General features: G+C 48.6%; 1 protein-coding gene across 2 annotated transcripts; it reads right to left on the minus strand.

Annotated features, from left to right (window-relative positions):
• Positions 1-21113: 21113 nt before the first annotated feature.
• MTMR4 (myotubularin related protein 4) lies at positions 21114-102282 on the minus strand. 2 transcript variants are annotated; one of them, XM_024217159.3, is made up of 19 exons: positions 102251-102282; positions 89181-89262; positions 69747-69836; positions 63257-63373; positions 62355-62437; positions 61854-62020; positions 56751-56847; positions 41095-41208; positions 35721-35917; positions 35268-35396; positions 34771-34882; positions 34134-34329; positions 32495-32680; positions 27671-27841; positions 27360-27514; positions 25049-26315; positions 24419-24529; positions 23911-23999; positions 21114-23473 (listed from the first exon to the last, which is right to left on the minus strand). In XM_024217159.3, the coding sequence occupies exons 2-19, from the start codon at positions 89184-89186 to the stop codon at positions 23296-23298; spliced, it is 3465 nt and encodes a 1154-aa protein (XP_024072927.2). In that variant the 5' UTR covers positions 89187-89262; positions 102251-102282; the 3' UTR covers positions 21114-23295. The 2 variants fall into 2 exon arrangements, with proteins under 2 accessions (XP_024072927.2, XP_024072926.2); XM_024217158.3 differs by lacking the exons at positions 89181-89262; positions 102251-102282 and adding an exon at positions 74090-74203.
• Positions 102283-124290: the final 22008 nt, after the last annotated feature.

A 124290-nucleotide genomic window follows, 5' to 3' on the forward strand; every position in this document is an offset into this window, starting at 1 on the left:
CTGGTGGGGCATGTGTGTACTTGGAGAGGGTATTTGGGGGGTACTGGAGGGGGCTGTTTGGAGCCGCCCAGCCCAGACACCCCCACCCCCTTGCCTGCAGACCCCAGCCGTGAGGCATCCCCTGGCCCAGACACCCGCCACCCCTGCTCTCCCAGAGCCCAGCCACGGTGCCAGACACCCCCACCCCTCAGAGCCCAGCCACGGTGCCAGACACCCCCATCCACCCCCGCCTGCCCTCCCTGCCAGGAATCCAGAGGGAGAAACAGCCTGATGCCGGTCAGACTGGGCTTGTATGGAGTTTCCTGCATGCCACCTCCTTACTTCAGGATGTGCTGAGAACTGCAGCTGCCGGGAACCCTGCAGCTCTCCCTTCCCTTCCCCCTGGCAGTGTCCTCTATTTGTGAGCTGGGGAGGCAGGCACTGCTGGGTCCAGCGGCCCCTACTGGCAGCCAGCAGCTCTATAGCACCAATTTTCCAGGGGAAAATGTTCTGCAATGGAATTCACGTCTGCACAAATTCTGCATTGCGTACTGTCACAGAATTCCCCCTGGAGTAAGAGGACAGAAAAAATGGGGGAGTCGTAAATAATGAAGAGGACAAGACAGGTCTGGATCACTTGGTAAATGATGCACAAGCTGCTAAACAATATGCATTTTAATATGGCTAAATGTAAATGTATACTATGACAGTGCACCCCATATTTTTCATAGTTGTATGATTATGATATTATGACATAATTATACATTTTATACAAGATGGGTCATGTAAGGTGTCATTGGAAAAGCTATGATTTGCTGAATATGCTCATTTGTATGCATGTATCATTTTTGTATCTGAAGTTATGAATATTGACTATGTATCTGTATTTCACGTGTATGTCAAGTATCAGAGAGGTAGCCGTGTTAGTCTGAATTCACAAAAACAACGAGGAGTCCGATGGCATCTTGAAGACTAACAGATTTATTTGGGCATAAGCTTTTGTGGGTAAAAAACCCACTTCTTCAAATCACAGAATCATAGAATATCAGGGTTGGAAGGGACCTCAGGAGGTCATCTAGTCCAACCCCCTGCTCAAAGCAGGACCAATCCTCAACTAAATCATCCCAGCCAGGGCCTTGTCAAGCTTGACCTTAAAAACCTCTAAGGAAGGAGATTCCACCACCTCCCTACGTAACCCATTCCAGTGCTTCACCACCCTCCTAATGAAAAAGTTTTTCCTAATATCCAACCTAAACCTCCCCTGTTCCCAGTTCCCTCAGCCTCTCCTCATAAGTCATGTGCTCCAGCCCCCTAATCATTTTTGTTGCCCTCCGCTGGACTCTTTTCAATTTTCCCACATCCTTCTCGTAGTGTGGGGCCCAAAACTGGACATAGTACTCCAAATGAGGCCTCACCAATGCCGAATAGAGGGGAATGATCACATCCCTTGATCTTCTGGCAATGCTCCTACTTATATAGCCCAAAAAAGACGGTTACTTTTTCCGTAACTGGTGTTCTTCGAGATGCGTTGCTCATGTCTATTCCACAGTAGGTGTGCGTGCTCGCCACATGCATTGGTGCCGGAAGTTTTTCCCCTAGCAGTACCTGTAGGGGAGTGCCCCAGCGACCCCTGGAGTGGTACTTCCATGGTGTGGTATAAGGGGTGCTGCACACTCCCCCCACCCTCAGTTTCTTCTTGCCAGACAACTCTGACAGAGGGGAAGGAGAGCAGGATTCATAGATTCTAGGACTGGAAGAGACCTCGAGAGGTCATCGAGTCCAGTCCCCTGCCCTCATGGCAGGACCAAATACTGTCTAGACCATCCCTGATAGACATTTATCTAACCTACTCTTCAATATCTCCAGAGATGGAGATTCCACAACCTCCTTAGGCAATTTGTTCCAGTGTTTAACCACCCTGACAGTTAGGAACTTTTTCCTAATGTCCAAGCTAAACCTCCCTTGCTGCAGTTTAAGCCCATTGCTTCTTGTTCTATCCTTAGAGACTAAGGTGAACAAGTTTTCTCCCTCCTCCTTATGACACCCTTTTAGATACCTGAAAACTGCTATCATGTCCCCTCTCAGTCTTCTCTTTTCAAAACTAAACAAACCCAATTCTTTCAGCCTTCTTTCATAGGTCATGTTCTCAAGACCTTTAATCATTTTTGTTGCTCTTCTCTGGACCCTCTCCAATTTCTCCACATCTTTCTTGAAATGTGGTGCCCAGAACTGGACACAATACTCCAGTTGAGGCCTAGCCAGAGCAGAGTAGAGCGGAAGAATGACTTCTCGTGTCTTGCTCACAACACACCTGTTAATACATCCCAGAATCACATTTGCTTTTTTTTACAACAGCATCACATTGTTGACTCATTAGAATAGACATGAGCAACACATCTCGAAGAACACCAGTTATGGAAAAGGTAACTGTCTTTTCTTCTTTGAGTGATTGCTCATGTGTATTCCACAGTAGGTGATTCCAAGCTATAGCTGTTGGAGGTGGGTAGGAGTTCACAAATTCTCAGGACGGAGCACAGCCCTGCCGAACCTGGCATCCTCCCTGGTTTGGGAGACGATCGCATAATGCGAGGTGAAAGTGTGTACTGAAGACAACATAGCAGCCCTACAAATGTCGTGGATGGGGACATGGGTCAAAAAGAGGGCCGACAAGGCCTGCGCTCGAGTCGAGTGCGCCTTCACAATTGGTGGCGGAGGAATTCCCACCAGGCCATAACAGGTACGGACGCTCGAGGTGATCCAGTTGGATAGCCACTGAGTGAAGATCGGCCGACCTTTCAGGTGCTCGGCCGAGGCAATGAACAGTTGCGAGGACTTTCTGAATGGCTTAGTCCGCTCCAGGTAGAAAACCAGAGCCCCTCTCAAATCCAGCATGTGGAGGCGGCACTCCTCACTGGACGCATGGGGCTTGGGGCAGAGGAGCGGCAGAAAAATGTCCTGACTCATGTGATAGGTGGAGACTACCTTCGGGAGGAACAAAGGGTGTGGGCGGAGCTGGACCTTATCTTTTGAAACACCAAGTACGGGGGCTCGGAGGTCAGAGCCCTGAGTTCCAAGACCCGCCTAGCCGACATGATCGCAACCAGGAAGGCCACCTTCCATGAGAGGTGTGACCAGGAGCACTTGACTAGTGGCTCAAACGGGGGCCCTGTGAGACGGGCCAACACCAGGTTTAGGTCCCACTGTGGGACAAGGGGCCTAACATACGGGAAGAGACGATCAAAGCCCTTAAGGAGTCAGACAGTCATAGCATGGGAGAATACCGTGTGGCCCTGCACCAGCGGATGGAAGGCCGATATGACCGCCAAGTGCACCTTGACTGACGAGGGCGCCAGGCCCTGGCCTCTAAGGTGAAGGAGGTAGTCCAGAATAAGCTGGATCATGGCGACCACTGGGGAAACACCCCGCTCATCCACCCATCTGGAAAACCAAGACCACTTTGCCAAGTAGGCTTGGCACGTGGAGGGGTGCCTGCTTTCTAGGATGTGCTGAACGCCTTACAAGCACATCCTTTCCTCCCTACCTAACCATTGAGCAGCCACGCTGTGAGGTGGAGTGCCACTAGGTTGGAGTGGAGGAGGCGGCCCTGGTCCTGGGAGAGCAGGTCTGGGCGGGACGGCAACAGCCATGGCGGGGCGACCGCCAGGCCCGTGAGGGTCCCGTACCAATGCTGCCTGGGCTATGCCAGGGCTATCAGAAGGACCTGGGCCTTGTCCGACTTTATTTTTTCCAGGACCTTGCTGATCGGCGGGAATGGGGGAAAGACATAATAAAACTGTCTTGACCAGGACAGGAGGAAGGCATCGGAGATAGCGCCCTGTCTCAGCCGCCGGCCCCCCCCCCCCGGAGCAGAACCGGGGACAGCGACGGTTCTGCCGAGTCGCGAACAGGTCCACCTGGGGAGTTCCCCACACTTGGTAAAGTCTGAGCACCACCTCTGGGTAGAGAGACCACTCGTGCTGAGAGAAGTCCCCGTTCCGGGGGCCTGGCAGATGGAAGGCCTGTAGGCAGATGTTGTGGGCTATGTAAAAGTCCCACTGCCTGAGGGCTTCGTGGCAGAGGATCGGGCCCTCCCTTGCCTGTTGATATAGAACATCGAGGCTGTATTGTCCGTGAGGACCCTGACCACCTGGCCCTCCAGGTGCGAGCAGAAGGCCATGCACGCCAGCCATACCACCCTGAGCTCCTTAACCTTTATGTGGAGGGTCAGATCCTGAGCCTACCACAGACCTTGGGTCTGAACATTCCACACATGGGCCCCCCATCCCAGGTCCGACGCGTCGGCCACTAGTTCCAGCGACGGGGCCCTGCCCCTGAATGGGACCCCTTGGAGCATGTTTCTTGGGGAGGACCACCACCGTAGGGAGGTGACCACTGGCTGGGGCACTGTGAGGATTTTGTCCATCCTGTCCCTGGCCTGGGAGAACTCCGAGGCCAGCCAGAGCTGGAGAGGCCTCATCCTGAGTCTGGCGTGACGGACCACATGCATGCACGCCGACATGTGACCCAAGAGCTGGAGGAACGCTCTGGCCGTTGTCACCGGAAACCTTTTGACCGTGTCGATGAGCCCCTTCAGGATCTCAAACCTGTCCAGTGGAAGGGAGGCTTTGGCCGACGAGGCGTCCAGGACCGCCCCGATAAACTGTATGCGTTGTACCGGGACTAACATGGACTTGGTGTTGTTTACCAACAGGCCCAAAGTGGTGCACGTGGACAGAAGGAGCGCCATGTGATCCTGCACCTGCGACCGGGAGCTGCCCTTGACCAACCAGTCATCCAGATAGGGGAAGCTCTGGACCCCCCGGCGCCTGAGCTAGGCCGCCACCACTGACATACATTTCGTGAATACCCTGGGGGCAGTGGACAGGCCAAACAGGAGGACCGTAAATTGGTAGTGTTCCTGACCCACCATGAAATGGAGGAAACGTCTGTGCCCCTCGAATATATGAATGTGGAAGTACGTGTCCTGCAGATCGAGGGTGGTGTATCAGTCCCCAGGATCCAGGGAGGGGATGATGGAGGCTACGGAGACCATGTGGAACTTGAGCTTCACCATGTACTGGTTCAGGCCTCGCAGGTCCAAGATGGGCCTGAGTCCCCCTTTGGCCTTCAGGCCAAGGAAATAGCGGAATTAGTACCCCTTGCCTTTGAACTCCCCCGGTACCGCTTCCCACCACTCCTAGGCCCAGGAGCCGCCCCACCTCCTGCTCGAGCAGGACCTTTTCTGCAGAACTGTTGCTTAGCCACTCGGTCCCTAGTCTGTAACAGTGAATGGAATTCTTCCGTCCTAAGTGCAGGACTCTGCACTTGTCCTTGTTGAACCTCATCAGGTTTTTTTTGGCCCAATCCTCTAATTTGTCTAGGTCCATCTGTATCTTATCCCTACCCTCCAGCACAGAGGTTGGCAAACTACGGCTCGCGGGCCACATCCGGCCCACAGGAACCTCCTGCCCGGCCCCTCCCCTGCTGTTCACCCTCCCCCGCAGCCTCAGCTCACTGCACCACTGGCGCAATACTCTGGGCGGCAGGGCTGCGAGCTCTTGCGAGACAGTGCAGCTGCACAGCCGCAGCCTGACCCGGTGCTCTGTGCTGCGCAGGGGCATGGCTGGCTCCAACCGGGCGGCACGGCTGCCTGTCCTGGTGCTCTGGGCGGCGCAGCTGTAGCACCGCCAGCCACCAGTGCTCCAGGCAGCGCGGTAAGGGGGCAGGGAGCGGGGGGGTGGAATAGAGGGCAGGGGAGTTTGGTGTGGTGGTCAGGGGGCAGGGGTGTGGATAGGGGTCAGGGTGGTCAGAGGGCAGGGAACAGGGGGGTTGAATGGGGGCAGGGGTCCTGGCGGGGGTAGACAGGAATGAGAGGAGGGGTTCGATGAGATGGTGGGGGGCATCAGGGGTGGGGAGTCTGGGAGCAATCGGGGGACAGGGAGGGATAGATGGGGCAGGGGTCCCGGGGGGCCATCAGGGGGCAAGAAGCAGGGGGAGTCAGATATGGGGCAGGGGGTGCCTGGCTGTTTGGGGAGACACAGCCTCCCCTAACTGGCCCTCCATACAATTTTGGAAACCCAATGTGGCCCTCAGGCCAAAAAGTTTGCCCACCCCTGCTCCAGCGTATCTACCACTCCTCCCAGTTTAGTGTCATCTGCAAACTTGCTGAGGGTGCAGTCCACGCCATCCTCCAGATCATTAATTAAGATATTGAACAAAACCAGCCCCAGGACGGACCCTTGGGGCACTCCGCTTGATACCGGCTGCCAACTAGACATGGAGCCATTGATCACTACCCGTTGAGCCTGACGATCTAGCCAGCTTTCTATCCACCTTATAGTACGTTCATCCAGCCCATACTTCTTTAACTTGCTGGGAAGAATACTGTGGGAGACCGAATCAAAAGCTTTGGTAAAGTCAAGGAATAACACGTCCACTGCTTTCCCCTCATCCACAGAGCCAGTTATCTCGTCATAGAAGGAAATGAGGTTAGTCAGGCATGACTTGTCCTTGGTGAATCCATGCTGACTGTTCCCGATCACTTTCCTCTCTTCTGGGTATGTCTACACCCAGCCGCTAGTTCGGCGGCTGGCAATCGAAGTTCTGGGTTCGACTTATCGCGTCTTGTCTGGACGCGATAAGTCGAACCAGTAAGTGCTCGCCGTCGACTGCAGTACTCCAGCTAGACGAGAGGAGTACCGCGGAGTCGACGGGGGAGCCTGCCTGCCGCGTGTGGACCGAGGTAAGTTCAAACTAAGGTACTTCGAACTTCAGCTACGTTATTCACGTAGCTGAAGTTGTGTACCTTAGTTCGATTTGGGGGTTTAGTGTAGACCAAGCCTTCTAAGTACTTCAAAATTGATTCCGGAAGAAAGCCTCGTCAACCTCATCCCCCTGGTCTGGTGGTCTATAGCAGACTCCCACCAAGACATCACCCTTGTTGCTCACACTTCTAAAAATCCAGAGACTCTCAGGTTTTTCTGCAGTTTCATACCAGAGCTCTGAGCAGTCATACTGCTCTTACATACAATGCAACTCCTCCACCTTTTCTGCCCTGTCTGTCCTTCCTGAACAGTTTATATCCATCCATGACAGTACTCCAGTCATGTGAGTTATCCCACCAAGTCTCTGTTATTCCAATCACATCATAATTCCTTGACTGTGCCAGGACTTCCAGTTCTCCCTGCTTGTTTCCCAGGCTTCTTGCATTTGTGTATAGGCACTTAAGATAACTCGCTGATCGTCCCACTTTCTCAGTTTGAGGCAGGAGTCCTCCCCTCTTGCGCTGTCCTGTTCGTGCTTCCTCCCGGTATCCCACTTCCCCAGTTACCTCAGGGCTTTGGTCTCCTTTCCCCGGTGAACCTAGTTTAAAGCCCTCCTCACTAGGTTAGCCAGTCTGCTTGTGAAGATGCTCTTCCCTCTCTTCGTTAGGTGGAGCCCGTCTCTGCCTAGCACTCCTTCTTGGAACACCATTCCATGGTCAAAGAATCCAAAGCCTTCTCTCTGACACCACCTGCGTAGCCATTCATTAACTTCCACAATTCGACAGTCTCTACCCAGGCCTTTTCCTTCCACGGGGAGGATGGACGAGAACACCACTTGTGCCTCAAACTTGTTTCAAGGCTGTGTCAAAGGTTGATTTATTTACAGACCTTGGGAGGCAGGCCAGTCCTCACCCACAGACAACCCACCAACCTTAAGCATATTCTCACCAGCAATCACACACAGCACCGTAGTAACTCCAACTCAGGAACCAATCCATGCAACAAACCTCGATGCCAACTCTGCCCACATATTTACACCAGCGACACCATCACAGGACCCAACCAGATCAGCCACAACATCACCAGTTCATTCACCTGCACGTCCACCAATGTAACATACGCCATCATGTGCCAGCAATGCCCCTCTCCTATGTACATCGGCCAAACTGGACAATCCCTCCGTAAAAGGATAAATGGACACAAGTCAGATATTAGGAATGGCAATATACAAAAACCTGTAGGAGAACACTTCAACCTCCCTGGACACACAATAGCAGATTTAAAGGTAGCCATCCTGCAGCAAAAAAACTTCAGGACCAGACTCCAAAGAGAAACTGCTGAACTTCACCAAGTCATAACAAGTGTGGATACACACTGTAATCCAGGAGGAGATCTGCAGGGAAGAGACTGGCAACCCTTTCATCCGCTCTGACAAGGCAACGAACAACTGGGTTGTCTTGCAGAATGGCTTTGTGTGGTCAATATAGAAAGCGAGCGCCCTCCTGACGTCCAGCGAATGCAGCTGCTGTTCACGAGGGCTGGCATGCGGTTTTGGATAGAAAACTGGCAGAAAGATGTCCTGGTTAACATGGAAGCGGGACACCACTGTAGGAAGGAAGGCCGGGTGAGGCCTAAGTTGCACCTTGTCCTTATGAAAGATAGTGTACGGAGGTTCAGATGTGAGGGCCCGCAGTTCAGACACGTGTCGTGCCGAGGTGATAGCCACCAGAAAAGGAGGTCCCATGAGGTGGGAGAGGACTAGGTTTAGGTCCCAGGCCAGAATAGGGGGCTTCATCAGGGGATGTATCTTTTCCAAACCGTTTAGGAAACGTTCCACGATAGGGCGCGCAAACACCGAGCGCCTGCAAACACTTGGGTGAAACTCCGAGATGGCCACAAGGTGAACCTTGAGATAACCGAATGCCAGATGCTGGTCCTTCGGGTACAGAAGATAATCCAGGATACAAGGAATGGAAGCCTGGAGTGGGAGCACCTGCCTTTGGGCACACCAGATAGAGAACCTTTTCCATTTCGCTCTGTATGTGGCCCTAGTGTACGGCTTGCGGCTCTCCAGAAGCACCCGCCTCACCGGGTCTGAACAGGCGAACTGTGCCTGGTTCAGCCACGGATCCTCAAGGCCACGAGGTGGAGCGATGGAAGGTCTGGGTGAAGGAGACAACCATAATTCTGCGAGATGAGGTCGGGAGTGAGAGGTAGACGTACCGGTGACTGAACCGATAGGTCCATGAGGGTGGGGTACTAGCACGGCGAGGCCAAGCTGGGGCCACCAGTATGACGTCCACTTTGTCCCTGCGGATCTTGAGAAGCACCTTGTGGATGAGTGGAAATGGCGGGAAGGCGTATAGCAGTTGACTGGACCATGGAATCATGAATGCATCTGCGATCGAGCCTGGACTGTGGCCCCCGAAAGAACAGAAGGTTGGCCACTTCCTGTTGGCCCGCGTGGTGAACAGATCAATTTGGGGAAACCCCCAGCTGCAGAAGATGGAGTGGATGATGTCTGGACGAATTGACCACTCGTGCGTGAGGAACCGTCTGCTCAAGCTGTCCGCCAGCATGTTCTGAACACCCAGCAGGTATGAAGCCTGGAGAAGGATGAAGTGGGCTAGACAAAATTCCCACAGTAGGAGGGCTTCCTGACAGAGAGGAGACGATCGGGCTCTGCCTTGCCTGTATATATAAAACATGGCCATGGTATTGTCCATCAGTACAGCTACGCAGTGGCCCTGCAAGCGGGACAGAAACACTTGGCTGGCGAGGCAGAGCGCCCTGAGTTCTTTGATTTTGATATGCAAAGCCAGTTTCTCTACCTGCCACCAGCCCTATGTCGTCAGGCTCCCGAGATGTGCTCCCCAACCCAGCGCAGATGCATCCGTTACCAGAGTCAAAGTGGGCTGGAGAGGGTGGAAAGGAATCCCGGCGCCTACCATGTGGGGATCCAGCCTCCACCGTAGGGAATCAAGGATGTGCCTCGAAACGGTCAGCACCATGTCCAGACTGTCGCGGCTCGGGCGGTACACAGACGCAAGCCACGCTTGCAGAGGCCTGAGTTGTAGCCTGGCATGCTGAACCGTAAGTGCAGGGCGCCATATGGCCCAGCAGCCTGAGACACTGCCTCGCTGTGGTGGTGGGAAAGCTGTAAAGGCCGCTGATTATCTGCAAGAGGGCCAGGTGCCGCGTCTCTGGGAGGAACGCTCTCACTTGATTCGCATCCAGGACTGCCCTGATGAACTCTATTCTTTGAGTCGGGATGAGGACAGATTTGCTGACGTTAAGAATGATACCTAAGTGTTCGAACATGTCTCTGACCATTTGCACCTGCTACTCCACCTGCTGGCGAGAGCGGCCTCAAAGGAGGATAAAGGGTAGACATGCACTTGGTGGTGGTGAAGAAAGGCTGCCATGACCGCCATGCATTTGGTGAAGACGCGAGGAGCTGTGCATAGCCAGAATGGGAGGGCCGTGAACTGATAATGCACCTTGTTCACCATGAAGCGGAGGAACCATCTGTGAGACGGGGTGATAGATATGTGGAAATAGGTGTCCTTCATATCGAGGGCAGCATACCAGTCTCCCGGATCCAGGGAAGGGATGATTGTGCTCAGGGAGACCATGTGGAACTTCAAGCTGACTATTAACTTGTTGAGTTCTCTCAGTTCAAGAATGGGCCTAAGGCCCCCCTTTGCTTTGGGGACGAGGAAGTAACGGGAGTAGAAACCCTTGCCTTTGAGCTCCTGGGGAACCTCCTCCACCTCTCCTAGAATGAGGAGGGTCTGAACCTCCTGGATGAGAAGTTGCTCATGAGAGGGGTCCCTGAAGAGGGACAGGCAAGGGGGGTGGGAGGTGGGAAGGAGCAGAAGTGGATAGAATATCCACTGACATAATAAGGGACCATGCACGGTAGAAGCGGAATAGATGGTTCAGGAAGGGAGAATAATTGGCCAGGTTGTGGACTGGTAATCCGTCCTCATGTGCACCTTCAAAAGGGGTGCTTAGAGCCCGGAGGGGGCTTGGACTGTCCCTGGCCCTGCCCAGGAGGAGGGTGCGATGGCCTATGCCAACTATATCTGTTTCTCCTATGGGAGAAGTCCTGTCTGGGTTTAGAGGGGAAAGACTGCTGCTGGCTGGTCTGCGGTTTGAAGAGCTTCCTTTGGGTCTCCGGAGTATGCATGCTGAGGGACTTAATCGTGTTCCAGGAGTCCTTCGGGCTATGCCGTCTGGAGTTCGTATGCTCAGCAAAACATCGAACGGAAGGTCCTGAATTGTTTGCTGAACCTCCGGAGGGAGACCCAAGGATTGGAGCCAGGCGTTGCACCTCATCGTGATACCAGATGCTAGAGTACGCGCTGCCGAGTCCAGGGTATCTAAAGAGCCCTGGAGGGAAGTACGGGTTACGACTCTGCCCTCTTCGGCAATGGCCCCCAATTCTGCTCGTGACTCCGATGGAAGCAGCTCTTTGAATTTCTGAATACAGACCAGGAGTTGTAACTACACCTGTTCATGATCGCGAGTTGATTAGCGATCCTGAGAGAGAGGCCCCCCCATAGAATAAACTTTTCTTCCAAACAAATCAAGGCATTTAGCGTCTCTTGATTTGGATGCAGGGCCCTGCTGACCCTGCATCTCTTTCTCATTCACCGCCTCCACCACAAGGGATAACGGGGGAGGGTGGGTGAAGAGATACTCTTCCCTTTAGTGGGGACAAAGTATTTTCGTTCAAACCCTTTGGCCGTAGGGGGAATGGAGGCAGGTGTTTGCCAAATAGTCTTAGCATTAGACCGGATGGTTTTTAGCATGGGTAAGGCCACCTGAGAGGGCCCCTCTGGTGCCAGGATGTCCACCACGGGGTCCTCCTCCTCGACCACCTCCTCCACCTGGAGGTTCATATTCAGGGCTACCCGTCGGAGGAGTTCCTGCAGGGCCCTGTAGTCCATGGGTTTTAGTCCGGATGTGGAGGTACCTGCCACCAACGAGGAAGAAGCCATCAGCAGGACCGGTTCCGTGACGGCCTCTTGATCCTCCGGGACCGGTTCCTCCCGAACACCGGGTGTAGCCTCCACCGGGGGTGGGGTTGGATCCAGGTTTTGTGATGGGTCCTGAGATGGGCGGCTGAGGGTTGCCTCAAGGAGGCAAGACCCTGAATGGGATGGTGGCGATACGCCGGGGGGGGGGGCACCTTGGGCTTGATGGTATGCCCAAGGGGTCCAAAATTGCCACTGGGGCTGCCAATGGGGTGCTGAAGCGTCCTTCCTAAGATTCCCCGGCCCTGATCTGGGCGCTCCTGATGCCCTGCCTGATCTGAAGGAGGGTGATCTTGAGTGTGATGGCCAAGGGGGAGCGGTGCGAGACTGCACCAGGGAGGCCGCCTCCTCCTCCTACGGATGGGATGGGTGCCAAGAAGGGTAGTGAGGTTCGGACAGTGACCAGTGGCGCGATGCAGGGCGGTGCTGCTGCGAGGAGCAACGGCAAGACGTGGAGCGGTGCCGGGAGGTCGAGCAGTGCTGCGACGTGGAGCTTCGCCTTGGTGGGGAGCAATGCCGTGATCGAGGCCGGTGCCAAAGTGGGGACCGGTACCTGGAGTGGGATCGGGAGCGGTGCCGCAAGTGGGATCGGGAGCGGTGCCGCAAGCGGGACCAGTGCCACGCCGGGGAGCGGTGCCGAGATGGGGTCTGGTGCCGCAATGTAGAGCGATACCATTGCATAGAGCGGTGCAGGTCCGTCGAACGATGACGGGAAAGTGCAGGCCGAGGTCAATGCTGTGAGCGGTGCCGTGAGGTCACAGAGTGGGACCTGGACCACGACCTATCCACCGACGACGACCTTGAGCGGGAACGGCTCCGAGGGTCAGGGCTGTGAGGCCAGTGCCGCAAGTCTGACTGGTGCCGCGAGTCAGACCAGCAATGCAGGGACTCAGAGCAGCGCAGAGATACTGGGTGGGGGGCAGACGGTCCGAACATGGCTGGCTTGCCTTGGACGGTGCCAGACCTCGAAGTTGTGGCGGTCTCGAGATTGGAGACTTGGGCACCATCATCTCAATGAGCCCCCTAGCGGTCTCGAAAGTGTCTGGCATGGAAGGCAACGTGACCTCCCCCACCTGCAACCGCGGTGAGTCCAGGACCGTGGGCTTTCCTGGGGAGACGGGGGCCCGCGAGGGTTGAGTTCGTCCCGAGGGTCTGTCGGCCATAGGCCCTTGTTCCGCACCGTCCCCTGCCGGGGGTGCAGTGTCCGTGACAGGCCGTAGGGGAGACTTGCCCTTAGCCTGCTTCTTGTGGGTAGCTGGTGAGTGCGAGTGGTGCTGAGGGGAACGCTTCTGGGGCCCGGGAGACTGCCAGCCCCTGGGTAGGTGGGCCGAGTCCTTTTTCGGTACCGCGGACAGCACCGCTGGAGGAGCGCTCTGCAATGAGGCACTCGGGACCGGATCCTGCTGCGGACGGAGGGCAGACTCCATGAGTTGTTTTAATCGAATGTCCCTCTCTTTTCTGGTGCGAAGCTTGAAAACCTTGCAGATCATGCACTTGTCTGACTGATGGGCTTCTCCCAGACACCGGAGGCAGGAGTTATGGGGGTCGCCCGTGGGCATAGGTTTGGCACAGGAGCTACAGGGTTTGAAGCCCTGGGATGCCATGCTCCATAGCTCCGTGGGGCACTCGGAGGGGAAATCTCCCCAACCGCTAAAGACTACAATTAACACTGAGAGAACTATTAACTAACAATGGGTAACTATAAACAAAGATCAGCAGAAGAGCTAGGGATTAGTGGGACACCTGTGAGCAAGAGACCACTGTTCCAACAACCGTCACAGGCGGTAAGAAGGAACTGAATGGGGGTCGGGCTGGCAGGGTCGTATATAGAGTGCCATACTGGCACCACTCCAGGGGGCTTTATAGCCGGCCCGACAGGTAGCTGCTAGGGAAAAGTTTCCAACGCCGCATGCACACTCCTAACTGGAATTGATATGAGCAAGCACTTGAAGAACTCACCATAATCACCTCAAGCTAGAGCCAGAAAGCCACATAAGTGCACAATTGACACTTTGGGTGCTGACATTTAGGTACTACTGAGAGCCTCAAAACCCCTGCACCGCTGTTGCCTAACTCTGTAGCCACCTAAGTCCTATCACCCCTGAACTGCTCAGTACCCTCACTCACATCTAAGCCCCGGTGGAATTGTCCAACTAAGCATTCCCCCACTGATCTTGCCTGATCTGATAGACATGCTCTGATCATGCCTCTCAGATTGGGTGTCACACACGAGATTGGGAGAGTGTGCGTCCTAGAATAGCCTATAACCCAGTGATTTGAGGCACTCAGCTAGGATGTGAGTGACCCTTTTTCAAATCCTCACTGACTGATATGGAGCAGGAACTTGAAACCCAGATTTCCCACATCCCAGTTGAGCCCTAACCCCTGGGACGTATGGAGGTGGGTATATCTCTTTGTCACCTGTGAAAGCTGTTCCACTTTGTCTAAATAACTAAATATTCAGAGGGCTAGTGAGGCATGGACTCTGTAGCCCCAGGGCTAGGGCATACACCTGGCAAGTAGTAGACCCAAGTTCAAGTCCCTGCTCCAGAGTAGGGATTTAAAATCAGTTCTCCCAAATGAATGCTCTAACCCAGGGGTGGGCAATAATTTTCACAGGGGGGCTACTCCATGAATTTTGGTAAGTCGTCATGGGCCACACATTTCTACTATATTAATGGAGGGGGTGTGGGCTCTGGGAGGGAGTTTGGTGCAGGAGGGGGCTCCGGGCTGATGCAGAGTGTTGGGGTGCAGGAGAGGGTGAGGGGTCTGGGAAGACATTTGGTGCAGGAGGGGGCTCTGGGCTGGGGCAGGAGGGGGTGCAGGGTCTGGGAGGGAGTTTGCGTGCAGGGGGGGTTCTGGTGCAGGAAGAGGTGCAAAGTGCAGGCTCTGGCTGGGAGGTGCTTGTCACAGGTGGCTGCTGGCCGGCAGTGCAGCAGGGCTCAGGCAGGCTGCCTGCATGCTGTGGCCCCACGCTGCTCCCGGAAGTGGCTGGCACGTTTCTGCACGCCCCTTGGGGGAAGGGGGACAGCAGGACAGGGGATCCTGGATGCGGGGCAGAGGAGACTGGCCAGAAATGTTCGATGGGCCGGATGTGGGTGTGTCTGCCCCTGTGAGAAAGGGCTGACCTGACTTAGGCACCTAAACCCAGGAGAGGGTGGATCCTGACTGGAGAGAGGGGCTCCTCTCATCAGCATTTCCTACTAGCTACCTTAGGCTGCTTTCTGCTCATCTTATTGGCCTGTGATAATCCAGTTCTTAGGTACCTAACTCTCCACTGCACTGTATAGGGAGCCTGGGCTGTGAATACAATTGGGCAGCAGGCCCCTAAGTCACATTTTGCAAAGCCTAAGGCTCAGATCCACCAATGGACTTAGGCATTGTGATGCTCAGTGTCAACACCTAACCCCTGGAATCCACAAAGCCGAAATTAGGTACCTAGGCTCCCTAGACAGTGCATGGGGGGGGAGAGGCAGCTGAGGAAGGGATCCACAAAAGCCAGCCTTTCACCCATGGGAGATGCTGCCAAGAGGGCTGTGTCCTAAGCCCCACTCCTCTCACAGTTCAGTTCAGGCTGCCAAGAAGCACCAATCTCTGAGCCCCGCATCCAGGATCCCCTCTCCTGGAGTCAGGCAGATGAGGTGTCTCTTCTTGAGAGAATAGCTTAGGCATTTGCTTAACTGCACCCAATGGCTGAGGAAGGGGAGGATGAGCCCTTGAGCCAGTGGTTAGGTACCCCACTTCCAGAGGAGGGATTTCCCTACCTCTCAGATGAGTGCCCTAACCCCTGGACTGTAGAGTCAGTCTCATTCTCTCTCCAGCCCAATTATTATTTAATACCAAGTAGAACAGCTTCAACAAAAACAGTGGAGACACCTCCACATCAGACTGTCCCATAGTCCAGTGGCTCGGAGTCCCCAACTCAGAGTGATGTCTAATGCTGTTTGCAATGTCATGAGAGGCTAGCCTGGAGAGCGTGAAACCACTCGTTTGTTACAGAGATGCCAGAAGCTCCTGCCGGCCAGGCTCTTTTGTGTGTTAAAAAGAAAGGAAATTGACACTGAAAATTTTGTTATAATAGTGCTAAATTGCTGCTACCCTACAGGGCCTCTGCTCCCTGTACCCTCCAGGAATATGATATATGAAGAGGTCTTGTTAGAAAGCATGATAAACGTTTAATATTGTGCTAGTTAAAACACAAGTTTTCCCTCATTACAGAGGTCTATCATATTTGAAAACGTTACAGTTAATCATGTCATGCTAACATGTTTCAAACATGAGTGTCCTTGTCAGCATTAAGGGCACAATCCTCTTTAACATAGTGCTACTTTATAGATTGTAAGGCCACGAGTGACCATTCTGATCCTCGGAGTCTAGTCTCACCTCCTGCATAACAAAGGCCATAGTTTTTCTTTCAGTGAGTCCTGTATCCATCCCATAACACCAGCTTAACCAGAAGTTATCTGTAAGAGAGCCATCCAGTCAAAATTTAAAGACTCCAAGTGATCGAGAATCCACCACATCTCTAGCTCAGTTGTTCCAATGATTCATTTACAAATTGTACCTTATTTTTAGATTGAATTTGTCTAACTTCAGCTTCTAGCCCTTGGACCTTGTTCTGCCTTTGTCTGCTAGATTAAAGAGCTCTCCCCACTATCCACATCTTCTTGTGTAGTTACTTACCAGCCATGATCAAGTCACTTAACCATCTCTTTCATAATCTAAATAGATTGTGCTTCTTTAGTCTCTCACATAACACAGATTTTTCCAGACTTCAAATCCTTGTAGCTCAGTTCTTGCCACAGTATCCATAGATTGGGAGAATTTGATTTTTTTTGTTGAAATTTCAATATAGATTTTATTTTTTTAATTTTGACAGTTGTGGGAAATTAAGAGTGGGTAAGGTTGGGCTTAGGACAGCACTGACAGCAGGGCTCCCTGCGTGGCCATGGGGTCCAAGACACCTGGACACAAGGTGCAGCGGAGGCTGTGGTCCTGGCCCAGCAGAGCAGACACCCCCGGTCAATGCTGCAAGGATGAGCCTCTGGCCGTGGGGAAAGCCACCCCACAGCCAAGCAGTTTCTGCTCAGGGATACCCCCTGCACTCTGGCTGCTGAGTGAGTGAGCTAGGCCTTGACAGCAGGGCTGCAGAGGACTCTCCGTGTGGACACAGGGCCAGTGCCATCACATTCTGACAGACACAAGGTGCAGGCAAGGCTGCAGTCCTAGGAAGGCACAGCAGAGACCCCTGGCCAGAATGAAGATGAGCCCCTGGCTGTGGAGGCCACCCGGCTATTAAATGGCTCCAGCCCTGCGCAGCCAGGGGCTCATCATTGCAGTCCTGGTCTGTGTGTGTGCACATGTGTCTCTGCTCTGTCCCACCAGGACCACACCCTTCCGTGCACCTTCCACCTGCAGGCATGCAGTGTCACTGGCCTTGGGGCCATGCCAGGGAGCCCTCTACAGCTCCACTGTCTCAGCCAGCTCATTCACTCCCATGACAGCCAGCTCTCTGCACTGCTGCAGGGCCGGTGATACCCAAGCCCCGCACATGCAAGGTGTGAGGGGAGGCTGCACTCCTGCTGTTACCGCTGGATTTTTGTGTGTGTGGGGATTGCAGTGTGTCAGCTGAAATTGACATTTATGACACCTGCAATTTAAATCAAATCCTGTCAAGCCTAAGGTCCAGTAATGCTGTAGAAAGAGGTAATACCACCGCCCGGCTTCCATTTACACATTCAAGGATCGGATTTTCTCTGTCAGCCATATCACACTGAAAGCTGATGGTCAATTGGTTTCCACCATCACCCTTAAGTTCCTTTCACAGTCTCTGCTTTCCAAAATGCAGTCCTTGCATGTGATTCCATTCTTGATTCCTAGATGAACGACACTCTATTTAGCTGCATTAAAATGTTTGTTCTTCAAGGGAGCCCAGCATACCAAACAATCCGGACTGTGCTTTGTAACAGCCCTATCCTTAAAGTTGTTTACCACTCCACCAATGTTTGTGTCTGCTGCAAACTTTACCAATAATGTTTTTTTCCTTCCATATAATTGATAAGATATTGCATAGCATTTGGCCAAGAACAGATCCCTACATGACCCCACTAGAAAGACCCCAACTGAGTAATGATTCCCCATGTACAATTAGTTATGCTGCCATCCTTTAATTCTTTACTGATTGTATCCCATTTCAGCCTTTCCATGATTCTGCCTGGTATCAGTGTCTGGCTTTCTGTCCTATAGTTACCCAGGTCATCCTATCAGTACCACCTGAGCTTTTTTCCAGATCTCTGGAGATTCCCCAGTTTCCAAGATTGGTGAAATATCAACATCATTGGTACAGAGAGCTCCTCAGCCAATTTTCTTAAAACTCTTGGGAGCGAGCTATCTAGCCCTACACTTATAAAATGCTTAATAGCCTCCCTAATTATTATTGGAATAGAAAGTATTATCACTGTACACTATGAATATGTCAACCAGTCTCTTTCCAAATATGTTAGTTAATAGGTTTTCTAACACAATGCATTTTCTATTGTAGATAAAGCCAGACATGAGCAAAAACAAAAGAACTGCTCAGTTAAGATCTTTCTCCATGATGCCAAAAAGAATATTAGTGTGATAAGAAAAAACAAATCACAAGCTTCTGAAAACCAGGAAATGCACAGGCAAGGTGCTGTTTCACAGACCTTAACTCTGCCCTTTTAGGGATGGCAAGAAGAACTGGAAACATCACAGTATCTTACGCCCCTAACATTTCTCTGGCCCTCTCTCTAGTCGGACGCCTATTCATGAAGTCCAACAGCCTTTGGATCTCAATGTGACCTGTGTAGCGGCACTGACAGAGATTACACTGGGCAATCATGCTGCCTCTCCTTATTTCCAACCTCACTATCACAACAGTGCATGAGGGGATTTCCTGCAATTTAGGTAAATATTCCCCACTCTCAAAAGAACGATAAGGGGTACTGCCATCGCTGTGGGGGCTGGGTTAAGGATGGGTTGTTATAGTGTGTGAGAAGTAGAACTCTAACTGCACTTCTTAGTTTTCAAAAGTTTGTGGCATATTTTTTTTCTTGTAACTAATAATTTTTTGGGGATATGTAAAGAGACCTTAACTGAGTATTTCCTGTTTTTTTTTAATGCTGGGGGTTTGAAGTCTCACATTCAGGAAAGATAGGGGTAGCAAAGAGCTCTATTTTATGGCTGCAACTTTAACTCCCTTTTAAAGTTTTCTGCATCATATTAGCTGGACACGTCACTCTGGCTGAAGAGGTTAAAGTACGACTAATAATGACTGAGATTGGCATTGTCCCCAGTACAGACTGCAAATATACTTTTCATTCAAGCCAGCATGTTAATTTTAATGGGAATAGGGCCAAAATGTGCTAGAGCATTACTGGCTTAAAACAGACCCCACTATTGGACCTGATCCTGCTGAGAGGTGCTTCAAGTCCCCCCTGCTGCACTTTGCAGGATTAGACCCCACTGTCTGGCTTCAGAAACATTTGATCTCTAAGAAACTTTACCCATGTAAATGGAACTGTAACTGCTCAATGACTGCTACTGTAGAGCAAGCATCTGCATGATGCTGAACTAGACCATGGTAACACTACATTAGTGTTGACCTCCTGGGACCTTTCTAAGGAGGAATTGTGTCTTGAGGCTATCCCAGAGTATGTCTACACTGCAGTTAAAAAATCTAGGGGTGGCCTGTGCCAGCTGACTCAGGCTCACGCTAAGGGGCTCTTTAATTACATTTGAGCTCAGGCTACAGCCTGGGCTCTAGGATCTGTGGTGGGAAGGTCCTGGACCTGAAGGTCTACACCGCAATTAAAACAGCACCTTGGCCCAAGCCCGAGTCAGCTGCGGGTATCTAATCGCAGTGTAGACGTACTCTCCCTGAGTACAACAATGGTTAAAATAAAACCGTCCGTAGGTGGGTTTCTTCAGCATAGAGACATTGCAGTTCTTGCATGAAGGTGGCTCTCCTGCTAGTGCTCTCCTCATTCAGAGGGGACAAAATTAAGATACCAACTAGTTAGTAAAATTCCCTGTTCATGAGAGGAAGGGACTCCTGTGTCCTGGCTAAATTCCAGCTCCCTAGTTACATTCTGTATCCCTCAATTCCTCCTGCATTTTCAATAGGATATGGACATTTTCACTTCCAGTCTAAACTGTTGTATAACACTGCAGTGCGCGTTTAAACATATTCTGTGGGAACTGCAGGAAGAACTAAGGGAGGCACAATGCGATTTGTGAGTTGGAGTTTAGCTGTGTTTTGCTCAGAAGGGGCCACAGCAATTCTAGTGTGTTATCTTTGTGTGCAGGGGGTCAGACGACGATCAGTGATCCCTGACTTTATAATCTGTTACATGTATATGAAGTGCTCTGAGATATTGTGGACGCTGTGGGAATACAAAGAGCTCACTCCTAGCACTCCTGAGAAGATTTCTGATACTAGAGGGCTCTCTCATCTAGCAAAGTCATAACAAAATCCAATGGCTGGAATTTGAAGTTAAGACAAATTCAAACTGGCAATCAGGTGCAAATTTGTAATAAGAAGGATAACTGACAATTGGAACAGTTTACCCTGGGATATGGTGGATCCTCGAAGACTCCATGAATCTTGAAATTGAGGCTAGCCCAACCAGAAGTAAAAGGGCTTGATGCAGGAATTGCTGGGTGACATTCTCTCACTTGTGTTATACAGGAGGTCAGACTAGATTATCAAAACAGTCCCTTCTGGCCTTAACAACCGTGACTCTACCCTAGAGGAGCGCTGCTGACTCCCAGGTGTTTGACGGAAGTGCACTGGATTGCCACCTTGCTCACTCAGTGACTCACTAGTGACAGGCACAGCAAGTGGAGCCCTGAATGTAGTTCTTTCTGTTCCGCCCAACACACTGGGTATCAGGCTAAGGGAGGATCCAGGCACTGATCTGGTTATGTGGGAGCCAGTGGAACCAGCCCTGCCTGGGGGAGGTGGGGAGAGATGAAGCTAATGGGACTTGCTTCCAGGCAGAAGTGTCGCAAGCATGCTGGTCAGGAGCAGGTGAACTCTCCATACTATAACTGGGGCGGAAGGGAATCTCCTCACCCGGCCATTAAGGGGATATACAGGACAGAGCTCCTATGCACTCCGGGGGCAGAACGACAGGGGCTTAATGGGTTTGACAGGAGAGAGGCAGTGTGGCGTGTGCGAGTGCAAGAGCATGGCTTTACTTTGACTTTTTGCCCTACCACAGCTGGCTGGGGAGATTTTTATCTAAAATGAAAAAAACAACAGAATCCAGACTAAAGAACGGGCCAAACACAGCGGCACTAATATAGAGATTTTATTTCAAATGTATTGAGTCTTACAGCACATTGTTTGTCACAACGCTACTGAACTGATTTGGAGGTTTTGGCCAGCACATTGTGACACTGACACCCACAAGAGCTGAAAGCAGTTTAGATTAACCATGTCTGAATCCAAATGTCCAGGAATACGGACCTGACTCTCTGCTGCCTTATTGCTTGCAGTCACTTCCACCCGCAGAAAGTGAGGCCACATGGGAATTGTGCTCTCACCAGGGGATCAGTGTCTTACCCCACTCTCCTCCACAGGTGGAAATAATGCAAGGTACAAGGCGGGGAGAATCAGAAGTATGACATCTCTCTCTCTCTCTCCCCCTTGTTTGCACCCAGTATGGAACAGCAAAACAGTCTGAGCAGATACAGTCTCTTCAGATGATGCTAGCTTTGCTTTCGTTATTGGAAACCAGGGAGGCGGAAATGTAAAAGTGCGAGAAATTAATTTGTTTTTTACTCCTTCAACTGAAATTTGAAAACCACTGGGTTTTGTAAATAGAACTGGGAGGTCAGAACATGGTTTGAATAGCCTAGTGTTTGTCTGGTTATTTACTAGACAGGGAGGACTCATATCCCCCCACCCTCTCAATGTGGAGTCTTAAGTAGGGTATCTGTGGTCTCTTTATTTATTTGGAGAAAAACAATTTACCCAGCTATAAAAAATGCCCATGGTTCCACGCTCTTTCCATTGCACCGACCAGCATCTCTCCAGATTTCTCAGGAACCAAGTATCAAACATGGCTCACAAGGATCCAAGAAAAGAGCAGAAGCTTAATCTTGTAACTCACGTCTTCCTAAGCTTGTACCCTAGTGAGCTTTCCTTAAAATGAGCTGGGATGCTTGGTGTGTAGCATATGGAAGTAACAGAGAGGCAATAACTACAGATTTCAAAAAGGGCGACTCTAAAAGTTATGGCTTCTGTACAGCAGACAGGAAAGGAAGTCAAGTCCAAGAGGAACTTTTAAGTGGTGTTGGAATGAACTAGAGACTGTTTCTGTCGCATAGGGGCATATGCTGCATGTCATGCCCATCACTGTATCTTTTGGTTAAGTGCCACATTAGAGGGAAAAAAACAGACTGTAGAGGCTCTGTTGGCCGGCTTTCTCCCTACCCCCAATTTGGTATCTCTGCTTCATTCTCCCTTCTTCGGGTTACATTAAGTGCACAGAAATATATAGCAGCATTTGGACTGAAACCCTCACGCACACCAAACAGCACGTTCCAGGAGGTAAAACAACACACTACGGCCTACCCTCAAGATGTCAAGTTTTCAGGATAGAGCAACAGGAAAAGGAGGAGATGGAGGCAGCAAAGGGGAGAAGGAGCAACATAGGAACACAAGTTATGTTTCCATCCCAGGACAGAATCACGGTCATTCCTGTGTTAGCACCAGGCTGTGACACTGCGAGAGACTAGAAGTAGACAGGCAGAGCAAGAAGAGAACAAACCATTCTCCCCTCTCCCCACACAGTACTGCAGGGGGATAGTCTAGTCTAGTGCATTCACCACTCTCTGCAGGACCCGGACATTGGCAGAGATCTGCTTGGCCTTGCAGAGAAGCCCCATCTTGTCTTCAGAGAGAAGGAATTCCTTTTCCGCATCCAAGAGAAGGTTAACCCAGGGATTGCTAATGAGTTCAGACCCCTCATCCACAAAGCCAGCCTGCAAATCAAACTCCATGGAAAGAGAAGCAGTGGAACCTCTAGGCTGAGCCTTTCTGAAGGGACACAGAGGACAGAGAGGTACCATTCAGAATCCACCCTCTTCATTCTTGTACAATGCAAACTGCCTTTTGTAGGGTGGAAAGAAGAGTTTGATTCTAAACATACCTTTCTATTGCTTTGGGGTACTTGTACAGGCAGTATCTGTGAAAGCATCACTTTCCAATCAATAGGAGAAAGAGGTTGTGGTCTCCTATTTAGCCCTAGGTCTTCAGCTATAAGTACACTGGTACCAAGATGGGCCCACTGTATTGTCTCATCTCAATTCCTCTGCTTCAGACGGATATGGGATCAAGGAGGATTACTGAAGACAGTGCATTTGAGTTTGGTGTTCAAATGCTGCACCAAAGACCTTCACAATTCCAGTGGAGGCAGAGCCGTCCCTCAAATCTGTGAGCAAAAAGGCTTGGCATGGACAGCGTCCTTGTCTGGCATTCAACTGGAAGCTGTGGCGATGGGTTTCTTCAGGTGTTGGCTCATGAGCTCCCTAGCACGAGACACCTGGATGTGATCGTAACATGAGTTGCAGACAAGGACTGGGTCGTAGAGCTGCTGATCAGGAATGGGCAGCTTCAGATGGCAGCAGCCAGCACAGAACACGTTCCCACAATTCCTGTTAAGGGGTAATAAAAGCAGAGAGCAGTGAGACAGTGACAACTCCATAAAGAAGAAGGCCATGTCTAGACTGGGGGAGTCTAGGGCCAAACACAACCAGCATGTTCTTGAAGGCGTTCAGTCCTGTCTGCACTAATGTTCAACTATGTGGGAGTTGAGATGTTAGCGGACATGTTTTTAAACACCATCTGCATTTCTAGTGTAGACACGGCCAGAGGGAGGGTCAGGAACCCCAGGACTGCGATAAGAAAGACAGAGGGTCAGGGACTCCAGGGGGAGTGTGTGCAAGGGTGAGTGGATAGAGAAAGGGAGGGTCAGTGACCCTGTGCTGGGGGGCCTGAGACAGAAAAGGAAGAACAGAAACTTGGTCATTTGGGGGTTGGGGAGGAGATGGAAAAGAACAATGGAGATATGCAAGAGGTGGCTGAGTTTTACCTGCAGTGGTGCCTTCGCTTGGCTATCCAAAATTCACAATCACAGTTAAAGCAGTGTGAGGCCATATGGTCTGGAACCCAGCGTGTGACCTGGGGAAAATAACAGCCTTCATTAGCACTTCACCCCAGGAGCCTGTAATAGGCTTGCAAAACAATATCATTGAGGAGGACATCTTGAGACTGGAGTGTGGGTTACAGTGTGACACTGGGCCATAAAACACACTGAACCATGTGGGTTGGTCTGCAAAGCAAGGCATGGAGGCACAGCCTGGTGAGCCCGCACCTCGCCTAGCACCAAAGGACATGGAACTGCTCCCAGGAAAGCCTGCACCCCATCCTGCTACAGCCTACCTCGCAAGGAAAGCAGAGAGCCAATCCTACCATACGTCACCACCTTGCACAACAGGAACGGCTGCTCTGAGCCTAGATCCCATCCTGCCTTGTAGCATCTATCACCTTCAAACAGACAAAGCTGACCCTGCTACATATGTAGCTGTATACGGATGTACCTCAGTCTCCTTCTTATCGACAGGCTCCCAGCTTGCTTCAGACAGGCAGTCCTCACTGTGATCAGAGTAGAAGTCCTCAGTGTCACTGCTGTCCGATTCCTTTAGACAGGTCTGCAGAGAGAAAACCAAAGTCACAAAAGCCATCAGCCCCTTCCAGCACAGACCCAAAGAGTAGTATCCCTTCCACCCCACTCAGAATGGCTCCTGAAGGAGCAAGTGGCACTGTCACTCCCCAGCTCAGGAAGCAAAGGGCAGGAGAATCCGGACTGGCGTCATCCCCCATGTCTTGGGAAATAAAGGAAGATTGGATGAAGGAATCTTTGGGTACTAGGAGAGTGAAGGCCCGGAGGAGATGGTGTCCAGATGAGAGAAGGAACTCTATTCCCTCCTGGGAAGCACAGGCTAGGAGAACGTAGAACCCCTGGACGGGGAGGAGGGGCAGGGGAGGGGAGGAGTGAATCATTATCCTAATGAGCATCAAACTTGCACACCAACAGGAAGTGAGGGGTAAGAGAACATGTGAGCCTGGCAGCACATGCTCCCCCTGGAGTCAGGGGAGAGCAGGGACATGAAGGGTTCATGGCTGGGTCAGACACGGTGGGAGATGGCACTTTATAGGCCATTACTTACAAAGTCATCTTCATAGTCCATCTGTGGCTCAGCCGGGGGGGCGCAGCAGTGACGTATATCCAGCCTTAGCTGGAGCTCTCGCACCTGCCTGCGCAGCTGCTCCACTTCCTGCTTGTAGCTGGCTTCGATCTGGCGCAGCCTGTGTTGAATCACATCTGTGGGGAAGGGGAGCCCGTCATCATCCAGGTAGAGAGGAGGCACAGGGGAAGGGCAGCTTGGTGGCACATGCTTGGAGTCAGACACCTGCTTCACGTGGCAGGGTAGCCATGGCCGGCTGGGCTTCCCTTCAGGGCCTGCACAATGTGCATTGGGATAGCCAGAGCAGACTGGTGGTTTCACACCTTCTCTTGTTGGCCACTGGCTACTGAGGTAGAGCCCTGGTGCCCGCAACTGTTTGCTGCTCAACCTCTTGTTACAGCACCCATAGGAAAGTATCCGCCTGGTTACTGTCTCCCCACCGGGGAGCGACGTCACCATCCCCTGGAAACTGTCCCAGTTGGAACCCAGGAGGGAGAACTCGCTGGTCTGGCTCTGGGAAATGGGCCTTTGCCACAGCTCCAGCGGCACCATCCCCACCCGGCTCATTTCCTCCCAGTGCCCTCTCCTGCTGCTCCCACTTTTGCCAGTGTCTTTATGTTGCTGGGGGATGCCTGGCATGGGGCGTGGGTTGTTCTGAGGAGAGATACTTGGTGCAGGGGTGTCCTGGCTGGGAATGCCCACTGCAGGATTTAGGGTGTCTTGATGGGGGGGTTTCACAAGATTCCAGCTTCCATCAGATTCCAGGCCAGTTGCTTTTGAAGGATTATAGGGACATGTTTCAAGCTGCTCCACAGCTCTGACACAAGTCCTGCAGACATTCTCCTGTCCAGGATGGTTTGGAGCTGGGCTGATGCCATCTACATCCTCCACATTCACCCTCCATCCCATTTCTGTCTCTGGAAAGATGTTGCTTGCTGGTGGAGGCACCCAGCCACTAAGCAGCTTGCAATGCGCTTGATGATCAGTGTGGCTGTTGAAGTTGTTGCTCGTTTGCAGGGGGTGAGTTTTCCCCTGCTCCACTGGCACCTGCTGCGTTTCTCCCACAGCCACCATGCTGCCTTCCTCGGGGTGCAGCTCAGGGCCCTCTGTGCTGGCATGTCGGGGCTCGAGGCCCATCCTGACCTCCTGACAGTGGTTGTTCAAGTTGGGATCACTAGAAGTACGGGTCAGCGGGCTGCTGGAGTCACCAGCTGAAAGCAGGTCATCCATAGATCTTGTCTTTGGTAACCTGGAACCCAGAAACAAAGCATGAATCTCCAGAGAAGGAACTTTTATTACAAAAATCCCAGTACCTGCTGCTCTGTGCCACAGGAGCCCTTGCAGAGGGGGAAGGGAACTGCCCAGCACACAGGGCTAGGTCTCTGAATAGTGGTAGGATGCGCCGAGGTGTGACAAGAGAGCATAGTTAATAGGGTTGCATCATTGCATCACCTTGGAATTTAGACTTACAGTCAACATGTTAAAAGTGGGCACTGATTCTGAGTTCCTCGCCAGCCATTTCTTGGTTTAATCACTTCACAGCTGGGACATCACCTCAGAGGCCTAACCAGCCAACAAGAACCTCCGCTAATCTCTAGTTTCCTCATCAGGCTGGGGTAGGGGTAGGGGTAGGGTCTATGTAGCACCAGGCAGCCCCTGGAGCACAGGGACACAGCTGGAGGAGCTTCCCTTTGGATCCCCAAAGCCAGCCCCCCAGGTGTTGCTCTCCATTGATCAGGAGGAGAAGGAAGTGCCCAGGGCACTGTGGTGAACTGCCTGTGTGTGAAGGTGAAGGCAGCATCAGCATTAGGCTGAGAATGCACAAGCCAGCTAGTTGGGAGAGGCATGGACAAGTGTCACACAAACTTCCTCTTTCACACACTGCTTCCTAGGGCGAGAAATAGACACTCCTAGTGCAGCCAGCACCACATCTGGGCACTAGTCTCCCTTCCCCCTAGGCCTCTCTTCTATTGCTCCCTAGGACATGTTGGTGTTCGCACCACCACAAGGTGCCCTCAGAGCAGCTACATGAAATCTCCCCGTATGGTGCTCCTAGTATGGCAGGGAGCTGTGTACTCTCTCTTCCAGGTGTTCACTGAGGCTACCCTGGAGAGAGGGGTGACAGGCATGTTCAGGACACTCCAGGCCCTGTCTTTTCAGGACAATGGTGCTGGGTGCTTCACCTGGCAAATGTGTGTGTGTAATGTCAGCCAGAGGAGAGAGCAAGTGAGCAGGAAAGAAACCCAGGACCATGGTGGAAAGGGAACCCAAATTGGTACTCCTTTCTCCCTACCTGTCCAGAGATCTGCCGCTGAACTCCTGGCTTTGGGATCCTAGGGGCAGGTAGCGATCCATACCCTCCTCCCCTAGAGGACAGGGGGATGATGCTGGAAGGTACACTGCTGTCCAAAGATGTAGTGCTCGCACATGGCACACTGGGTGCAGCACCTGCAGGAGAAATTACACTGAAGGACAGGACAAAAGGGAAACCCCTCCCCATCCAAGGCAAGCCAGCCTCCCTTCCCTCCAACCCAATTACTCTTCCCAAACGATTCTGGCTGCTAGTCACAAGCCCATACAGCTGGGTTGTGGGCTGCCACTCACCTGCTCGGTGCCAGGCATGTAGAGGAGATTGTGGAAGTTCTTGTTGCCAGCTCTCAGGAGGGACCACACTGAGCAGGTGCGTTTGTAAATGTTGTGCATCTCTCGCTCACATGGGTTGTTGCCCAGGAAGGTCCCATACATGCAGGAGTATGTGTGCTGCACCAGCTTCACCTGCACCGCCAACAGAAAAGCGCAATTGCCAGGGCCCTTGGAAAGCAACTCTCCCTCACACCCACGTAACACAACTCCCACCCCACCCCCAAAGCACACATTCCAGCCCCCTGCCACAGCTCTCCTTCCATCCTGTGGGAGAATGTTACCCAAGGATCCCTCCATGTCAACTGGCAGAGGCTACAGGAGATGCATAGGGTTTTACAGGAATCCCCTGGGTTGGATATTTGCATAATAATTCACAGAAGAGTAGTATATGAGATCTCTACTGAGACCCAGCAACCTACTGGCTGTCATAACCATTGCAAAATCTATGTGTGGATAATATTTAAAGGAGTTATGTACGATATTAAAAATTGTGTTTTTAAGGTCTTGGAGTTAAGGCAGGTCATCAGGAGGCTCCATACCTCGGAAATATTCATTTCAGGCAGGAGATAACTGACACTTATCTCACTGTCTGGCCATTTGTGCATTGCATGCCTATTTGCATACTGAGCCAGGAGCAGCCTGAGAGATTGCAAAATCTACAAGCGAGGAAATCTTCAGGAATAAACAAACAGCCGGGGGTGTCCTGTTTATTAATAAAAACAAAGAATTGGTGTGGGGTATCTTGGAGAGCTAAGAAACACACTGAAGTCTTCACCAAAGAGGCAAACTGACAGCGTGCATGGCTCATGAAAGGAGGGTCACAGCCAGCCTGGCTGTAAAGCTGCAAAGATTTTGGTTGAGCAACATTCTGCAAGACATGACAGTATCTTCTTAATTAAGTCTAGGTTCTAGAATGTATATTATGATTTTATTTTCTATGAAACCATTTGTTTCCAATACTTCTACTGCTACTACTTGAATCTCTGGGCTTCACCACCCTCCTAGTGAAAAAGTTTTTCCTAATATCCAACCTAAACCTCCTCCACTGCAACTTGAGACCATTACTCCTAGTTCTGTCATCTGCTACCACTGAGAACAATCAAGATCCATCCTCTTTGGAACCCCCCCCTCAGGTAGTTGAAGGCTGCTATCAAATCCCCCCTCATTCTTCTCTTCTGCAGACTAAACAATCCCAGTTCCCTCAGCCTCTCCTCATAAGTCATGTGCTCCTGCCCCCTAATCATTTTTGTTGCCCTTCGCTGGACTCTTTCCAATTTTTCCACATCCTCCTTGTAGTGTGGGGCCCAAAACTGGACATAGTACTCCAGATGAGGCCTCACCAATGCCGAATAGAGGGGAATGATCATGTCCCTCGATCTGCTGGCAATGCCCCTACTTATACAGCCCAAAATGTCATTAGCCTTCTTGGCAACAAGGGCACACTGTTGACTCATATCCAGCTTCTCATCCACTGTAACCCCTAGGTCCTTTTCTGCAGAACTGCTGCCTAGCCATTCGGTCCCTAGTCTGTAGCAGTGCATGGGATTCTTCTGTCCTAAATGCAGGACTTTGCACTTGTCCTTGTTGAACCTCATCAGATTTCTTTTGGCCCAATCCTCTAATTGGTCTAGGTCCCTCTGTATCCTATCCCTACCCTCCAGCGTATGTACCACTCCTCCCAGTTTAGTGTCATCTGCAAACTTGCTGACAGTGGAATCCACACCATCCTCCAGATCATTAATGAAGATATTGAACAAAACTAGACCCAGGACCGACCCTTTGGGCACTCCGCTACACATGCCAACTACACATGGAGCATTAATCACTACCCGTTGAGCCCAACAATCTAGCCAGCTTTCTATCCATCTTCTAATCCATTCATCCAGCCCATACTTCTTTAACTTGCCGGCAAGAATATTGTGGGAGACCGTATCAAAAGCTTTGCTAAAGTCAAGAAATAACACGTCCACTGCTTTCCCCTCATCCACAGAGCCAGTTATCTCGTCATAGAAGGCAATTAAGTTAGTCAGGCATGACTTGCCCTTGGTGAATCTATGCTAACTATTCCTGATCACTTTCCTCTCCTCTAAGTGCTTCAGAACTCATTCCTTGAGGACCTGCTCCATGATTTTTCCAGGGACTGAGGTGAGGCTGACTGGCCTGTAATTCCCTGGATCCTTCTTCTTCTTTTTTAAAGATGGGAACTACCATTAGCCTTTTTCCAGTTATCCTCCCCCCCCATGCTGTGCTGCCCAGTGCAGCAGTCTGGGAGCTGACCTTGTTTGTGAAGACAGAGGCAAAAGAAGCACTGAGTACATTACCTTTTCCACATCCTCTGTCACTAGGTTGCCTCCCTCATTCAGTAAGGGGCCCACACTTTCCTTGATTTTCTTCTTGTTGCTAACGTACCTGAAGAAACCGTTCTTGTTACTCTTAACATCTCTTGCTAGCTGCAACTCTAAGTGTGATTTGGCCTTCCTGATTTCCCTCCTGCATGCCTGAGCAATATTTTTATACTCCCTGGTCATTTGTCCAATCTTCCACTTCTTGTAGGCTTCTTTTTTGTGTTTAAGATCAGCAAGGGTTTCAATGTTAAGCCAAGCTGGTTGCCTGCCATATTTACTATTCTTTCTACACATCAGGATGTTTTGTTCCTGCAACCTCAATAAGGTTGAGGTCACTTTCAGCACAAAATACAAACAAATAAAAAAGCAAACTACATTCATTAATTCATAGCTAGAGGACAACATTTCAAGAGAGCGCTTTGTTATACCTAGACTTTAGTAAGGCATTTGATACGGTCTCGCATGATATTCTTATCGACAAACTAGGCAAATACAATTTAGATGGGGCTACTATTAGGTGGGTGCATAACTGGCTGGATAACCGTACTCAGAGAGTTGTTATTAATGGTTCCCAATCCTGCTGGAAAGGCATAACGAGTGGGGTTCCGCAGGGGTCTGTTTTGGGACCGGCTCTGTTCAATATCTTCATTAACGACTTAGATATTGGTATAGAAAGTACGATTATTAAGTTTGCGGATGATACCAAACTGGGAGGGATTGCAACTGCTTTGGAGGACAGGGTCATAATTCAAAATGATCTGGACAAATTGGAGAAATGGTCTGAGTTAAACAGGATGAAGTTTAACAAAGACAAATGCAAAGTGCTCCACTTAGGAAGAAAAAATCAGTTTCACACATACAGAATGGGAAGAGACTGTCTAGGAAGGAGTACGGCAGAAAGGGATCTAGGGGTTATAGTGGACCACAAGCTAAATATGAGTCAACAGTGTGATGCTGTTGCAAAAAAAGCAAACGTGATTCTGGGATGTATTAACAGGTGTGTTGTGAGCAAGACATGAGAAGTCATTCTTCCGCTCTACTCTGCGCTGGTTAGGCCTCAGCTGGAGTATTGTGTCCAGTTCTGGGCACCGCATTTCAAGAAAGATGTGGATAAATTGGAAAGGGTCCAGAGAAGAGCAACAAGAATGATTAAAGGTCTTGAGAACATGACCTATGAAGGAAGGCTGAAAGAATTGGGTTTGTTTAGTTTTGAAAAGAGAAGACTGAGAGGGGACATGATAGCAGTTTTCAGGTATCTAAAAGGGTGTCATAAGGAGGAGGGAGAAAACTTGTTCACCTTAGCCTCTGAGGATAGAACAAGAAGCAATGGGCTTAAACTGCAGCAAGGGAGGTCTAGGTTGGACATTAGGAAAAAGTTCCTAACTGTCAGGGTGGTTAAACACTGGAATAAATTGCCTAGGGAGGTTGTGGAATCTCCATCTCTGGAGATATTTAAGAGTAGGTTAGATAAATGTCTATCAGGGATGGTCTAGACAGTATTTGGTCCTGCCGTGCGGGCAGGGGACTGGACTCGATGACCTCTCGAGGTCCCTTCCAGTCCTAGAATCTATGAATCTATGAATAAACATTTCAAGAGAGCGCTTTGTTGGGTCTTTTATTAAATTTGCAGTTATTCTTCAACACGATGTGGGACATTGGAAATCAATGAACAAAACATTAATTTTAAAACTGACGTTGGGAATTGAGTGCAACTTATTCACAGAAAATATATACAGAGTGACCATCCATTAAAATAAAAAAATGAAGCTCTTTTTATATAGCAGGCAGAAAACGAGCCCACACAAAACTGAATTATTCTTTTCTATTATGTCTATAACACAGATACACCACCCAAAGTTTGAAATAGGAAGGAGTGTGTGTGTTTGGGTTGAAGAGCAGTCTGCAAATACAGATGATCAAACGTGTAACAGGATGGAAAAGATTATTTAAAAATATGATGAGGTGTTTAATAGTCTGGAATGCATTATAGGTTTAAAATTCCCAGTGACAGAGATGTAAGTGTGTGAGCAGGAACACAGGCACCATGTAAAGTTCCTTTAGCACTGGGAAATAAGTAAAAACGGAACTAGATTGGACAGTGCAAGTAAGCAAATAGGGACATCAACTGACAGCATTAACAGTGCAGTCACCATCATCAAACTAAATAGGGAAGGATTTGTACTGATACAAAAGCTTTGAATGAAGCCAAATATGAGTGCTCCCCACTCCAGCCTCACTGGCTGAATCATATGCATTTTCACTCCCCTTCTCCCTCAGCCACATCATTAGAAAACCCAATCCATAATAAAACATCTTTCACTTTTACCTAAGTCCACTTTGCTTTTCCTCAAACACAACAGCTCTGAAAGGCTCAGCTGGCCTTCTGCCCTAGCTCATAATTAGCAAGAAATAAAGAGGCATTTGCTTGCACAGCTCTTACCAGGAAAGCTTCGTTAAATTCAAACAGGCAGGGGAACTGCTTGAGCAGCTGATGAACAGAATCTAGCCACTGAAGAAACACCGGACACTGCTCATTCTGATCTTCCACATTCTCGTGATGCCCACAGCGATCACCAAATTTGTGACCAAAATCCAGCCAGTCTGATTCAATTAGCACCTGAAAACCCTGTTAACCAAGAAGAAAGTTAACTGCAGCGCCAGGTACCCAGCAGAGCAAGGCAGCTCCAGTGAGTTTCTTGGAGGGCTAGAGAGAAGCTTGCACTTGTGCTAGGGTTAGAAGCAAAGCATAATGAAAGCTGGTGGTTACTCTGGCTTTATGTAAGGACAAAGCCTTTTCCATAGCACTGAACTGAGACTTTCAGAACCTATAATCCAAATATGAAGGAGTGGCTACTAAATCCACATAACAAATCCCTTTGGGTGCCATGCAGACAATATAGTGGGGAAGCTGCTAAGCCCTGAACACAAGTGGTCACTTCCCGAGGCAGAGGCTCTTGAGAGCCTGATATATCACAATTCAGTGGCTACAGATTACTGAAGAATAGGTGGGAAAACCCCTCACCAGCACAGCAGCTCTTGGAAATGTTGTGAGACAGATATGGCAATTTCCTACAATATAACTGGGAGGCCTTCCGGAATTAAGTTAAAATATCTTCGGGATCCATTGCCTTAAATGAATGGTCTATGTATTATTATGGACCAGGATTGTATGCAACTTCTCAGGAGGAGGAGGAAGGTGGGGAGATGTGACAGATGTGAGACCTGGGGGTTCAAAGGGCTTTATTAAACAATGTGTCAGACAAGAATGGACTTTTGGAACAAAAAGTAGTGAGTGGTTTTCTTGGGAAATATTTAGGGGGAAGTGAATGCAAATTCCCCACTTCTGATTATGCAAAAACCCAGCCTTTTGAAGCTATGCCCTGAGAAGTGAGCCATTGTCTGCTGATCAATTGTGATAAGAGGCCAAGATCAAAGGCCCAAGCTGTATAAAGGAAAGACTGAACTATTCATGGTGGGTCTGAATCTGAGACAGATACGAACTGGTCACCACAATGAAAATCCAGTTGTGGGTTTTGAAGGACTGACACCTATCAGAGCCCAGGTTGGAGTTGGGGTGACGTCTGGTAAGTTTTTTGGCATGCATGTAGTTTTTCTTACTGTTTTTAATATATTTTCTCTGTAATGCTTTCACTTTAAGAATAAATATGCTTATAAAGAGCTGCACAGTAACTTATAACCGCAGCCCATTACATTGGGCATAGACTCTAGAAAAAAAGCAAAGTGCAGATGCTGTTCTTGTGGCTTTCTAGAGAGATCACAGTGTCTGCAGGGAACTGAGCAGCCTGGACAACCCCAGTCAGGAGGGAGACAGATGCGAGTCTCTGCCCAAGAGAGGGAACTGCTGAGGAGCCGGGTCCCTAGCACAGGTCTCCTTGAAGGATCACAGAGGGGGAATATAGGTGCAGTTACCCTGCAGTGTGACATTCTGCAAAGCAGCTTTACTGTGAAATGCAATTCCACTCCATAGCCTTTTTTCTGCTTCTGTCTGAGGCTCATCGCAGGCACAAGCAACTTCTTAACAGAAGCTGAACTAACAGAACGGCACTACTGTATGGTACCTCCATGGTCCTATAATAGGGGTCCAGAAGAATCTTTGCCAGTGCTACAATCTGCGGGGTTCTGTCCCAGCCATCCGAGCAGTGAACCAACACTGGACGCCCCTCTCGGTCAACTGCATTTGAGACCAGAACTGCTGTCTTCAACATGACGGAGAGGTGCTGCAGCCACTTGGTGCTCTCCAGGGCTGAAAGCCAGCTAGAGTGCACATAAAAGGAAAGAAAATGACTTGTTAGCTCTCTACTAGAGGACACGTCTATCCCAAGACTCTTTGGAGCCCTCAGTAAATACTGTACTGCTGCCTTTCCACACCAGCTCCCACAGAGGGGAACCAGCCAACTCAGGAAGAACAGCACAGAATCCAGCCCCCAAATCCTACTTTTTCTGGACACAAAAGCCGTGAGGTCTCTAGTGAAGCCCACAGAAGAGTGGTGTGTTTACGGTATCCCCAATAGTAAATATCGATCACAGGAAACACAATGCTCAAGCTCTGTACACACGCCCAAGAGAAAACCTCTCTGATTCCTGAGCCGGCAACCTGGCTCAGGTGATTGGATGGGAATGAGGAGATGAGAATTTCCAGATGGCGAGGAAGACAAAAAGGCAGGGAGAGTGGTAGTAGAGCACGCTGGCACTTACTTGCTCGGATCTGGCATCTGGCTGCAGACAGCGCGCAGGTACTGGAAGCTGTTCCTGATGGAGTGGATATTGGCCATGCCCATGAACACTACCTCGCAGTTTGGATAATACTCTAAACACAACAGACAGAAAAAGTCGGACGGGATCTGCTGCAATCAAAACGTCTCACTGCAGGTGCTCTGATCACAGCCCACAGAACAGGAGCTGCTGCCCCTCACTGCGTTCCTGATCCCGGGGAGCTATATGTGCAGCAGGTGGGCAGCCTGTCCTAGCAGAGTGAAGGGTAGGCAGGCAGGCAGCCTCGCAGTAATCTAGCAAGAAGAGGAAGGGGCAGCATGAATCTTGCCACTCCTCCCCAGGGAGATCTGTGTATTGGAAACACTACACCAAAGACAGCCCCCGTCCAAACTGTGTGTCCAAGGGGTCCAACAAGAAAGAGTCCAAGCACGGAGATGCCATGAGACCAGCTATTAAGCAGCCTGAGTGCAGTTTTATACCTTCACATTCACAGCCCCCACCCTTTGCCCTGTTGGCAACAGCCGCGGTGTAGGATCTGGCATCCAGGATCAGCAGCTTCTGAGGAGCTCCTGCATTCTCCACGCCCGAACATGCCGTCAGCGAGGAATCTGCAGACACAGGACAGGCTGAACTTCCCCACATCCAGACAACTCCTCCCATCTGGGCCTTGGCCTTTCACAGGTGGTGCTAGGCCAGTGCAGCCAGACATTGACACGTTTAAAGCCCTGCCCAGCATAGTGCAGTCAAGGCCTGAAAGGGCCTAAATAGTTAATCTGGGTGTCCTTTTTAAATCCCACCCCACAACACCAACTCCCCCAGCCACCAGGAAACAGCTGCCCATCATTTGCATGCATCCCTGGGGTGGGACCCCGCTCTGGAGAGCCTTACTCAGCCCAGTTTGGGAAGCCAGCAGAAGGGAGTGACCGTCTTACCAAAGTCTGTGTCACTGGCCTCAGTGCCTTCGCTGGTGCCGTTGTTGGGAGTTCCACTGGCTGTCTTTGCTCCAGGGTTCAAGGCACAGGCCTTGGCGATGGAGGTCACAAGATACTCGTCATCAGCATTGCGCCAGCCCCACCAGCTGATTTCCGGCTGGCTGCAGCGTGCGATTGCAGCTCCGTTGGGCTGGTGTCTGAGGGAGAGGAGAGTTTCACTTGCCATCCCACTGCAGACACAGCAGGCAACGTGCCAGCAAAAGCAGCGGTTCCCCTCCTCAGAGGCCCCAGCGTTGTTCAAAGCAGATTCATTGTGCGGGGCCAATGTCTCAACTCACGCGTTATGTGCACCGAGATCATGCCTACGAAAGGAAGCATGATGGCCCTGACTTCTTCAACTCCGGGCTCTGACGGCAAAGAGAACCCAGTCCCCGAGAAGCACACAGCAGGTGAAACACAGGAAATAGCTCCTAGGTATAATGGGTGAGAACTTGGCAGCCAGATGGCCTAAGGCCCTGTAGGCCTTGTCTACATTACCAAGTTTTGTCACCAAAACTGCCGTTTGTCGACCCAAACAGTGAGTGCGTACACACTGCGAGGCCACTTCTGTTGGGGAGACTGCCCGGTTTGGGCGACAAAATACATCCGCCTTCATGAGAGATTTACATCTTTTCTCCCCACTACATTTTTGTTGACAAAGTGCAAGTGTAGACACCACGCTTAAATTCATCGCTTTAATTGGCCTCCAGGAGGTGTCCCACAATGCCCATCCTGACCGCTCTGGTCAGCAGTTTGAACTCCACTGCCCTGCAGTCAGGTGAACAACCATCTGCCCTTCCCCCTTAGAAGCCCCTGGAAATTTTGAAATTCCATTTCCTGTTTGCTCGGTGTGGAGAGGTCTCATCGCATCTTCCCAGGTGACTATGGCGGGTTATCGCAGCAAACACTCTCCCGCTTGGACCACTGCAGAGCTGTTGGATCTGCTCAGTATAAGAGGAGAGGAGGCTGTGCAGACCCAGCTGTGCTTGAGCCGTAGGAATTGGGATACCTATGGACACATTTCTTGAGGCTTGTGTGAAAAGGGCTACGATTGGGACATGCTGCAGTGCAGAGCAAAGATAAAGGAGCTGAAACAGGCGTACCATAAGGTGAGGGAGGCAAACGGTCGCTCCAGTGCTGCACCTAAGACCTGCTGGTTCTGTAAGGAGCTAGACGCTATCCTCAGTGGTGACCCAGCGGCAAGAGCCCTATGGATACTTCGGAGGGAACGGAGGCGGTGGAAAGAGGACCTAACTCAGAGGTGGAGTTAGATGAGGATGTGCAGCTCCCAGCGAGGTTGCCCGGTAGGGCAGGCAGCCAGGAACTGTTCTCCACTCCAGAGGTGTCTAGCCAGTCTCAGCAGTTGCTTTCCAGGAGCAAGAAGCAGATGAGACTCCTGGTAAGTGGCTGTGGCTTGTGTAGTGCGGAGGTGGGTTCAGGGCATAGAAACGTGGGAGGCTTGCTGTGTTTCTGTGAGCTGGACATTTCCCCGTGTAGCTAAGCAGTATGGTGGAATAGGGTGTTGATGCACGCTGAGATCTCATGGGAATCCTCCAGAGAGATCTCCAGGAAAGTTTCTGCTGAAGATTCCGTGGCAGAGCAGCTTTGTTCCTTCCCCCATTGTAGGAAACTTTCCCGCGCCATTCGGCAATCACTTGTGCAGGGACCAAAGTGGCACACAGGCAAGCAGCATAGGGAGCAGGGTGGAAGCCACAAGCATGGAGTAGATGTACCCTCGTTTCCCTGCTTACCCTCAGCAGTGAGATGTCTGCTAGAATTACCCCCACCTGTGGAAAAGTGTGGGAGAATTTTAGAATTTGTTCCCTAGAATGCTGCACCACGACCCTTGCAAACAGCGTGTGCTCTTTTCCCCATGTGGAGCACCCCCCATCCCCCTGCCAACACTAACCATGCTTTGGCTGTTTGCGGAGATTAGTGCCTGGCTAGGGTCAGTAAGAAAGTGATGGCAATGTTGCAAAAGGTGTGTTTAACAGAAATGTTTCAATGCCGTGCGTGAATTTAACAATCCCGCTTCTGTGCATTGTCCCCTGTGCTTCACCAGATATGGCCTTCAGGAACACCCCACGCACCCCGGCCGAGTGTCTACACCAGATAAGAAAGCGTCCAAGACGCAGCAAAGACGACATGTTCCGGGAGGTCCTGCAGTGCTCCAAAGCAGAAAAAAGGGAATGAAAGGAGTGCCCGAACGGCAGGACAGAAAAGAGAATCAGGAGTTTGTTAAGGATGCTACTGAACAGATGCTTAAAGTAACGGAGGAGCAAACGCAGATGCTGAAGTCCTTAATAATGCTGCAGACTGAACAGATCAGTGCTCGACCTCCTCTGCAGCACATTCAGAACTCTTTTCCATGCCCCTCCAAACTCCGCCCATACATTCCTTTCCACCTTCCAGGACTTCTCAGTTTCCTCTTCACTCCACCCCCTCAGACAACTTTCACAATGATAGCTGGACCTACAAACAGCTGTGAGAGTCTGCCCTTCCCTGCCAAGCATCTGTGTGTTTGTGTGTGCTGTTTCTTGTGCAATAAAAGCAAACTTTTATACTGGTAAATCATCTTTTTTTTCTACACGGTGAGATTGCGGGCACTCCCAATACATGCACAGGCATTTTAATCACTTTATTACAGGGATTTAAGGCCCCAAATGTCACCATTGGCCATAGGAAAACTACATGTAATGCAACATTGAAGCAACTCGGACAGAGATATATGTTACTGGTGGTCATGGTCAAAGTGCTGCCTCAAAGCCTCCCTGATTTGAATAGCCCCCCTGTGGGCTCCTCTGACAGCCCTGGTATCTGGCTGCTCAAAATCAGCAGCCAAGCTGTCTGCCTCAGCACTCCGCCCCTGAGCAAACCTTTCACCCTTAGCTTCAGAGATTATGCAACATATAGCACGCGGCTATGACCATAGGAATATTATCCTCAGTGAGGTCCAACCTGCCATAAAGGCATCACCAGTGCGCCTTTACTCTGCCAAAGGCACATTCAAATGTCATCCGGTACCTACTGAGCCTGTTGTTGAATTGCTTCTTACTGCTGTCCAGGTGTCCCATGTAGGGTTTCATGAGCCACGGCTATAAAGGAGTACGCAGGGTCCCCCAGGATCACTATGGGCATTTCAACAACCCCCAGTGTAACCTTCTGGTTAGGAAAGAAAGTCCCCGCTTGCAGCTTTCTGTACAGGCCGGTGTTCCTGAAGATGCGTGCATCATGCACCTTCCCAGACCACCCCGCGATGTCAGTGAAACGCCCACGATGATCCACAAGCACCTGCAACACCATGGAGAAGTACCCCTTCCTACTGATGTACTCCGTCACTAGGTGGTCTGGTGCCAAAATTGGAATGTGTGTGCCATCTATCGCCCCTCCACAGTTAAGGTAACCCATTTCTGCAAAGCCGTCCACTATTTCACGCACATTTCCCAGAGTCACGGTCCTTAGTAGCAGGGTGCGATTTATTGCCCTGCACACTTGCATTAACGCAGTCGACTTCCCCACTCCAAATTGATTCGCGACCGACCGGTAGCAGTCTGGAGTTGGCAGCTTCCACACAGCGATCGCCACACGCTTCTCTACCAAGAGGGCAGCTTTCATTCTGCTGTCCTTGTGCTGCTGGTCTGGGGCGAGCTCCGCGCACAGTTCCAGGAAGGTGGCTTTCTGCATCCGAAAGTTCTGTAGCCGCTGCTCATCATCCCACACCTGCATGACGATACAATCCCACCATTCAGTGCTTGTTTCCTGATCCCAAAAGCAACGGTCTACCCTATGCACCTGCTCTGTGAATGCCAAAAGCAATCTTATGTTGCTCCTATCCATATCACGCAGAGTGTCGGGCGCCTGTGAGTCTTCTTCAGTTAGGAACTTCATGATTAACTGCACTGCCAGCCACGATGTCCTCATGACAGTTAACAGAGCATAGGAGAGCAGTGCGATATCCATCCTCTCTCACAAAGATGCCGGTGTGCACAGCAAACAATGGCCATTGAAAAAATGCCATGAAAGAAAGCCGGAAGCCCATGGAGTGCTGGGACAGAAAGCAATGCATCCTGGGACATTTAGCACTGTCCCAAGATGCGCCGCGATCCGCTCCGTCGTCCCACAACACCTAGCGACAGAAGGACTGTGGGATAGGTACCCACAATGCATTGCTCACACGGTCGATGATGATGCCCCCACTGTGGACGCAATCTGCCGACAGAGGGAACAACTGTGAACACGAAATTGCGATTTTTATTATGTCGAGTTTTGGGTGTCAACATCACTTTTGTCGACACAAATTGGTAGTGTAGACATGGCCACATGTTTGGTCAGTAAGATCACCACAGGGAATGCCACTTTCGTGACCAGGCCTCTGTGCAGGAAGCTGCAGGAAAAAGGCATACGGCTCAACATTTATACAATGTAAACCCTGGTCAGGAGATCCTCAGCTAGACCCAATAAGGAAACGTTAAGGGCTGGGAAAATACATAACAAACATCTCATTTTCAAACCTTGACACAAGCCCGCCAAGAGTCACAACTATGGGCAGTAAATTACCAAGTACTAAGGGGGGGCACAGAACTCTACACAAAAACTGTTAGAACAACGGCAAGGTTGCACAGCTGAACACTCAGTCAAAAAAGGCAAAAGGTCAGGTCATATCCCCGCCTTAACTCTGTCCTCTGGTGCGGGTGTCTGGTTAGAACAGTCTCCGGGTCACATACCATTTTTCAAACAACACATGCACCAAGGTAGCATAGCTGTGCTCAGCCTTTCTTCAATGCAGGAAGCTCTGCGGGGTGCCGGGGCTCCGGGCTTTGGCTGCTGGGCAAGAGGACCCTTGGGCATAGGCGTAGTTTGACTTCTATTTGGGGGGGGGGGCAAGGCCCAGGCCAGCTCCACACTTCCAAGGAGGGAGCATCACATTGACCCTCTGTATAGTATCCGTAAGCATAGAGTGTAGCTGCACCCCCCGGAACGGCAGTATTTCTGCGTAACAGACTTATAACAGCTAGACGAGCCAGTAGCATTGGTGCTTCACCCATGTAGGCTTCCATGGGGATCCCAAATTGCCTTCAAGCTCTAACAGCACCAATGAGGAGCAAGGTGGCAGACACAATCTGATCGATAAGTGCTTCGGTAATACCGAGTTAAACCAGGCACGGGCAGAGTTCAGCTTGCTGTCCTCCCCAGGGAGTTGCCATGATTGCTCACTGGAACATGGACATCACACCCATCCTCTCTAATTCCTCAGCCAGCACCATGGGTTGGGGGTCATGATATTGTGTACAATGGACTATGAGCAACAGGGCAGCTATTGTAGATTCTTTTTTACCTGTACACAACTACAGGAATCCTCTTCCAAGACCTGAAGGAAGCCACATTCTCCAGCTCCTTGTCAGTGATCCAGACAGGAACTAGCAGCTTCTGAGGATAACTGGTACAGAGTCTAGAAATAAAGTGACACGGTGTCAATCAGAGCCAAGCAATGAGAATATTTATGCAGAGAGAACAGGGGAGACCTTCAGGTTTGTCTGAACTCGACTAATGAGAACACAGGTTCTTCCCATCCAGAATTAGGGGTGCCTGGGAGAAAGAGCCAAAGGTGGCCCTGAAAACTGGGCTGTGTACAGGATCTAAACCATGGAATATGGGACCCCCATACAAGAGACTGTAATCTAATTTACTATCCAAAAGAGGTAGGCAAAAGCATATTTTACTCTACATAACATTATAATATCTGAATGTTGCAAATTCAGAGAGAATACAGATGGCTAATCAATCCAATGACTCATGTAAACATGCGAAGGGAATTAACTAAACCTTGCGATTTTGGTACATCTGAATCAGACATGACTAGAAATCAACTCACGCAGAAGGGGGGGCGTGATGGCACAGACCTCCAGAGCTAAACGCATGAGCTGCTACAGCTTGAGCTAGAGCTCCCTCACTGGGGCTGTTCCAGACTCTCGGCCTCTATAGCCCAGACACACAGCGGGACCTGTAACTAACTAGTGGATTCCGTCTGCACAAAACATTGCATGAAAGATTCTTTCAACAGGAGGGTTTAATCCTAAAAAAAGCATTTCCAACAGCACAACTATCAGTACAGGCAGAACTTAGGCCTGCAGCTGTGGCATTTACAGAGCGCTCTCTCGCCTTACAGCTCACAGACGTTTCAGTCAGAAAGATGATGCTTCAGCAGAGGTACACAATATGGATTTTGCCACTGTACGTGGTAAGTGTCTGTCGGGGACTGTCCGCACACACGCAAGGCAAATGCTGAAGTCAGGGATGTGGGGGATGTAAACGTAAGGGAGTGGGGCCCTGGGCTAGAGTTTGCTGAAAGCCACGAATGCAAAATCCGGACACAGAAATTCTGAACTAAAGCAGCCTCAGAGGGGAGCAGGAGAGTGCAAGCTGTCTGCGATTGTGCGCCTGACTCCGAGGCAGAAGAGATGATTTGATGAACTCAGAAGCAAGGAAAGGGGAGGCTGTAAATAGACCCAAGCTGGTAATGGGAATTGACACTGAGTGAAAGAAAACAATTACTGTGACTGGTTCTTTGAGATGCAATGCAGGCGTGTATTCCACTTTGGTGTGTGCGTGCCCAGCGCATCGGAGTTGGAGAATTTTGCCTAGCAGTACCCACAGAGGGGCAGCGCTCACGCCTTGTAGCCATAGCCCCTCCCCTGGCTACATGAGGTGGCGGCGCCCTGACCCCCCTCAGTTCCTTTGCACCAACCCCCCCAGACTATTCTCTGATGCAGAGGGGATGCAGGGTGGGTCATGGAATACAGATTTGCATCACGTCTCAGAACCACAGTTACAGTAAGTAACTGTTTCTTCTTCAAGCAGATGCAGTCATGTATTCCACTTAAGTGATTGACAAGTACTACCCCCATCAGGAGGCGGGGTTCGGAGTCCACCTAACCAAGGACTGCAGAACCACCCTACTGACACATGCATCTGCCCTGGAAGAGGCAGTTATGACGTAATGGTTCGTAAATTGACGGACGGATGACCACGTACCAGCCTTGCAAATGCCCACTATTGAGATGTCACTGAGGAATGCTATTGATACTGCTTGCGCTCTTGTAGGATGACCTTGCAACCGCGGATGGGGTGTAGCCGAAGCTATTTCATATATGGCCTTGATACAGGATGTTATCCATTTAGAGAGAGTCTGTGAAGAGACAACTTGCCCTTCATATGATACAAACAGGCAAGGTGAAGCAGAGAACTGTTTGGTCCTGCCCAGATAGAAGACTAGACATCATCTGACATAGACTTATAGAAGATTAGGGTTGGAAGAGACCTCAGAAGGTCATCTAGTCCAACCCACTGCTCAAAGCAGGACCAACCCCAACTAAATCATCCCAGCCAGGGCTTTGGCAAGCCGGGCCTTAAAAACCTCTAAGGAAGGAGATTCCACCACCTCCTTAGGGAACCCATTCCAGTGCTTCACCATCCTCCTAGTGAAATAGTTTTTCCTAATATCCAAACTAGACCTCCCCCACTGCAACTTGAGACCATTGCTCCTTGTTCTGTCATCTGACACCACTGAGAACAGCCTAGCTCCATCCTCTCTGGAACCCCCCTTCAGGTAGTTGAAGGTTGCTATCAAATCCCCCCTCTATTCTTCTACAGACTAAACAAGCCCAGTTCCCTCAGCCTCTCCTCGTAAGACATGTGGCCCAGCCACCTGATCATTTTCGTTGCCCTCTGCTGGACTCTCCTTTCTGTAGTGGGGGGCCCAAAACTGGATGCAGTACTCCAGGTCTGGCCTCACTAGAGCCGAATAGAGGGGAATAATCACTTCCCGCGATCTGCTGGCAATGTTCCTACAAATGCAGCACAATATGCTGTTAGCCTTCTTGGCAACAAGGGCACACTGCTGACTCATATCCAGCTTCTCGTCCACTGTAATCCCCAGGTCCTTTTCTGCAGAACTGTCGCTTAGCCAGACGGTCCCTAGCCTGTAGCACTACATGGGATTCTTCCGTCCTAAGTCCAGGACTCTGTAATTGTCCTTGTTGAACCTCATCAAATTTCTTTTGGCCCAATCCTCTAATTTGTCTAGGTCACTCTGGACCCTATCCCTACCCTCCAGCGTATCTACCTCTCCTCCCAGCTTAGTGTCATCCACAAACTTGCTGAGGGTGCAATCCATCCCATCATCCGGATCATTAATGAAGATGTTGAACAAAACCGGCCCCTGGACCGACCCCTGGGACACTCCACTTGATACCGGCTGCCAACTAGACATCGAGCCGTTGATCACTATCCGTTGAGCCCGACGATCTAGCGAGCTTTCTATCCACCTTATCCATTGATCCAATCCATACTTTTTTAACTTGCTGGCAAGAATACTGTGGGAGACCGTATCAAAAGTTTTGCTAAAGTCAAGAGATAGCACGTCCACCACTTTCCCGATATCCACAGAGCCAGTTATCTCATCATAGAAGGCAATCAGGTTGGTCAGGTATGACTTGCCCTTGGTAACTCCATGGTGATTGTTCCTGATCACCTTCCTCTCCTCCAAGTGCTTCAAAATGGATTCCTAAGGACCTGCTCCATGATTTTTCCAGGGACTGAGATGAGGCTGACCGGTTTGTAGTTCCCAGATTCTCCTTTTTCCCTTTTTTATAGATGTGGCACATACAGTGTGACTGTGGTTCTGGGTGAGTAGGTCGGGATGGAGAGGAAGTGGTACGGGACAGTGAGAGAAGGTTGGAAAACCACCACTGCCTTAGCCATGCCAGGACAATGAGCATGAGTTGGCCCAATCCATCTTCAGCTTGACGATGACCTGTGGGATGACTGGGGGGAGCACACAGGAGAGCCACTGCCAGCTGAGATGGAAAGCGTTGGACAGGGAGCCTGGACAGGGTAGAACAGATGACGTTTCTTCTTGTCCCTTGTAGAAAACAGGTCAATCGTTGGAATGCCCCAAGCTGCAGAGATTGCCCATACATTTGTCTTCAGAGACCACTCAGGGTTCGGGGGGAAAATACCTGCTGAGACAATCTGTGAGCTGATTCTGGACCCTGGGCAAGTGGTCGGCTATCGGAGTGCTCCTCTTCTTGATGCAAACCTGCCACAACCTGATTGACTCTTGGCAGAGCATCCTGGAGCATGCTCCCCCTTGCCAGTTCACATAATGCATTGCAGTGGTATTGCTGGTAAGTAGGTGAACCACTAAGCCCCTGATACGGTGCAGAACAGCGAGACACATATTGTAAATGGCCTGAAGATCCAACACTTCAATATGCAGTGAGGACTGCTATTCCAACCACTGACCTTGAACTTTCAGCAAACCCAGATGTGCTCCCCAGTCCATTAGGGATGTGTTGGTGACAACAGACCTGGTTGGTAAGGGCCGGACGAAGGGAACGTCCTGACAAACATTCTCCAGAAGTGTCCACCACTGCAAGGAGTCCAGAACCAGTGGAGGGAGACAGACCAATCTGTCCAAGGAGTGAAGAGTGGGACTATAAAGTGTGCTGAGCCACATTTGAAGGGAGTGAAGATGCAACCGTGCAAACTGGACCACATGCGTGCGAACGGACGTGTGGCCGAAGAGCCTCAGACACATCAGAATTGTCATGGAGGGCTGAGGTTGCAGACTGAGACAGAGGTGGTGAATTGCCTGAAAACAGTTGGTTGGCAAAAACGCTCAAACTCGTAGAGTCTGTTAGGGCCCTAATGAACTTGATTTTCTGAATGGGAACAAAAACCTCCAGTATTTAGGAGCAAACATAGAGTAGTGTCAACGTGGGAAAGGACTTCGTCTCTGGACCTGCCCCACAGTAATCAGTCACCTAGGTACGGGAAGATGTGGATCTGTTTCTTCCTGAGGTATGCCATCACCACAAGCATGCATTTGTTAAAAACCCAAGGAGCAGAAGAGAGGCCATAGGGAAGCACTGCATACTGGAAATGGCGCTCCGCTATGACAAATCGAAGGAATTTTCTGTGGCTCAGGAAAACTGCCCCATGAAAGTGGGCATCCTGATGGTCCAGGGCAGCAAACCAGTTGTTCTGAGAGAACGCGGGGAGGATAGTTGATAGAATGACCATTTGGAACCTCGTGTACCTGATATATTTGTTGAGGCTGCGAAGGCTGAGAATGGGTCTTAGTCTCCCCCCCCCACCCCAATTTGGGCACCAGAAAGTACCGGGAATTGAAACCCTGCCCCTGGTGTTCTGGTGGATCTCCTCCACTGCTCCCAGCACCATCAGGGAGCGCACCTGCTTCAGGAGCAGTATCTTGTGAGAGCGGGCCCTGAAGTTGACACACCCTGTGGCCCATATTCACCACAGTGATATGATTATATGATCACATGACCTATTTCGTACAAGATGTATCCTGAGGTGTCAATGGAAAAGTTATGGTTTACTGAATATGATCTCCTATTGGTATGCATGTATCATTTTTTATCTTGAGTTTTGAATATTGACTATGGATCTCTATTTCAAATGTGCTCGCTCCTGGGTAACTCCCACAAGTCAGTTTACATCCAGTCTAGCCAGCACATTGTGAAGGGACAACTCAAGGTAACAGCCCAGCAACGAAAACAATGGGCCATGGAAAAAGATTATCCTCACCTAATGGTCTTTCCTGTGAATGTCCTAGTCAGAATATGGGTAATGGTCCGTGCCATGATTCATTGAAGCATGCAAGGGCATGTGACTAAGTCATGTGATATCGGACTTCATCTTGTGCCTGTACTTTCCCACAAACTGTACGAGGGACTATGCTGGGAACAATAAAGTTCCCTCCAAGAAGAAACTATAAATGAGGAAGTGACATCATCACTTGGCCTAACTTCCCCTACAACACAACACATGGAAACACCTTGGGAAGAAAAAGCACTGAACTGGGGAAGGGGGGTCCCAGGCAGGAAAGAAGGAAACCCTGCCTGTGTATGGAAGATTGCTGGACTGTTTGTAGCCATCAGGGTGAGACACTGCTTAATTCAAACCCTGTCTAGTGTATAGAATTTAGATTGCGATTTTGTTTATTTCTTAGGTAACCAACTTTGATCTGTACGCTATGACTTATAATCATTTAAAATCTATCTATCTTTCTGTAGTTAATACATTTGTTTTATATTTCTTACCTAAAATATGCTGCTTGACGTGCATGGGAAATCTACTCAGTTAACAAAAACTGGTGCATGTCCTTTCCACATTGAGGGAGGGGCGGACTAGGTAATCCTCTTATATTGGTCAGGCTTTTGTACCAGGGCAGGACAGTACAGTTCAGGGGTGCAAGGTTGGGGAGCTGTGGGGAATTGGCTGGAGCCAATTGTTAGTTCATGAATGGCTGAGGAGAAGCATTCCTGTAACTGCAGCTGGGTGTGTCCCTGCCTGTGTAAATGTGTGTGTGACTGCAGGACCAGGAGAGGTTTGCAGCTTGTCACAGCCCCACAGTGTGAGAGGGGGCCCAGATTGGTATGCCAGAGGGCTCAGCGCTACCGCAGTTCCAGGTTGCACCCCGGGAACGCCCATCACAGACTGCAACAATGTCTTAGCCACCAAGCAGCCTTTGGTGATAAATGACTGAAATTCCTCCCTCGAGGCTTTGGGCAGCTGGTCCACAAACTCCAACACAGCTGTCCAATTCACAATTCCTGCTGGTTAGCAATGTGCATCTGCAAGGAAGAGCAGGTGTAAATCTTCCTACCCATCAAGTCCAGCCATTTAGAGTCCTTATCCTTCAGAGCGGACTTAAATCTGCCCTGCCAGGCTCTATTGTGGCTATGACCAGTTAGTTTGGAACCAGATGTGAGTAAAAATCTCAAATCCCTGCAACAGAACGATGTAGTGTTTCTCCATGTGCTTTCTCCAAAGCTGGCGTGCTACAGAGAACCTTAGCAGGCTCTAGGAGCACATCGTTAATAGTCAGGGCAACTCTCCTGGGGAAGGCAGCTGCAGGATATCCAACAACTTATGGGTATTCTCCTGCAGGAATTCCGCTTGAAGCAGCCATGCACTGCAAAATCTTCCAGTACCGAAGGAGAGGAAGAGCCAGGCACCGCAGAATCGTCCAGGGATGAAGACGAAGCAGTTAACTATGCCAGAGCTGGATCCTTCTCCAAGACTGATGGATCTGGGTGGGACAACTCTGGAGCATCTGCAAGTGGAAGATTCACTGGTGCCTGGGCCTGCGGGGGATTGACGGTCACAGCCACAGGCCTGCTCAGTGGTCTCGCCTTACAGCGAGATGAGGAGTGGGACCTCTGCAACTACGGAGCAACTCACAGATCCCCTGGAGGCCACGGGTATAGAGAGGGCTCTGGTGGCCAGTAGGCACCAGGCCAGGAGCCCCGGTCCTGACTGCAAGATAAGCGCCAATCCTGGTACCCATAGTGCTCCATGAATGCCCCCCAATGCGGGTCAGGTGATGGAGAATGAGAGGGGAAGATCTTGACCTAGACACTGAGAAGTCCCAGGCTTTAGGGGATAAAGGTGGAGCCAGTCCAGAGGGTGCAAGCAACCGATCTGACTCATCCATAGCCCAGAATGAAGAGGGAAATGACGCCAACAGTGGGAACGGTACTGCCAGCACCAAGTACACCTCCGATGTTTCCAGTGCCGGAAGAGATGTCGACCCCGAAGTCAGCCTCAGTACCAAGATGACTAATGGCTCCGAAGTGGAGGGCAGTGAATGCCACCATGGTTACATTGGCGGCCCTGACAGCAGGGGTGCTGAAGAAGCTCCTGGTGCCAAGGACACCTCTTGTGCCGAGCCCGGCTCTGGCTCCCCTTCCACTCATTGTGAAAGGGAAGCATCAGGGTGTGGTGCTGACAGACCCATAGGGTTGGGGCCTGCCCACCCAACAGGGATATAAACAACGCAGCCCTGGCAAAGTCCTGGACCAAGGGAGAGATCGGGAAAGGGCAGAGGAGGCCCGTTGCTGCCGGATATGCTGCCAGCACGGAAACAGCTAGTGCCAGCAACGCCCTCATTGGTACCTGAGTCAACAGACACCCCGGGGCCTGAACCAGAGTCTGACGGTATGGGGTCTCTGACCTCCCTGTGCAGTACCTGGGAGCGCTTGATGGGACCTGCTCCATCCTACATGCCAGCATTCACACTGTGCTGGTCCGTGCTCCTTCTGGAGTAGGCAGACGAGTCCCCCAGGACGTGGAGCTACCTCGCTTGGTTTTATGCCTCGGTACACTTGATTGAGAGCAACTTCTCTGTCTCTTCAGAGGCGCCAGCTCCAGGACTCAAAGCAGCTGGACACTCAGAACCCAGCATAGGCCTCAGTGCAGAAGCAGGCCGCCTGGCCTGTTTAAGCACATGCTGCTTCAGACAAAGACCTCTTGTCACTTGAGTCTGTTTCGTGAAAGATTTGCAAATCGAACACACTCCTTGCTGTGGGCTTTGCCTGAGCCCAGCAAGCACCATGTGTGGAGATCGATGTGTGGGGGGATCGCTCCCCCACACAATGGACAACGCTGAAACCCTGGTGAGGGTATCCCCAGGGAAATACTTAAACGAAATCTAACCCTAAATCTAACACACTATACTTGGGGTATTAATTAACCATATACAACTGGAAAAGTCACTAAGAAATAGAGAGACTATGAGGTTAAAACCACACAGAGCTCCAACTCCAGCCACAGGCAGTAAGAAGGAACGAAGTGGGGTCAGCATGTCACTGCCCCATATAGCCAGAGGAGGGGCTAAGGCTGCAAGGCACGAGCGCCACTCTTCTACGGGTACTGCTAGGCAAAATGCTCTGGCTCCATGCGCTGGGCACACACCGAAGTGGAATGCACGGCTGCATCTACTCAAAGAAGAAATTTTATTCGTTTTGTCTTGTTAAAGATGCTATTTTTATATAAAACACCAGAGTTATCAGTAAGAAGTAAGTTTTGCCTATATTCAGACAACACCAATTCAGTGTGTGGGATAATTCAGAGCACAGATTATCTTGAAAACCTATAGTGAGTGGGATGATATATGCAGGAGATTGAAGGGCGTGGTAGACATGGAGCTGCTATACAATAATTTTATGAATACTTTGTGACCTAGTTAATGAGATAGACTGCTTTAACTATATTCAGTTAGTGGAATGTTTATTATACCCCTCTATGGCTTCAACTGAATAGGGGCTCCCAAACAAGAACATCCCAGTACACTCTAGAAGAGGGTGGGCAAACTTTTTGGCCTGAGGGCCACATCTGGGAACAGAAATTGTATGGTGGGCCATGAATGCTCACAAAATTGGGGTTGGGGTGCAGGCTCTCATTGGGGGTGTGGACTCCAGGGTAGGGCCAGAAACAAGTTCAGGGTGTGGAAGGGGGCTCCGGGCTGGGGCGGGGAGCTGGATGCAGGGGTGAGGGCTCCGGCTGGGGGTGCAGGCTCTGGGGTGGGCCTGGGGATGATGAGTTTGGGGTGTAGGAGGGTGGGACCAAGGGGTTCAGAGGACGAGAGGGGGATCAGGCCTGGGGCAGGGGGTTGGGGCATGGGGAGAGGCTCAGGGTGCAGGCTCCAGGCAGTGCTTACCTCAAGCGGCTCCTGGAAGCAACAGCACGTCCCTTCTCCAGCTCCTACGTGGAGATGCGGCTAGGCGGCTCTGTGCACTGCCACATCCGCAGGTGCTGCCCCTGCAGCTCCCACTGGCTGCAGTTCCTGGCCAATGGGAGCTGCAGGGGCGGCACTTGGGATGGGGGCAGCATGCAGAGCAGAGGTCCCTGGCTGCCCCTACACGTAGGACCCGGAGGGGGGGCCATGCCACTGCTTCTGGGAGCCGCATGGCGCGGCCCCCAACCCCGCTCCCCGGCTGGAATGCTGGAAGGGGGCCATGCCGCTGCTTCCAGGAGCCGTGTGGAGTGGCCACTGACCCTGCTCCCCAGCTGGAGGGCCAGAGTAGGGCCATGCATCTGCTTCCGGGAGCCACGTGGAGTGGTCCCAACTCTGCTCACCGGCTGGAGCACCGGAACGGGGCAAGCCCCAGACCCCGCTCCCCAGCGGGAACTCGAGGGCCGGATTAAAATGGCTGGCAGGCCGAATCTGGCCCGTGGGCCGTAGTTTGCCCACCCCTGCTCTTGAAAGACAAAGGGCAGAGTTATTAGCTTCAAGGAACCTACATCCTGTCTCCAACAATTTGCAAGCCTAGTTTTGCCAGTGCTGGGAGCTAACAGATCAAAGGCTATGAACAGTTTAAAAGCAACTTGATTCCTTTGAAAGCAGTGATCAAAAGACTGAGCAGCATTTAAAGACACTCCCTGAAAGAGCAAGAGGGAACTCGTTTGTGAGTTAGCAGAACAGATTATGCCACCGAGAGCCTAGAAGGTCTTAGATAGAGCTGGGAGGGAAACAGTTTTCCCATCCCATGAAACTTTCTGAGATTTCAAGATTTCTCCCTTTCGAAGGAGAGAGAGAGAGAGAGAGAGAGAGAGCGCGAGCCCAGAATAGCCAGTAGCCTAGCAGTCAGGGCACTCACCTGGAACGCGGGAGACTCCAACCCAGGGGAGTGTCCTGACAACCAGGCCGCTTGTTATTCTGGGCACTCACTCTCCCTCCCTCCCCATTCCCATAAAAGAGGTTGTTTTGATTGACTGACATTTCCCCTTTTTAACATTGTATTTATTAACAGATCCATTCTTTTATAACAAATCATATTAAACTTGCTTTACACCTTAAACAGCAATACGCTTAGTCTAAACACAAACACACAGTTATAAACTGTCCTATGGGAAGTCCCTGAAGCTGTACTGATGAGACCTGCTACCAGTCACTTTCTTCTCCTTTATGGTATTGATCACATATTGTGACTGGTGCTTTTCTATTCTGTCTTCCTCTTCTGTCTGGTCAGTTGACCATGTTGGTTAAAGTTTTTCATTATCTCATATTTAGATCCAAACGTCTGGTTTTCTTACATTTAGATGTGTAACTTGTTTGTTAGTTGTCCTATCAAAACTTTTACACAATATTTAGCTTTGTTCCTATTTCCTCCTATCTATTTTCCTTATTTTAATATCTTAATTCTAAGTTTAATTGTGACTGTTGCTGAAGGGGTTTCTCCCTTTCTCAGTATTCAAACAGAAGTTCTCAAACTCACGGTTTGGTGGCCAATGATGACCCTCTTCCAGCAAACTCCAAACACTTCCACCATCCTTCTTAGTCCTTATCTTTTTGTCTTCTCCCCTGCAGAACTTTGACTTAATCAGTTAGCTTTTCTAGTACTAGAATTTCCCACACTTTTTGATACCAGCCAATAGTTTTAAGAGAATCACTCCTCTTCTATCACCTTGCTATGGTAATTCCAGCAGCAACTACAAAAGAATGATCAGTTCTTTATGGCTTTTATAAGACAGAGTTTTCAGGACAATTGAATACAAATACTAAGGGGGTTATATGACAGCTGACACCCTGTTATCTCCCTTATGGAGCCTCCAATGGCTTTCCAAAAGGTCTTAATTTTGGAGCACATCCACCATACATAGAGAAATCCTCCCGTTTCATATGTTCTCCCATTCTTTAATTTTTGTACCTATGCCTACTTTAACTTTCCATCTTCTCATGAAATGTAGTTATTTCCTCCACGCAAGTTAGAAATTATTTTGTAGTGGAAAGTAAGCATTTAAGTTTCATGGATGTAGTGAGTACTTTTTCAAATTCTGTCAATTTTCTGCATAGGTTTCCTTTTTTGTGGGGATGGACTGAAAAATATCTCAGTTGTAGTTACTGATATACTGCAATTTTGGGGTCTTTTGAGAGTTGCTTTATTTCATCAAGTGATCTAAACGTATTGTCTCTGAACAGTTGGCTGAATTTTGATATACCTGTAAGTTCCCAAATGTCAAAACTTTCCAGGCTGTTATTGGGGTTAAATTCTATATTATCTACTATGGACACTGGATGTGATGGGTATGGGTTCTGCTTTCTAAATAAAGTATCCCAAGTTTCGACTGTTGCTGTCATAAAAAAAAAAAAGAGTTGTTTTATGTTGGTTTTGACCTACAGGTTTTCTTTATCCAGGGGATCCCGTGGAGTTTGACTGCACAACAAGAAACTTGTTCTATCTCTACCCAGTGCTTATTAGGGTTTGGTGTTATCCAGTGCACCGGGTTTCTGATCTGACTAGCTTGGTAATAGTGCTTGATGTTTGCTAAAGCCAAGCCAAGCCTCCATTTTGCCATGGCCTTTGTAAAGCAGGTTGCTTAACTCTGGATTTCTTATTTTCCCAAATGAATTTATTTATCATAAATTGCCATTGACCTATGAGGCTTCCTGGAACTCAAATGGGAAGTGTTTGGAAAAGGAAGTTAATTCAGTGCAAGACATTCATTTAGCTGTTACAATTTTGACTAACATGAAATTTCATATTTTGACCAATTTCCAGATGTTTTGATTTTCTTAAAGAAAGGACTATAATTAATATTACATAAATCTTACCATCTTTTAGAAATGTGTATTCCCAGGCATCTTATTGAAGTCGTTCCCATTTATATTTAGCTTTTATTTCTTTCTGTAGATCTGAGCTCACACCTACAGCCTGACGTGTGGCGTTTATTTTAAATTCTGACTCTTCACCAAATTTTAAGATTCCTTTTTGCAATTCTAGTAGTGTGTAAGCTGGATTCGTAACAAATGCCACGACGTTGTCCACGTATAAGCCTAATTTGTGTTCCCTGTTTCCTACTGTAATTCCATTTATATTAGGATTATTTCTGACCGACTGAACAAATGACCCCATTACTATGTCCAAAAGAAGAGGTGATAGTTGGCTTCCCTGGCAAATGCCTCTAAAAGGAAGCTTTTTTCCAATAGATACCCATTTGCATTTATAGTAGCATATAGGTTGGAATTTAAAACAAAAATCAAACTTTGAAATGTAGGGCCTAAAGAATTGACATTTTCCAACAAAAACATTTTGTAGTAAAATTCCCAACCAGGTCTAGTGTTGGGGTGTCTATAAGAAGCTTAGACCTACCAGGATCCCATGGGGAAGAGGGATAGACCCCTGTAAGCTAGACATGCACACAGTCTGCTTGTCGTTTTAAGACCTCTTTTTGCTGAAATGCTTTGGATCTAAATAAACGATACTTGGCTTTAAGGAGGCCGTCTGGTCAGTGTGTATCCTGCCATTGCTCCCGGAGGGAACGGAACTGCAGGTACTGAACCCGAGTCAGGCCTGTGAGGTGATCAAAGTTAGTGCCAGGGCTGAGAGCAGGAGACTTGCGATTCCACCCTAGAGAGGGGATGGCCTCAGACCTGAGGGGTGTGCTCACAGAGACCGGGGGGGCCAGCGAGTCTTTTAGAACAGTAATTGTGACAGAAGGGAGCACCAAAGCCCTGCAAAGCAATTCTGATTTACAAACGCACCAGTGAGGAGATGGGTGAAACAAATAGTAAATTCCAGAGAATGACACCATAGAAATTGTATTCCTGTACTAATCTAATTCAAAGGTCTTGGGCAAAGTCATGGTGACAGCAGATGACCAAGTCACACCAGTAGTCCAAAAGCTATGGCACGGTCCATACCCAGGACACAAGTTGTGAACCAGGGACTGGCTAAGATGCTGGCTGACAAAATTACTGAGAAGTAAATAATGGTGTGAGTAGAGTGCCTCACCCTGTACCTAAAGTGGATTAATAGTCGCAAAAGTTTTTGCCAAACTCGATACTAAGAAAGATTTCTGGCATTATCCCCTGAATTCAAAAAGCTGCACTGTGGTGGTTACACATACTGTAGAGTTCTTCTGGGACTTCCAAGGGCTCTGGGCTTACCAAAAAGTGATGGATTCAGTATTGGGTCATTTACCTCAAGCTGTTTGGTACATGGATGATGAGGATATCTTTACTGACAATGAGAAACAGCTGGAGAAAAGATGGAGCGAAGTGTGTGTTTGGTTTCAAGAAAGGGGACTTTGGCTCACTAGAAATACATGTTGTTTTGGGTTTAATGAAATACAGCTATCAGTTGCAGCAGATGGCAGTAAGCCTGGCACAAAGAAAGCAGAAGTTCTTCTTAAAGCTCCAAAACTATTATTATTGTTATTTATTATTTGTATTAGCGGAGCGCTCCAGAGCCCTAGCCATGGACCGGATCCTATTCTGCAAGGCACTGTACAAATACAGAAAAAAAAAGACAATCTTTTACACCCTGACCAGGGGTGCTGAGAGCCTTTGAACCAAACTGTAAACCCTGCATATAATGGAAACCACTTCAAGCCAGGGGGTGTGGCAGCACCCCCACACCCTTAGTTCCAGCACCTATGACCCTGATACCCCAATATTCACCACTGTCATTTAACTAGGATATGTCTTATAGAAAGTATGACTTGTGAGGTGTCATTCTGAGTCTTGATCTGCTAGACAGTAATATCTTGCTGGATTGTGTGTGCTATTGTCATATGTGAAGTTATGAATTTTGGCTACGTATGTGTTACTGAAACATGTCCTGAGGTTGAAAACACCCACAGGCAGTCTTTCAGGTACAACAGTAAAAAGGCCAAACAATGTTAACGGCTTATTGAGGAAATGCACACAAGCACAAGGATTACCCCAGGAACTGTGTACAACAGAAACCTTTCAGAGATAGCCCTACTCAATGGGAACTGTTTGACCCAGGTCACAGCAAAAGAGCTTTCCAGCAAGTGGGGAGAAGATATAAAAGGGGGAAAATGACATTATGGGGAACCTCACTCTGCCTACAACAACATACCTAGAAACACCTGCGGGGCAAGGACTGAACTGTGGGAAGTGATGGTCCCAGGCTAGAAGGATTTATAGCCTGTGTATGAAAACCTGGGAAAGCCGAGGCAACTTGTGCCTTAAGAGTCTGCCAGCCTGTTCATCACTCAGGGTGAGAATCTACTAATTTGTATCCTACCTATCTAGTGTGTTACGCTCAGTTTGCGGTTTTTGATTATTTACTAAGGTAATCTGCTTTGATCTGTTCGCTATCACTTATAGTCACTTAACATCTACCTCTTGTACTTAATAAACTTGTTTTTGTTTTAAATCCAGTTTGTGGAATTCATAACGCGGGGGGAAGCTGTGCATATCTCTCTCCACATTGTGGGAGGGGGCGGATTTCATGAGCTTACGCTGTACAGGTCTCTGTGCAGCGCAAGATGATACAATTTTGGGTTTGCACCCCAGAGGGGCTGTGCACCTGAGTGCTGGGCAACTCTGTAGCTGAAGCCTTCCCAGGCACAGCTGATCTCAGTGTCTGTGTCTCTCTGCAGCTGGGTGGGTCCCTACCTGTGTGTGCTGGAGGAGGCTCGAGGGACTGGCTCAGCAGGACAGGGTAAGGGAGCCCAGGCTGGAGGAACAGGCGGGCTCAGTGGTACCCTAGAACATCAGGTGGCACCCCGGAAGGGGGAGCAACCCATCACACAATCCCTGCCCCCAAAAGGGGACAATCTAAGCACAAGACAAGAGACACCAGATGGATACAGACAGACTGATGGGGCAGTACAAAGAAACTATGAGACACAGAAAATGAGACTAAAGAATGCAGGAAAGTTGTGCATTCTTTTATGGGAACCTGGGACGTTTTTATTTCAAATGATCTGAACACTTCAGAGCCAACAACTGATCAGAAAAGGAGCAGTATGGATGGAGAATTCTCAAACAGAAACAGCTTCGCAATATTCCAAAAGGCTTTAATGGAAGAAGCATGCCTACTACCTTTTAAACTGGATACATCAGCATTTGTTGCAACTTACGCTATGAGAAGTACTTGTTGCACCTTAGAGACTAACGAGGACTCCTCGTTCTTTTTGCTGATACAGACTAACATGGCTACCACTCTGAAACCTGTTACGCTACCCCTGTTAGCTTAGGTGCAATGCTGCTCCAATTCCATAACCCAGGGAGAAGAGTGACATATGGCTGGTACACTGTGGGTTATTGGCCAGGATGAGGAAAGGGGTGGGGAGATGCCTGGCTGGTACACTGCCCTGCCAGGGAGTTATATGGGGTGAAGGGTGGGGTCTGGCTGGTACGTTACTCACTTGTAATTGCTGTTGATGTCAGAAACTCTCCAGACATTCTGTAAGTCGAAGTCCATCCTCACAACTTCCATCTCAAACCGGTATTTCACGTGGTCTCCTGGAACAGCACAGGCACAGCACAGTTACGGGCAGCCGGACACAGCCAAGGGAAACCTAAACCTGACAGCTGCAACATTACAGGACTGGATGAGCAAGAGGCCAGATGGTGTCTGAACACTGTGGGATGGGTGCTTTTCCAAATGTCACAATCACTTGCTCAGGTTAAGGGGTGACTTGATTACAGTCTATAAATACCTACACATGGGGAACAAATATCTGATAATGAGCTCCTCAATCTAGCAGACTAGTATAACATGATCCAATGGCTGGAAGTTGAAAGTAGACAAATTCAGACTGGAAATAAGGTGTACATTTTTAGCATGAGATAATAATTAACCATTTGGAACAATTTATCATAGAATATCAGTGTTGGAAGGGACCTCAAGAGGTCATCTAATCCAACCCCCTGCTCAAAGCAGGACCAATCCCCAACTAAATCATCCCAGCCAGGGCTTTGTCAAGCCTGACCTTAAAAACCTCTAAGGAAGGAGATTCCACCACCTCCCTAGGTAACCCATTCCAGTGCTTCACCACCCTCCTAGTGAAAAAGTTTTTCCTAATATCCAACCTAAACCTCCCCCACTGCAACTTGAGACCATTGCTCCTTGTTCTGTTGTTTACCAAGGGTCATGGTGGATTCTCCATCACTGACCATTTTTCAATCTAGATTGGATGTTTTTCTAGAAGATGTACTTAGGGAATTATTATGGGGAAGTTCTCTGGCCTGCATTATACAGGAGGTGATACTAGATCACAATGGTCCCTTCTGGGTTGGAATCTATGAAAACCTGGTAAACAAAAAAGTGAGGGACTGGATGTTAATGAACCAAAGTTGGCAAATCGGAAGTTAGGCCTAAATGGCAAACAGAATAATGAGAGGATGGACTATTCCAACCAACAGCCCACTTTGGGGGCTAGGACGTGCAGCCTGATGGAGGGATTTCTGGAGGAGGGGGAATGCTGGTCAGGACTCCACTCCACTTGTGGGACTCTGTCCTTTGCCCATGGACCCCAAAGGTCTAATGATCATCATGCAGCTCAGACCTCAGAACATCAGCAGGGACACCCGGTCAACAGTGCCACACCAGCAAAGACACCAGCCGGAGACATGTGAGATCATGCTGTCTCCCCTTCCCTTGTGTGTTCCTTTCTGCCCGGCTATTTTTCCTCCTGTCCTACCTCCCTGTCTCTCTTGGCTTTTCATCTGATCCTGAGGTCAACTGTACCATGCAAGATCAGCCCAATGAGACAAGACAGCTCATCCAGCTTTGCCCTGGCTGAGAGAGACTGTTAAAGGAGAGGGACCAGCCAGACAATATCTCAGACCCCAGATGGGAAGATAAGCCAGAGCTCAGTGCAACTACTGTAGTGGCTGATCTACCAACCCACAGCATCTGTCTGCGACTGACCTGACACCCGAAGTCCCGAAAACGTTAACAAAAGCCATATTTTCCCCACCGTTAGTATACTCTCTCTTCTCCCCTTTGTGTCTGTCTGTTAAAAGCAGGAAAAGCGACCATCCTTCACATCTTAGAGCTGAGCAACAAAACTCTTTCCTTGCTACCAAGAAAAGTTGTCCCACAAAATAAGAGAGCACCTGATACATCAATTTTAAAGGGATTTTGATAGGTTTTGGTTACGTTTATCATATCATATAATTCAACTGCTGTTTTAAAGTGCTATACAAATTGTTTGACCTCTTTCTCTTGTGTATTCTAACTAATAAATCTCTAAACTTCAGCATGAATTTCCTAGCATGTTTGCCACGGTACGAAGCAGGCTGAGGACTCTGTATAGCAAACCCCAAATCTTATTTAATACTGTTTAATGTTGGAAGTAATAGCCCTGGTCTACACTACGAGTTTAGGGCGAATTTAGCAGCGTTAGATCGATTTAACCCTGAACCCGTCCACACGACGAAGCCATTTTTGTCGACTTAAAGGGCTCTTAAAATCGATTTCTGTACTCCTCCCCGACGAGGGGATTAGCACTGAAATTGACCCTGCTGGGTCGAATTTGGGGTAGTGTAGACGCAATTCGACGGTATTGGCCTCCGGGAGCTATCCCAGAGTGTTCCATTGTGACGACTCTGGACAGCACTCTCAACTCAGATGCACTGGCCAGGTAAACAGGAAAAGCCCTGCGAACTTTTAAATTTCATTTCCTGTTTGGCCAGTGTAGCGAGCTGATCAGCACAGGTGAGCATGCAGAGCTCATTAGCTCAGGTGACCGTGGAGTCCCAGAATCGCAAAAGAGCTCCAGCATGGACCGAACAGGAGGTACTGCATCTGATCGCTGTATGGGGAGACGAATCCGTGCTATCCGAACTCCGTTCCAAAAGACGAAATGCCTGAATATTTGAAAAAATCTCCAAGGGCATGAAGGACAGAGGCTATAACAGGGACCCGCAGCAATGCCGCGTGAAGCCTACCAAAGAACCAGAGAGGCAAACGGCCGCTCCGGGTCAGAGCCCCAGACATGCCGCTTTTATGATGAGCTGCATGCCATTCTAGGGGGTGCCCCTACAACTACCCCACCCCTGTGCTTCCCTCCTCCCCCACCCCTCCCAGGCTACTTTGGCAGTTATCCTCCCATTTGTGTGACGAATTAATAAAGAATGCATGAATTTGAAACAACAATGACTTTATTGCCTCTGCAAGCGGAGATCAAAGGGGGGAGGGGAGGGTGGTTGGCTTACAGGGAAGTAGAGTGAACCAAGGGGGTGGGTTTTCATCAAGGAGAAACAAACAGAACTTTCACACCGTAGCCTGGCCAGTCATGAAACTGGTTTTCAAAGCTTCTCTGATGCACAGCGCGCCCTGCTGTGCTCTTCTAACCGCCCTGGTGTCTGGCTGCGCATAATCAGCGGCCAGGCGATTTGCCTCAACCTCCCACCCCGCCATAAACATCTCCCCCTTACTCTCACAGATATTGTGGAGCACACAGCAAGCAGTAATAACGACAGGAATATTGGTTTCGCTGAGGTCTAACCGAGTCAGTAAACTGCGCCAGCGAGCTTTTAAACGTCCAAAGGCACACTCTACCAGCATTATGCACTTGCTCGGCCTATAGTTGAACTGCTCCTTACTACTGTCCAGGCTTCATGAGCCGTGGGAGCAAGGGGTAGGCTGGGGTACGTGTGACCGCGCAGTGCTGGCGACTGGGAGAGCAGCCTGAGGCTGAAGCCTCCAGCTGGCATGATATTCCAGGCAGGACTGAATCTCCATTAGACGAAACTTAAAGAAGAGAATGACCTGGAGTCATTCCCATTTTTGTCCAGGCGCCCACGACCGACCTCACTGAGGCCGGCCAGGAGCACCCATGTCTGCCCAGGCGCCCCCGACAAACTTAACCGAGGTCGTCCAGGAGCACCCACAGGACGACGACGACAGCTAGCAGCCGTATTGTACCGTCTGCCGTCCACAAGGCAAGGCAAGGGGATGCTGCTGTGTAGCACTGCAGTACCGCGTCTGCCAGCAGCATTCAGGAGACATATGGTGACAGTGAGCTGAGCGGGCTCCACGCTTGCCGTGGTATGTCATCTGCAAGGGTAACCCAGGAAAAAAGGCGAGAAACAATTTTTTGCAGTTGCTTTCACGGACGGAGGGAGGGAGGCCTGACAACATGTACCCAGGACCACCCGCGACAATGTTTTTGCCCCATCAGGCATTGGGAGCTCAACCCAGAATTCCAATGGGCGGCGGAGACTGCGGAAACTGTGGGATAGTGCAACGCCGAAAGTCGACCCGCTAGCCTCAGTACTGTGGCCGCACACCACCGACTTAATGCGCTTAGTGGGGACACACACAATCGACTGTATCAAATCGATTTCTAAAAAATCGACTTCTATTAAACCAAACTAATTCCGTAGTGTAGACATACCCTTAGGGTCATGGTAAAACCTTTCACTCTTTGGGCCCATTTATTCCATCTAAATTAATACTGCAATTCCTCCAGGCCCCGAATTCCTCTAATCAGCCCCCTGAGGCAGGATCAATTGGGGAGGCATATTCTACAATCGAGGGTCTGGCACTGAGAACATCCTATCCTCAACCTAGATCTGGGACTGTCAGCTCAGGTGCCTCCAACAACCTAAAGTCCTGGAATAGAAGGAGGCACAAGCCAGAAAGAGGGCTTTATCCCCCGCTGGTGGGTGCTGCATGTGTCTGTCTGTGGGAGAGTAGGAATTCAGGTTTAATCACCCTGCTGTACTTGTTGCTCAATGGCCCGAGCACTTTTGGGAGAGGAGATGCAAACAGAATTATTAATGACATACAACCTTTCAAGAAAGCCATGAACATTTAACAGTCCAGAGACAAGATCTACTCAACCTCTGTCAGAACCCAAGGTTGAAGTTGGGGTGATCTCTGGTGAGATTTTTAGCATGTGTGTAGGTTCTTCTATGGCTTAAATGTTTTCTCTGCAATGCTTTTGCCTTAAGAATAAATGTGTTTGCTTATAAAGAGCTGGGTGGTAACTTATAACTGTGGGCAATACACAGATCACAGCCCTAGGAGAGAAAGCAAAGCACAGTCTCGTTCACTGGGGAGGGAGGAAGGGGAACTGTGCAGCCTTAAAAATCCCCCAGTCAGTAAGGAATGAGACAGGGTCTCAGCCCAAAAAGAGGTGATGGCTGGGAGCCAGGAACCTGAAGTGTGTGCCCTTGAGGTTTCCTGAGTGACACGCTGCTAGGCAAGCGGTGAGCCCACTCTGCACCAGCTAAAGCTTCCAGGGGATGGCCAGGTGCAGCACTGGATCTCCAGGTTAGGTCTGGACACAGCAATCCACCAGAAGACAATGCCACCTCCTAGCCAGAGGAAGACGGACAAAGCACACCTGGCTATAGCTACTCCTTGTGTAGCAAAGGACTTAACAGGACCCTCCAGAGGGATTTGGGAGGTGGCTGCAGCAGAACACAAAAACACAGCATAATATGGGTGTGTGGTTTCCCTCCTCCTGGACACACCATGAGGGCTGCACTGACAAAGGGGCTGGTTGGCTCACCTGGGTGGCACAGATGTGCGTGCTGATCCTCCTCATCGGCACAGACCCCCAAGCACCAAGCATGGTAGGCGAATGCAAACAGGTCTTCAGGCTTTGCAGGGCGGGCAATAGCTCGGCTCAGCCTCTTCAGCCATTCCTGGCACTGCTTAAAGGTGGAGAAATGGCACCTGCAGGACACACAGATTCAGTAGGGCCAGTCAGGATGGACAGACAGGGCATTCCATGGCCTTGCAGTTCAACCAGGGGAGGAGAGGGAGATCCAACCTCCTTGGGAGGACCAAGGGGCTCTGAGCTTCCCATCAGAAGGCTGGGACGGACGGACGTGTGCACGCGTGCACACATACACGCGCACACACACACACACACCTGAGAGCACCCTCCAGGATAGCAGGGCTTGACTCAGCAGCACAGACTAGGGCAGGGATTCCCCAACGTCTGCTGGCCACCCCCGTGGCTGGAGAAACCTTACACTGTGGCAATAGGAGGGAACTGTGCAGCTACCTGACCACTTTGGAGTCCTTGCAGATGATGTGAAGTTGGAACATGTCCCGACTCTCCACGCTTTCCATCATCCTTAAAGGCACCTGAAACAGAGAAACGCAGAGAGTCACTTGACAGCATGGGATGTCCCACACCAGCAGGGACCCCAGCCTGACACTCTCTCATTGTGCATCCCAGTCAAGGCTCTCTGAGCAGCAAAGAGAACCCCCCATTTACATAGCTTCATGATCCACAATTTAGAGTCTCCCCCTCTATCCCCACCCTGTCCTCCTCTCTCATTGTCAGGGAGGAACAGACTAGGGAGGGCAGAACAACAGGGGTGCCTGGAACCACTGGATACGGCCTAGCGGGCAAAAGGGTATCACAGATGCAGAAGAGACAAGGGCAGCAGGAAAACAAGGGACTGAAGAAACTTGAGAGTAAGGTACTGTGGGACGAGGCCTCACACTCCAGCAGCGTGGGCCATAGGTCCTGGCACCACACTCCTGGCCTCAATAGAAGAAGAATCATGTCTAGCCTGGTCTGCAAGAACATTTTTCACCGGTCTTAAACCCAACTGCTGGGGGGATTAGAGCCTGCAAGAAAGGAGAATGGCAAGGGAGAAGTCTGACCATCACCCACACGCCAACACAAAGGTCTTCACCCCATGAAGGGGAGGGACAGCATTTCTGTGACTTGCTAATGGCAGTGGAGTATGTCAGGCTGTGTGCCTCTTTAGAGATGCAGCTTCTGCGTCACAGGGCATGTGGCCACCTACTGGAATGACTCCAAGACCTAATTTCATGGAGGATGAGGAGAGACCTGAAAGTGGTTTCTGCAGCCACAGAATACTGCAGCAGCCTAAGAAAGCCAGAGGCCTCAGCTGTGAGTAACAAACCAGTGACAGACAGAGCTGCACTTACGTTGATCACAGAGTCTTTCAATTTGATATGAAGCCGGTAGTTGGAGATGGCGATCACGGCATCATTAGCATGGCCCAAATACTCCACACCCTCACCCTGCAGCACAGTGAATGGGACCTGCAAGGGAGGAGAGACAGTCAGAGCAGCTGTCAGACAAACACACCCACAACTCCTTGTGCAACGGGGAGCCAGCTCTGCTAGTGCCTTCTCCAGGCTATTTCCACATGAAATCTGTAGGACAGTGATCTCAGTGAGACCTGAGTGCAGGCAGCAGGGCACAGTGCACCGCCCCCCATGAATTCACCTCCCAAAGCTCTTCAGTGTGAAACGTGGGGCCCACAGTGGAACGTGGTGCTGAACAGCATCGCTACAGAACTGGGAGAGGACTGGAAGCGTGTCCACAGGCAAGTTTGCTAGACTGACCTGCAATTTGACTCAGCAACGCTTGGGCCCTCAAAGTCACCTTTCCAGGAACATCTGGTTTGTGTTCATACAGCTTCCGGGGGAGCTATTTGTACCACAAGCACTGGTGCTCCTGCCCTGTGCAGACTGGCAGCAAGGTCAGGGGGTGGCAAGGAGAGGGATTTAAAGTCACTGGCTTTCTCACAGTAAACACAGCACTAGCATAAGCAGCAGGTGGAAGGGGAGGGATCTCAACGAAATCACTTGTTTGGAGGCACTTTGCATGTGTCCCAGAACAGGAAGCAAGGTGTCTGTGTAGCCCAAATTGAACCACCTCCCCAGACAGCACCGAGCCATGGAATGGTCCTGCCGTGTTGTGTGTATGTAACAAACAATTAGCTGCAGCATGAGACCCGCTGGCCACAGCCCAAGCAACGAGAAGAGCCAGACACGGAATCTGGCCACAATCGCTGCAGACAGGACTGTACACGAACCACACAACCACTTCTGTGGCTGCCGATAGAAATGAACGTGCAAGACTAATGGACAGGCCATAAACTAGGCCTCTCTCTCTCTCTCTTCCTCAGTCAGGAAGTGACCCAGCTATTTTAAAACCTGGAGGCCATGTACACAGCCAGATGTAATGTTCATCTTGTGCAAAAGAGGGGAGGGAAAGATCCAGAATAACCTAAAATTGGCCACCGCTGTGCTCTCTCTTCTCCCTCCTCCTTAGCGATTCAAAGCCCAAAGCTTTGTTAAGGCAGGCTCCCTCTTCATAAAGCTAGGACAGCCGATCACAACATGTGATTTAGGTGAGCAAATCTCACAAAAATATCAAGTAGCCATAGTGTTCAAATCACAGGCTGTAATGTGTCCACAAGGATTTGATTAAATTATTCCTTACAAATACTTTAACCAGCTCCAATTCCCGTGTTTTAAAACAGATATTCTGTCCTGTTTAATTTCATATACTTTGGTGGCCTACAGGAGTGCTGCCTAAACACTGCATTCCTGGCTCTCCGAATTTTTTTAAGTCATTAAGGATTTCTCCCCTCTCAAGTTATTTGCAGGGCTGTCGATTACTCGCAGTTAACTCACATGATTAACTCAAAAAAATTAATTGCAATTAAAAAAATTAATCCCGATTAATCACATCGTTAAACAACAGAATACGAATTGAAATTTATTACATATTTTGGATGTTTTTCTACATTTTCAAATATATTGATTTCAATTACAACAAAAATACAAAGTGTACAGTGCTCACTTGATATTTTTATTACAAATATTTGCACTGTAAAAATGATAAACAAAAACAGTATTTTTCAATTTACCTCATACAAGAACTGTAGTGCAATTTCTTTATCGTGAAAGTGCAATTTACAAATATAGATTTTATTTTGTTACATAACTGCACTCAAAAACAAAACAATGCAAAACTTTAGAGCCTACAAGTCCACACAGTCCTTCTTCTCGTTCAGCCAATCACTAAGACAAACAAGTTTGTTTACATTTACGGAAGATAATGCTGCCCTCTTCTTATTTACAACATCACCAGGAAGTGAGAACAGGCGTTTGCATGGGACTTTTGTAGCCAGCATTGCAAGGTATTTACGTGCCAGATATGCTAAACATTCATATGCCCCTTCATGCTTTGGACACCATTCCAGAGGACATGCTTCCATGCTAATGACACTCATTAAAAAAATAATGCATCAATTAAATTTGTGACTGAACTCCTTGGGAGAGAATTGTATGTCTCTGGCTCTATTTTACCCGCATTCTGCCATACATTTCATGTTATAGTAGTCTCGGATGATGGTCACTGCAGATTTGACAAAACGCAAAGGAAGTACCAATGTGAGATTTCTAAAGATAGCTACAGCACTCAACCCAAGGTTTAAGAATCTGAAGTGCCGTCCAAAATCTGAGAGGGACGAGGTGTGGAGCATGCTTTCAAATGTCTTAAAAGAGCAACACTCCAATGCAGAAACTACAGAACCCGAACCACCAAAAAAGAAAATCAACCTTCTGCTGGTGACATCCGATTCAGATGATGAAAATGAACATGCGTCGGTCCGCACTGCTTTGGATTGTTATCAAGCAGAACCCGTCATCAGCATGGACGCATGCTACTGCAGTGCCATGAGAACGCATGTTCTCACTTTCAGGTGATATTGTGAACAAAAGAGGGCAGCATTATCTCCTGCAAATGTAAATAAACTTGTTTGTCTGAGCAACTGGCTGAACAAGAAATAGGACTGAGTGGACTTGTAGGCTCTGAAGTTTTACATTGTTTTACTTTTGAATGAAGTTATTTTTTGTACATAATTCTACATTTGTAAGTTCAACTTTTATGATAGATTGCACGACAGTACTTGTGTTAGGTGAATTGAAAAATACTATTTCTTTTGTTTTTTACAGTGCAAATATTTGTAATAAAAAATAAATATAAAGTGAACACTGTACACTTTGTATTCTGTGTTATAATTGAAATCAATATATTTGAAAATGTAGAAAACATCCAAAAATATTTAACTAAATGGTATTCTATTATTGTGTAACAGTGCGATTAATCACAATTAATTTTTTTAATCACACGGTTAATCATGATTAACTTTTTTAATTGCCTGATAGCCCTAGTTATTTATAAATGTTAACAACCTTAAAGGGCACCATCAACTTAAAAACCACTTCTGCCTGAAATCTGTGTACTTAAGAGTTTTATGCAATACCAAAGATTTTACCTGACAGAGACTGGGGAAAACTATTCTCTTTTTGCAGTTTACCATCTGCTTTTGGCAGCACTTTCTGTCTAGTCAGTCACTGTTTCCCATGTTCATGTGGCTCTTTCACATGGCAAATGAGCAGCAAGAAACTTTTTAACAATAGGTTTGTAAAGTTATAACGATTGGAAGGGGGTAATCATGGAACAAACTGACAGGTGGAGCAACTGTCACAATTTCTAACTCATTGTTTGAAGCCAACTTGATCTCAAGTTGATGGTGTCCCTTTGAATCCTACTTTAACTTAAGAGAATAGTACAAATTTGTGCATGTGAATTACTCCTTTGATGCTGAACTGTAAGGTCCGTCAGCAGAAAGCTATCGTTGCAGTGTGCCCGGCTATACGCAGTTCTGTTCAGGATTTGGTTTAGAGCAGGGGTCTCAAACTCAAATGACCACGAGGGCCACATGAAGACTAGTACATTGGCCCCAGGGCCGCATTTACTGACACCTCCCCCCCGCCGCCCAGGCCCCGCCCCCACTCCACCCCTTCCATGAGGCCCCGCCCCTGCCCTACCTCTTCCAACCCCTTCCCTGCCCCCATTCCAACCCCTTCCCTGAAATCCCCACCCTAACTCCGCCCCCTCCCTGCCCCCGGGGGGGCAGGAGGGGTGTGGGGTGTGGCGGGGGCTCAGGGCAGGGAGTTGGGGTGTGGGGTGCAGGAGGGGTAAGGGGTGCGGCAGGGGGCTCAGGGCAGGGGGTTGGGGTGCAGCAGGGGGCTCAGGGCAGGGGGTTGGGGTGCAGCAGGGGGCTCAGGGCAGGGGGTCAGGGTGCAGGAGGGGTGCAGCAAGGAGTCGGTGTGTGTGCTGGGTGCGGCAAGGGGTTCAGCTGCAGGAGGGGTTCGGGGGGTGGGCTCCGGCCCAACGCGCACTGGGGGCAGGGCAGGCTCCATGCCTGCCCTGCCCCCGCACCGCGCCACTCCGGGAAGCCGACGGAATCTGGGGAAGGAGGGGCGCAGGGATGTGTGTGGCTGTTGCTTCAGGCACCGCCCCCAGCATCTCCCATTGACCGCGGTTCCCGGCCCTCCTTCCCCAGGTTCCGTCTGCTTCCCGGAACGGCGCGGGTGCAGGGCAGGCAGGCAGGGAACCTGCCCTGCCCCCGGTGTGCGTCGGGCAGGAGCCGCTCTAGGTAAACGCTGGGGGAGAGCGGGGGGGGGGCCGCGAGGAGCTCGCGGACCGCAGAAAATAACCCTGCGGGCCGCATGTTCGAGACCCCTGGTTTAGAGGACGTGCCTCTCACAGAATGGTGAAATGACAGACCAGTCGTCCCACCCATATTCTTCTGTGAACTTCCTCGTGATCTGACCCCATGCCATCCCTCTCACAAACCAGTATCTTCCGTTTTCCATGACCCTCAATTTTCCACCCCTTATCCTTTCCTCAGCTTAGGGCCTATGAATGTAGTTCAGCACGGCCCTGCCATCTGGCCAATGAACTTGGGAACAGTAGAACAGCAAGTGTGAGCCTGGCTCCAGGTACAGAGGAGGACAGCAGACATGTAAGGGAGTGGACTGCGCTGAAAGCAGCAGGAGAATCGAGCAGCTTTGGTCAGAGCATTGATCTGTGACACTCTCCTTGCTCGCATAGGTGCCTCCATGGCAGCATCTATATCTATATGTCATCCCAAAGCCTCTTCAGGGGTGTCTCTCCTTCCAGCCTGGGATGTTGCACTCCAAATGATTTTATGAAAATATGCTAATGAGTGTGAATATAATGTAACTGGAATATGCTTCATGCAAAAGGTCTCTTGTAAGGTATCATTACAAAGCTTATAATCTACTGAGTGTGTTCATCCTATTTGTATGAATGTATCATTCTTGTATCTGAAACTAGGAATATAAAATATAACTCTGAGGTCTGATTGTAGTTATGCAAAGTGTGGGCCATTAATGGTGGTTTAGGATCTTGATGGCTCCCATCAACTAGGACAACTGACTGTAGATGGCTCTGTTTGCTTGCAGGCCTTCCTGTGAGTCAGGCTGGGAGGAATGAAGGCTTGGAGGTCTCACAGGACATGTGACCATGTCACCTGGTACTGGAATCCATCTTAAACCTGGTGCTTTTCCATTTAGAAGGAGGGGTGGGGACCCAGAGAGAAAAAAGATTCCCGCCTTGTGCCAAAGCTATATAAGGGGGTGGAACAGAACAAAGGAGGCTGCAGTCATGAGAAATCCCCGAGCTACCACCTGAGCTGGAACAAGGACTATACCAGGGGAAGGACTGGGCCCAGACTAGAAAGGAGTCTAGCCTGTGAAAGAAGTTTATTGGACCATCTCTGAGGGTGAGATTTACCTGCATTTAGTTTCCTACTGTATTAGGCTTAGACTTGCATGTTTTATTTTATTTTGCTTGGTAATTTACTTTGTTCTTTCTGTTATTACTTGAAACCACTTAAATCCTACTTTTTATATTTAATAAAATCATTTTTTGCTTATTACCGAACCCAGAGTAAGTGATTAATACCTGGGGGAGCAAACAGCTGTGCATATCTCTCTATCAGTGTTATAGAGGGCGAACAATTTATGAGTTTACCCTGTATAAGCTTTATACAGAGTAAAACGGACTTTTTGGGGGTTTGAACCCCATTGGAAACTGGGTGTCTGGGTGCTAGAGACAGGAGCACTTTCTAAGCCGTTTTCAGTTAAGGCTGCAGCTTTTGGGGGATGTGGTTCAGATCTGGGTCTGTGTTTGCAGCAGACTGGCATGTCTGGCTCAACAAGGCAGGGTTCTGGAGTCCCAGGCTGCCAGGGAAAACGGGTTCAGAGGTAGTCTCAGCACATCAGGTGGCAGTCCCATGGGGATCTCTGTGACCCAACCCATCACACAGCCGCTCTGGTCTGCGCCTCCACAGTACGACAAAGCCACATCACCACACACTGGACCAGATCTGTTGCTGGATGCTTAGCGCCACACTGAGACAGTTTGGCCCTACAGCCAGCCTAAGTGGCCCAGGAGGGTCTTCCATCAGCAGAGAGTCAGCGTAGATGCTGTTGCAACACTCACTCCCCTCTCGCTGACAGCACAGCAGGAGAAGGGAGCACGCCCAGGACAACTCTGCACTACGTCATTCCTCAGTTACGTTCCCATCCCCTTGTGGCTACGGCAGCAAAGTGTAAATCAGAACATCTTGGTGTGGAGGAAGAGGAGGGTCGGGAGGAGCACACAGCAGCCGTGAGTCAGCAGCCTGCAAGCTCAGGGAAGAAGCCTGTTCTCTGAAGGTAACCTCTACCACTCATGAGCCTGTGGCCTGGGATTTATACAGTGTTCTCCAGTGGATGGTTTCCTGGGTTCTTACATCCTTACCTGTAAAGACTCTTCCTCCTTAACCAGCTCTTTCGGGGGGAACAAGTCCTTGGCCTGGATGTACTCCAAACTGGGAGGGCCTTCTTCACCCTGCATTCCAAACAGAACACACACTCAGGCAAGAAAAGTCTGGCAGCAGTTTGAGGTGAATTGGACAAGGTGCTTCAGGGTTATGGATTTGGAAAAACAGTGGGTTTTTTTTTTCACTTTTGAAAAGTAACTTTTTTAACCTAAAGTATCTCTCAGACATCATGCACTAATTCCCACTTTGTTATAGACATTACTGTTCAATGAGAATACAGCACTAGATCATTTTTATTAGGTCGAGTGGAAACCTATGGAATTAGATGATAAAAGATTGATACTTTGGAAGCTTCATGAAAGTCTCTGAACATTTAACCTCCATGAGTGGTCTTGTGGTGCTTACAAACTTGAAGTCCCATGAAACAAATACCGAGGATAAGACTGAGAATTTCCATTATGAGCCTAGAACAAGATTTTCAGAAGTGACTAGAGATTTTGGGGACCTCCATTTCTGGTGCCCACTTGAGACCCTGTAAAGAGATCTGATTCACAGAGGCCCTGTTAGGATACGTCAAACTGGGAACCCCAAATCACTAGCAAGTATGGAAATCTCACCCTACTTTTCACCCACTTCTAAACTGTGCAAAATAGCAATTTTTTCCCTCTCTCATTTAAGGACTTGTTTCCTTTCTTAGAAGAAGATTCTTTTGAAGTAGATATTAACTGGACAAGGTAAGACTTTGGGAGAAATGCAGTTTAGATGTCTAACTTTCATTGAAAGATCTCTTGTAAACTAATTTTCTTCTAGAGTCTCTCAAACTGGTTTTATTCGTTGGTCATGAGTGAGGTCTAGGTTGGAGAAAACACACACACTTCACAATTATCAAAAAAACAAAAGCTTGTGACTTTAAAATAAAATACCTTTGTATTGTGCCTGAGCCATTTGGGGAAGAAACTTGAAATCTGGCACAAGGCTAGTCTCCATGACAGACCATGGTGGCCTAGTTATTTGGCCAAGTTATAAGGGTTTAAATATACATATCACACCAGCACAGTAATTTCATACCAGACTTTTAAAATGAAGATGTCAGCATTCTCTAGTGTTGAATATAAAACTCAGAGGCAAAGTGCACATGGACTCATCCTCGTTACTCCGGGGGGAATTCTGCGCTACTGCGCAATGCCGAATTTTGCAGAAATTGATGTTTTTGGCACAGAATTTCCTTTCTCCCACAGAAATGGGCTGCAGTGCTGCTGGCCACCACTAGAGGGCCACGGGACCCAGAAAAGCCCAGCTCACACATAGAAGACATTGCCAGGGGGAGTGGGAGAGAGCTCGAGGGTTCCTGGCAGCTGCCGTTCCCAGCATGCCCTGAGGGAAGGAGAGGGCAGTGCGTGGGAAACTCCACACAAGCTTGGGACCGAGCATCAGGCGGCTTCTCCCACTGGATCCCTGGGCTCTGGGAGGTATGGCAGCGGGTGTCTGGGCTGGGGGGGGGGGGGGGGGGGGGCAGCGGGGCTCTGGGGGGGGAGGGGCTGTGGGTGTCTGGTCCCCCAGCTGAGCAGGGTGCAGGGGGGTAGGGAGAAACAGGATCAGAGAAACAGGAACTGGGCTGTCATAGGGGTTTCTTTAACTCTCTACTCCTGGGGGAACTTTTGTGTGTGTCTCCGTTGTTACAGACATACTTGCTGACAGGTATTTTGAAATAAATTATCAAAATAATTGAAACTGGTGTGATTATGTAGTGTTACTTTGACAAATAAAATGTGCAGATTTTTAATTTTTTGGCACAGAATTGCCCCAGGAGTATCTCGTGGAGAACAGAGTGCAGGCCCAGCACCTCACACAAATACACACCATGGGCCTAATACTTCTCTCTTCCCCGCAACCAGAGCGTGCCCTCCCACACACTCCACAATGCACAGAACATCGGGCTAACACTTCACACACCTCCCCCCGCGGGGCACCGTGCACCAGCTAGCACCTCACACATCCATGGTGTGACCAGATGTCCTGATTTTATAGGGACAGTCCCGATATTTGGGGCTTTGTCTCATATAGGCGCCTATTATCCCGCACCAGATTTTTCACACTTGCTGTCTGGTCACCCTCCTATACGCACAAAGCACACACTCCCATGCCCTAGCGCTCTGTCCGGTGCCAGAGCAGTGTGCTATCAGCTCACACACAGGCCTTGGGGTTCTCCCGAGGGCAGCCGACAGACACACCCACCTGGCATGGAGTGAATAGTACTTATGTCTAGATAATCTGTGGCCGTAGGGTCGTCAGACCTCCACCTTGGCATTCACTAAGGCCCAGAACTGCTAGCCATAAAGATAGCAAGGAGCTCCACTAGCATCTGGGTAGCACAATAGGGATGTGAAGCAAGCTGCAGCCCACCGCACAAGGGGCTCTACTAAGGAGCTGGCTCGGTATAGGTATGAAACCAGTTCTGAGAGCCACCTTCTTCCCATCACTTACAGGAGATGCTTTAATCCAGCTTCAAGAAGTTCTGCAGCCTGTTTGCATAGGGGTTGGGTTGAGCAGTTCTGGTGGCCCCTTCTGGCCTTGCAATGTATGGATCTGTGGGTCCCCCTGCTCATCCCCTTCCTTCCTGGGCCTTGGGGGAATGGGATTGCCTGCATTGCCCTCAATATGCTCATAACACTGCAGCTCTGCATTAAGATAATGACTAATCCAGTGTCATGCTTCAAGGTTTCAGCCAGCCAGTTGCCTGTAGGGATCAGGAAGGCATTGTTTTCCCAATGCACAATTGGCTACACATATCTGGGATTTTTTTTGCCCTCCTCTGAAGCATCAGTGATTCTCCACAGCTGGAGATGGGACCCCAGGCAGGCTGGACCAGTGCTCTGAGGTGACACGGGGAATCCTTTCTAGCTGCCAGGCTAGTGTGTCTCGGTTACATGCTCAGAGTCCAACTGATCGCCAGACTTGGGGTTGGAAAGGAATTCCCCCTCACCTCCCACATCAGATTAGCAGGGATCTTGAGGTTTTTATCACCTTCTACTGCAGCATGGGGTCTGGCTCACCTTCTGGGACCAGCTGGGCACATCTCACCTAATCAGCTCCCTGTCATTGCAGGGGTTGTGGCCATCAGTAGCAACTCAGTCTCTCCTGTTCGCCGCCTGTACGCACAGTTTAATCTCCTGGGGACTGAAATGCTTTGGTCTATTTTAAGACTTTGGGCTCCATACAGAGGTCACTGGATGAAACTTCATGGCCTACTAGATGATCCACTTGCCCCCTCTGGTCTTAAAGTCTATGAAACTTCCCTTTCAATCACTATAAAAACACGGCATCACTCCCAGCTGGAAGCCAACTCACTGTAATTCCCTAGTGACCAGCCATGTTGCAGGTGCCTGTATGTAGATAACAGGGAGACTTCCACAGGCTTCTGCCCCTACTGGTCACCAGTAATGAAGCGGGCAGGCTCCCTGGAGAGTCTCCAGGGGCACAGCAATGGCTTGGAGCAAGACCCCTGCAAGCCACCAGTCAGCTCCCACCCAGCTTCACTCGCTGCTAGCCAAGTAGTGATGAAGCAGGAACGCACAAAGGCAAGGCAGTAGCGGTGTCACTCCAGGGGACAGACAGTGAGCAAGGCCTATGGCCAGGTGGCTGCAGTGTGCCATCCCCCAGAAGTGGGTACCTGGACTGCCACACCAGACATCACTATGCCACCCACTAAGTAATGCCGGGGGAGGGGTGGGAAGGGGTGGGAGCAGCCCCTGGAACAGAACTTCAGCCAGCTGTGTCTCCTCATTTCCTTCCCAGCATGTCAATAGGGTGGGAGCTCTGGGATCCCCTCCCTATTTGTCCCCTTCCCAGGCAGCATCAGGCAGGGTGGGTACTCAGGGATTCCCCCCAGGTGCCTGCTGCTGTCATACTGTAATTTTCCAGCTGCAGACAGGGGCTGGCTAGGAGTCTGCGCAGCACAGCACACTCAGTCTGGCCTCGCTGGCCGACTCACAGCTATGGGCTAGTTAGAGCTGTGGCCTCGGGAAACTGCAGGCAATCGCTGCAGGACTAGTAGGGTCCAGGGCTTCTCCCAGGAGCACGTGGAATCAGTGGGATGGAAGATTCCTTCCCCCAAGAAAAAGCAGCTGGGGCAGAACGAGAGCTGCATGTCGAGCCCAGGCAGGGGAGCGAGGATCTGCACGACGCCCAACTCAAGGACAGGCTGCGTCTGGGACGGCTGCCCCTTCCCTGCCTCAGGACAGGCGCTGGAGAGGAAACCTGGCCTGCAGCCCTGCATGCAGACACTTAACAGACAACAGGGAGGAGAAGAGAAGGCACTTACAAAGCAGTTGAGCATGGAGCAGGAACTGCGGCCCGGCAGACTCATGTTCATTTCCAGAGGTGACGGCTGGGCTGGGCGCACACAAGCAGCATCGCCCTTCTCTGGTCCTTTGCTGCTGCCGGCAGCGACTCTCACACAATCACACCCGATTAGTGCAGCCTTCCCATCCCTCACAGGAGGGCAGGCGCATCCCTGCTGCAAGCGACTACAGCAGCTGTGCCTGCTGACAATGGAGCTGGGGGAGGGAGGGTGGAGAGACTCCACCTACCTCCTAAGGAAGCAGAGCAGACCCTGCCATCCGAGTGCCTCCTTGACAGACTGCATGGAAAATGGAGACACCAGCAAACCGGCCCGAAGGATTCACCCCCTCGCCACCCTCACAGGCAGAGCCGGGATTCTGCTGACACATCCCCCCTTCAAACTGAGCTGCAAGCGGAGGGAGAGGAGCCTGCTGGGAAATGCAGTCCTGGCCTGCAGCACACCCCAGAGGCACCTGCCACCCAGCCAGCATGTGCAGGAATGTGCAGGAACAATAGCAAGCAGCTCGCTTTGTGCGCTCACCCTGAGCTCCTCCTCCCCCAGGAGGGACCCCAGGGCCTGGCTCCAGCTCCAGGCTTGCTGCTTGGGGATACTCAGTTCCACAGAACCACAGCAACTGGGTCCCAAACCTCCCTGAACTGCAACTCACCAGTGCTCACAGCCTTCCCCACCCAGCAGATAAACTCTGCCTGATCAGGCGGAGGGGACAAAGGGGCTGTCCTCTCCCACCCTGCAGCCTCCACAAGTACACACCCTCTATGTCCACTGCCCTGCCCAGGCAGAGCACAGAGCACTTAGGGGGCACTGCCCCATTGGCCTTATCTACACTAGGGTCAAAATGTAGCTAGCCCGAGGACAACTGCCCTGGTGTTAGCACAGCTGGAAGCCCTAGTGCAGACAAGGCTCCCGTGGCTGCCAGCACTTTTCACGCTGTATCAATCAGCCTGTCTGAACAGTTTTAAACTGACTGTTTAAAATGGCTATCGGAGCCTTGCCTATGCCAGGGCTCCTAGTGCTGCCAACCCCAATGCAGCTGCCCTGGATAAGCAATAGCAACAGTGGGAAATGTTCAGAAAATCTCTCCAGTGCAGACAAGCCTGCGGAACAGAAGCCTCTTCGCTCTCACAGGCCAGTGTTGCGCCCCTGAGCATTGCCTCTACCATCACCTCAAGAGGGGTTTCTTCCTGTTGACTAGCACAGGTCTGCTGCAAACAACAAAGATGCTAATGCTTTTCAAAGAAGAGGTCACAGGACTCCTTTACAATGGAAAGAAGCGGTCACACACACACTCTCTATATAAATTGTGGGTTTCTAGTTCATATTTAAACAAAGGACAAGGGAGAACTTCTGTCATTTACCTGTAGAGGAGCTCGGGGGGGGGGGGGGGGAGAGGGGGCGGCAAATGGGGACAGTGGATTAGCTGGGTGTTTCTGTTTGACAAATACAGCAGGAAAGTGTGTAACAAATGATTTACCCTGGTGATTATTCGCCAGTAAAAGTGTTATGGAACTTTCTCTCTAGATTTGTACCGACAGAACTGGGTGCTGATACCAGGGCAGAGATAAGGTTGTTCATCAAGACTTCGCTTTGAATTTCCATACTTCAATATCAGCTTTAAAAGAGCTGAACAATCTGACCTGACCATCTGCCGGCTAAGCCCCTGTGCTTGTTCGGCCCATTTAGAAATCTTTAGTTAATGAAGTTTGGTCTTTTAAAAATAAGTGTGTACCCATCTCTTAAAACGAAACTCCTGCAGAACAGCTGAGCCTGCCCCCAGCTGGAGACAGACCTGAAGCTAAACCCCCAGCAGAATTTGGGGAAATTTTAGCTCCAAACTTTGCAGAATTCTCTCTTTTTTCAAGGTGGAAACACAAGTGCAGCTTTCCCACAAGTGCAATAGTGCTATGGTTCCGTATAATTAACCAAGAAGGACACAGCCAGTGCTCTCCGAATAATTAGCATGGAAATGAGAATGTTACATACAGAGCACAACTTCCCTGAATGGGTCATGGGGAACAGAGACTCCTGAACACGAGTCTCCAGGAGCCTTGCCTGCCTAGCTTACTGGAGATGTTTTCTAAACGCTATCAAGTCATGACAGTCCTTGGCTGGCAGTGTCAAGGAGCATTCTCCCCACCACCATGCCTGGAGGGAGTAAAGCATGGTGGAACATTACAATGCCCTTATCCACATGCCTCCCACAACTCCAGCCAACGCTGCTTACTACTGCCCTTTGGTTAGTGTCGGGGTGTTAAATGTACACATTGCAAGTTCGATCCAGCTTCCAGCATGCAGCTCCCCTCACTGCAACTTCCCAAAGCATTGGCCCACCAGTGCCTGCCAGCCACAGCTCAGAGGGCCAAGGAGGGAGACGCAGCCAGAGACAGGGAGAAAAGACTCTCCCTTGGGGGCTGGGGAAGGAAAGTACTGGAAGGGAAAGGATGGAGAGGAGAAAAGAGTTATGGGGAAAGGACTCCACTGTGGGTGTGGGGAAAGAGAACAGGGGAAATTCACAGAAATGTGGCAATGTAGGGGCATGACTGGCCACGGCTGGGGGGCACACAAAGGAGTCTTTGAGGGATGGAGGGGGATGGCTGGCCATGGGCAAGGGGCACAGACATGAATCATAATACTCAAAAACCAGTGGGAGAACACTTTAACCTGTCTGGCCATTCTATGACAGACCTGCGGGTGGCTATCTTAAAACAGAAAAACTTCAAAAACAGACTCCAACGAGAGACTGCTGAGCTGGAATTGATATGCAAACTAGACACAATCAACTCAGGATTAAATAAGGACTGGGAATGGCTGAGCCATTACAAACATTGAATCTATCTCCCCTTGTAAGTATTCTCACACTTGCTTCTTATCAAACTGTCTGTACTTGGCTATCTTGATTATCACTTCAAAAGTTTTTTTTCTCTTACTTAATTGGCCTCTCAGAGTTGGTAAGACAACTCCCACCTGTTCATGCTCTCTGTATGTGTATATATATCTCCTCAATATATGTTTCACTCTATATGCATCCGAAGAAGTGGGTTGTAGCCCACAACAGTTTATGCTCTAATAAATTTGTTAGTCTCTAAGGTGCCACAAGTACTCCTGTTCTTTTTTAGAGGATGGGAGGTTTCACAAAGGTATTTACTTTAATTGTCTCTCAATGGGACATTTAACTTGAGTAGTTGAACAGTCACATCCTGCAATCAGACACGACTGCAAAATGAGCCTCATGTCAGTGACCCACAGACCGGAACTGACCACTATGCTGCATGTGGTGTAGCCACTCTGTGCCGACAGGAGAGAGCTCTTCCATCGGCATAATAAACCCGCCTCTGTGAGAGGCGGTAGCTGTGTCGGCGGGAGAAGCTCTCTTGCCGACATAGCGCTGTGCACACCGGAACTTAGGTCGATTTAACTTACGTTGCTCGGGGGGGGAGGGGCTTATTCACACCCGAGTGACGTCAGTTATACCAAAGTAAGTGGTAGTGTAGACCTGGCCTTAATCAAATTTCAGGCTCGGCAATTTCTGAAAGTGCCTCCTTTCCTATGCCGGACCCCACCGGTCGAGGTTGGAGTAAGTTAACCATATCTTAAAATTAAAAAAAAATCACATAATTATTTGGTCACTTCATTTAGGGATCTGAAATGTCCCCAGGGATGACAAGTGACCACTGACGTTTTTGGCTGCAGTGTGCACCCAATGTCACTCCTGCCAGCTTCTGGCTCAAGCGAGGCAGGCGTACGTCTCTCTCTGAGGAAGGGTGTCTGAATGAGTTTACCATGAAAGACTGAACACATCCCTAACATTTCCTCTGAGCAGCAGCACAGCTTTGGTAGTGACTGTACTCATTCACTGCAGAGACTGGTCAGCACCATGAACGCTTGGTGCCACTGGACTTTTTCCTGTAATTTATGTCGCTCAATGGGTAGTGATCAATGGCTCCGTGTCTAGTTGGCAGCCAGTATCAAGCGGAGTGCCCCAAGGGTCGGTTTTGTTCAATATCTTTATTAATGATCTGGAGGATGGTGTGGACTGCACCCTCAGCAAGTTTGCAAAGGACACTAAACTGGGAGGCATGGTAGATACTCTGGAGGATAGGAACAGGATACAGAGGGACCTAAATAAATTAGAGGATTGGGCCAAAAGAAATCTGATGAGGTTCAACAAGGACAAGTGCAGAGTCCTGCATTTAGGACAGAAGAATCCCATGCACTGCTACAGACTAGGGACTGAGTGGCTGGGCAGCAGTTCTGCAGAAAAGGACCTAGGGGTTACAGTGGATGAGAAGCTGGATATGAGTCGACAGTGTGCCCTTGTTGCCAAGAAGGCTAACGGCATTTTGGGCTGTATAAGTAGGGGCATTGCCAGCAGATCGAGAGACGTGATCATTCCCCTCTATTCGACATTGGGGTGGGGCCTCATCTGGAGTACTGTGTCCAGTTTTGGGCCCCGCACTACAAGGAGGATGTGGAAAAATTGGAAAGAGTCCAGTGGAGGGCAACAAACATGATTAGGGGGCGGGAGCACATGACTTATGAGGAGAGGCTGGGGGAACTGGGATTGTTTAGTCTGCAGAAGAGAAGAACGAGGGGGGATTTGATAGCTGCTTTCAACTAACTGAAAGGGGGTTCCAAAGAGGATGGATCTAGACTGTTCTCAGTGGTACCAGATGACAGAACAAGGCGTAATGGTCTCAAGTTGCAGTGGGGGAGGTTTAGGTTGGATATGAGGAAAAACTTTTTCACTTTTTAGGAGGGTGGTGAAGCACTGGAATGGGTTACCTACAGAGGTGGTGGAATCTCCTTCCTTACAGGTTTTTAAGGTCAGGCTTGACAGAGCCCTGGCTGGGATGATTTAGTTGGGAATTGGTCCTGCTTTGAGCAGGGGGTTGGACTAGATGACCTCCTGAGGTCCCTTCCAACCCTGATATTCTATGATTCTAATTCTACCACTTTCTGTAGTTAGAAAAAACACAAACATTTTGACTGATGAAAGGAAAGAACAGGCCACGTCAGGTGTCCCACAAAATGTTCTCAGGACACCAGAACATCATATGAAACCAAGACTATCCTATTAAAAGCAGGACATATGGTCTCCAGGCCTGGGGACACTGCATCTCTCTGGGTGTTCCCCACAACTGGCCAAAAAGGCCCATGCTTGGCAAGCTCTGGGTCACATTACCAGTCTTTAGGCTCAGTCAGGCTTTTCAATGAATACATGACATTTGCTTACTGGATGCTTTGGGTCAGGGAAGTCTTATGAAAAGCAGGTTTTTCAGGAGTTACTGAAAACAAATAAAACACAAGTCGCCCAGACAATGTCTCAAGCCTTTGCATGCTCCCTGCAGCATCTCCAAGCCATGCGGGATGCCATCCAGAGTGGTGCCCCTCCTAACAATGGTGTATAACAATAATGCTGTATGAGCATCGGAGAAAGGAACCAAGGTTCTCTCCAACCCCCTGACCAAATAGTGACTATGCTGAGCACTGCCCCAGGACATTGAGAACATTCACTCATGCCACGCATTCCAGCAGGAAAAGCTTCTCTTCACGCAGAATCAATTAGTAACTTTGAGAAAATGGTGCATATTTATTCAAGCTGATATATTTTTGCCTCAATCTCATCTCTGCCCTAGTTTACAAAGCATGTTGGGTCTTTAGAGTTTGCAGCCTTGAAACCAGGCTGTTTCCCAGTAAGGGGTACAGGAAAGTGTAAAATATTTATGAGTTTCTAACAAAGGTGTATTTTTACTTCTCTAGCTCCAAAATGGCTAGGTTCATTTTCTTCAAGCTTGGCAAGAAATTCTCCTCTGGCCTCACAAAGTGCACCGGTTTTCAGACCAGGGGAGGGTGCTTGGTAATGTTACAGCAGAGCACAATATAGGGTTTCTAATAGGACAATGGTTGCATGCATGACTAATAGAGTCACTAGCTAATGCAGCTCCATAATCAGAGAGATTAGAGGCAGCAGACTTCTTAGATCGTTCTGTGTCTCAGGGCCAATGCAGGAGCACGCTCTATGTATGCTCTCCAAGCACCTGAACCTGCACGGCACTGAAATCATTGCCAATTTTGCGAGAGTGCAGGCTGCAGGATTGAGCCACTATTATCACTTCCATTTCAGGGTTTAATAGACCAACCAGGGGGGCTTCCTCCAATTCCCCTGGAAGATTCTGCCATTTCTTTGATCTCGGGGGTAGGAAAGTTTTCCTGATGTTCTACCGAAACTGTCCCTTTCTTAATTTCATCCCATTACTCCTTGTGTTGAACTAAATAATAATTCTCTCTCCCTTTTCACAGACTTTAGATATTTGTAAACTTGTGTCCTACTTTCTAATGGTTGCTTGGTTAAAATAGACCTAGTTAGCACTTTGAATTTGAAAGAGATTAAAACTCTCCCGCCCTTTGATCATTTTTGCTGCACCTCTCTGAGCTCCCCTCATCCTGTTGATCCCCTTCTAGTAAAACTGAGCACAAAACTGAATATAATTGAATATAATGCTTCTGGTCCAGTCTCATTAGACCCATGCAAAGAGGGATTCGCTGTCTACCTGCTCTGAGACATGATCACTCTGCAGGTACTGTTACATTCAAACTCCCATCTGATTTACTATCCCCAATACCTCTTCAGCTGGTTTCTTTCAGCATTACTGCTTTCTAGCTTACTTCCCTCCCATTGATTTTGTATGATTTGGATTATTTTCCCTCAGAAAGGTTTTTTCCAATCTCATTTTGTTACTTTGTGGCCACATTCTTACTTCCTCCACATCCGTTTGTATTTTTCTTTCCTCACTGCTGTTTGAAATTCCTCCCCAGTGGCCAGGGTGCCCGGTGCCACTGCACCTGCTGCGGCACCGTCAAAGCGGACTGCCCCGCCTGACTTGCCTGGCCCACTGACTGTCGACTTGGAAGGGAGGCTGGGCTGGCATACAATCTACCACCATCCCGGGACGGAGACGAGTGACGGCGACGTGAGCTGTGCCGAACCCGAGACTGTGATCCCGGCATGGAGGAGTGGGAGTACGGTCTGTAGAGGTTGCTCTGTGAATGGCTCCGATGGGCGGATCCGCGATGGTGGGGTACGGGCTATCAACGCCTGGGGCTGCGGGAGCGGTGCCGTGGCGGGGACCTTGAATGGGACAAAGAGCAGGAGCAGCGTCAACGTCCATACCGTGAGGGGCTACGATAGCTTCTCGGAGATAACGACCTCCGGTGCTGTCTGTCCTGGTCTTGGAGGGCCACGCTCTCATAGTGAGGTCTACGTTCCCTCAAGGTGGAGTGGTGCCTGGAACCCCTGCTGTCCGGCACCCAGCCAGACAATCTAGTGGGGGTCGACGGGGACAGGTGCGGGCTGCGCACGGGATGGTCACTGTGCAGAGAACGGCGTCGGGAAACTTCCCTCGACTGTGAGTGGTACTGTAGTGAGTCGGTGTAGCTCCCCGCCGCCCCGGAAGGTGAAGAGCCCATCCAGAGGCCGGAGTAGGCGGAGCTAGGGAGTTCTGAGCCCGCCCCTCAGAGGGTCAGGCGGCGACCCGGAAGTATAAAGCCGGGCCCTCAGAACTCAGTCTGGCCCCAGCCGCCGGAGAGACCAGACGTCTCCAGCCTAGCTCGGGGCTGGGAAACCTCCGCAGACCAGAGTGACCGCCAGGAGCCGCTGGGCCTGCCCTGCGCCCGCTACCCCGAGGAGCCGCCGGGCCTGCCCTGTGCCTCCTATCCGGAGGAGCTCCTGGACTTGCCAAACGATCCCTGGCCGGACGAACCCATGGTCCAGGATCCCCGTGAGGCCGACGCCAGCATCCAGGTAGGCCCAGAGGGGGAGTCTGGAAGTAGCCCGGGGGCAGCCGACCCCAGTCTGGCTGCAGCACTGCCAGAGCCGATGTCAATGTGTTGCGGCCAGGATCCCCACTGATGAAGCAGCGGGTCTTCTGCCGCTGCTAGGGCCCCGGGCCGAGACACAGTGGAGTGGGAGGGCCTGCGTCCCCCCTGCCACCCAACCTGTGGGTGGCAGTCTCCCCCTCCCCAGGCCTGTTGAGGCTCAGGCCTATTACTGTGGCTCAGCCCTGCCTGAGGGCCTGAGCTCCGCCTCAGTGTTTGTTGCCCCGCCCTGACCTAGGGCCTGGGCTAAATACTTTGTTTGCTGTTGCTCAACCCTGACTAAGGGTCTGAGCCCTGACCTAACGCTGGTGCCCGCCCTGAGCTGGGGTCGGGCTTCCTGTATCTTTCAGGACTGCAAGGGCTGCCGGGCGAGACCCGACAGCCAGACAAAGCACTCAAGCCCCAGCAGGTAGTGAGTCGGTGTGGCTCCCCGCCGCCCTGGAGCGAGTCGAGCCCCGGCCAACTCCTGTACAGGTACCATCCAGGCGGCGACAGTGGGGGTTCAAGTGGTGGCTTGCCTCTGGACCGGGGAGCTGCTGACGTCGGTGCGACCAGTACCGGTAGAGACGTAACGTCTCGAGCTGCCTGCAGGGCCTCCAGCATGGAGGGCACCCGAATGTGGCCACTGGCGTCCAGGGAGGCCAGCTCGGAGTGGGCCGGGCTACTCCGCTCGACTTGAGTCGGAGGCCGCGAGGCCAATGGTGATTGAGAGTTGTCCAACGTGGGTCTAGTCTCTCCCCCAGCTTTGCTCCGGTGCGTTGGCGGATAAGACCTCTTCTTCTCCTTTTTAGAGAGTGTCCCGTGGACAGGGAGTGGTGCCGACTGGTGGAGAACACCGTTGGGTCGCCGCGCACCGATGCCATGGTGCGTGGTGATGGCTCACAGTCTTATGTCCCGCTCCTTCTTGGTCCGAGGCTTGAAGGATCGCTGGGATGGGTTTCCCCCAGACAGTGTAAACAGTCCGCGTGTGGGTCACTCACGGGCATAGGCCATTTGCAAGTGTCACACGACTTAAAGCCCGGGGCACGGGGCATGCCCCGACCTGGGCGCACTTAACTAATCTACCTAAACTTCTTTTTTGGGGGGGATAACTACAGGTACTACTTACGAACTAAATGAAGTCCAAAGAGGGGAGCTACAGCAGAGCTGGAGCAGAGCAGTTCCGAAGCACCTTCACTGGCAGCAAGAAGGAACTGAGGGTGGGGGGAGCGCACAGTGCCCCTTATACCGTGCCATGGAGGCGCCACTCCAGGGGTTGCTGGGGCACTCCCCTATGGGTACTGCTAAGGGAAAATCTTCCGGCACCAATGCACGTGGCGAGCTCACACACCTACTGTGGAATGCACATGAGCATTCAAAGAAGAGCACTCGAAGAAGAACTGCACGTTTGAACTACTTCTAGCTGGTTTGCATTTAAGGTAATTGAGGGATCTTGTGAAACCCCCTTGTCCTAATACAACTGTTTTCTTGATGCTGATGGTGAGAGCAAATGCCTGACAGGCACTGAAAGGTCGTCCATGAGTTCTTGTAGTAGATCTTCATCGTGGGCTATGAGGGCAGCAGCAGCAGCAGCGAATAGAAGTTCCCTGATGAGCACCTTTTTGACTTTGATCTTTGACTTAAGTCGGACAGGCTGAAGAGTTTCCCATCTAATACTGCTCCATCTTGCATGTCCTTAAACGCAGAGTTCAAGAGTACCGAGAAGAAGATTCCAAAAGTGTAGGGGCAAGAACACATCCTTGCTTCACTCTGCTTTTCATCTCAAAGCTGTCCAAAGTGGACCCGTCAAACTGGACAGTTGCTCTCATATTGTTGTGGAATGAACGTATAAGACTCAACAGGGTTGGTGGGCAACCTATCTTTTCTAGTATTGCAAATAGACCTGCTCTGCTGACTGTGTCAAATGCTTTGGGTAGGTCCACAAAGGCGATGTACAATAGTCGGTTTTGCTCTCTGCAGTTTTCTTGGAGTTGACGCAGAGAAAATATCATGTCTATAGTTGATCTTCCAGCCCTGAATCACAGGGTAGACATGAACTGTAGCTGTTGCAGTGGCCCTTTTCACCTTTATTTTTATACAAAGTGATGATGTTTGCATCGCGCATCTCTTGTGGTACCTCACCCTCTTTCCAGCATTTAAGTAGCAACTGATGAAGATATGGTAATAGGCTGTCTTCCCGCACTTGAGGATTTCCGCTGGGATGCCATCTTTTCCAGGAGCCTTGCCACTTGATAGCAAATCAATGGCCCTGTTTAGTTCTTCTACAGTGGGCTCCACATCTAGCTCTGGCATGACCTGTAGAGATGGTATTTGGTCCAGTGATTCGCTAATAATGTTTCTTGTGAGTATAGCTCTGAATAGTGTTCAACCCAACAAGACAGCTCACTCTTGCATTAATGTAGCATTTTATATTTATGTTTTGTAGTTCATACTTAAGGACAGAGGATAATAGATTAAGACACATGTATAATAAGAAAAATAGGAAAAAAAATACTACATATGTCAAGTACAATTTGCTGGAAATGTAATTTTGCATTTCCTGATTTCTTGCAATTGTGGAATCTTCGCACTGCAATTTTTGCAGATTTTTCTGAAAAGATTTTTAAAGAAGGAGTAGAAATATCTGGTGTTATTCAGAACTCACTGCCACGGGTTTTGCTAACAACGTTCATAAGCTAGTAGGTCTGCAGTTACTTGGGTTTTACTTCTAACAAGGTCTACCTGTAAAGCTCAATCACCTTGCTAGAAAAGCTATTCAGCTTCCGATTAACAAACTCTGCTGGATTCGTCACCAGAGTCCATCAGTGGTAGTGCTCTGGAGCCTTACGGCTTGTGGCATTTACCAGCACAACTTGTCAATTGCATTAAACAGCAATTCGCTATTGCATTAAATAGCTATAGGTGCACACATATCCATAGTTCCATGAACACCTTACTGACAACATTCCCTATGGTGTGGGCACAGAGCCATATGTTCAAATATTAACCTTGATTTTAAAAAAGCTTTTTGAAATGTCAAAAGTTCAGTCATTTTGTAACTAACTCCTCAAAATAATGGTGTCCAATTTTCTTATGCAGGAAAAGTATCTGATACTTTGAAAATGACTGAGGGGATTTGGTGCAAACCTTCTTAAAATAAACCAAAGCAAAATAAATTAGACAATCTGGCTTTTGATAGAGACCAAACATTTCAGCACAAAAGCTACAGGTCTCGGAAAACATAAGGTCCATCTAGCCCAGTATTCTGTCTTCCAACAGTGGCCAATGCCAGGTGCTTCAGAGGGAATGAACAGAACAGGCAATCATCGAGTGATCCATCCCCTGTCGTCCATTCCCAGCTTCTGGCAAACAGAGGCTAGATACACTCAAAGAATAGAGATGAATCTCTGATCATCTTAGCTAATAGTCATTGATGGACTTATCCTCCAGGAACTTATCTAATTCTATTTTGAATCCAGTATTACTTTTGGTCTTCACAACATCCCCAGCAATGAATTCCACAGGTTGATTGTGTGTTGTGTGAAGAAGTGCTTCCTTTTGTTTTAAACCTGCTGCCTATTAGTTTCATTGGGTGACCCCTGGTTCTTATGTGAAGGGGTAGACAACACTTCCTTATTCACTTTCTCTCACGATTTTATAGACCTCTATCATATCCCCATTCAGTGATGTCTTTTCCAAGCTTCAAAGTCCCAGTCTTTTTAATTTCACCTTGTATGGAAGCTGTTTCATACCCCTAATCATTCTTGTTGACCTTTTGTGTATCTTTTCCAATAGCTTTCTTCAGATGGGGTGACCAAAACTGCACACAGTATTCAAGGTGTGGGCATATTATGGATTTAGATCTGTGTTTCTCAAACTTTTGTATTGGTGACCTCTTTCACACAGCAAACCTATGAGTGCGACCCCTCCCCCCCTTATAAATTAAAAACACTTTTTTTGTATTTAACACCATTATAAACGCTGGAGGCAAAGCAGGGTTTGAGGGTGGAGGCTGACAGCTCGTGACCCCCCATGTAATAACTTTGTGACCCTCAATTTGAGAACCCCTGATTTATATAGAGGCATTATGATATTTTCTGTCTTATTTATCTCTTTCCTAATGATTCCTAACTTTGTTAGCTTTTTTGACTGCCACTGCACATTGAGTGGCTGTTTTCAGAGAACTATCCACAGTGACTCCAAGATCTCTTTCTTGAGTAGTAACAGCTCATTTAGTAAATATAGTTGTAAATATAGTTGGGATTATGTTTTCCAATGTGCATTACTTTGCATTTATCAACAATGATTTTCATGTGCCATTTTGTTGCCCAGTCACCCTGTTTAATGAAGTCCCTTTGTAAAACTTGGCAGTCTGCTTTGGACTTAACTATCTTGAGTAGTTCTGTATCATCTGCAAATTTTGCCATCTCACTATTTACCCCTTTTTCCAGATCATTTATGAATATGTTGAACAGCACTGATCCCAGGACAGACCCCTGGGGGACACCACTATTTATCTCTCTCCATTTATTCCTACCCTTTGTTTCCTGTCTTATAACCAGTTACTAATCCATGAGAGGACCTTCCCTCTTATCCCATGACAGCTTACTTTGCTTAAGAGCCTTTGGTGAAGGACCTTGTTGAAGGCTTTCTGAAAGACTAAAGTACACTATATCGACTGGATCACCCTTGTCCACATATATGTTGACCCCACCCCAAAGAATTCCAATAGACTGGTGAGGCATGATTTCCCTTTACAAAAGCTATGTTGACTCTTCCCTAACAAATTGTGTTCATCTATATGTCTGACCAGGGCCAGCGGTCGCCTAGGGCGGCAGGATTTGGGGGGCAGCATTTTGCCACCCTCGGCGGCAATTTGGCAGCGGGGGTCCTTCCGCTCCGGGTCTTCGGTGAAAATTCGGCGGCGGATCCTTCACTCGCTCCGGGACCCGCCGTCGAAGTGCCCCGAAGACGCGGAGTGGAAGGACCCCTGCCGCCGAATGCTCAGAGGAGGAGCGCAGTGCCTAGGGCGGCAAAAACCCTGGCGCCGCTCCTGTGTCTGACAATTCTGTTCTTTACTCTGGTTTCAACCAATTTGCCTGGTACTGAAGTTAGGCTTACTGGCCTGTAATTGCCGGGATCGCCTCTGGAGCCTGTTTTAAAAATTGATGACATATTAGCTATCCTCCAATTATCTGGTACAGAATCTGATTTAAATAATAGGTTACATACCAAACTTCGTTATGATCATGTGAAAACTGGGAGCAACAAAAGAAATCATTTTTCTATTTTAACTACAGCAGAAAATTCGGGTTCCACTGTTAGAATCCCTACCTAGACCAGCGGTTCTCAAACGTTTGTACTGGGACCCCTTTCACAGCAAGCCTCTGAGTGCGACCCCCCCTTATAAATGAAAAACACTTTTTAATATATTTAACACCATTATAAATGCTGGAGGCAAAGCGGGGTTTGGGGTGGAAGCTGACAGCTCGCGACCCCCCCATGTAATAACCTCACGACCCCCTGAGGGATCCCAACCTCCAGTTTGAGAACCCCTGATCTAGAGTAATATTTTCAAAAGCAACACTGGAGTCTCATTGAAAGTCAATGGGACTTAGACTCCTTAGTGTCAAAGTGACTTTTGAAAACGTTACCCCCTACTAAAAAGTTCCTTACCTAGATAAGGGCCAGACTGAACAGCCTTATTCATATTTTTGAGCAGTTACTCAGACAAGCAATCCCATTGACTTCAGTGGGGCAACTCATGTGAGTAACTGCTCACCAGCTTGAGCAAGAGATCCACAACCACACCTGGAATTAACACTACATATTTCTTTTCATGAAGATTTTAACCGGACTAGACTGAACATCAACCGCCATGGTACCCAGAGGACACTTCCTCCAACTCGATGCATTGTTTACATCCATGAGTCAGTTGGCAACACATGCAATGGTGCAAATTTCCAAGCAAACGAATCAGTGAGGTTTCCAAGAGGTGCTGTACCATATACTCTCCTAAAATCAATCTTACCATCTGCCCTTGAATAATTATTTTTGTCATTGACCAAAAACGGATCCAGTTCACCTGGAATGATATTTTCCTTTAAAATCAATATGCAGTCTCACACACAGAGTATGGCTACTCCGCCCCTGGCAAGAAACCTCCCAGACCAGGCTGGCAGACGTAGGCTAGCAGGGCTCACATTAGCTCTCTAGAAGTACCTGTACAGACAGTGCGTTGTGCTGCAGCTTGGGCTCAGAAGCCCACCTCTCTCCCTAGGCTACAAAGCCCAAGCTCCAGCCGAGCCACAACTTCAAAGCACCGACTGCACAGCTTGTTTTAGGGCACTAGCGTGAGCCGCGCAATCCCAAGTCTTTCAACCGAGGCTAGGAGGCTCGCTGTTGCAGGCTGTGTAGACATACCCACCGAGCTCTCAGTCAGAGACTCCCTACAGACACTTTTGCTCTGATACATGTCCAGCCTCTCTCACAGACGGGGGTGCACACACATACACACCCCTCTCTTTGCACATACGCTTCCCTACAGTCTGGGTTTAGCGTTTGGATGCTCATTTTTCATTTTTTTTTCTTTTTGAACTGAAAAATCTAATCAACTCCCCTTTTATTTGTTAGGGCTTAACATTCTTCTTCTCCCTGGAATCATATGGCCAGGGAAGTCCTCCCACCATGATATAATCTCAGATGATGAGGAAACCAACTTTTACCTTTTCTGCAGTCACATCATCACTCCTCAAAGCAACATAGCAGCCTAAGCATCCACTCCCAGGTCTGTAATGAGAGCCAAGGGGCCTCTTACACAATTCTTGGATCCCAGGGCCCTCCAGTGTTGAAGGTGGGAAAATTCTAGTGCCCAGAGACCTGGGCTAGCACACAACTGCTGCCAGACAACACTATCTTCTCACTTAGGTGCCATCAAGCAATGGCACACACTTGTTCTGATCCCTTTCTTCTACTTAATTCATTCTCCATTCCCCAGCAGTTTGGTTCCTACTTCAGATGCTATTGCCACAGCTTGGAACATCTCAGATGTAACCACACAGGCTGTGTCTAAGATGCAGAAGGTAGGTGCATGGACTCTGGAGTTTCCAGTTACTACAGGGAGAGAGGGTAAAGCTCTGAAGAAAGTAGAGAGAGATGAACAAAAGGCAGAGACAGAGAGACTAGAGAAAGTACTCACCATCATCACAAGGCTTGGGTCCAGAGCTCTCAATTCAAATCCAGACTGTTTTCTCCCTCTCTCTATCTTCCTCCAGACTCACCTATAGCAAAGAGAAAAGAAACCAGTATAGAGGCTGTAGGCAGACGGTAATGGTACTGCAGGGTGCACACAATGCACGCCCAGAAAAGGATTAGCATATGTAGGTTAACAAGAGCACACAACCTATACACCTGTGACCATTAACCTTGTTATTTGGCTTCATCTTCATCTCCGCAGGGCCACCACTAACAGAAGTGTCCTCTGTCAGGGCAACCAGCCTCTCACTGTGGCACCCATCTCAAGGGCGAACTGCTTCTCCTGGGAACACTGGGAATGACAGTTCTCTCCCCGATACACTGGGCAGAAGAGCTCTGTCCATTCCCCAATGGAGAGATGATGGGCAGGGCAGGTCTCTACCTACTCCCTTTCTTTTCGCTGAGGGCTGCTCCAAGTTCTGGGCCGCCAGCAGGAAAGAGCAGCAGCCTTGGTTAGACAGGTTTATGAGCAGAAAATAATCAAAAGAACACTGAAATGTCCCAGCACGAACATCTTAAACACCCAGGCCATGATTTTCAAGAGCAATAGGTGATTTTGGGTGCCAAACCGGAGACACCATAAAAGGGGTCTGAACTCTGGAAAGTGCCAAGCACCTGCATCTGAACACCAGGCCTGCTGGAGGTGTCTCGTTAGGCAAGCAAAGTCCCCAGTCACTTAAAAGACTTGGCCTCTGTAACTTCATGAACAGCAACAACACTGAGGCCAGTGTCCAGTGACTGAGGCATTATTCCAGACACTTCATCTCTGGCTTTCCAAAACCTTGAATGGAGAGACAGCATTATCCAGATAAATGGAAAGTCACTGGATCTGGAAAGGATGTTTTACTCTTTGAAGATTGGTTCAAGATCAGAAACCTGAACTGAGCATGCAAGGTGACATGAGCAAGCACGAGCTAGTACTCAAGGGGTATGTCATCTCTGGTTGCCCAAGATGCCCAAAGGGAAGGCTCCAGACTTGACAGAGCCTTTGCAGTGCAAGAGAAGTCATGAGAATAGTCCCAGCATAAAAACAGAGGGTCATGCCTGCCTAGTCAGCCTGGAGACTCAGAGTGAAGAGGTGAGAGCTGCTCCCAGCTGGCAGGTAGAACATGGGAAACAGTCCACCAGGTATCTCATGGAGAAATAAGAGCAAGCCAGAAGGAGGGAGCATCCTAGAGGGAAAACGAAATGGTGATGGGGGGGGGGGGGCGGGACTACTCCAGTAGTCTTCCTGGTCCTCCCTAGGGAATCTGATTTCTTGGCCAGCCCATGAGAACGAGGACTAGCTGGGCAAGGAGATTGGGAGCTGCGGGGGAGGAGAGACAGATCTGATAAGAAGACAGAGCATGCAGGGAGAACTAGGAATGGCCGGACAAAGAGACTGGGGAAAGGGGCAGGGCAGGAAAAAAGACTGGGAGCCAGTGAGGAAAGGGAACATGGGCAGGGGGGATGACAGATCAGACAAAGAGCTGGTAGGGAGGAGGGGAGAATCCAGAGGGGAAAAATAGGATGTGATCAAGTAGTTAAAAGGCAGTATCATACAAAGGAGCTCAATTAAAGTCACACAGGCAGCCTTAATTCTAGCATTTCTTAACTTGTGAGCCTTGACTTCACAACTTTAAAACGTTCTTTTAACAGAGTTTTCTCGTGTGTAATATAGAATGAAAACAGCATACGGCATCATTTGAAGTTAGAGGACTTTTAGGAACAGGTAACTGGAACTGGTGAGACAATGGGACTAACACTCATGGAGAAGTGACATAGCAGCTGTCACAATTCTCGGGTAACTGACCGACACCTCCTGCTGTCTGACCACCGCTAAACCACTCCACACAAACAGGAGTCCCCTCAATACTACATTAAGCTAAGCAGTCTGAGTTTAGGGGTAGGGGAAGGCCCTGGCTCCCACTCTCCAAGTCCTTCTTAGCATAGTCCCGGATGCACCAAGCCTCTCCTGCTGTTGGTATATTATAGCATGCTGTCCCCTTGTAGGCACGGGGAATCAGTGAGTGGCCTTTTGGAGGCTAGTTCTCTGCAGCTCTCCTGGGGTTCCCCTTGGGAGCTGTAGCGCTAGCCTCTATTTGCTAGAAGCTGGGAATGGGCAACGGGATGGATCACTTGATGATTGCCTGTTCTGTTCATTCCCTCTGGGGCACCTGGCACTGGCCACTGTCAGAAGACAGGATAATGGGCTAGATGGACCTGTGGTCTGACCCAGTATGGCCATTCTTATGTCTGCTCTCCCACAGGGCTGCCCACCAACTACCTGGAATTTCCTGCTTTTCAACCCTTATTCCACCCTGAGATGACTCACAGGGCTGGAGGGGCAGGGGCATCCCTGCCCACAGCAGCTCTAGGTCACCAGAGCAGGTTTATATACCTGTCTCACACCTCCTCCCTCAGGACTGGGGTAGGGGTATCAGAGTAACCCATCAGGGGGGGGAAAATGGCACTATGCTAAGCTTTTCCGGCTCAGTGGTTGAGCTGGAATTTATAGGGTGGCAGTGACACATGCCAATGCATTATTCAAGGGTTGGTCTTCTTCAGTGCCTTCAACTAGAGTGCTAAGTGGTCAGTAGTTAACTAAAAGGCATTTCCCAATGGGTAGTAATGTAAAGAATCCACGGCCTGTCTCACAATCAAGATGAGCTGGTACAATTGGACTTTCCACCCAGTCTGGATCCCTTGATTGACCTTGCATAAAGACTGACAAATGCCTGATGGAATGCTGCCAAGAAAGGTCAGTTTCCCAACTCCCCCCAGTCCTGCCATCTCTGGCCCACCAACCCTCAGTGTCTTCCCCACAGCCTGACCCCCTGCAGCTTGACCTCTCTGATGCAGAGAGAAAGCTGCATTGGGGATATGCCTATTACTGTGGAAGACCAGGACATTCCATGTTGGGCTGCCCTGCTAAGGTCCAATCTGCACTGTCATCAGGGAATGGCAAACACCAGCCCCCAATAGGGGGGTCCGGGCTGGGGTGGTGCTCTCCACCTCTCCTCAGTACCCAGCATCAGTGCCTGTCTGCTGGCAACAACCGAGCAGGTCCCGACATCTCCATCTCCCTCTGCAAGTCCAACAGCCCTCCATCTCAGAGGTCCATCTGGAGGTACTGGTGGATTCAGGTACCTCAGACAATTTCATGAATCAGGACTTTGCACAAGTACATCAGATCCCCACCCAACACAAGGACTCTCTGGTCTTCGTGGAGCCTATTGACAGCTTGCACCTTTCATCAGGCCTGGTTATCCACCAGATCGCTCCAGTGCTTAATTTGTAATGCAAGAGGTGCTGGGGCTCAAGAAGTTTTTTTACATTCATAACTGATGCAGCAAGCCCAGAGTTGCCAGGCAAATTAAGCACTGGATTGCAGGATCACCAAGAGACTCTCCAGTATGGATTTATCTGAGCACCACACTTTCCAGTAGTTCTCAGCATGCTCTGGACTCACTACCTCTGCATTTGTTGGTGGGCAGGCACAATACATTTCGGCTTCCCACATTGCTGACAATTCTGTCTCCTGAAAACCAAGTGTAGAGACCTTAGACTGGGAACCCCTTATAGTTCAGCTTACCTCATACTAGAGATTCTGAGTCTGAGTCGTTTAATCCCCAAGGAGTCTCGTTACCCTCTGCAACCCCATCCACTGCCTCTACACAAGAATTTTGCTGTGTTCAACAAAAAGAACACAAACATTTTGCCACCCCTTCACAGCTACGACTGTCCCATCAAGCTCCAGCCAGAGCAGAAGTCCCTTTTGGCTGCATCTACTCCCTTTCGGAGCCAGAATGTCAGGCTCTCCAGGACTACCTCCAGGAAAATCTACAAAAGGAGTTTATCCATCCTTCCATGCCTCCGGCTGGGTACCAATTTTCTTGGTAAAAAAACAACCACCACGGATCGTTAGGGTCTTGTGTTGACTATTGGGTGTGAAACAGAATCACAATTCAAATTGATACCCTTTCCTCCTCAATGAGCTTTTTGAAAGGCTCCACTCCACAAAGGTTTTTACTAAACTGGACCTTTGTGGGGCCTACAATTTGGTCTGGATTAGAGAGGGAGATTAGTGGCAGACCGCCTTCCGTACACAGTATGGATACCGAGTACCTGGTCATGCTGTTCGGCCTGTGCAATGCCCCAGCAATGTTCCAGCACTTCATAAACGACATCTTCAGGGATGTTAGATCACTACGTAGTCATTTATCTGAACAACATCCTCATCTTTCCTGACAATCAGGCGTCTCATGATCCGCATTTACACAGCACCCTAAAAAGACTTTGCCAACACCATCTACATGAGAAGTCCAAAAAGGATACAATAGAATTCCTTAGTTACATTATCTTCCCTACGGGACTAACAAGGCACCAACGCAAGGTGGCGGCCATCTCCGACTGGGCCACACCAACGGACAGCCACGGGGTCCAACGGTTCCTAGCTTCATTAATTTCTACAGTCAGTTCATTGAGGGATTTTCCAGCCTAGTTGCTTCTGACTGCACTTCTGTGAAAAAGAGTTCAGTTCACCTGGTCCCTGGAAGCCCAAACGTCCTTCGATCAGCTAAAAAGAGAAGTTCACCACAGCACCCATCTTTGTTCACCCTGAAAAACCATTAATGGTGCAGGCCAACACATCCCATTTCAGCCTGTGTGCAGCACTGTCCCAGCTGGCGGGTCCTGCTGGTCAACTTCACCCATGTGTCTGTTACTCTTGCAAGCTAGCCCCACAGAGAAGAAATATGATATATGGGATGAGGAACTCTTAGCTATCAAGGCAGCATTTGAGGAATAGTGTCACCTACTAGAAGGGACCAAGTTCCCTGATCAAGTGTTCACAGATCACGAGAACCTGGAATATCTTTGAATGGCCAAACACCTCAATGAACGAAAGGTCTGCTGGTCCCCTTTCTTTGCCCAGTTTGACTTCATAGTCACTTATCGCCCAGGAAGAAGAAATGGGAAAGCTGACGCACTGTCCCATAAGGCCGAGTACCTGGAACCAGGTAAGAACACTCCCTCTATGATTTTAAAGACATCCAACTTCATAAATGGCACAGTAGACAACAGCCTAATTGTGTCAATTTGTGCCTTGTTACCTGCTTCCCTGCTCAGATCCACCAGACTCTGGAGAACACTGATGTCTCTCCAGCCTTCAGGTTCCAAGGTGGGGTCCTCTACCATAAGGATCAGATCTACATCCTGAATGGGCAACCTAATGATTTGGTCACAAAAAGGTCCAAGAATTTCCATATTTTAGGTTGATAGTCAAGCAGCACCAACCACAGGGGTCGTCTTTCCAGGGACTTGCAGGTAGCTATTCACCTTTGTTAATGGGAGATGGCCTGGAGGGGGTCTTACATGGTGCTATGTAGGGGGCTAGCTTCTGGCTCATCTTGATTTCCCGTTATAGGACATTTTATGGCTAAGGGCCCTCCAGAGGCACCTGCTGCAAGGCCCCACATGTTTTACCTGGGAGACTTCTAAAATTCAGCATCCCTTCCCTGTTGATTACAGCTGCTGCAATGGTGTAGAGAGAGAAAGCCTGTTCATTGCTATCCCATTAAAGGCCTCAAAGACAAGCACACAGATTGGGTTCAAGTCCTGAAGTAGACAGGGAGCACTCAGCATTGGGGTATGTGCTTAGATCAGCCTGTCCCTCTTACATGGGCTGCTGCATTCTGAACTAGCTTCCAGACCCAATTCTCAGTTACACTGAGGCCCATTACACGGCACTAGCTGTACAAAGGGACCTTGTACTCACTCGAAGTCTCCTTTGCACAGCCAGAGTAGCATAAAGGGGTTTAATTGAGAACTGGGTCCTCCAGGTGGCAGCAGTCCTGCCTAGAGGTTATAAAGGGGCATGTGACTATCCAAGAGGAAAGGGCAGTTTCCTTCGTGCTTACCCAGACTGCAAAGGTGGCATCTCTGCCTGCTGCTGCAGTGAGCTCAAGTAATGTATAACTACTTTGTAGTTAACCTGCCTGCCTGCAAGCCGACCATCACCACACAATCTGCACCAGAGATCCTACTGTGATTATCAAGAGGAGATTCAATGGGAGCCTGGAATACCCCCCAGAAAAGCCAGAAACCCCACACAGCAGGTCAGATGGTATGTACCAGGTATGGGTACATGCTGTGTTATATTTAGGCTTGGAAGGATTCGATTTTTATCAGTTAATGTTGATAAATATCGATTTCACTGTACACACCCAAACCATCAATAACAGAAATTTACAGACAGGCAAAAATGCTGATTGAGAAATTATTGGACTGATTTAAGGCTATTTACTTTGCACATTTTGACATGTGAGGTTGACAATTTGTGTTTTAGCTGCTATAAGGCTTCAGCTTTCTGAATCTCAACATCTCTCATTAAATAATTATTGTCCGACCCCCCTATTGTGAATAACTACTGTCTAATACCCCCTGTAATTTCCCACAATTGTAAAAATGTACATTGCTAAAAAAAATTTAAAAAATGCTTAAAACCCATAATTTTGTGCAACTATGAAAATTTACAATCAATAAACACTGATATCATCAAAAAAATTATCAAAAATAGAAATCAAATTCTGCCAACCCTAATTATAGTTACAAGGGACTGTATCGCCTACAAGGGAGCATACCTAACTGATGGGTCTCAAAATGTAATTATCAACAGGGAATCACCTAGGGAGGTGGTAGAATCTCCTTCCTTAGAGGTTTTTAAGGTTCGGCTTGACAAAGCCCTGGCTGGGATGATTTAGTTGGGAATTGGTCCTGCTTTGAGCAGGGGGTTGGACTAGATACCTCCTGAGGTCCCGTCCAATCCTGATATTCTATGATTCTATGATTGTCTTAGCCTCACACTATTTAATATTTTTTATCAATGACCTGAAAGAAAACAAAAGTCATCATCACTGATAAAGTTTGCAGAGAACACAAAGATTGGGGGAGTTGTAAATAATGAACAGGACAGGATGCTGACAAAAAGCAATCTGAATCGCTTACAGCAGTGGTCTCCAAACTTTTTTGATCGCGCACCCCTATCAGTAAAAAAATTTTGAACACGCACCCCCTGCCGTGCCGGCTCTACCATTTTTGCCAAAGCAAAAAAAAAAAGCTGCTTGGACTCCCGCCCAAACTGCCGAAGCAAAAAAAAAGCCACTCGGACGAAGAAAAACAAGTGCTCCTCCTGCTGCACACCCCACTTTGGAGACCACTGGCTTACAGGATGGGGGACTCTATCCAGGGAAGCGGGAACTCAAATTTAGGGGTCGTGGTGAATAATCAGCTGAACACGAGATCCCGGTGTCACGCTGTGGCCAAAAGGGTTAATAAACAGGAGAATCTCAACTAGGAGTAGAGAGGTTATTTTACCTTTGTATTTGACAGTGGTGCATTGCTGCTGGAATAGTGTGTCCAGTTCTGGTGTCCATATTCAAGGATATTGATAAATTGGAGAGGGTTCAGAGGAGAGTCACAAGAACGATTAAAGGATTGGAAAACCTGACTTATAGCAATAGACTCAAGGAGCTCAGTCTACTTAGCTTAAGAAAGAGTAGGTTATGGGGTGACTTGATCACAGTCTATAAATACCTACATGGGGAACAAATATTTGATACTGGGCTCTTCAGTCTAGCAGAGACAGGTCTAACACACTCCAATGGCTCTGGAAATTGGAGCTAGACAAATTCTGACTGGAGATAAGATGTAAATTTTTAACAGTGAGGAGAATTAACCATTGGAACTACACTGGAACCTGGTGGATTCTCCATCATTGGCAATTTTTAAATCAAGATTGGATTTTTTTTTTTTTTTATTTTTATTTCTTAAAGAAATGTTCTAGCCCAAAAGGAACTGTTGGGGACATTCTCTGGCCTGTGTCATGCAGGGGGGTCAGACCAGATGATTACAATGGTTCTTTTTGGCCTTGGAATTTATAAATCTATTAATCTAATTTCCAGGGTAAGCCAGACATGTGACTGTTGCACACCAGGTGGCATCAAGGATGGACTCCTTGTTCAGCTTTGCTTTTTTAGACTCACAGAAGATTAGGGTTGGAAGAGACCTCAGGAGGTCTTTTTGACTAACTCCTGCTCTTCTAGTCATTATAAACTGGCTTGGGAATAGAGTCTGCTGTTTATTGCATGCTCTGCAACAGTGGCAAGCTTGCTGTCAGTGCAGGATGAATTACAGCATAGTCGTGGCTTCGCAGTAACTGTGTCCTCTCAATCACAAGCAAGTCAGAGAGCTACGGTTCTCGCACAGACTTGAAGGAGACTCCTGCTCACTTCTACAGAGCAAGAAGGAAGCTCCAGGCACAGGCCACTCACACAGTCAGATAGTGTAGTACACACTGCCATATGCCGCTATAGATTCTGAATGTGCAATACAACCCCTTGGGGCCATCGTGCTCTGCTCTCCCATCACCACCAGGCCCTCAACTAGGGAATTACCCCATTTAACTCACCATCCGATCAGCAGCCGTGGAAACGCCAGAGGAGAACAAGAGTTCAAAACAGAGCGCACATTTAGTGTTACCAGCTTTGCAGGATTCTAACCCTTCTGGTTAAGATTTGAATTGAGCTGGAACAGTCAAGAGCAGGGGTGGGCAAACTTTTTGGCCCGAGGGCCACATCTGGGTGGGGAAATTGTATGCAGGGCCATGAATATAGGGCTGGGGCAGGGGGTTGGGATACAGGAGGGGTGCGGCAGGGGGCTCAGGGCAGGGGATTGGGGGTGCGGGCTCTGGCTTACCTCGAACAGCTCCGGGGTGGCAGCGGCGCACAGTGGAGCTAAGGCAGGCAGGCTCCTGGGGGTGGGGTGGGGCAGGCGGCTCCGACATGTGCTGCCCTCACCTGTGGGTACCAACCCCGAAGCTCCCATTGGCCGTGGTTCCCAGTTCCCGGCCAAAGGGAGCTGCAAAGGGCGGTGCCTGCAGGAGATGGCAGCACACAGAGCCCTCTGCGCCCGCCCCAAGGGGCCTCAGGGACGTGATGCCGGCCGCTTCTGGGAGCGGCGCGGGGCCAGGGCAGCAGGGAGCCTGCCTTAGCCCCGCTGCGCCACGGGGCTGGCAATCCCGCTGACCAGACTGAAAGCCCTGACGGGCTGGATCCAGTCCACAGTTTGCCCTCCCCTGGTCCAGAGCCACAGAAACCAAGGACAGAGGCTGGATGTGAGAGAAGCCGGGAAAGGGCCCTCACATCAGGCTCACCCAACAGCCAAAACTTTCATCCTCTGGTGAAAAGAGGCCTAGCCATTCAGACTGCCAGCTCCCTGAGTGAGGAACTGCATAGATCTGGTACAGCACTAAGCCATCATCATCATCTGCACCTCAACAGGAAGACATGAAAGTACCCAGGACATTAAAAAGTGGTATCATGGATTTAGGTCTACTTGGTTTCTGGAGGAAGAACAATACCCCTTGCAAAGAACTTGCTTTCTCAGCCAGACACTCCTGATACTTGATGTCTAGACAATCCCAGGTCTCCAGAGAGAGCTCTACCCATGAAATGTTTCTAACCATGCACTGACAGGCACCGATATCCACTTTTCAGACTTACAGAAACTAAGAGGCGATCCTCTTGGCACTGTAATGATTTACTTACACAATAGCCTTGGGTGTAAACACTCATGATTTATTATAAGTCTTGGAATATTTGGTGTTTTAATACAAACCCTGGCTCTTGATTTCCCGTGATGATGTGAGAATCTCAGGTTTCATTAAGTAGTATTGGTCCTTGTGGCTGCAGTAAAAAAAGCCTAAAAATGTGACCCGAGTGCACCCTAAAGGTTCAGAAACCAGAAGGGAAAGAAAAAAAACTAAAAAAAGAGTTTGTAAAATGTCATGATTTTTAGGGCCTGACTCATGAATTTTGGCTGGGAATACTGCGTAAAGCAGCGGGACTGGATTCTTGGAAAAAATGTCTGTAAAACAAAAACAGTGGTGCAGTATCAGACCAGATTTTACAAGATTCTGTTAAGGCAATGTTGCATGGAAAGTTAATCCAACTTGTCTGAAAGAAAACACACAAACACAGAAACTGGAAAGAAAAATAACGTCTCTACAATTGGTTCTGTGCGATAGCATTCCTAAAACATGACAACCTCCGAGAGGCACAGACTGAAAGCTGTTTGGGGCAGGGACCAGCTTATTGTTGGGTTTGTTGCAGGGGCACTGGAACAATTTGTGTAGTGGGGGTGCTGAGAACCATTGAACCAAACCCTGTATATGATGGAAATCACTTCAAGGCAGGGGGTGCAGTAGCCCCCCCAGCAGCCCTAGTTTCAGCACGTCTGGTTTCTAGAGTGCCTAGCACAACAGGACCCTAGTCAATGACTGGAGCTCTGGTGCTACCACAATTACAAAGGAATCTGAAATGAACAAACAAATTTGCTCAAAAATTTCTAAGAGCAATTTTTCTTTGCAGCAACAAAGTGAACACATTGTTAGTTAATTGTGTAAACATGCACAAAATGTGCAATTAATGCACAGCAGAAAGTACCCAAAAAAACCCCAGAAGACTGTTTACATATGATGGGTGGATGTGGATGTATTTTATATATACAGATAGTTTTTTAAAAGGAGGTTTTAACTTCTTAACTTTGTGTTAGTCTGACATGCCAAGTCCTGAAAAATATAATGGCTTTCGTGGCCAAAGTTAATATACCCAGATGTACTGATGAGGAAAGAGAGGTTCTGGAGTCACCTACTCCATTCTCTGAAATGCTGACACTGAAATCAAACAACCACCATTAATCCAGAGATTAAGTCACAAATTTTTATAAAATCTTTGTGCCCTGGCTTCCCTTATTATTATGGCGGTTCTAAGGAGGAGACTACATTGCTCCGTGACACTACAGCTGTACAGTCACACCACCGTTAGCCAAGTTGACACAGCTGACAGGTCCGATGGCCACACCTGGCAGGCATATGGAAACTGGTTTTGGGATCAACCTCTCTGGATAGGAACAGGCACAATGTGATAAATCACTGTTCTCTTGCTCTGTGACTTCACAAAAGACACACTTTTCAGGGCATCACACTTTTGCCATTGCTGTCCATGCTAGCCACTGACCCAGACTTGTAATGGACAACAGCCACATTAGAGTCTGAGAATTTATCCTAGTGTTCTTGTCTAACCCTAACCAATTCTTGAAGAAAGCTCTGGGTATAAGGGGAACCTGTCAAGACTCTCAGGTCACCCTCATTTCTGTATCTGAACCCTCCAAGCCAGTTTTGACTACCATCTGTTTGGAACGATTTCCATTGCTGTCTCCGCACACAGGTTTGATTTCATTAATAAACTCACTACTAATTTTATCTGAGCAAGGAAGGGGACTCAGATGAGCTTAAATTTGTTGCCTAAATGTTTTGAACGTTGCGGATTTTCTTTGCCAGATCTAAAAGTGTACTATCATGCTGCCCCGTAAAAAACAGGATCCTGCTAAGGCAATGTTACATCAAAGGTCAATACAAATTGTCTCTGAAAGAAAACACACTCAGACAGAAAAAGTAAACAGAAAAAATAAAGGTCTCCACAAGTGAATCATGTGCTCTATAGTGATCCCAAAACATGACTGGGTTTGGCTAACCTAAGAAGGGCACAGGTTGTAAGCTAAAGACAGCAGGGACCATCTTTTTGTTCTGTGTTTTTACAGTGCCTTAGAAATCAGCCTGTTGAGTAGAAGCAGAATGAATTTGGTAGGTGCAGACCAGCAAGCATAAGTCTGTATCAAGTGCCTGCTCCCTATCCACACCAGTGGTGCGACATGGGTTTCACCGGGATGGATGTGTGCCAAAGTTAATGCTATAGGTAATCCATCCTCTTCATATTCATCTGGTCTAATTCACATGTTGTCCTTTTTAACTTGGGTGATGGGAACAGAGGTGGAGTTTAATTTTTATTATTTTTTTTTAATATGCTTGGCTGTTTTTGTAACAAAGATAAAATCCATGTCTCTCCTAGAGCTAACACACCAGATCTTCCTTTGTTGTGAGATAAGGAGTTTGAAAGAGTTCTTTCTTTCTGCGCAAACCCTCTTTAAGAAACGAACCTCAGAATAGTGCAATTTCTCCATCATCTTTGTCTGATAAAGAAAACTTTATTATTATATGGGAAAAGGAACTGTCACACCTTCTCCAGTCAGATGCACTGATCTCCAATGCTGTTAATGCACGTTAATGGACGTTTTATCGACTTCAACAGGACAAGGATTTCTCCTTAAGTCTTTTACACAGCTTGTTTCATTTTAACACATTCATTAAGGCTTAACATAAGACAATGTCACCAGGTACTAGTACTAGTGAAAATAAGTAAGATGCAAGTTACGTCTCTGACAGATATTAGTCACTTCATTCACTAGGACACCCTGCTTCACAAACTCTGTTACCTCAGCACTGACCACTTGTTCTGTGTTACACTGGGGGGAAAAAGATCATTGTCTTTTTAGTACCAAGTACTTTGGTGTCTTGTGTGTTGGGGTATTTGAACTCTGAGGAATGTAACAGATAATCAGATGCTAATTCAGTTTTTGGGTCAGCTGCTCAATCGGTTATTTGTAGGAGAGGGTAAAATCTCCACTCTCTTTTGTTGTCCGAATGGGTTCAACAGGCCTGGAACCTCACCTCTCTGTACAAGACTAGGCAGGCACACTCTGGTAAGGGATACAAACTCACAGCATGCACTGTGCTTCTGCAGATTCCTTTAGCAAAAAGGTGAAGATAGTGAAATTTAATCCTCTACTCTCCCTTCTGCTAATTTTATTTCCATTTTTCTTCACTTCCTCTTGTCTCTCTCGTTATGTCTCTTCCTCTTCTCTAAATTCTGTGTTAGATTTAACAAAGATGAAATTCTGATCTAATTTAACATAGACAAAAATCTTCTCCTGTATTTCACGTCTGACTTAGCAATGCAGGCCAGAACCCTGTGCAGTGTATTTGTAATGGGACTGACTTTGGGATCTATGGATTGGATCATTTTATAGCATTAAAAATATATTTTAAAAATTAACCACCCTCCAGCTAGCTCCTACCATTCACCCTCCTCGCCCAGGAAACAGCCATGCACAGGATCACGCTCCAATGCTTTGCTCCTTCTGTATTCAGGGGCTCCTGAGATTACAGGCTAGAGCAGTGGTTTTCACACTGGGATACACAAGCTCGTCAGGGGTATGCGAGAAAAATCCTGTAATAGTAGACAACACATTTTATTTAGTAAGACTTGGCAATCTAACCATAGGTATATTATGACCCCATTTCAGATGGGGGTACACAGTAGACTACACTATTTGGAAAGAGGTACGTAGCCTAAAAAGTTTGAAAACCATTGGGCTAGACAAGAAGAGGGTCGTGTTGGGTAGCATTTCGGGGGCAGGCAGGTGGGGAGGAAGCGTCCAACCCTTAAGCAGGGAGCAAAGTTGGCATCCGTATAACTTATACCTTCTATTTTTAAAGGAAGATGAGGAACTGGAGAAAGAGGATGAAGGGGAGGGAGGGGGAAAACAGGGAACTGAGAGGGTGAGAAAATTGCTCACCCTCTCAGTTCCCTGTTTTTTGTTTTACTGGTGCCAACAGTCAGCCTAGAGGAGAGGGAAAGAGTGATGGAAGAAGCAGCCCAAGGATACCAGCAAGGCAACCAGACCCCTAATGGCAAAGGGTAGGGGACAGAGGTCATTTGCATGCTGGCACATGTCTGTCTTTGGAAGCTAGTGCCTCTGGGTCCCTGTGTTTGGGTTGTGCTGCATTCTGGATAACATGGTGCTCCCCTCAGCAGCCGCCTGCCAATTTCCCTTCACATTCCTCAAGTCACCCTTGTAACATGCACAGTCCCCTGTACGTTGGGAGCCTCTGTCTCTCTGGGCAGTGAGACTGCCCGCTATTGTCAATGGGACAACAATTCTCCCAAGGGACGACTGGGACAAGTACCAACTCTTCAGACAAAGGAGCAGCTGTAAATTCAAGTCAGCGCACAACCCCTCAGCATTTATTCACTCATCCCCAATGACTGCAGGAAATCTCGGAGTGCCTGCTCCCATTCCAAACACCAGATCCCTGCGCTCACAAGCACACCCTGCACTCTCTCTCCCTTCAGCCACACAATCAGCGCTCCTCACTCCCATAACATTCAACCCTACAACCTCCTGACCAGCCTTCCTCTCTCTCTTACAGCAGAGTCAGCAACACCACTCCTTCTCAGGAGCTCACCCCGACATCCAGCCGGTCACAAGGTTACCCGCATTGTCTATCGTGATTTATGGAATACATCAACCAATCCAGCTCAAATTCCCACCTGCGTCCCCCCAGTGTACATCATCTGACTCCGCGCACTCTCACCCCAATGCTGGAGCTTGCAAACACCAGTTCAAATTAGTCACCAATGCCCAGGTGCTCACCAAGAATGAAGGTGCCACAAATGGCTGGTCCGACTTCACCTGTAGGACTGGAGCTTGCTGGAGTGAAGCTGTCACAGTGAGCAACTGCTGCTTCAGGAACTCTGCTTCCGCCTTGCCCTAAGGAACCGCCAGGGCTCATACTGGATAGAGGCTCTGTTGGGACGTGCAGTTTGGGCACTGCCAGAGCACAGGGAAACACTGGGGCTTTCCACTAGACCCAATCCACAATTTCAGCCTCCAACTCCTACGATTCTCCTATCAGAGCAAAGCGGTCAGAACTGCTGCATTACCACTTCCCTTGTCAGAGGGATCCCATCCAGAAGAAAAGCACCTCCAGTGGCCTGAGGGAAAGTTTCTCTCTGGCTAGGCTCTTCAATGACACCCATTGCAGCAATGGTGCATAACACAAGGTGCAAAACCCCCAGAAAACAGGGACTTCACAGCTTAACAGACACTTCTGCTTTCAGGGCCAAGGGACTTTCCCTTCCCATGGGTGGCAACGAGCTGTTTTAGGGCTTGTCTACACTCCCATGTTGCAGGTCCACCCGAGTTATTTTGCATTACAGTGCCTGGCCTCCACACAATGATTTTGTTGGGAACCATCTGGTGTTTTAACCCCATTTTGGAAGTAGGTTCACTGAGCTGTGAGATGAGGTTACCCGCAGCAGAGTAGATGTAGATACATCCCCATCCTGAACCCACTAACGCACATTTGCCAAGTCCTCTTACTGCTATCCCTTGCTGCTTAGCTGGCTACTGGAGTTGTCCTGGCTGTTTACCTCTGTGCCCTGTACAGCTCTGGAGCGATCCTGACCAAATGTCACCTCCCCATCCCATTGAAATGCTGGCAGGCAGACTGGTTCTGACTTTTGAGATTCCAGCTTTTGTGGAGTTCACACACCTCTGTCATCCTCTTGACTACCGAGCAGTCCAGCCTCGTTCTTCACCCTGGTACCATACTGAGATCCAGGACATCACTGCCCTCTGGGAAGAGAAGCGTGGTCAGGCACATCCGAATGGCAGTCACTTAGATCAGGGATACAAGCAGCTATCATGACAAATGCAGGCTAGGTGGCATGTCCAGGACAGCCTCTAGTACCACGGTAAGGCAAAGGCACGCTGACTGGAGTACAGACCTCGTAACTACTATAGGAAATCTGGGAGAGGCAGAACATCCTGCTCGTACTAGGAGGATCTGGACTGTGTGTTTGAATGGTGTGATCTTCAGCTACCATAGCATGTTGTGACTCCCTGATTGATCCTCCAAACTAGGATCTTGACAACTCTGTGATCCTGGGGCAGAAACAATCTAAGAGATCCAGAAGCCTCCAATCACAGCCAGAGAATCGTAGGCTTTAACACTGCCTGGACTTTTAACACTGCCTCATACCCCCGCTACCCAAACTGACAGCCACGCCAGACACTGCAAATTCTATTCCTTTATTTCTATAAATATGCAAACATAAAAACATCACTTAAGCTTGCTTTATACTGCCGGACTCTCCCTTACCGAGGCACTTGCTAGTCTTCACCCACCCAATTGACCCCACCATGCCCATGCAAAATGGCAGCACTGCATGGACTAACCTGAAGAAGGACACTTTTATTGCAGCAGAAAATACAGAAAAGTATAAAAATCATGTTTCTGGCTCCCAGTTTCATTAATGCCCTCAGCTTGGCGCAACCATGGAGTTGTTATGTGTTAAATCACTCAAATCATGCTACAGTCATTTCCCAAAAGAAAACTATTTTAAAGCACTTAGAATCATCGGGTTGGAAGGGACCTCAGGAGGTCATCTAGTCCAACCCCCTGCTCAAAGCAGGACCAATCCCCAGACAGATTTTTACCCCAGTTCCCTAAATGGCCCCCTTAAGGATTAAACTCACAACCCTGGGTTTAGCAGGCCAATGCTCAAACCACTGAGCTATACCTCCCCCCCTTAAAGGAATTCATCCCTCTGCATTACTGCAGAATTCTGTTAATTTGGCAGTGCACTTTCTGCTGATCTGTGAGTGTTAAAAAGGAGAACTTACTGCACAAGTAGTGCTCTAATTCAGCAGAGAGATGGGCAGTGCTGAGCACAGTGGTTCCCTTACACTCCTGCACCAGCTCTGGGGGAAACCATCCTGCCAAAGAGCAGCAGAGCACAACTTCCCCATTGGCCCAATGCCTTTTTGAACAGAAGGGACACACCAGAGAAGAGCAACAAGAATGATTAAAGGTCTTGAGAACATGACCTATGAAGGAAGGCTGAAAGAATTGAGTTTGTTTAGTTTGGAAAAGAGAAGACAGAGGGGACATGATAGCAGTTTTCAGGTATTTAAAAGGGTGTCATAAGGAGGAGGGAGAAAACTTGTTCACCTTAGCCTCTAAGGATAGAACAAGAAGCAATGGGCTTAAACTGCAGCAAGGGAGGTCTAGGTTGGACATTAGGAAAAAGTTCCTAACTGTCAGGGTGGTTAAACACTGGAATAAATTGCCTAGGGAGGTTGTGGAATCTCCATCTCTGGAGATATTGAAGAGTAGGTTAGATAAATGTCTATCAGGGATGGTCTGGACAGTATTTGGTCCTGCCATGAGGGCAGGGGACTGGACTCGATGACCTCTCGAGGTCCCTTCCAGTCCTAGAATCTATGAATCACCTAGGGTGACCAAATGCCCTGATTTTATAGGGACAGTCCTGATTTTTGGGTCTTTTTCTTATGTAGGCTCCTATTACCCCCTACCTCCTGTCCCAATTTTTCACACTTGCTGTCCGGTCACCCTAGAAACACCTCAGGGTAATATCCTCCAAAGCAATGGCAGCTTGCAGAGGTGCACATGCAATTACGAGCCTGCATCTGCTGCACCGTCTTTAGGTAGCCGCCAGTCATACTGACAAATGCCAAAAAACACACTCACTCTTACAAGGGACACCCAGATTTGTGGTCTGAGCAAAATGCATCCCCCACTCTGTGCCCCTGAGCAGCTGCATCGGTTTGTAATGTCCTCCAACTGGCCCCATCCATTAGCAAGGCCCTTCCCCTTGCTCTCAAATAGGTCGTGCAAAACACAGCACAGGGTGGATAAAAATCAACTTGGGGGGAGGGATTTTTTTTTATTTTGCTCTTTAAGTTATAATACATTTTTCTTTCTAAAGATAAGCTATTTTTAAAAGAAAAACAATTTAAACAAAATAAAGTCTAATTTAAATAAAAAAATAATCCTTTGTTTAAGAAATCATGTAGCTGTAAATGTGAAACATTTTGATAAGAGAAGTTTATGTATCCAAAACATTTACGGGTGCTTTAATAAAAATACTTTGACATGCTGTTTTGTGTTTAATTAAATGCTAGTTACCATCTTAATGCAGCTTGACACAAGTCGAGAGCAAAAAGTTAATTATCTAGTAAATAAGCAATATTCACCACTTTTTAACATACTAAAAATGTTCGATTAATAAGGATCTGAAAATATTAAGCTACATAATTGCTTAAATAAACATATATTGTTATAGTGTACCCCGCTAGACACCAAAAGATGTACCAAATCTAGCATAAAGGCCTTATTTAGTTGTAAATCAATATGTTTTAATGGTTACATCATCATCAACCAATGAGAACGAACCTCTCTTTAGAAAATAACTGAAGTCCAAATGAAAACATTGATTAAAATTGGTGACTTACTGATTTCAATCAACCCAGCCTGACACAGCAAGCTTCTACCCTAAGAGAAAGACGCTCATCAGCCTCGGTCCCAGGATCCTCCATCTACCTTTCAATCTTCCAAATGCACATTCCACATTCATTCTACATCTACTCAGGGAATGGTTAAACAGTTCCTTTCTCCAAGGGGGGAGGGATAGCTCAGTGGTTTGAGCATTGGCCTGCTAAACCCAGGGTTGTGAGTTCAACCCTTGAGGGGGCCATTTAGGGATTTGGGGCAAAAATCTGCCTTGGGATTGGTCCTGCTTTGAGCAAGGGGTTGGACTAGATGACCTCCTGAGGTCCCTTCCAACCCTGACATTCTATGATTCTAAGTGTCCAGTAAAAGGCTTATAAGCCAGGGCAGGAGAGGGTAAGCTGGATGGATGGTGATACCAGCAATGTCCATCAATACCATTGGTGCAAAAGTTCCATTTGTCATTGTAAAAAAAAAAAAAAAACAAAAAAAAAACAGTCCAGGCTTTATAAAGATCGTAGCATCATGAACCTTTCCCAGACTGCCCCCCATAAATAAGGTGTGATGGGTTGGATCACAGAAACCCCCTTGGGGCTGCCACCTGATGTGCCAAGACTACTTCTGCCCCTGCTTTCCCTGCCAGCTCGGGACTTCAGCACCGTCTTGCTGAGCCAGACACACCCGTCTGCTCCAACACAGACCCAGACCCAGGGTCTGAATTACTTGCCCCACAGCTGCAGGCTTAACCTGAAAGCTGCTTACGGAAATGTTCTTATTTTTAACACTCAGATGCCCAACTCCCAGTGGGGTCTAAACCCAAATAAATCCATTTTACCCTGTATAACACTTATGCAGTGTAAACTTATAAATTGTTCGCCCTCTATAACACTGATAGAGAGATATGCACAGCTGTTTGCCCCCCCCCCAGGTATTAATACATACACTGGGTTAATTAATAAGTAAAAAGTGATTTTATTAAATACAGAAAGTAGGATTTAAGTGATTCCAAGTAGTAACAGACAGAACAAAGTGAATTACCAAGTAAAATAAAATAAAACACGGAAATCTAAGTCTAATACAGTAATACGACTGAGTACAGATAAAAACCTCACCAGTAAGCTTCCTTTTACAGACTAGTCTTCTTCTAGTCTGGGTCCAGCAATCACTCACACCCCCTGTGGTTACTGTCCTTTGTTCCAGTTTCTTTCAGATATCCTTGGGGTGGAGAGGCTCTCTCTAGCCAGCTGAAGACAAAATGGAGGGGTCTCCCACGGGCTTAAATAGACACTCTCTTGTGGGTGGAGACCCCCCTCCACTCTCCTATGCAAAGTCCAGCTCCAAGATGGAGTTCTGGAGTCACCTGGGCAAGTCACATGTCCATGCATGACTCTCAGTTTTTACAGGCAGAAGCCATTGCCCACATGGTATCTTGAATGTCTCCATGAAAACTTCTTATGTGGATTGGAGCATTCCAAGATGCATTGTTCCTTAAGTGCTTCTTAATTGGGCACTTAACTTTGGTTAAGTGGGAATTGACCAAATGCTCTACAAAGGTTATTTAGAAATCAAGCCAGTACACGGCCAATATTCATAACTTTAAATACAAAAATGATACATGCATACAAATAGAATTAATAAATTTAGTAGATTATAACCTTTACATAGATATGATACATGGCATATGTAGCACAGAACAGATTCCAGTTAAGTCATATATATTTATAAGCATATTTCCATAAAGCCTTATGGGGGGGCGCCGCCACATAAGGTTACGATTAGTCATGAGGATTTTTAGTAAAAGTCATGGACAAGTCAAGGGCCATGAATTTTTGTTTATTGCCCATGACCTGCCCATAATTTATACCCCTGACTAAATCTTGTGGGGGGGGGGGGGGGCCGTGGGTGGGGGGGGGGCACCTGGAGCAGCGGCTGCTCCGGCCGCTCGGGGACCGCTGCAAGGGGCCGTCGAGCAGCGGTTGCTCTGGCCATTCCGGGGCCAGCTGCTCAGGCGGTCCTTGGCACCAGCCACAGCGGCCGCTGCTCGGGTGGTCCCTGGGGCCAGTTGCCCGGGGCCGCCCGAGCAGCTGACTGCAGAGCCACTCCAGCAGTGGCCAGTATGAGCCAGCTGCTTGGCTGGCCCTGGGATCAGCCACACTAGCCACTGCAGAAATCACAGAAAGTCATGGAATCTGTGACTTCCATGACCTCTGGGACAGACACGGAGCCCTACCCATAAATATAGGTGAACTTTCCATGGTGATCAACTAGGCCTTGCAGCACCATGGAGAAATATCCTTTCTTGTTGAACTCCAAGGCCTGGTGCCAGAGGCAAAGAATAGGCAGGTGGCCCCAATACAATTTGGGAACCGTATCTGTGCAGACCTGTTAATAACCACCTGTGCATTGCCCAGTCTTGTGACCTGGGGGTCAGAGTTTAGGCCTGAAGGGACCACTAGATCATCTAGTCTGACCCCCCATATATCATAGACTAACAACACCACCCGCCACCCGCACAGTGAACCCAACAACCAAAATAAGAGCAGAGTATTACAACTCGCAGGAGACTGAACTATTACATGCCACAGGCACAAAATAGACAGGACTGAGGTATACCATTGAATCATAGAATCATAGAATATCAGGGTTGGAAGGTTCCTCGGGAGGTATCTAGTCCAACCCCCTGCTCAAAGCAGGACCAATCCCCAACTAAATCATCCCAGCCAGGGCTTTGTCAAGCTGGGCCTTAAAAACCTCCAAGGAAGGAGACTCCACCACCTCCCTAGGTAACCCGTTCCAGTGCTTCACCACCCTCCTAGTGAAAGTGTTTCCTAATATCCAACCCTACACCTCCCCCACTGCAACTTGAGACCATTGCTCCTTGTTCTGTCATCTGCCACCATTGAGAACAGCCGAGTTCCATCCTCTTTGGAACCCCCCTTCAGGTAGTTGAAAGCAGCTATCAAATCCCCCTCATTCTTCTCTTCTGGAGACTAAACAATCCCAGTTCCCTCAGCCTCTCCTCATAAGTCATGCGCTCCAGACCCCTAATCATTTTTGTTGCCCTCCGCTGGACTCTTTCCAATTTTTCCACATCCTTCTTGTAGTGTGGGGCCCAAAACTGGACACAGTACTCCAGATGAGGCCTCACCAATGTCAAATAGAGGGGAATGATCACGTCCCTCGATCTGCTGGCAATGCCCCTACTTATACAGCCCAAAATGCCGTTAGCCTTCTTGGCAACAAGAGCACACTGTTGACTCATATCCAGCTTCTCGTCCACTGTGACCCCTAGGTCCTTTTCTGTAGAACTGCTACCTAGCCATTCGGTCCCTAGTCTGTAGCTGTGCATGGGATTCTTCCATCCTAAGTGCAGGACTCTGCACTTGTCCTTGTTGAACCTCATCAGGTTTCTTTTGGCCCAATCCTCTAATTTGTCTAGGTCCCTCTGTATCCGATCCCTACCCTCTAGTGTATCTACCACGCCTCCTAGTTTAGTGTCATCGGCAAACTTGCTGAGAGTGCAGTCCACACCATCCTCCAGATCATTAATAAAGATATTAAACAAAACTGGCCCCAGGACCGACCTTTGGGGCACTCCGCTTGAAACTGGCTGCCAACTAGACATGGAGCCATTGATCACTACCCATTGAGCCCGACGATCTAGCCAGCTTTCTATCCACCTTACAGTCCATTCATCCAGCCCATACTTCTTTAACTTGGCGGCAAGAATACTGTGGGAGACCGTATCAAAAGCTTTGCTAAAGTCAAGGAATAACACATCCACTGCTTTCCCCTCATCCACAGAGCCAGTTATCTCATCATAGAAGGCAATTAGGTTAGTCAGGCACAACTTCCCCTTGGTGAATCCATGCTGACTGTTCCTGATCACTTTCCTCTCCTCTAAGTGTTTCATAATTGATTCCTTGAGGACCTGCTCCATGATTTTTCCAGGGACTGAGGTGAGGCTGACTGGCCTGTAGCTCCCCGGATCCTCCTTCTTCCCTTTTTTAAAGATGGGCACTACATTAGCCTTTTTCCAGTCATCCGGGACCTCCCCCCGATCGCCATGAGTTTTCAAAAATAATGGCTAATGGCTCTGCAATCTCATCCGCCAACTCCTTTAGCACCCTCGGATGCAGCACATCCAGCCCCATGGACTTGTGCACGTCCAGTTTTTCTAAATAGTCCCGAACCACTTCTTTCTCTACATAGGGCTGGTCACCTTCTCCCCATATTGTGCTGCCCAGTGCAGCAGTCTGGGAGCTGACCTTGTCTGTGAAGACTGAGGCAAAAAAAAGCATTGAGTACATTAGCTTTTTCCACATCCTCGGTCACTAGGTTGCCTCCCTCATTCAGTAAGGGGCCCACACTTTCCTTGACTTTCTTCTTGTTGCTAACATTGCTAGAGTCCCCGCTAGTGGCAGGGAAATGATGGCGTAAAATGTACCCAGATAATCCTGCCAAGTGACAACAAGCTGCAGAGGAAGGTAAAACATCCCTAAGGTCACTGTCAATCCGACCTGGGAAAATTCCTTCCCAACCCCACATAGGGTGATCAGTTAGACCCTGAGCCCATAATCAAGCCCAGGCAGCAGACCCTTCTTGATAGTAGTTCACACTTCCATGACAAAAGCCCCACCAGTTGATCTACCAACATCAAACTGGTTAGCTACTGACCAGTAGCAATCATGGGTGACAAGCTTCCAGATGGCAATAGCCACATGCTTCTCCACGCTGTGGGCAGCTCTCATGTAGGTGTTCTGCAACGGTAGTTCCAGGAAAAGCTCTGCACAGATCACTAGGAAAGTGGCTTTTGACATCCTGATGTTCTGCCACCACTGCTGGTCATCCCAGTCTGCAGCACTATCCTTTCCTACCACAAGTGCCAGCGGACTAATCCCAAAAGTGGTGCTCCATGGCGTCACGCTGCTTCAAGAAAAAACTGAGATAGTTCTACTTGATTTCAGCATCCACCTTCTCAGGTGCCCGTATCACTCTGGTTCTAAATTCGTGCAATGATTTCAGACATGCTTGCAGCAGCCTGTTTATATTTATCACCATGAGGATCGCAGCAATCGCAAAGATTTCCTTCATGCTGCCTGACAGCAAACCCCAGATGGAGGATGGAATGAAAGAAGAATCATGGAAATTATTTAACCTCAAATCCCAGAATTCCATTGTCTTCTGGTAGGTCTCCCACAAGGTGCAGCACAAAAGTGCATATAGCAGAACACACATAGCACAACAGCCGAGCAATGTATCATGGGATGTTTGATCAGAATGCTGAGCACTTGTTTTGAAACATCACAGTGCTGTCTGGCTGCAATGATACCAGGCTAAAGTATCTCAGTGGTGGGATTCCAATGAAACGTAGTGCTCTGCTCTCACAACACTTGTTGCAGTTCACTAAATGTGGATATACAAAACCCACAGTATGTTTCCAGAGTAGACACGCCCTTATTCTATAGAGCTAATCCCTGCAGATGAAAAAGCACAGAGCGTCTCAGTAAGGTTAGACAACTCAGCTTGCCTTCACCTTCAGCTAAGAAGCTGCTCTTGCCTACCCCTACAGCTAACTGACGGAGCTTGAGAGGTTTAAGTGCTTGTCAGGCTGCACCTGAGGGTTGTAAATTCTAGTCCGCGCCAGCAACTCTCACGCACTAACTGGCCCATGCGGACCCTGCTGGTGCACACTAGAAGTTCCCTAATGCACATTAACGTAATCCCAGAACTACATTAAAGCACACTAAGGAACTTTTAGTACATCAGCAAGGTCCACACAGGCCACAGTGTGTAACCGTCACTGGTGCACACTAACGCACGGTGTAGACAAGCCCTGACACTCAATCTGCTGTCATTTCTCCATTTGTCGGTAATGCAGTAACTTTTAAATGCTACATCAGATCAATTCCAAAGTTTCAGGGAATGTTCTAGGCACCAATGGGCAGAATGCTAGTGATTTTGGTGAAAGTCAGCAAATCGGAAGGGAGACACGGGAGACCCATGGAGCTTCCAGCATCTCATCAGCAGAGCCAACAGCTTCAGCTGGGTCTTTAAGTGTCTACAGAATGAAGACCCGGTTGATAGCAGCCATTAACATTTTCCAGCATGACACCCCCAGCTCAGCTCTGCCCATAGTCCCAATACAGTTTAAAATGCTGACATCCTGAATGGCTTATCTCCCAGACAGAAAGAAAACAAATTGGGGGGGGGGGAGGGGAGGACACCTTACAGAGGTACTGGCATGTCTGCTCAGTGGGGAAAGGGAGCAGAAAGGCGGGGGCAATGAGGGAGCACAGAGTCCCTGGCATGAGGAGGGGACAATGGGGCAATGGTATAGAGGGAGGAGGGCATGGGAAACAGAATCCTTTGCATGCACAGAGCCCCTGGCAAGCAGAGAGAAGGAGCACTCTGGTATAGGAGATAGGGAAATGGGGGGCACAGAGATGCTGGGATGGGGGGCAGGCTTGCAGGGAATCCTTGAAATATAAAGGGATGAAGGGTGCTTGTGGGGAAGAATGCAGAGATACAAGGAGCCCCTGGTGCGCACGGGGAGCTTGGCAAAGAAGTCTATGACACCCTAGTTTGAATAATGATCATATCCCAGTTATTTAAGAGCTCTAGATAGCAAATACCTTCTCGAACAATCCTCCCCTAGAGCACAGGGACTTCAGCTCTAGTAGCAGAGAAGCATACAGCACTTCCACTTCCTTTTTCCCCTGACAAGGGAGTGGGGAACGAGAGAAAGAAAAAGACCCTCTAGCAGCACAGTGCTGAGACACTGGTGAGCAATGCCTCTGGGAAAGGCACCGCTTACTGAGCTCCCACATCTCTGCACGCAGACAGGTGTCCTCAGGTTGAGGGTACATCTACACTGCAAAAAAACGCAGCAGTGAGTCTCAGAGCCTGGGTCAACTGACTCAGGCTCGCACCACGGAGCTAAAAATAGCAATGTAGACATATCCGCTGGGGCTGGAGCCTGGGATCTGAGATCCTCGCTGGGTTTCAGAGACTAGGCGCTAGCCAATGTGGGAACGTCTACACTGCTATTTTTAGCCCCACAGCACAAGTCAGTTTACCCAGGCTCTGGGAATTGCTACTGCTGGTTTTTTTTTTTTTGTTTTTTTTTGCAGTTTAGACATACCCTAAGAGAAACCTAGATTTACAAGGGAGGACCTGCTTATATAAGCACAGGATTTGAAAGCCTCAGCAGGGCAGACTCAACCCTTCTTCCTTCTCTGGTATGGACCCCAAATCCCATGTAGTTTCCTTGGTACTGGTAAGATGAAACTTTAAAAACCACAGTCCCGCCCACTCTGCGTGAACATAAACCCCCATGCCCCTGGGTGCAAGAGAAGGGTTTGCCCATGAGTCCTTGGTCGAATTGTCCCTTCCTGGCATTGGTGTGCAGAGAGGTCGCGCACTGGCTGCTACTCTCCAACCCACAAGTGGCTGACTTTGTCTAGTGTTTGCAGTGCATTTGAGGTCCTTTGGGGAGAGAAGACTGCTATAAAAACGCAAGCTGTCTTAGGAGGAAGACAAGGAGCATTAGGAGCTTGTAAATTCCATTACCCAACAGACTACCTGCTCCTGTGTGCCAGGCAGTTGCCCTCACCGCCACAGGGCTGGTCACTGAGCACTTGAAGACAGCGTGGTGTGAACATCAGACACCTGCCTTTCATCTAGGAGCATAACGGAACCACGCACACAGCAGGAATGCAGAAAGCCTTGACAAGTCAGGGGCCAGGAGCTAGAGTGAAGGGTTAATACACTCCAGAGATTCCAGGATTCTTCCTACGACTCAGTGCAAGCTCAAGCACTGAACTATGGGATGCACTGCTAGCCGGACTCCACTCAGGCCAGAACTCAGCAGAGGCTCGCCAGGTTATGGGTAAGGGCCTTGGGTCTGAAAAATGGAGCACTGCACTGCGGAGTGGAGGGATTCCCGCATGGACAGGACACACAGCTACCTGGCTGGGACTCAGAGCCAGGTGCTGACAGCACAGTCACTGGGGTCACACTGCCTTTTTCAGTGCAGGAGCAAGCAGAAAGGCACCAGAGAATATGGCAACATGTGCTGCCAAGGTACAGCCCTATATAAAGCAACAGACAAGGGCAGAGCCACAAGCAAAGCTCCAGGTTAAAGCTCCAACAAGGAACAAGGCTGGGCTCTCCTAGAGCTACCGAGGAAGACTGGAGCACTGCATTACACTAATGACCCTGGTGCTCTGCTATAGAGGGACAAGGCATTCAGTAGAAAGGGAGCAGCATCGAAAACAGACTTCCAGACTTCCTACACCTGTGGGAGAGTACCCTGAACCCCAGCTCTCAATGCACACAGCTCTCCCATGCCTCAGGGCATTTACAGTGCCCCCTCAACACACAGCCCCCTCCCCAGGATAGAAGCAGTGCCCGAATGCATCCCAGACGCTACCAACGGGGCAGATTCGATGACTCCAACATACAGGCCTGTATCCCATAGGTGCACAAACAACTTCCCACGTCTGTAGCCACCATGCCTAAGTGGACAGGCTCTGCTTAGCGGTGGGAAGGCTGGGAGAGCTCCCCCAGAACAGTTTGAAATGCCAGGTTCAGCAGCCTGCCTTTTATAAAAACTTACAACATTTCAGAGCAAAAAGTTTACACCAAAAAATGTAAGTGCCCCGATGGCACTGATGTGGGATTGTGTGTGGAGGCAGCAGCAGCACATGGAAAGCTAGGCCCTGCTCCAGTACCACATGCACACTGAGTCCAGCCCAGCCGCCATGCCCCCAGGTGCCTGGCATCTCCTAGCAGATTCCCATATAGCGAGATGCCCACAGAGCCTTGCCTCGTCACAGAATCATAGAATATCAGGGTTGGAAGGGACCTCAGCCGGTCATCTAGTCCAACCCCCTGCTCAAAGAAGGACCAATCCCCAACTAAATCATCCCAGCCAGGACTCTGTCAAGCCTGACCCTATAAACCTCTAAGGAAGGAGATTCCACCACCTCCCTAGGTAACCCGTTCCAGTGCTTCACCACCCTCCTAGTTAAAAAGTTTTTCCTCATATCCAACCTGAACCTCCCACACTGCAACTTGAGACCATTGCTCCTTGTTCTGTCATCTGGTACCACTGAGAACAGTCTAGATCCATCCTCTTTGGAACCCCCTTTCAGGTAGTTGAAAGCAGCCATCAAATCCCCCCTCATTCTTCTCTTCTGCAGACTAAACAATCCCAGTTCCCTCAGCCTCTCCTCATAAGTCATGTGCTCCAGCGCCCTAATCAGTTTTGTTGCCTTCCGCTGGACTCTTTCCAATTTTTCCACATTCTTCTTGTAGTGTGGGGCCCAAAACTGGACACAGTACTCCAGATGAGGCCTCACCAATGCTGAATAGAGGGGAATGATCACGTCTCTTGATCTTCTGGCAATGTTCCTACTTATACAGCCCAAAATGTCATTAGCCTTCTTGGCAACAAGGGCACACTGTTGACTCATATCCAGCTTCTCGTCCACTGTAATCCCTAGGTCCTTTTCTGCAGAACTGCTGCCTAGCCACTCGGTCCCTAGTCTGTAGCAGTGCATGGGATTCTTCCGTCGTAAGTGCAGGACTCTGCACTTGTCCTTGTCGAACCTCGTCAGATTTCTTTTGGCCCAATCCTCCAATTTGTCTAATTCGTCCACCACGTGCCTGTGCTGCGAACAAGACAGTAGCTTCCATCTTTAAAAAAATGATGTAAAATTCTATCCAACTTTGTCACATGAACACTCACGTATGCCGTGCCACCACTGCATTGACAGCACTAGTCACACACACAGCCAGAGCATTAGGAGAGTACGAGTGTGTGTGTGTGTGTGTGTGTGTGCAAACACACGCCTCTCTCTCACACACACACACACCCCCCCCAAGTACTGGGAGAAAGTTATTAAAATAATAATAAGACTTTTAAAAGCATTTTTAGGAAGCCTCTGCCAAACTTTCCATCACTCCCAGCTAGAGAGCAGAGTGCTGCTGAAAGGGTCCAACACTTTAAAAAGGTCATGATAGCAAAAGCATTAAGTCACTGAACCATTTTTGCTTAAACTTTCCAAACACAAAACAAAAGCAAGAGTAACAAAGCCCCAAACCCTTGGCCAGAGAACAGGCCTGAAAATTTTCAGCTCAAAAAGAGAAAGATTGACAAAGTCAAAGCAACTGAACAAGAGCTTTAAAATGGAATGCTTAGGCCACTTTAACTGCAGCTGTCGCTAAGTACTCCAATGACAACGAGTGAGTAATAGGTATACGTCAAGTTTGCTAGATTGAACAAGACGACAATTTCATCTTAGAATGCAGAAATGTACGCGCTCAAAAGGGAACAATGATTCTACTACTGACTGATCCAATTGCTCTCTACTATCTCCCAACTCACTTAACACCAGAGAACTGTGTGATTTGGAGCTTCTGATCAATTGTTGCACTCAGAGCTTGGATGCTTTTGGGGTAAAAAGGCTTAGAAGAGACTCCTCAGATCCATCTTCACACCCAAAAAAAGTCGTTAAGAGGTAGTTAAGGTTGATGAGTATTCCAGCATTTAAAGAAAATGCACAAGGAAACTATCAGAGTTTTTAAAAAAAAAAAAATCATCCAAAGTCTGGAAATTACTTAAGGGTGTATAGATCCTAGTAAGAGATAATTACTTACCTTGTAACTCTGGTAGGGTTCTCACTGCATAGCATAGGACTGGCCCCTTGGAAGTTTGTTTCTTTTGTTTTAACACAGAGGACAGCAGGAGCAGGGTAGAGTGTAAGCCAGGCCTGCAGTAGTGATCCATGCCACACCTGATGAAAACAAACACTGCCCTGCAAACATCCCAAACAGTTCCTCAATCACATGGGAGGAGACGTTCCCAGCAAGAAGAGTTAATTCTAGAGAATCAGAACCGTGTTTCATGAGAAAACTGAATAACCAGGTGCCCAGGAACAAGCACCTTAGAAAAAGGACATCTCTAAGGGAGAGGCGAGTAACTTGACACCTTCAAAATATGACTATACAGGCAAATCACTTTCTCGCCTCTAAAGATATGACCCCCTGCAGAGCAGGAAGCTTACGGAATGTCCCCAAAGAAAAACGAGAGCAAAGCTGCAAAAGAAAGCAACAACAAGGCCTACGCCAGCGATACAAGCAGGGAGGAATTTGTTTGGTTCTGCTTTTTCTGTATCACATTAACACCATTATCTCCCTTAAGAGGAGCCAGGTACCACTTTCAAGTCCAACACCAGACAAAACATTCAAGTCTGTAGAAAAAGAAAATGAACAGCAAGAAAATCCCATGTAAAAAACCAGTGTCCTGAAAGTCACATCCCAAAGTAAAGCAAAGCTTTTGGGGGCAATGGGAGAGATTTTCCAACTCTACCTTGGAAACAAGCTCAGGAGCAGAGTACACAGCGGGATTCCCTGCTTGAGACTGAATTCAAAGAATAACTATTGGAAAGACGTAGGAAGGGGATCATTCATCTGCTTTGCAGATGTCTATGACGGAAACAGCTCCAAGGCAGGCCGTGGTGCAATCTTGTCTCCAGTCAAGGCACCCTTGATCTGGCCTTTAGTTTCAAGCCAGCCAGGTGACACGGTCCTCTCAATAACATCGTGGGCCAGCAAACTAGTGTCAGATGAAAAAGAGCAGCGTGGACTTTCCTGGGGAGCTAGTCCTCTCCAAACAGGACTCCAAGAACCTTTGGACTCTGGGCGTACAGAGAAGGACCTCCCTGGAATGGGCATGCAGTTGTGGGAAGAACATAGGCAGGACAATAGACTCCAACACTGCCTTGGAAAGTAACCTCACATGAACCCACACTAACACCACGTTGTTGTAAAACCTGGTCTAAGGCAGGTCAGTGTCTTGGGCCTGAAGCTCATGCTGTGAGGTAAAAATCATTGGCATCAGGACAGTGACCTTCCATATAGGAAATGTAAATCTCAGAAACCAAACAGTTCAGATGGAAAGTACACATTTCACTCCTTGTTTCTGGTATCAAACATTAGTATTATACTGCCCAGCTGGGGCCAAGAAGTAGTACAAGAAAGTCTATAACAAGTAACAAGCAATCTAAGTAGCCCCGGACAGGCATCAAAATGCATTACTATTTATAAGCCAATCATCTGATCCTCCTAAGAGACACCCTATCCCTTTAGACTCTCCTGCAGAGGACTTGGGAGGGGAGGAAGGGGGATGTTTCTCTAGATACATGTTCTTTATTAACTCAGTAGAAGCCAAATCCAATCTTGCAAAAGATAATGTACTTCAGCCATCAATGGACAGTCATGATAGCTCTCCCGCATATGGGGGAAAACTAAGTATTAGTTTAGTTGCTGGGGACATTAAGTTGGAAAGCATAGGAAATAGGAAAGTCTGTCAACATACCGAATGCTAGATTGTGCATTTGCTCCTAGCTCCTAATATGAAGCAGTGCATAGCAGTGCTGTTCCAAGAGCAGCCCTGAGAAAGAACTGTAAAGGAATAGATGATATCAGAGGGGAACAAATGAAAAACGTACATAGATTTGTTTCTTGTTTGGTAATAGGGTGGACTTCTTTTTGAAGGGGTTATGGGCATCTTTATTTATTAGGTTCATGTATTAGTGGAAAAGTAGTAATACATAAAACAAATATTAAGTACTATCTTTTGAGACTTCGATTCTTCTGTGGTTGTTGATGTCTCTAAGCTTATTCTACAAAGGCTGACATTTTCCTGCAAACAGAAGTAAAAATTTCATAGTGAAAAACTATGCATTGAAATCCAGAGAAGCACTTTCAACAAACGCAATACCCATCTCTTCGATTTAGCTTCTTCCCTCAATAACTACAAGCAAGGAAGGGAGAGATTTTTGTAGACTTTTTTGTAATTATTTGTTACTTCTTAATGATCTGAGAGGCACTCAGATACTACCAAGGTGAGCATCACATATGATTAGATGGAACAAAGATTTCATTTCCACTTGGTACTATAATTTTTTCTAGTTAAAAGTAATTGTGTGTTAACTTTCAATTCTTTATTTTCATGCAAGGAAATGTCCATGAATTTCTAATGAAGACAAACTGTACACTCCCCTGAGAAATGGTGCTCTGAGCTCTGGCATCTTCTTTCTGTATCTTCAGCCCAGGACTTGCAAGTGCTTTGGAGGATAGGATTAAAATTCAAAATGATTTGGACAAACTGGAGAAATGGTCTGAAGTAAATAGGATGAAATTCAATAAGGACAAATGCAAAGTACTGCACTTAGGAAGGAACAATCAGTTGCACACATACAAAATGGGAAATGACTGACTAGGAAGGAGTACTGTGGAAAGGGATCTGGGGGTCATAGTGGATCACAAGCTAAATATGAGTCAACAGTGTAACGCTGTTGCAAAAAAAAGCAAGCATCGTTCTGGAATGTATTAGCAGGAGTATTGTAAGCAAGGCACTAGAAGTAATTTTTCCGCTCTACTCCGCGCTGATTAGGCCTCAACTAGAGTATTGTGTCCAGTTCTGGGCACCACATTTCAGGAAAGATGTGGACAAATTGGAGAAAGTCCAGAGAAGAGCAACAAAAATGATTAAAGGTCTGGAAAACATGACCTAGGAGGGAAGATTGAAAAAATTGGGTTTGTTTAGTCTGGAGAAGAGAAGACTGAGAGGGGACATGATAACAGTTTTCAAGTATAAAAAAGGTTGTTAGAAGGAGGAGGGAGAAAAACTGTTCTTCTTAACCTCTGATCAGGGGGCTGGGACACATGACTTACAAGGAGAGGCTGAGGGAACTGGGGTTATTTAGTCTGCAGAAGAGAAGAGTGAGGGGGGATTTGATAGCATCCTTCAACTACCTGAAGGGGGGTTCCAAAGAGGATGGAGCTCAGCTGTTCTCAGTAGTGGCAGATGACAGAACAAGGAGCAATGGTCTCAAGTTGCAGTGGAGGTGGTCTAGATTGGATATTAGGAAACACTATTTCACTAGGAGGGTGGTGAAGCACTGGAATGTGTTACCTAGGGAGGTGGTGGAATCTCCATCCTCAGAGGCTTAAGTTGAAGCAAGGGCGGTTTAGGTTGGACATTAGGAAAAACTTCCTAACTGTCAGAGTGGTTTAGCACTGGAACAAACTGACTAGGGAGGTTGTGAAATCTCCATCATTGTCCAACCTGCTCTTAAAAATCCCCAAACACCTGTCAGGGATGGTCTAGATAATACTTAGTCCTGCTTTGAGTGCAGGGGACTGGACTAGATGACCTCTTGAGGTCCCTTCCAGTTCCATGATCCTACTCAGACCAGGCCACTCCCCTGTAGGGCACTGGAATATAAAGTTGAGGTCAGGATGGTCTTGCCTTAAGGGGGAGAGACCAGAAGCACTCTCAGGAAGAAGCTGTCCCAAGAGAACACTCATTGTGCTTATAATAATGGAGATAGAGTTATAACCTACATGATCACAAAGTGCATGGGATACCCACATAATGGTTCTGGATGCTAGCCCAGTGAATCACAAACCATTTTGTTGGGAGCCCCTGAACACAGCCATACCAATCCACCCTCCACAAAAGCCAGGGATAAGGAGCCATTCTCTGAAGAGCCCCACATGTAGTAACCTTCCCCCTGGCACTACCACCTGCTGCAGCTGTGATGCAGCAGCACAGAATGCTGTCTTGGGGAGCGAGACAGCCAATGAGAGGGCAGTTTGAGCTGGGGCGGGGGCTCAGGATCCACCCAAAGGGGCAGTTGGGAAAAAACGCTGTTAGAACAGGAGAAGAATCTCAATGCTGAGCTAGCGGATGAACGGGAGCCTGGGTAGGAGGTGAGGTGATAAGAGAAGAACAGAACAATAAAAGTAGGAGATTAGGAAGTGAGAAAGAGGAAAGAAGAAAAATAGCAATGGTTTCAGGTCAGGAGAAACAGGTACTATTGGAGAAGGGAAGTAGAGGGAAATAAAATCTACAGCAGGGGTCGGCAACCTTTCAGAAGTGCTGTGCCGAGTCTTCATTTATTCACTCTAATTTAAGGTTTTGCGTGCCAGTAATACATTTTAACGTTTTTAGAAGGTCTCTTTCTATAAGTCTATAATATATAACTAAACTATTGTTGTATGTAAAGTTAATAAGGTTTTTAAAATGTTTAAGAAGCTTCATTTAAAATTAAATTAAAATGCAGAACCCCCCGGACTGGTGGCCAGGACCCGGGCAGTGTGAGTGCCACTGAAAATCAGCTCACGCGTCGCCTTTGGCATGCATGCCATAGGTTGCCTACCCCGATCTACAGACTTACCAGAGACAGAGCATCGGGGGGAAAACTGAAAAAAAAATCATTGGTGAAAAGGGGAATTGATCAAAAAGCTGTGTTAGATGAAAACAGATCCTGAAAACAGTAAATGAAAAGCCCACCCACAAAGGACCTAAAGTGAGTGAGCAGAGAGAATGACTGTTTGAACATCTGTTGACGGAATACAGTTCAAAGGTGCCTAATGGACAAGTGAGGGCCCACAAAGCAAAGAACCCCCACTTGTGGATAAACTCGGTAGAAAGAGGTACAGCCCCAGGAACATCGAATCCAAGGAGCACTTCAAGCCAAAGAGAGGCAAAGAACAGGACAGCAAGAGCGGAGCTGGACTTAGAGTGAAGGAGAGGAAGAGTTTCTTCTCGGAAGTGACAGTCTATGGTAATCTCTTTTGATCTTGGTAACAACAATGCATTTGGTACTTACTGCACAGCATGTCCAAGCACACAAAAGGTTAACAAGTTGGTAACCTATAGTTTATTATCGTAAGTAGTAAGTCTTAGGTAATGTTCTATATTATCTATGCTCCTGGTACAAGTTTGGGGTTTTCCCTTAGAAAGTTATAAAAATTTCAAATTATCCCTTTTGTTGTGGTTTGCCTCTCCTCACAGTTAACATAGCCAAGCAGGGTCACCACACAACCACTTATCAGTTCTACAAAATGCACCCGGGGGGGAAACAAAACGGGCAGAGTGTTTTGGGGGACAGAGGCAACGATGTAAATTGGAGTCCCTTTGACCTCAGAAGCAACATTCTGAGGTCTGAACACCATCCTGACAGACTCCTCTAAGGTACTGGGTGGAGTTGCTGCTCCTAACATATTGCTCAAATTCCTCCCTCAGAGATGGGCCAGAGACTTCAGCTTGCTGGAGGGCTTAAACATTTTATTAAGATGATGTTAAAATAAAAAAAAAAATAGTGAACAGAGTTTGAGCATAGAAGTTTCTGGTTATCAGGGAATAACATACAGATTATCGAGGGTGCAAAGTTTGGTTTAAGGTAAGGTGGCATGAGGAATACATAATCTGCAATATCCCCGATTGGGGGTAAAAGGTTGATGGGTCAAAGTACAGACATTGAGATATGAGGGTATGAAGTTCATAAAGTGGCTATGTTCGCTACACATGCTGACAAAAAGACCTCCTCCCAGCTAGGGTACAAAGCTGCAGCAAAACATGAGATTTGGAAGATGTGGCTAAATAACTCCAGCAGCGGGGTGACACAGCTCTGGAAACTTACTTACCCATCCTGCCCTCCTCAGAACATTACATACATTTTCACTTTTATCAGTGAAAGTTAGAGTGCCCATTGCTGCAAACAAACACTGATTTACAAACCCCTTTAATTAGATGTACCGGACTAGTGCCTGTACAAGTTAGTTTTCCGATAGCTCCCCATCTTTATACTAGCCTCCTTACTCTCTCCCGGGAATGCCCTGAAAGCTCTCTCAACAATGAGAAGACTAGTAATTAAGCAGATTTCAAATCAGATTGACAAAAAAGCACCCTTACCACTTAGGACCTCACATGCCTCGATATAAACCAAGCAAATACATCATAAGGTAGTAAACCAGGAAGCCACAGCAACTCAAAACACCCAACAGCCATTCATAAACACCTGAAGTACATAACTCCTCGCTTAACGTTGTAGTTATGTTCCTGAAAAATGTGACTTTGAGTGAAATTGAGCAAATCCAGTTTCCCCATAAGGATTAATGTAAATAGGGGGGGGTTAGGTTCCAGGGAAATTTTTTTTTT

The sequence above is a fragment of the Terrapene carolina genome, unplaced genomic scaffold (assembly GCF_002925995.2).
Source record: "Terrapene carolina triunguis isolate 2854851 unplaced genomic scaffold, T_m_triunguis-2.0 Scaffold454, whole genome shotgun sequence".
Lineage (NCBI taxonomy): Eukaryota > Metazoa > Chordata > Testudines > Emydidae > Terrapene > Terrapene triunguis.

What these genes read in the sequence shown, in the direction of transcription:
- MTMR4 (XM_024217158.3), bottom strand. Translation starts at nt 74,140, where the DNA reads ATGAACATGAGTCTGCCGGGCCGCAGTTCCTGCTCCATGCTCAACTGC. An exon ending in TGAAAGACTCTGTGATCAAC is followed by an intron (nt 62,438 to 63,256) that starts GTAAGTGCAGCT and finishes TCTCTGTTTCAG; the next exon opens with GTGCCTTTAAGGATGATGGA. An exon ending in ACATGCCTGGCACCGAGCAG is followed by an intron (nt 27,515 to 27,670) that starts GTGAGTGGCAGC and finishes TTTCTCCTGCAG; the next exon opens with GTGCTGCACCCAGTGTGCCA.